Raw genomic sequence first — 124082 nt, forward strand, 5'->3', positions numbered from 1 at the left:
ATTTCAAATTTTTAGTTAGCCCCGGTTAATTAACACCTTAATCCCCTTGTTAATTATTAGGCTAACTATTTTGCTTTGTATTTTCTTGTGTAATGTGTTGTAGATCGAAGAACCGTTCTTGGATGTACGCCACGAAAAGAATCAATGCTCGATGGATAACCGAATGGACGGTCTTTTTTGGAGTCGCGAAAGGTGATATGGAACGAAAAGGACTTGTGTTGATGTGTTGTCCATGTTGCAAATGTGGAAACACATGCATGATAAAGTCTGAAGATGTTCAGATGCACGTGCTGGCATCGGGTTTTGTGGAAGGTTATTCATGCTGGACTTGTCACGGGGAGGATGCGGTTGATGTCGGTAGCGGTAGCGAAGATGATGATGTCCTGCGGTATGATCTGTCGAATGATTCCGAGGAAGAAACAAGGGTCGATGAGGAGGCTAATGTGGAAGGTGAAAGAGCTCCACGTGGCAGGATTGCCGAAATGCTAGATGACCCGTACCTACGAGATGAGCTGGAGGACCCCGAAGATGAGGCAGAGTCTGCTCAGTTAAAAAAATTGTTGGAGGACGCAAACACGCCCTTGTATGATGGAGCTGGCGAAGAAAACAACGTGCTCGAAGTAACGCTCGAACTTTTGAGGCTGAAGGCAGCATCATGCTGGTTAGACAAGGGCTTCACGGACTTGTTGAGTTGCCTTGCTTCGGTTTTTCCGCAGCCAAATAAGTTATGCAAGAGCACATACGAGGCGAAGAAGATTACATGCCCGCTTGGAGCATACGCCCGCTCGCATGGAATACTTGCCACATCATTCCTCCAAAATAATTATTAAATATTAAAAAATAATAATTTTGTGATCGATATCTATTTTAAAATTATATAAAATAAAAATATCTCACAAATTGAAATGCAGCAAAAACACATAAGTTATTTACTCAAACTCAACACTTTTTATATTGCGGATAATGTTAATAGAATACAACTATGTTGCTAAAAATATAATGTCAACCTAATCTACAATATAATGTGTTATTGAATCAATCTAATTATCCAGAATATCCCAACTTATCGTTTCAGAAGATTTGTATTTACGAAAAACAAATAAAAAGCTATATATATTTTGGATAAGTAAAACTATATAGGAAATAAATATTTCATTATACAAGTCTAGCTGCGCAATCTGCGCGGGTCATCCCGCTAGTTAATAAATACTAGTACAGTGCTCGTGCGTTGCCACGTCGTCTTAAACACGTCTTAAACATGTGCACGCAAAAATTCATGTTTATACAAAACATAACAATATAATTGGACATTCAATCAAAATGATTTTGGGGTCGATGCTAGCAGCCGCGGCCACGGACATGGCAGCCAGTCCACGCCGCCCGCTGGCCGTGGCGGGCGTCAGAAGGAGGTCACGGAGCACACGGTGGCGCGGTGCACGAGGAACTACACGGCGGTGGATAGCGTCGGTCAGCCCTGGACCCCTTTGCTCGTCTCTTCCACGGGAATCTAATCCGGCACCGACACGTATCACCGCAGGGAGGTGCTGCGCGGGCAGTTGAGTCGGCGGTGGCGGCCCGAGAAGGCAGCGCTGTGGGAATAGGAAAAGAAAGGTTCGATGGAGTGTAAGGAGACACAAAAAATCAAGACAAGCACGGAAATTGATGCACGGCGGACGACAACGAAGGAAACCTTCCTGCTTTTCTATACCAATATATTAAATTGGAGTTGGTGGTGATGGTACGGTCGTGGTACGTCACTTCATCGAAATTACGAATCTGCCACCGATGTCCCCACATGTCTTTTAATCTCGGCTCCTACAGTCCTCAAGCGCAGAAAAAAACACATACCGTTAAAAAAAACCAACCGAGCCCTCCTCGCTCCTCCTCCTCTCCTACGAATCTCACCCCCACCCCCTGCCCAATCCGGATCTCGCCCACGCCCGCCGCCGCTCTTGTCGCCTCCACCAGCTCGTGCGCGTCAGCGGCGTTCGTGTGCGGAAAGCGGCTGTGGACCCGCGGCTCCGTCACGCGCTCCGACTGCCGCCTCCACCGGCTCGTGCGCGCCGGTGGCTCCCCGCGGGACTTGGACGGCGATGGGATGAGCCTGAGGCCGGGATGGCGGTGCCTCGCGCAAGGCAGCAGGGACCGCGTCGGCGCGAGCCATCGGTGGCCCTCCGGACGGGCAGTGGCGCACGACGATCAGTGGCCGGACGTGATGAGTGGGCGGCGCACAGGCGTACCTGGCGGCAAGTGGGAGCAGACGGCGCGCGGGAGTGGACGGGTGGCGGGAATCTACGGGCGGAGGCGGTGCGCACAAGCGGGCAGCCGAGCATGGCGGCGTGATGTTCGGTGGCGGGATGAATCGGGACGGGGAGAGGAGGAGTTTGCACTCAGGGTGGATGGAGAGAATAGTCAGAGGGAGAGCGAGAAATTGGGAGAAGAGATTTAAGAAATAAAGTACGGAGTAGGAGTAATAGGAGAACATGGCAAGGAGAAATATAGAAATAAGACATCTGAAAAAGAGAAAGAGACCAGAGTATAGCACACGAAAATAAACATATCATGATCGCTATATACATATGTGCTCATGAAACACATCAACATTTAATTTGACGTTTTGATACAATTTTCCGTTGTTCCGTAGCAATGCACGAGTTCTTTTACTAGTATTATTAGGGATGGAGTATAAGTCTCACTTGTTGTCGACATTGGGCTAGGCCCATCAATTATGTTTGTAAAGAGCTGTGCATGAACGGACAACGACTCTGAATTAAGAGATAGTAAAGATTGGCCCATTAAAGTGTAGTCCGTGAGGAAAAATTCAAAGATGCATCTAGAAATACATACTCGTAAGTAAAAAAAACTTAATTATCTCCATGCCAAAAAAAAAAATGTAAACATCAGTTGTCAAGTTTTCCGGGTGAATGTAAAATTGGCATCAAAAAAGATAATGTTCATTCCATCCGAAAAGCTTGCCATTTAGATTATTAAAATTTGGTTTCTAGGATGCAAAAATGCATCTCTAGCATGAAAATTGCACGGATGTTAAAGAACTCAAACTAATGCATCCGTAAAAAATTCAGATTTTACCGTTCATCCCGGTCTCCCGGAGCCAAAATGCTCCCCCAATCTTTACGCAGAAAAGATCGACGATGCTTCTTTTTTTGGGGGGTAAAAAGATCGATGATGCTGCCGTAGCGTGGTGGAAGGCAGCGGCAGCCGCCCAATCCACGCTAACGTGCCGCTCTCCTAGCTCGACCACTCCGCATCGCCTCAGATATTCACATTGTCAGATCCGAAGCTGGCCTACTCGGTGCCAGCGGCCCATCACCAACCCCTCTCCCCAATATCCATTGCCATCCAGAAGACCAGAGAACCGTGGCTGTCACCGGCCGTGTCACGCACGCAGCGATTCCCTTTTCCTTCCGCCGAGCGAGACATCCCTTTCCTTTTCGCAGGGACTTAGCTTTCCTTGCTCTGTCTGGCCTGGCCGGTCGCCACCTTTGAACATGGCCAGCGGCTAAAACTGGACTTGTCCTTATCCTGTTTCTCTAGCAGTACTAACTACTGTACTCCTAAGATGCAGAACATTTGCCGTAATGTCGTTAAACATGGCTGCTTGATTCTTTTTTTGAGTAATGGGTCTGATGTTGTTGATTAACGGAACGAATTACACCTTGGTGCTTTATTCTTTTTTGTGGGAACAAGGTGGCTTTCGCCCTTCTCTGTACGCCTTACGTTCTGTTGATCGTTCGTCAATTTAGTAATGTTCGCTGCCGTTTGAGGGAAACAAATGTAACCGAAGCTTTCCCCGTTTAATAGATCGAAAAACGGAGCAGATCAAAAAACCCTGACGCCCCAGTTCAAGCTACTCTGAAGATCCTATACTTAACCCTGGCTTCAGAATTTCACAACGGAAGAGACTGAAAGAGACCGGCTTCGCCACACATGCAGCACTCACAACTACCCCATGCACCCCACGCACACACCGCGTACCTACCCGGCTACCCGCAGCGCTCGCAAGTCCGTCCGGACGGGGTGGTCGGTTAAGCCGGATGACGCCATGACGGGCAATATGACCCCATCGTGATTAAATTTTCCAAGCAAACATTACGTGCCTGGCTGCAGAAGATCAACGCCACCATGGGCGGCGGTCTATAGAGTATTCATTTCAATTCTTGTAAAAACATCTAGGACCTTTTCTTTTCACAATTCAAGGTATATACTACCGGTGCGCCACCGTGTGTCTAGATCGCCATACTATTCCTGATCGCGTCAGTGCTAGAGTCAGCACCTTTATTCTTCCCTGAAAGGAAGACAGACAGCACCAAACCCCTGCATGCTGCAGACAGTAATTAATATTTTTTTTTGAAAGTGGGTTGTGTATTAGTCAGAGCTTGAAAGTTGATTACAATTGTGCATGATCTGACTCATCACGCAGGAAAGCGCAGACTAAACACAACACACTACGGCCCCACATAGCTAAACCAGCACAGTAATTAATTCTGCTTGTCCTAACCTGTCCTGTACGACGAGAAACTCTACTTTCGCGGCCTATAAATAGGAGCCGCGCAACGGGTAGGCCATGGGGGAAGACAGGCAGAAAGCAAGCAAGCGCCTTGAAAATGGGGGCTTCGGCGAGAATGGCCATCTTTCTTCCTTTGCTCCTCGTCTTCTCCGGCTCGTTCCCACTGCCTGCTCGATCCTTGCCGCTCTGCACGGATATGAGTGAGCCTCTCCGTCTCTTGAATCCTTTGCTGCTCATTCGCTTCTAAGGTTTTCTATTCAATTCCGTCTGTTTTATCGTGTGCGAATAACTCGCGCACGTCCGTAGTTGCTTGTTGGTTCTCTGCTTATTTACGTTGTTCATTACATTAATTAACTACTAGGTGCGCCCGCGATGATGTCCAGTGTCACGCTCAAGTTCTGCGGAAATGACACCACCGGCGGGGGCAGCAGCAGCTGCTGCGACGCCGCTGCCGACGCGGCGCTCCAGGCGCAGTTCGACGCCATGGACGTGAAGCCGGCCGACGGCGAGTGCGCCCGTCTCGTCAAGTCCATGCTCTGCTCGGTGAGTATGATACCGATCGAATCGACCGTTTTATCCGCTATATTCTCCGTCAGTCCAGTCGAGCACAGGGGCCAGGGGGGACCTTTGACGCGAGCGGCGGTCTTGATTGTTGAAGGCCACTTGGCAGACGCCACTTGTCGCCAGTTCCCCGCTTCGGTTCTGCCCTGCCTTCCTTCAATCCTTCCCCCTCCGGCCTTCCGATTCGTCTCCTCCCCGGCCACCTTGCTGCCCCAGCCCAGATGCCGCCGCTCCGCTACCGCTCGTGTCTCGTGCGGCGTTGCCTGTGTTCCAATCGCGTTCGACGACCTACTATACGCAGAGAGGAGCGGCGCGGGGCTGGATCTCGCTTCTGCGGCCGTCGTCGGCGCCAACTGGGTTGACGTCCTCGGCAGGCAGGAGCTCGTTGGTGCCCAGCATGGACAGGCGCCCTTCAGGGGGCTCCTCTCCTCCCAAGAGCGCTGTCGAAACCACCATCAGAACCAACCCACCGACCTAGGGTTCAATAAGGGAACTAGTCTCCCTTGACAACAAATCGATGGAGGTGGCGGCGGTGTCCGAGATGCGGCTGCGTGGTCGAGGGCGAGGTAGAATCTTTCCTTCTCCCGTTACCTGACTGGATTTCACCGAACAGGTTGTCCTAGTATAGGTGGCCGATGCCATCTAATCTCTACAAGTTTGCAGGTCTGCGCTCTCTCTGTTTCCTCTATCAAATATTGGTCCAAGAGTTGCTGAAATTCAATTTCATACCAAAATTTGCCCCTGCTATTCAGTATAATTTTTTTTTACCCTGTAATTTTGTGCTACTATTTTTTCCCCTGTTATTCAGTATTATTTTTTTACCCTGTAATTATGTGCTACTATTTTTGCCCCTGTTATTGAGTTCTAATTTTTTTTCCTGTTATTGAGTACTACTATTTTTTTGCACCTATTATTCATTAATAAATTTATTTCTCCTGTTATTGAGTACTAGAACATGTCAACTAGTCAGTCATGAACATGACTTTTTGCAAAGAAATAAAATAAAAATCAAAGACCAACTCATGCTTGGATCTTTTTTTTTAATGTTTACAATTTGAGAGACCCCAAAATTGACACAGGCTATAGGTCTAAACTTCTGTAAACTGGATGGCTGGAACCACATCTCAAAATTTTCAGATTGAAGTATTCTAGTGAACTTTAGTGTGAAGAGGATGTCAGATCCCAAACTAGGAAGCAACTTCCTAACGTGAAGAACCTACATAACTATTGTTTATTATGATGATATGAATACTTTCAAGAATGAGAATTATGGATATATATTAAATATCATTGCACGCTTACACAGCTTCTTCTCCATAATTTCAGAAGTGCAATCTCTTCTCGGCTGATCTGTTTGACATAGGATCTATGCCACGTACAGTTCCGCTCCTCTGCAGTTCTTTATCAGCACGAAATTCCTCTCAACCTGAGCACCCCATCTACAATTATGAGGATTATTGTGGGAAAGTTTGGAAACATTGCAAAAACACAGCAATGTCTAACTCTCCTTTCCAGTCTTTCGCACCAACAAAGGTTGGGCTTACTGGTTCGTCTTCCATGCTTACTGATTTTTGGCAATCAGAAAAAGACTTCTGTGTGTCTCTTTCTGGCACACCAAACAATCAGTTTGTATGCTTCAACGGCCATGGGGTCTCATTTAACACTAGGAGGAACAATTCACCAGCTCCTAATGCGATCTGCCTTGAGAAGATCGGTAATGGAACCTATCTTAACATGGTTGCTCACCCTGATGGGTCTAGCAAAGCCTTCTTCTCCAGACAAGATGGGAAGATATGGTTGGCCACAGTTCCTGAACAAGGAATGGGAGATGGCCTACAACTTGATGAGACGATCCCATTTCTTGATCTCTCAACTGAAGGTCACCTCAGTTCGGACCTTGGACTCGTGGGTGTGGCATTTCATCCCGATTTTGTAAACAATGGACGCTTCTTTGTTTCATATATTTGTGATGGAACTCAGTCATCCAACTGTGCTGGTAGATGTTCATGTGATTGTGAAGTGGGGTGCGACCCTTCAAAGCTCGGCTCTGATAATGGTGTTGACCCTTGCCGGTACAACCTACTTATCTCAGAGTATTTGGCAAAAGGGTCATCATCAACCTTTTCCGAGGTATATATAAATGTGTGTATGATCTTCTTTGCAGTCCTTTTTTTCCTGATTCATGGCTGACCATTATATTCTCATCCTTCATTGCAGGCAACATATGCCGATCCATCTGAAGTTAGAAGGGTCTTTTCAATGGGGTTGCCATATGTTTCTAACCATGCGGGTCAGCTTCTTTTTGGACCTACTGATGGATACCTGTACTTCTTCACCGGAAATGGTGGAATTAGGGGTGACCCCTTCAACTTCTCCCTGAATGAAAAATCGCTTTTGGGAAAAATCTTGAGGATTGACATTGATGAGATTCCAGGTACAGATGGTCATTTTGTCACCTGTTTTGGTATACTTTTGTGTTTACATGTCCACAATTATTCTTCTGTTGTTCAGTTAATGATTTTAATGTAAAAACTAAGTAGGAATACTGCATATTTTCCCGAGCTAGCAAAATGGCTAGATGTTCCCAACTAATAATGGTGTAGTTCTCCTCCATGGAACTATTTGCAGTGGCATCATCGAACAATTCCCTAGTGCTATTATAAGTTAAATATTGTGTACTATAGATCAAAATTGTTAGTAGTCGAATAGCTCTTGGTTGCAAATCTGGTCATTGTACTTTAGAATTTGTGCTTTTTACTTTCCGGAGCATCGAAGTACTGTATAAAAATGTAGTTATCTTTGATGAATATATTAGTTGTATCATACAGAAATGCCGCTAGTAGTTTAGCAGTGTGTCCCTGCGAATCAGGCCCATGTGCTTAAGTATTTGTGCTTTTGAATCATAGAAACACAAGGAGAATAATCTCGTGGTGTATTGCTTAAGGCCATATTGTTACTTGAAGAGTACCACTAACTGTTGGCAAATTTTTGTAACACCAAAGTAATATATATCCATTTTAAATAGCAAAATTTAATTCGTGAAAAAAATTCAAACTTGATAGATTTGCATGACAATAGTGGTCTGCCGGGAATGGCCACATTGATTTGGAAATTTAGGCTTACATTCTCTTCATCAGTAGTGTGGCAGTGATCGCATGAAAAATTAATTGTTCGCATAGCTCATGACTAGTCGATGATAAATTTTAGTGTATGGGAAGACAGATTCCACCTGGCTGTACAATCACTTCTTGTTAGAGAAATTATATTACACCGATGATCGAACAATTAGACTCGTATAGATATCCTTGTTGCAACACATGTATTTTCTGGGGAAGATCTGAAAAAACTGGTATTTATTTTACAGCAACGTAATAATGGTTAAACGTTTTCGTACTTTCTACGAAATAACTGATCCTGAACTATTTTTCTTTTTCTTTGAGCTTGTTGCAGAGATGGATGAAGTTGCTAACAAAAGCTTATGGGGTAATTATACCATTCCAAAGGACAATCCCAATTCTGATGATAGTAACTTAAGGCCAGAGATTTGGGCCATCGGTCTTGAAAACCCATGGCGCTGCAGCTTTGACTCCTCAAGGCCTTTCCACTTGTACTGTGCAGACGATGGCCAGGTACCATTTTCAATGCTATAAGCATCTTAGAAATGAAGTCAATTTCCAAGATTGAGTGTTTACTGTATTCATAAGTGTTTGACCTTGCATACATAGGAACAATACAAAGTGGTAGATTTGATATCCAAGGGCGGAAACTATGGGTGGAGTGGTGCGTATGATGGCCAGCATGTTCAGTACCCACCGTGGGCAACTCAAGGAACCAAACTAACAAATGGCACCACCTTCCCAATAATGGGCTATAAGGTTCCTTCTACCGCCGAATCAGCATCGATAGTTGGTGGGTATGTGTACCGTGGGTCTGCCGACCCTTGCTTGTATGGAAGGTACTGTTGACATTGCACTTTCTTGCATGATTGCAATCTTTGGTCTTCTTGAAGGTGCTACTTTTTTATATCTTAAATGTGGATTAATGGGTAATCTGATATACCAGGTACCTATTTGCTGATATGTACTCATCTGCCATGTGGACTGGCACGGTTAACACCGATGGCAGTGGTAAATATACCTCTGCTTCCATCCCGTTGAGCTGTTCTGAGAAGACACCATTTCCTTGCGATGGGTCAACCAACAGCCTTCTCGGCCGAATACTCTCGTTTGGTGAGGATAACAAGCAAGATGGCTTCTTCTTGGCAAGCCAGGGTGTCTACCGGATTGTCCAGCCTAGCCTTTGCGGCTATGCTTGTCTGACTGATGCAACCTCGAAACAAGCGACAGCTTCTGTTTCCGGTGGTAGTCATGGATTGGCAACAATTCTAAAAGTGCTGATTGCTGTGGCGTCACTTTTCGGCGGAGGAGCTAGTATTTATTTTGTTTGGAAATGTTTCTGCAATAATTCAGCCATATGCTGCAATGACATAGAGACTATGCAGGTAACCAATAACACCACCACGCGCGGAGATAGACCTTTGGCGACTGCAACCAAACCTGGTGCTGTTGAATTGGCTGTTACTAGGCCTTCAGAGCATCGTGGTCGCTAGTTGCTTTGTCTTCACATCGTGTGCTAGCTGTTGTGTTCATTAATGGAACCACACGTTGTATATATTCCACTGGCCAGTTTTCTTTGAGTTCTTTCTACACTGTTTGCAAGAAACATCTGAAGAGTTATGTAACTATATATGGAAGTTGAAATATGAACATCATACTTCAGTATTTTAACGTCTTAAGACTTTCTGCCGTGGGTAAAACACGGTTCAAGTACAGTGCGAGAGTGCACCTGGGTGGTGATTGGAATTTTACATGCATTGTGCTTTAGTATTTATGTAAATGCACCACTGTGACAGGTAAAGCGACCCTTCCCACTGGACCATCTATTTTGCTGAACATGGTCAGCTAGCGGATCTACAACTAGGCTTGAAATTATCCCATTTCTTGTACTTCTTGCCTAGTGAGTATATGTGCTCTGCAAATAAAATGCACGCTATTTACCGTACTGCTGTTAGCACATGACTGGCTTAATTTGACAGGCTGCGACCCTGTCCTTACGGTTTCCGAAATAAATTCCTTACTAGGTTGCTTTCGATCTCAACTCCATGGGTTGTCGCATCGGTCCATCATTTGGTGGCCAAGGAAATCAGTAAGAACTTGGTTGTCTAGCGGCCAAGAACTTCAAACGTACTAGTATTTGGCTAGTCTGATTGACAAAAAATGGCTGTTCATGTTTTGGCAGGAACCAAATACACTTTCTTATCTCCGCCCAGGAACCAAACCTTTTCCTTTCGCGTCTTGCCATTTTGGCGTGGATTTCCTTCTCCTTGCTCTGAAACTCGACCATCCTTTTGCTCAAACATGGCCACAGCGGCTAAAACTAGAATCCTCGTTGCCTTTTTTCTACTAGTGCTTCCAGAAACAAGCAGGATATTACCATATTGTTGTTAGACATGCCTGCTTAATTCGAGCCTGTACTTACAGCTTCGACAAGAGGAAATTCCTAATTAGGTTGCCTTTTTTAATGCTAGCAATCAGGCTGCTTTTGATCTCCACTCCATGGTTCGTCGTCGCATAACACTGATCAGGGGTACAAATTTGGTTGTGTCGTTGGTTTTATCGGGATTCATAAAGCATAACACTTTTTTCTAGAATACAAAAAAAAACGATTGGTCGTGGCAGATTTAGTACAGTACAGATAGTACTAATTAGATTCCATCCATCCGACATACGTCTCATTTGATTAACCGAATAACGGCACCACCATTGACCAATTCCAACTGTCTAGAAAGTTGTTGCCTCTTTTTTCATCCAAGTGGTGGCCTATACGTCGCTATCTCATCATATCTGCACCGTGTGCAGATAAAGATCCGTGCATGCTACGTATAAATGTTAGCGTCAGCTTTCCACGTGCGGCCGTGCCAATGCTACCGTCAGCTTAACTGGCTCCTGTAGGAATCGATCTCGGCCTGGCTGGCTTCTTTAAGTAGGTGTTTTTTATGCAAACATATTAGATACATTTATATTTGGATAAATTTAAGTCATTTAATGTGAGGGATGGAGTAGAAGTATAGTTTGCTCCGACGTGCACAAGCACGACGAACCTACGAAAGCAAAGCGGCTTGAGAGAATGAGGTTGTAGTTCCTTCTCAGTCGCTTCCTCACCCTGAAGGCATGAAGCCTTTTTCTTTACGCGAAAAGAAATGAGGGAAGCGGCGATTACGGAGGCGACTTCGGAGGCGATTGGGGGTGTGAGAGAAGGGGTGCCGGCGGCATGCTGGGCCGGTGATACCGGGCGGGATCTGAGAGGGGTCCTCCCCTCCCAGCTGGCCCCGGGGCTGGGGAGTCTGGCTGGCGCGGACGGGACCCAAGTGACGAGGTCGCGGGATGTTGGGGATCGGGATCCGGCGAGCTGGATTCTGGATCGGGATCTGTTCAAGGCGAAGATCCGTGAGGCCATCCGACGAGGAGCTGTCCCAGATCTCCGCTCCAGAGATGCCGGAGAGTCGGATCTCCTGCCGGAGGTGCGGGATCTCTAGGTTCGTCTTCGAGCACTGATTGTGGCCGGCATCGCATCCAGGCCGAAGGCTGTTAAGGTAACCACGCTTGCTCCCGTTGACTGGTCCCCTGTTTCCAGTCCGGTGTACAATGTGATTGATTCGGCCGATTCTGAGCATGGGGATGTCGCCTGTGATGAAATTCGGGGAAACTCCCACCTGCCTGTTGGGGGGATCTTCCTAGCCAGGGTCCGGCGACCTGGCCGGCACCGGTAGTTAGGCCGGAGAGGTTGGGTTCAGTTAGGTTGATTCAATGTGAGTCGTTGGGGAGAATTTTGCCACATACAGAGTTTGGTTCAGTCCAAGTGTCAGAACACCTGCTGGGACAGATTTCTGGGTTTTCTTCAGATCGTTTCCTTGCTAGTCCTGGGTTGCATGAGCATCAATAGTTTCTCTGGTCAGCTGAGGGCCTGAGTACTCTAGTGGGACAGTCGTTTCAGGTGGATCGTGGAATAAGGTTTTCAATAAGAGGATGGAAGGTGCGAATGTTCAGATTTGGGGAAAAACGGAAAGGTGTTTGTGGGATTGATTTAGTACCACCCTGGCCGGAGGGATTCCTTTCCTTGCTTGGTAGGAATAGGATTATGGAAGGAGCGGGTGGACGAAAACAGGAAGTGTATTTGGGCTGTTTTGGGAGTCCGCAGGAAGTTAGGGGATCTCACCTCCCTGATTGATTCGGGGCGCAGAGTGGTTTTAGAATTGGTAAATCAAAGGATTTTTAGCAAATTGGATTGTGGGTTGTGTGGTGCTGGTAATGATATATTTCAACAGACAGACGGTCTCCATTCCCCCATTGCTCCCATTACAACCAATTCGTTCTACAAAACACCTCGATGGCTGAGAGCCAGGGCAGTGTTGCTGGTGGCAAGGGAGGCAGGCAGGCGAAGGTGCCTGGAAAGGCACCCATGCAACAAGACAGGATGAAGAAGGTGAAGCAGCTGGCTGGAGGGCGGCCTAGCACCTCCGCTGCACCACCTCCCCTCGGCTTTGAGCTCCCTGGGGAAGAGAAGGAGATTTTTGTGGTGAACATGGAAGAGCTGCAGGAGGAACTGAAGAGCAAATGGCTGGTGATTGGGAAGTACTACACGACCCATACATTCAGCTCTTCCAAGCTGTTTGAGAAGATGAGGGAGAAGTGGCAGCTGCGTGGAAGGATGGAGTACAAGGAGCTTGCGGGGGGGGGGGGGGGGTTTCTTCATCGAGCTGGAGATGGAGGGGGACTATCACCATATCCTTGGTGGTGGTCTGTGGTGCGACCTGGGCGATGCCCTGGTTGTGGCACCGTACGATGGAGTCTCTGCGGTGGGGGATATGTCTCTGAACATTCTCCCCATTTGGATCAGAATCTTCGGTGTCCCTGTGCCTATGATGAATGAGAAGACCGCTAGAGAACTAGGAGAAATGGTGGGCAAGGTTAGAGCGGTGCATGTTGATAATCGTGGGAAAATTGTGGATGACTTCATCAGAGTTAGGGCGGAACTATCATGTCTAAACCTCTGAAGAGGGAAATCAAGATCCAGGAGTTGGGGAAGAAGGCGCTCAGAAGATGCCAGGTTAAGTACGAGAGGGTTCCTCGTTTCTGCTTTTACTGTGGCCTCATTGGCCATGGTGAAAGGTCGTGTCTGATGGCGGAAGAGGACAAGATGGTTCATTTCTGCACGGAGCAGAGGGCGTCACCGTATCGGATCTTTGAACATAGAAGCTTTTACATGCCCAAAGCACCTGTGCCAGCAAAGAAGTACCTCCGTTTCGACCCACCATCACCGGGGAAATGGAGGGTTAGCGGTCCTCGTATCCAAGGCAATGGTGCACAAGGGCAGAATATCACCCCCGAATCAGATGACCGTACGGTCACTGACCCACTGGTTGATGCAGCGGTGAAGGTGGTGGCGGAGGGGGTGAACAACCTCAGGGTGGACGATGGGCAGAAGACTGTTCCGGAGGAACCAACACATGAGGCGCCAAGGGTGGACCAAGGGGAACCGACACTTAACGGGCGGGCGCCTGTGCCGGCCCAAGAGGTGAACCTAGGTGTTGTGCGTGGAGTGGAAAATGGGAATGGGCCCAAGGGGGTCTCCGGGCGTCGCCTAGCCCGCCAGACGGCAGGTTCCTTCCTGATGGCGAAGGCCTAGGTGCTGGGCAAGAGAGCTGGCAAGAGGCGGCAGGACGAGCAAGTTGAGAATCCTGAAGATGAAAATAAAGCAAAGAAGACTAGAGGGACCGAGGAAGGAGGAGACAATACTGGGCAGGACGGGCTGGAAGGGACGAGCATGGAGGCAGCCAGCCACGGGGCCGCTGGCGAACTGATGGGTATGGTCGATCCCGCCCGTCAGGAGCCATGACGATTTTATGCTGGAATTGCCGAGGGATTGGCCAACCTCGGACAGTTCAGGAATTGGTTCGGCTCGTGCATGCTCAGAAACCGAAGATTGTTTCCTTAGTGAGACCAGGCAGCGAAAAGAGATTGTAGAAAATCTTAGATGGAGGCTGGGCCTTAAAAATGTGATCACCTTTTCCAGGGAGGGGAAAGGGGGTGGGCTAGCTCTATTTTGGGATGAGGGGATTGAGGTTGAGTTACTTAAGATGGGTAATCGTTTTATTGACACTTATGTACGAAATAAGCCTGATGAAATAAAGTGGAGGTGCACGTTTGTTTATGGGGAACCTTGTAGACACCTTAGGCATCACATGTGGGATTTGCTGCGGCGAATTAAGCCAATGGCCCATGGGCCCTGGCTAATGGCCGGAGATTTTAACGAGGTCATGTGGCAGTCCGAGCACTGGTCCAAAAACAGAAGAGATGCGAGACAAATGGCAGAGTTCATAGATGTTTTGTCTTTCTGCGAGTTGTATGATCTGGGGTATGTAGGGATCCCGTGGACTTTTAATAATAAGCAATTGGGGAACGGGAATGTGAGAATTAGATTGGATCGTGCTGTCGGCTCGCACAGTTGGTCGCAGGCCTTCCCTGGGGCCTGGGTCTCCCATTTGTGTTCCTCTAGATCGGATCATTGTCCCATTCTTATTTCCCTGGATGCCCTGAACCAACCTGCCCGGAGAAATAAATGCTTGAGGTATGAAGAATTCTGGGAAAGGGATAAGGAGCTTCCGGAGCGGGTTGCAGAACTCTGGAAGGCCTCTCCCCGGGTGGACGACATGGGTCAGGTGGCTGAGAGCCTTGGTGAAATGATGAAGTCCTTACATGTCTGGGGCGAGGAGAAATTTGGTCATATTAGCAAGCGTATTGAGAAGCTGAGAAAGAAATTGCATAGCATCAGTGGCCTCACTGACAGGCACCATCAACTTATGCAGAGAACACTGTCGAAAGAGATTGATGACCTACTAGACCTGGAGGAGACCATGTGGAGACATCGATCGTGGGTTGATTGGGTCAAGGCTGGGGATAGGAATACAAGCTTCTTCCATCGGAAGGCTTCGTGGCGTGCAAAGAAAAACAAAATCAGTGTGCTGTCAAGAGAGAATGGGACGGATACTTCTGACGTGGAGGAAATGGAGAATATGGCCACTGATTACTTTTGTAAGCTGTTCACGACGGATGCGGCTGTGAGGCCGGAACTAATTATAAACAAATTGGAACCAAAGGTGGATGTGCATACTAATGAGGTGCTGTGTGCTGAGTTCACGGATGAGGAAATTGGAGATGCTTTGCTCCAAATTGGGCCGAGTAAAGCACCTGGCCCAGATGGCTCCCCGGCCCGTTTCTTTCAGCGGAACTAGGCTCACGTGAAAGTGATATCATTTGAGCCGTTAAGAACTTCTTTGTTCACGGGAGCATGCCGCCAGATGTGAATGACACCGCCATTGTCTTAATCCCAAAGATTAAGAACCCTCGAAGTCTGAAGGATTTCAGGCCGATTAGCCTGTGTAATGTGGTCTATAAGATCATTGCAAAATGTCTTGTGAACAGGCTGAGACCGCTGCTGAATGACATCATCTCGCCCACCCAGAGTGCTTTTGTGCCTGGCAGGATGATTACGGACAACGCCATCATTGCTTTCGAATGCATATTTGCCCTACAGAAGAACAAGAGTGATAAAGGGAAGTACTGTGCTTATAAGTTTGACCTGGCAAAAGCTTACGATAGAGTCGATTGGGAGTACCTTCGTGGAGCCCTAGTGAAGCTGGGTTTTCATAGTAGATGGGTGAACTGGATTATGGAATGTGTCTGTTCGGTTTCTTACTCGGTCCGCTTCAATGGGAATTTGCTTGAAAAATTCAATCCTTCTAGGGGACTGCGGCAAGGGGACCCACTGTCCCCCTACCTTTTCCTCCTGGTAGCCGAAGGCCTCTCTGCGTCGATCCAGAGCAAAACAGCGTCGGGGATGCTGGAGGATCTGAAGATTTGCAAAAATAGCCCGGGTATCTCGCATTTGTTGTTTGCAGATGACAGTTTACTCTTTTTCAAAGCAAATATGAACCAAGCTGTGGTGATCAAGGAGATCTTATCAAACTTTGAAGCGGGTACGGGCCAACTGTTGAGCCCCCAGAAATGTTCCATCCTCCTGGGAAACATGGTTGACACACAGGACGGGGCTAAGGTCGTGACACTCTTGGGAATCCAGAATGTTGGTTTTGAGGAAAAGTACCTAGGTCTCCCTGTCCCGGAGGGGCGATTAAAGAATGGGAAATTTCAGTCGTTGAAGGAAAGGATAAATAAGAAGCTCAATGACTGGACGGAAAAATACCTATCTGCGGCGGGAAAGGAAGTAATGATCAAGTCTGTGATCCAAGCAATCCCAGCTTATAGTATGAGTGTATTCAAGCTGCCCGCAAACCTTTGTGAGGACTTAGAGCAGCTGACTAGGAACTTCTGGTGGGGCGATGAGGAAAATAAGAAAAAGGTCCATTGGCTTGCCTGGGATAAACTGCTGAAACCGAAGAATCGTGGTGGGGTGGGTTTCCGCGACCTCCGCGTGTTTAATCAGGCAATGCTCGCAAGGCAGGCTTGGAGACTTATTGAGCGGCCTGATAGCCTTTGCGTGCGTGTTCTAAGGTCTAAGTACTACCCTAATGGCCATCTCCTCGATACCGCTTTTATACAACAATCTTCCCCAAGCTGGCAGGGCATCGTTCACGGCCTGGAATTGCTGAAGAAAGGGGCTATTTGGAGAATTGGTGATGGATCTAAGGTCCGCCTCTGGTGGGACAATTGGATTCCAAGGGGGAATCTAAAGGCCACTGGTCGTACTGGACGAAATAGATTCAGATGGGTGTCTGATCTGATAAATCCTTTGACGAAGACGTGGGATGAGAACAAAATTCGTGACACTGTTCTCCCCCACGATGGAGAGGAGATCCTAAAAATTCCTCTCACTACTAGAGTCGAAGAGGACTTTGTGGCCTGGCATTTTGAGTAGTCGGGCCAGTTTTCGGTTAGGAGTGCCTACCGTCTGGGGATCGAGGCAAAGCTCCCCCTGAAGGGTAGTGGTCAGAGCAGCTCTAGACCGGGTGGTGATCGTGCGCTGTGGGAGCAGCTGTGGAAGATTAATGTTCCCCCCAAGGTGCGTGTGTTTGGGTGGAAACTGGCCACTGAATCGCTTGATGTCCAGGTCAACAGAAACCGCCGAGATGCGCGGATTCTCCCGATGTGCAGCATCTGCGGAAGGGAGGAAGAATCTGGATATCATGCCGTGATGAACTGTACTAAGGCCCGTGCTTTGCGGCTTGAAATGAGATCTCACTGGCAGTTACCTAGGGAGGATGAACTAGAGAACATCGGACTGGACTGGGCCATGGTTCAGCTTGGACACATGTTTGCTGCGCAGAGGGAAGCCAAGTTACTCATCTGGTGGAGGGCCTGGCACCTCCGGAATGATCAAGTGTTTAAGAAGGGTGATGCCACAATTAAGGACTCTGTCCTGTTTCTGCTGGGATTCAGGGAATCTCATGACCAACTGGCTGCGGGCACGCCTTGCTTAAGCGCGAAAGGGAAGAAAGCTTTGCTGACGGCGCCAGTCGCCGTTGCCCCAGCAGTGGTGAAGCCGACGGTGAGCTGGACTCCCCCCCCCCCCACCACCACCACGATAGGATGGCTTAAACTGAATGTCGATGCGGCCTACTCGAATGATGTTGGTACTGCTTTCTAGGGTGGTGTTCTCTGCGACCATGCTGGTAAGGTCGCTGCTTGGGCGAACGGCCCCCTACCTCCGTGTGGGGATGCTCTGATGGCCGAGGCCAGGGCTTGTCTTACAGGACTTTGGTCTTTCATCCACCTCCAGAAGAGCTCCAGTGCACGCCACTCTGCTCCGATTCGCTCGCTCCCGTGCGTTTCTGCTCAAATTGAAGGATGGGAATTATTCCCCTTTACCCCACAAGCCGATTCTGCCCTTTAGCTCTCAATTTCATCACCTGAATCTTCCCCAATTTGTAACCAAATTCTTTGAGGAGGAGAGAGGCTGGGGCGACCACAGGCTTCGAGAAGGAGGAGGGAGGCCACGGCGGCTGGGAGAAGGAGGCGGGAGGCTGCGACGACAGCGAAGAGGAGGAGGGCAACAATAGAGATTTCGTAATCCCACTTTGTTCAATCGGAAATCGCCATCAACTCCCTCTATTTCGGTGGAGATTTCGCTCGAAATTACCCAAGGGGAACGGCACGAGAAGAGGATGGGAGGGAAGAGAAGGAGCGGGAGCAGGTGGGAGGAAGGAGAAGGAGGTCACGGCGTGGACGGGAGGAGCCAGCGAGGAGGAGCTGCGACAGGGAAGCGGCAAGGAGAGAAGCGCGAAGGGGATAACAAAAAAGAAAGAAAGGAAAAACGCGATGGCAAACCACCTGGTCGAGACGCACTTGGACGGTTCGATGCATCAAGCTACATCGCACGACGCAGCGCTGCGTGCGCTCGCTCGACAGAAAAAGTGCAGTTGCACGTTCTAGCGATCGGGTTTTTTTTTAGCGAGCATTGAAATGGTACCTGGCCATCGTCTGCACAGTACAAGTGGAAAGGCCTTAAGGAGTCAGAGGTGCACCTCCATGGGTTTTCAAGACCCAGGGCCCAAATCTCTGGCCGTGAGTTACTATCATCAATATTGGGATTGTCCTTTGGAATGGTATCATAAGCTTTTGTTAGCTACTTCATTCATCTCTGCAAAGCTCCAAGAACGAACCGGTTATTTCGTAGAAGTAAGAAAATGTCCCACCATTATTACGTTTCTGTAAAAGAAATACCAGTTTTTTCCAGTTCTTCCCTAGAAATAATGATATCTAATACGATTCTAATTGTTGCATCATCTAGAGTTTCTCCAACAAGAAGTGGTTGTACAGCCAGGTTAACATTTCTCCCTATAGACTAAAATTTATCACCGAATAGGCTTAACTGTTAATTTTTCATGTGATCATACTGCCACAGTACTGATCGATGAAGAGAATAGAAGCATAATTTTCCAAATCATTGTGGCCATTCCCGGCACATTACTACTGTTGTGGAATTTTATCAAGTTTGAAGTGTTTCATGTAATACATTTCGCTCTTTAAAATCTACTATTACTTCGGTGTAACAAAAAATTGCCAACAGTTAGTGGTACTCTTAAAAAGCACACAATATGGCCTTAAGCAATACTACAACACAATACTGTTTTCCTTGTATTTCTATGCTTCAAAAGCACAAATTCTTAAGTCCATGGGTCTGATTTGCAGCTACACGCTACTACACTACTAGCGACATTGATGTATAATGCAACCACTGTATTGATTGAAAGTGCTATTCCCCACCCGTTTAATTCCCTAAAAACCAATCTCCCAGAAAAGGAAAGATGAAGAAAAAAAGCCCAACTGCAGCACTTTTCCAAAGTACAAAAAAGGCCAAAATGGGAAAACCTAAAACGGGCTTTGTAGACGTTAGCACGAGGCCCAGCGTGCGCACAAAGCTGAGAGAGAGCGTGAGCACGGGAGGAGGCCGAGCATGGGACGGAAACAAAAAGGAAACAGGAAAGGAGGAAGCGAGACAAGCGCGCGAGAACTGCGGCAGCTCGGACGACGGGAGAACCTGGTTGGAATCATCCGCCCAAATGCAACCTGCGGAGCTCCGCCACGAAATACATAATATGTACTTTCCTAGAGACTTGTCGATGTTTTAGTACAAGTTTATACTAAAACAGCGACCAGTATTTAAGAACGGAGGACTACGTGATAATATAGTTGTTCCAGTTATAGTTTTTCAAAATGAAACATGGATGAGTAGAATATGGAAAATGAGATTTAGAGGATTTGCTGTAGTGACCATTGATATTGGGAAAGAAATCTTTTTTGCAGTGTACCTGCAGATTGATATATAGGGTCAAAATGTGGAGAACCATCGGAGTTGTTCTAACAACCTAATTCTCTGGAGTAAAATACATTGTAGGTCATAATTCTTTTGTGAATGTGCCAAGTTAGTCCTAATACTTTCAAAATGCACGTTTGGGTCCTAATAGTGTCGTAATCCCAGATCCTAATGTTGTTTGCGTGCGTCTGATATGTTGACGTGGCTAGCCACATGGACTGGGCCCACCTGTCATATAACCCTTCAATGAGAATTTTTTGAAGAAAATCCTTGACTTCTTCTCTTTTCCTACCGCAGCCCTTCCAGGTGAGAAAGATCCAGTGCACACTATAGTTCAAACATCATGAAAATCATGTTTTGAAGTTTCAATTTTTTTTTGTAGTGTTAGTATAGATGTATACTACATGGCTGCACATCTTCGTGTAAAGATTCATTGATAAAATACACAGAACACAAAACAGTGAATTTTTAACAAGTTGCGCCGGAGCCCCCGTATGGCCTTGGGCACCGTTGCTGAAGTTTTTCAGGTGGTGTCTCGGTGCCCGTTGCCGAAGTTTTTCCTTGGGCACCTTGATCTCCAACGACCCATCGCCGTCAAAGTAGGCCTCCACTCTGGCCCTCGTCCGTGTCCTCCGGCAGCTTGACGTGTCGGACGAACCTGTGCTCCCATCACTTGCCAGCGTGCCGGTGAACCGTCGTCCACACCTGGCAGTCATGGCCGTCGAGCGCCGCTGCCTACCTGAGCCCGCTCACGTCCAGCATCCGGGCATACTCGCTGATCACTACATGTCGAGCTCCCTTCCACCGAACTAGCGTAGTGCTCTCTTTGCAAGTGTTTTGCAAATGTGCTTAGCTTTTCTTGGTTACCGTCAGAACCAAACTAGCTTAGCTTTCTCGATAACAGTCAGAACAAAACTTGCCTATGAAGTTGCAATTGTGTTTTGCTTTTCTTGATTCCTGCCATCGTCTGTACAAACTTTTTTTTCTCTTTTTTTATTTCCCTTTCATTCTTGAATAGGTGTAATTAACTTTTCAGAATGGAATCAAAATCTTAAATGGGATTAAATCTGGTACTCGTACAACTTTCACTAAATGGGAGAATAAACAGGAGAGCTCACCCTTGAGACGTCCTTGCTTCGGCCACGCCATGAGCGCTACTCACATCGTTTAATTACCGTGCAGCTGGGCGGGTTGTGGTCCACATCACAGACCGTCACATGCTCATATCCGAGTTGGAATCACCAACCCTTCAAGTTCAATCTATGGCCGATTCGCCGTCCATAATAACACCGGCCGGCCGTGTCTGTCACTCACTCACGCTCCCCTTTTCCTTTGCCGACTTCCCTTTTCGCGAAGGACATCGTTTTCCTCGCTCTCGAGCCCTCATCAGGTCACCGGCTAAAACTACACTTCTGGTTATCCTGTTTCTAGTACTCCTACTTAACTTATTAATATAAATGCTCTCTCCTAAAATGCAGAATATGTGACATAGTGTTGATAAACATGGCCGCTTAATCAATTGATCCACATTGATCAATGCAGTAAAAAAACTTGGTGCTGCCGCACGCAAAAGTTCTCCAGTCTCCAGAGATTTCCTATTGTGATTTAATTAGATGCCATGCCATCCATCTAATCAACCCCGGCTTTCGCTCTTCTCTCTAGGCGTTCCGTTCTGTTGATCGTTGTGGTAATGTGCGTTGCCATTTACCATTATTGTGTTTACATTAATAGATTCTCCATTCTTTTCTGATGAAGATCCGATACTTAACCCCGGCTCCTTGCCTTGAGAATTTCACAATGAAGAAGAGATGCGCACCGTGTTGTGGACAACGTGACCTTCGCCGCACATGCAGCTAGCGCACACAACGAACTGCCCACGCACGCCTTGCCGTGAAACTCACGCGGCTATGCTCGGCCGGCCGGACCCTAGGGCCTAGGATGGATGAAAGAATGAAAGATGCCATCTTTCGGCCTTCAGCTCGGGTGATCCGGGGTGATCGCTAATTTCTGGTAACTCAACCCTGATGGAAGTGATGAAACGAAGAATCCGATTCCTTGGTCCAGCGGCGGTTGTTGTCTCGAGGATTGCTTCCTGTTAGCGACTGAATTCAGCAAAGTTCTTGTCTTTAACACTGCCCAAGGGGAATATAACGGGGCATCTTCCCGCAAACAGCTTTGCTTTAGCTAGTAAGGCTACACAAGCTCAAAGTGTTTGGGTTGATACTAGCTCCCCCCCAATCTTTTACCTAGCTTGCTCAATGACATAACCATCCTTGCAACTTAATAAAGATTGCTAATACCCCGTCAAAAAAAAATGCCACTGCAAACACGTACTTGGCTGAAGATCAACGCCACGTTGCCCCTTCCAACGGCTTCATCAACCGCGGTCTGGACAACAGTAGATGGAGTAGTCTGATGAGTGACTGTGTCGGTGCACCCGGTGTGTATACCCTTAGTCAAAAAAAGCGAAAGAGACTAGTAATGCAAACTAATTAAACAGAAAATCTTTGTTTCGGCTAGCTAGCTTTGTAATGGAAGATGGGACAATAACACTGTAATATCCCTGCATTCCTATAGACTCTCAGTGCGTGCTGCCTTCCGGGCCCTATAAATATGCCGCCCACGAGGAGGCCATTGCCAAAGACAAGAAGACAAGAACCTTGAGAATGGGGAGTGCCCCGATAATGACAGTCTTTGTTTCTTTGCTCCTCCTCTGCTCGAGCTCGCTTCCACAGCCTGCTCGATCCTTGCCGGTCTGCACGGATATGCGTGAGCCTCTCGATCTCTGAAATCCCTGTTGTTGATGGCATCATTTCGGTTTTTTCTTCGTCGCTCCGTTTATCACGTACTCCCTCCGCGCCAAAACAAGTGACATGCATTTGCATAAACTTTTGGAACGGAGGGATTACAGTAACTGGTCTACTTCTTGAAGAAAAAAAAATCCGTACTTACGTGCTTGTTGAGTCTTCGCTTAGTATTTATGTCGTTGACTAATTATTAACCAGGGGCACCCGTGGTGTTAAATGTGACGCTGAAGTTCTGCCGAGACGATGGCGGGGCCAGCTGCTGCGACGCCGCTGCCGACGCCGCGCTCGAGGCGCAGTTCAAGGCCATAGATGTGAAACCGGCCGACGGCGAGTGCGCCCGTGTCGTCAAGTCCATCCTCTGCTCGGTACGTATCTAGTGCCCGGCCGATGGCGAATTGGCGAGTAGTACAGCTTTTGTTCGATTTTATTTATGGCCCATATTCTGGGCTAGTCGAGTAGAGGCTGTAGAGTGGTGAAGTGAAGTGGTGAACGTAGGTTTTTGTTTTTAAGGCCACTTGTCAGATACTCTCTCGATTCTATAATTCTTGTCTTTGATTTGCTTAAAAAAAATGTATCTATTGCTAAAAAGTGTATAGTTAGTAAAATTATTGAACGGAGGGACAATAATTATATCACGGAAGGGAAGGAGCAGATGACACTTGTGGCTTGTGGGGATATTCCCCCGTTCCTTCCTTCCTTCCTTCCCCTTCACGCCTTCCGATTCATCTCCTCCCACCTTGCCGCCCCAGATGCCGCCGCCACGCCACCACTCTTGTCTATTGCGGCATTGCCCGTGTTCCAATCTCGGCCTCACCGTGCTGCGCTCTTGCGGTGGTCGGCGCTCGGCACCGCAGGAGCTCGTTGAGATGCTCAACATGGACAGGCGCGCGCCTTCTGGGGACTCCTCCCAAGAGCGCTGCGGCTCTGCCCTCTCATCCAGATCTTGCTGGGAGCTGGAGCAAGTGAAACGACAACCTCAATAAGGGAACTAGAAAAGTTCCTCCACAACAAATCGATGTAGGTGGCGGCGGGACGTGCAGGCGTCGGGGATGTGGCTGCGCGGTCCAGGGCGAGGTAGAATCTTTCTTTCCCTTTACAGGACAGGATTGGATTCCAGGGGTACTAGTATCAGTTTAGGTCGTTGATGCCATCCAATCTCTACAATTTGTTAGGTCTACGCTCTCTTTGTTTTCAGTATCAAATATTGGTCCAAAACTTGGTGTAATAAAATTTCAATCCAAAATTTGCCCCTGTTATTGAGTACTCCGTATTATTTTTTCCCATGTTAGTGACTGCTAATTTTTTTTATCTAGACGTTGAGTCATGGGACGGAGGGAGTACTTTTTTTTTTCCGTTACTGAGTATAGTCGTGCTATTTTTTTTACACCTATTATTGAGGGAGTAATTTTTTCCCCTGTTATTCAGTATTGAAAAAATGTCAACCAGTCAGTCATGAACATGAATATTTTCCCTGTTATTAAGTACTAAAAAAGACCAACCATGCTCGAATCGACAATTATTTTTTTATGTTTACAAATTAAGAGACCCCTAAATTGACTCAGCCTATAGGTATGAACCTGTTATTAAGTATGATTTTTTCAAAGAGGATGTCAGATCCCCCAAACTTCCTAATGTGAAGGACCTACATAATTATTGTTTATTGTGATGCTATGAATAGTTTCAAGAATTAGGGATATTAAATATCAGTGCACGCTTACACAGCTTCTTCTCCATAATTTCAGAAGTGCAATCTCTTCTCGGCTGATCTGTTTGACATGGGATCTATGCCACGCACCGTTCCTCTCCTGTGCAGTTCTTTCTCAGCTCGAGATTCCTCTCAACCGGAGCACCAAATCTACAATAATGAGGATTATTGTGGGCAAGTTTGGAAACATTGCAAAAATACCGTGATGTCAAACTCTCCTTTCCAGACTTCCGCACCAAGAAAGGGTGGGCTTAGTGGTTCATCCTCCATGCTTACTGATTTTTGGCAATCAGAAAAAGACTTTTGTGTGTCTCTTTCTGGTATACCAAACAGTCAGTTAGTATGTTTTAACGGCCATGGGGTTTCATTTAACACTAGGAAGAACTCTTCACCAGCTCCTAATGGGATATGCCTTGAGAAGATCGGTAATGGAACCTATCTTAACATGGTTGCTCACCCTGATGGGTCTAGCAAAGCCTTCTTCTCCAGACAAGATGGGAAAATATGGTTGGCCACAGTTCCTGAACAAGGAAGGGGAGATGGCCTACAACTTGACGAGACGATCCCATTTCTTGATCTCTCAACTGAAGGTCACCTCGGTTCAGACCTTGGACTCGAGGCTGTGGCATTTCATCCGGATTTTATAAACAATGGACGCTTCTTTGTTTCATACATTTGTGATGGAACTCAGTCATCCAACTGTGCTGGTAGGTGTTCGTGTGATCGCGAAGTTGGGTGCGACCCTTCAAAGCTCGGCTCTGATAACGATGTTGTCCCTTGCCGGTACCAACTACTTATCTCAGAGTATTCGGCAAAAGGTTCATCATCAAGCTTTTCCGAGGTATATATAAATGTGTGTCTGCTATTCTTTGCAGTCTTTTATATCCGGATTCATAGCTTACCATTGTATTTCCATCCTTAATTTTAGGCAACATATGCCGATCCATCAGAAGTTAGAAGGGTCTTTTCAATGGGGTTGCCATACGTTCCTAACCATGCGGGTCAGATCCTTTTTGGACCTTCTGATGGATACCTGTACATTTTGACAGGAAATGGTGGAATTAGGGGTGACCCCTTCAACTTCTCGCTGAATGAGAAATCTCTTTTGGGAAAAATCTTGAGGATTGACATTGATGAACTTCCAGGTACAGATGGTCATCTTGTCACCTGTTTTTTGGTATATTTTTGTGTTTACATGTCCACAATTATTCTTCTGTTGTTCAGTTAAATGATTATTAGGTAAAAAATAATTAGGAATACTATATATTTTTCCAAGTTGGCAAAACGGCTATGTTCCCAACTAATAATGCTGTTATCCTCCATGGAATTATTTGCAGTGGCATCATCGAACAGTGACCTACTGCTACTGTAAGTTAAATTGTGTGTACTATATATCAAAATTGCTAGTAGTCGAATAGGTCTTGGTTTTAAATCTGGTCACTGTACTTTAGAATTTATGCTTTTCACTTTCCGAAGCATAGAATTACTTTATAAAAAATGTAGTTATCTTTGAAGAATATAGTCGAGTACAGCAACGTAACAATGGTTAAACATTTTCTTACTTTCTACGAAATAACTGATCCTGAACTATTTTTCTTATTCTTTGAGCTTTTTGCAGAGATGAATGAAGTTGGTAACAAAAGCTTATGGGGTAACTATGCCATTCCAAAGGACAATCCCAATACTGATAATAGTAACTTACGGCCAGAGATTTGGGCCTTGGGTCTTGAAAACCCATGGCGGTGCAGCTTTGACTCCTTGAGGCCTTTCCACTTGTACTGTGCAGACGATGGCCAGGTACCATTTTAAGTGCTATAAGTATCTTAGAAATGAAGTCAATTTCCAAGATTGAGCTCCGTTTACTGTATTCATAAGTGTTTGACCTTGTATACATAGGAACAATACAAAGTGGTAGATTTAATATCCAAGGGCGGAAACTATGGGTGGAGTGGTGTGTATGAGGACCAGCATGTTCAGTATCCACCGTGGGCAGTTCAAGGAACCAAACTAACAAATGGCACCATCTTCCCAATAATGGGCTATAAGGTTCCTTCTACCACCAAATCTGCATCGATAGTTGGTGGGTATGTGTACCGTGGGTCTGCCGACCCTTGCTTGTATGGAAGGTACCGTGGACATTGTACTTTCTTGCATGATTACAATCTTTGGTCTTCTTCAAGGTGCTACTTTTTATGTCTTGCATGTGTATTAATGGCTAATCTGATATACCAGGTACCTATTTGCTGATATGTACTCATCGGCCATGTGGACTGGCACGGTTAACACCGATGTCAGTTGTAAATATACCTCTGCTTCCATCCCGTTGAGCTGTTCTGAGAAGACACCGCTTCCTTGCGAAGGATCCACCAACAGCCCTCTCGGCCGAATATTCTCGTTTGGTGAGGATAACAAGCAAGATGGCTTCATCTTGGCGAGCCAAGGTGTCTACCGGATTGTCCAGCCTAGCCTTTGTGGCTATGCTTGTCTGACTGATGCAACCTCGAAACAAGCGGCAACTTCTGTTTCCGGTGGTAATCAAGGATTGACAACAGTTATGAAAGTGCTGATTGCTGTGGCGTCAGTTCTGATCGCAGGAGCTAGTATCTATTTCGCTTGGAGATGTTTCTGCAATAACTCATCCATTTGCTGCAATGACATAGAGACTATTCAGGTAACCAATAACACCACCACTCGCGGAGATGGTCCTTCGGCGACTGCAACCAAACCAGGTGACGTTGAATTGGCTGTGACTACTAGGCCTGCAGAGCATCGTGCTCGCTAGTTACTTATGGTTTTCACATCGTGTGCTAGCTGTTGTGTTGATTAATGGAACCACACGTTGTATATGTTCCACTGGACGGTTTTCTTTGAGTTCTGTCTACACTCTTTGCATGAAACATCTGAAAAGTTATGTAACCACATTTGGAAATTGGAATATGAACAACATACATTAGTATTTTAACGTTTTAAGACTTTCTGCCGTGGGTAAAACACATTTCAAGTGTCTGGCAAGAGTGCAGTACCTGGTTGGTGATTGGATTTTTACATGGATTGTGCTTTACTCCCTCCCTCCCATAAAAATTGGCACGGATAGCAAGGGTATAAATGCACCACTGTGACATGTAAAGCGACCCTTCCCACTGGACCATCTATTTTGCTGAACACGGTCAGCTAGCGGATATACAACTGGACTTGAAATTATCCCATTTCTTGTACTTCTTGCCTAGTGAGTATATGTGCTCTCCAAATAAAATGCACGATATTTACCTATGCTGTTAGCACATGACTGGCTTAATTTGACAGTCTGCGACCCTGTCCTTACTGACCTGCCAAGGAAATCAGTAAGAACTTGGTTGTCTAGCGGCCAAGAACTTCAAACGTACTAGTATTTGGCTAGTCTGATTCTGATTGACAAAAAATGGCCGTTCATGTTTTGGCAGGAACCAAATACACTTTATTTACCGGGTTTCCATGAATGGACACACACATACCAAACCCCTCATTATATCCATCCAGGATCCAGCCGCCCATACACGACGTGGACATGACGCTTTTCCTTCCGCGTCTTGCCCTTCGGGCGTGGATTTCCTTTCTCCTTGCTCTGAAACTCGACCGTCCTTTTTGCTCAACATGGCCACAGCGGCTAAAACTAGAATCCTCGTTGCCTTTTTTCTACTAGTGCTTCCAGAAACAAGCATGATATTACCATATTGTTGTTAGACATGCCTGCTTACTTGGAGCCTGTACTTAGAGCTTCGATAAGAGGAAATTCCTAATTAGGTTGCCTTTTTTAATGCTAGCAATCAGGCTGCTTTTGATCTCCACTCCAATCAGTTGTAAAAACTTGGTTGTCTCGTTTGTTTGATCGGCATTAATAAAGCATAGCACTGATCAATGCGGTAACAACTTTAGACGCAGAAGTCCTCCAAGAACGGTACAGTAGTAGTACTAATTAGATTCCATCCATCCGACATACGTCTCATTTGAATATTTGATTAACCGAATGACGGCAGCACCATTGACCAATTCCAACTGTCTAGAAAGTTGTTGCCTCTTTTTTCATCCAAGTGGCCTATCCGTCGCTATCTGACTATATCTGCACCGTGTCTAGCTAGAGATCCCTGCATGCTACGTATACATGTTACCGTCAGCTTTCCACGTGCAGCCGTGCCAATGCTACCGTCAGCTTTTAACTGGCATCTGTAGGAATCGATCTCGGCCTGGCTGGCTTCTTGACCACATGGAGCGGCTGAAATGACGTTGGTACTGCTTTTTGGGGTGGTGTTCTCCGCGACCATGCCGGTAAGGTCGCTGCTTGGGCGAATGGCCCCCCGCCTCCATGTGGGGATGCTCGGATGGCCGAGGCCAGGGCTTGTCTTACGGAACTTCGGTCTTTCATCCATCTGATCGATAAGCCTGTGGTGCTGGCAAGTGACAGTTCTCAGGTGATTCATGAACTCGTTGGTAAAGGCTTCGATCGCTCGGCGATGTCCCAAATCATCCGTGAGATCCATGATCAAAGAAACTTTCTCCCTGACCTGTCTTTTGTAAAAGAACCCCGTCTGGTGAATGTTGTGGCTCATAGTCTAGCTAGACTTAGTAGAGATGGTATGGATGCTAGATTGTCCTGGGGCCTGTCCCGGAACAAATTCACTATATTCTGGAGCGTGATTCCTCGTTTGTGATCCCTGATTAATGGAATGTGATGCCTTTTTCCTAAAAAAAAATATATATTACCTTTCCTTTTGGAGTGTCTAGGTTCTCCGGATCCACTTTGTGATTGATGTACCATGAAGAACCGTATCAAGAAGTAGTTGGATGCCCAACGTGGAGCCGTGGAGGCTCTCGCAGATCGCCATCCCGTCCCGTAGGTACCTTCTGTCATTTTCTTTTCTTTTCTTTTGGGGATTCCTGTCGTTTTGCGGCTTCTCAGTCAAATCCTAAGCCTGAACAGGTCCCGGTCCATGGCATCCAAGTAGAATTAAGGGTGTGATCGATTGTCATATCCAGCCGCCCATACGGGATACGGCCACACATGCATGTATCGCCTGCAGCAGTGTCACACTTTTCTTTTTTTGCATGCTCCCCTTTACGCCTGCAACTTGACCTTCCCAGCGTTTTGTTGACCACATGGAGCGGCTGAAATCATCCTTCTGGCCGTCAAAAGACGAAAAAGCTTGGCTTCCCTCGGCCATTAATTTTGTTAAATAGATAATGTCAGGATCCTTTGCTTAGCGCTCTTCTCTTCCCACCTCGTCTGTTTCCTTGACCCAATGCCGCAAACAACCTGCTGCCCCGCAAACGTCCTCAAAGACCGGCTGGTCATGCTTGGCCTTCCGATTTTCGCCTTGTATTAGCACTGACGGACGGAGTGTTGCTAATACTAGTTGCCAAGCCCAAATTCTCTTGCTAAGCAAGGCGGCTTTCGCCGTGTTACTGATGACCGACCCCGTTGGGCGTGAAATTCACGCTGGCAATGTGCGCCCCACGATACAAATCCTACGCCAGCAAACGGCAGCCGCCCATCTTTTGTCCTCATTGACTGCCGGCACAATCCTCTTGAATCTCCCTCCGGCGGAATCGGGTCACGGCAACGAATGAGCTCCACTGACGACCTCCTCCTCCACTTGTCGCTACCAACAAAGCACACACGAGGAAGTTGGAACCCCCCCCCCCCCCCCCCCCCCATCCATTCATTTCTGAGAGAAGGCAATAAAAAGGAAAATTTGGTTGTAATTAGAGGGGGAAAAAGGGAACAAGTCGATTAAGCGATCGAGTGTTTCTCTTGTGCTCCCCTGCATCACTCCTGATCAATCCACAGTTTGAACTGGTCCGGCACGACAATCTACCGATCGAGCTTCTATAAAGCTGATTAACCGAATAACCACACCCGATGGACCAATTCCATCTGTGGAGTGGAGAAAGTTGTCGCCTTTTCTTTGACATGAGAAAGTTGTTGCCTTTGTACCTACTGCCTACGCAGAATCTACCACATTTCGCACTCACAGTACACCGCCTACGTATACCCACTGCACGTGCGAGCCATAGATGCTGTCACTGCTAATTACGAGAACTGGAGAAGGCAAGGAGGACGAAGAAGCAAGAAGAAATGGCCAAGTGGAGTCGACCTTAATTTGGGGGCGCGAAGTTCACGCGGCCATGTCTGAATTTTCAACCAGTCAAAAAAGTCTGAAATGACCGCCACTGACAGGCGGTCCCCTCCAAGTGGCCTATGCATCTGCGGCGTGTTGAACCAGAATCTATCCAGAACCCTCTATGCTTTTATTTGCTCAGCACGTACACACGTGCGTCCGCCCAACGTGGAGCAGCGGCGGCTCGGCTCACGTCAATCGCCATCACCTCCCGTCATTTTCGTTGACCGCGTGCACCGGCTGAAACTATCCTTCTGGCCCCCAAAAGATGAAAAATCTAGGCTGTCTCGTTGCTCCCGTCGGCCTCTAATTTGTTTATGTCGGATCCTTTGCTTACTGCTGTTCTTGACCAATGCCGCAACAACTTGCGGCGCGCAAGACCGGCCATGACCTTGTGCTACCGCTCGCCGACCCAGAGCTTGTGCAGCGTGAAATTCACGCCAGCAAAATGCAGCCGCCCATTTCTTGTCGAGCGGATGTGGACTCTCTGACTGCCGCCACGTCTTTTGAATCTCCAGTCGGCGAAATCGGGTCACACGGCGGCTACACATGAAGCTCCACTGACGTGTGGTACCCTCCAGCTTATCACAATCACCAACCTTGATCAAAATATCCTTAATCTGTTTGATCAATGTGATCTCCTCCTCACACTTGTCGAACCTAGGACGTGGCTACCAATGCACACGAGGAAGTGGGAGCCCATCCATTTATCTATGAGATAGTACAGAAGTTTTAAAAGAAAAGTAAAGGAGGAACTCGTCGGCACCACATTCTACCCAGCTTCCATAAATGTTACTACCACCTGAACGCCTGGGGAAAGAAAACAAAAGGGAAGCATGTCCAGCCTTGAGAGAATGACGGTGCTCCAGCTCGTTCCTCCTCTGTTCCTCGTGGTGCTCCTGCTCTGCTGCTCCAGCTCGGTTCCCCTCCACGAAGCATCGCCGCTCTCCACGGACACGAGTGAGCCTCCCAGTATGATCGATCGCATCAAAATCATCTATGTGATCTGCTCCGATTTACCGGGCTGTTTCTGTTTCCGTTAATTAACCAGAGACACCCGTGGCCGTGGAGCTGAACGTGACGCTCAACTTCTGCCGGAGTGACGCCGGCGGCGGCTGCGACGCGGCGGCCGACGCGGCGGTGCGTGCGCGGTTCGACGCCATGGACGTGGAACCGGCGGACGGCGAGTGCGCGCGTCTCGTCAAGTCCATGCTCTGCTCGGTATGTACACGGGTGGTGCCGTGGAGTGCTGTCAGACTGTTCTTCTGCTTGTTTATGCCGTAACATGCCGTAGGTTTACCGTAACTTCCACACGAGCGGCCTTGCTTTTTTCTCCAGTCACGGCCCTTCTTCCCCTTTCCTGCCCGCACCCAACTCCACGTTCCGCGCTGCCCCCTCTCGCTTCCGCCTTGGGCGACCTACGCAGAGAGGGAGGAGCGGCGCGTCGAGGGGCAGCCACGGGCCTGGATCTCGCTTCACGCTGCGTTACTGCCTGTGGTCGGCGGCGTTCACTGGGTTGACGTCCCCGGTGACAGGCGCGCTTTCACGGGTCGAGCGCCGCTGCTCCGCCCTCGCAACCTCGCCCATGGCGTGGTCGCGTGAAACGATCAATAAGCGATCTAGAAAAAGTCTCTCCACACCAAATCGATGGAGGCGGCGGCGGGACGCGCAGACGACGGAGGTGCGGCTGCGCGGTCAAGGGCTAGGTCGAATCTCTCTTTCTCTTTCCCGGAGTGGATTTCGCCGATAGGTGGTACTAGTTCAGGTCTGTGTCTTTTGTTTTCAGTACGAAACTAGTCAGATGGCCCCCTTATTTGCACGGCTAGATTTACTTTGTGATATTTTGAGGTCAACTGTTCTGTTAGCGTAATTATTAAAATGATTTTCTTTAAGGCGAAGCATCATTAAAATGTGAGATATGTTCCGCCCTAGGTGTATTAGGTTGTTTACAGGTCATATTGCAGCTCTATTTCTTCTTGATTAGTGCGATGATGTGTCTAAAGACATGCTAGTCTAACTGCAATTGCCTAGGTCTGTCTCACTTGCTCTGGCTAGTCGCCATTAGCTTATCTTTCTGATCGTGCCCCCATATTGTTTTGTGTGAACTTATAATTTTATCAAATATGAATCAAATTGCTACTTCAGTTTTAAATTATTTCACATTTCATTCTTATGTTGAATTTCAGATGTATAGGCAACTACTAATGTTTTCACATTTAGCTATCTTTGTAAAAGCTCAATCTTATGTTGAATTTCAGCCTTAAGTTCCATTGAAGCCCAAATTGCCCATTTAATTATATTCTTTATTTCAAATTACATTTAGAAAAGTCTTGTGCATTTCTTATCCACCTATTATGATTTGTACTATCTACTGACTGACGTCTGATTTCTAAAATGTTATTTGTACATATATATAGATATAGTTTAATAAAGGAGATGCCATTATTAACAAATGCTTGTAGTCCAGAATGTCCCTAATTAGTGAAGAAATTGTACTGGCAGTCCATCACCTTGGCACGAATGTTCGCTTTAGTCCACTAACTTATAAACCGATTACCGTTAGCCCTAAACTTGGCATTTATGTGCACCGTTAGTCCAAATTAAATGGTCATGTGGCGCATGACGTGGGATGGGAGAGGCGCGGGAGTTTTTTTTTTGCATAAAATCTTTTGTGTTTTGCCCCTGGATATTATTTCAATTCAACCCGCAGTCCACCGTAAATTCTCCAAGCATGAAAGAATAGGAAATTAGATTTCAAAGCTGGTAAAATAATGCAGCAGAAAATTACACTAAGATTTCAAATTACCTATACTTCACACGTGTTGTTTAGCAGTATGTCACACTTCGGAAATACTGAGAAAAAAACCTCCACCCAAGTATTTGGCTTCGGCTGTTGAACTGAAATGATATTTGCGCGGCGAAACGCGAAATATTTTATGCGAAAAACCCCTCCTGCGCCTCTCCCCATGCCACGTCATGTGCCATGTGGCCTTTTAACGACGGATTATGTGATTTGGACTAACGGTGCACAGTAATGCCGAGTTTAAAACTAACGGTGATCAGTTTACAAGTTAGTGGACTAAAGCAAACATACGTGCCAAGTTCATGGACTAGCGGTGCAATTTCCTCTAGTTTATGTTAGTATATTTTTATAACATATTACTTAGACATATTTACACCACATAGTTGAAAAAACTGTATGCAAACTTCAGATCATGTATTTAATTTTCAGTATCCTATGTGTACTCTTCTGGTGCCAATTTCGAAACACAATTTCTCTAGCTTACCTTCTTATTTACCGTATTTCTCTAACGTAGATCTTTTCCAGCTGTTTGACAGCATATAAAACTGTCCATTTTGATAATCTAATTGGAATTCTGGTCGGAATCATTTATCGCTTGCTCTCTTACACGTGATGAAACATGAGATGTGTTGTACGTGTAGGACACGTATACTATTATACTTGTACTTTCCAACTAAAATTGATATATGCCTCTTCACATGTGCGTGTAAGATGTTTGCACATAATACTTGTGTAGAAGATTTTAAATCTCAAACGTTATAATTTTTTTTTGACTTAAACTGTAAGAGCTGCGCGATTGCAGTCCGACAGTATATAGATATATAATTTATACAAAGTGAGACACCAAAGTGCGATCTTCAAGGATCGAACTCTGGTAGGCTGCTAGCACACCTGGCTAGCTGACCACCCAAACGTTATAATTATGGACCACCATATAATCGATGGTGGAGATGACTTAGCCTATGTGGACGATCGTGATGGCTTCTTGTCCTTCTATTTTAATTATATAATAGATATTGGTCCAAGAGTTGCTGAAATCAAATTTCATACCAAAATCGGCCCCTGTCATTGAGTACTAAAAAAGTTCACCAATCAGTCCTGAAACATGACTTTTCCCAAAAATATATTGAAGACCAACTCATGCTTAAATCGAGCATTTTTTTTGTTTTTTATGTTCAAAAAAATAAGAGACCCCATAATTGCCACTTTCTTTGTTGCAATCACTCAGGCTGTCGATCTAAACTTTTGTAAACTGGATGGCAGGAACCACATCTAAAATTTTCCACTCTGAAATATTCTAGTGAAATTTAGTGTGATTTTTTGAAGAGGACATCAGACCCCCTAAACAGGAAACAAATTTTTAATGTGAAGGACCTACAGAACTGTTCTTTATTATGATGTTATGAATAAAGAATAACACTTCATGAATTATTCTGACAATTATGTACATTAAATATGGTTGCACACTTACACAGCTTCTTCTCCATAATTTCAGAAGTGTAATCTGTTCTCGGCTGCTCTGTTTGACACTGGATCTATCACACGTACAGTTCCTCTCCTGTGTAGCTCTTTCTCTGCGCGAGGTTCCTCTCAACCTGAGCACCCCACCCACAATAATGGGGACTATTGTGGGCAAGTTTGGAAACATTGCAAAAGCACAGCAATGTTGAACTCTCCTTTCCAGTCTTTCGCACCCAGAAAGGTTGAACTTACTGGTTCATCTTCCATGCTTACTGACTTTTGGCAATCAGAAAAGGACTTTTGTGTGTCACTTTCCAGCACACCAAACAACTCGTTAGTATGCTTCAATGGGCATGGGGTCTCATTCAACCAAATGAGGAACTCTTCACCATCTCCTAATGGGATGTGCCTTGAGAAGATCGGTAATGGATCCTATCTTAACATGGTTGGTCACCCTGATGGGTCTAGCAAAGCCTTCTTCTCCAGAGAAGATGGCAAGATATGGTTGACCACAGTTCCTCAACAAGGAACGAGAGACAGCCTGCAACTTGATGAGACAATCCCATTTCTTGATCTTGCAACTGAAGGTCACCTCAGTTCGGACCTTGGGTTCGTGGGTTTGGCATTTCATCTGGATTTTGTAAACAACGGACGCTTCTTTGTTTCATACATTTGTGATGGAACTCTGTCATCCAACTGTGCTGGTAGGTGTTCGTGTGATCGTGATGTGGGGTGCGATCCTTCAAAGATCGGCTCTGATAATGGTGTTGACCCTTGCCGGTACCAACTAGTCGTCTCAGAGTATTCAGCAGCAAAAGGTTCATCATCAAGCTTTTCCGAGGTATAGATGTGTGTATGCTCTTCTTGGCGGAACTTTATATTCTGATTCCTGGCTGACCACTGTATTTCCATCATTCTTTGATAGGCAACATACGCAGATCCATCGGAAGCCAGAAGGATCTTTTCAATGGGGTTGCCATATGTTTCTAACCATGCCGGTCAGCTCCTTTTTGGACCTACTGATGGGTACCTGTACTTTTTTACTGGAAATGGCGGAATTAGGGGTGATCCCTTCAACTTCTCGCAGAATGGAAAATCTCTTTTGGGAAAAGTCTTGAGGCTTGACATTGATGAACTTCCAGGTAATTTCAACATGAACTTGTTTATACATTCTATGGATGTTCTTTTTGTCACTTCTTTTGGTATACTTTTGTGTTTACGTTTCCATAATTTTTCTTCTGTTTTCCAGTCAAACGATTATTTGGTTAAAAATAAATAGGAATACTGTAATTATTTTGTTATCTAAACTGGCAAAACAGCTACATATTTCCAACTAATAATTCTGTAATCATCCTCCATGAAAATATTTGCAGTGGTACCATAGAACAGTGACCTAGTGCTCCCATGTATTTTAAATATTCTGCGTGTACTATAGAGCCATATTGTTAGTAGTTGAGGAGCTGGGTGTTACAAATCTGGTCACTGCACTACATAATTTGTGTTTTTCACTTTTTGGAGCATAGAAACACACTATAAATTTTTTTTACTTATCTTCGATTAACATATTAGTCATATTATACTGCAATGTCATCAGTACTTTTTTGTTTTTAGAATACAATGTCATTAGTACTGTAGCAAATCAGGTCCATGCATTTAAGATTTTGTGCTTTTGAAGCATAGATACACGCAGAACTGTATTGTATTGTATTCCATAAGGCCATATTGGATGCTTTTTAGGAGTACCACTTACTGTTGGCAAAACATTTTAACACCAAAGTATATTTTCCTTTTACAGAGCACAATGTAATTCAGGAAATACCTTCAAACTAATTCCACAATAGTATTGTGCCGGGAATGGTGACAATATGTTGGAAAAGTAGGCTTCTATTCTCTTCATCAGTAGTGGGGCAGTAGGATGACAAGAATTTGCAGAAACTAATTGGTTGCAAAGCTAACGACTTCCGGATGCTAAATTTTAGCCAATGCGAAGACAGGTTCCACTTGGCTGTAGAACCAATTCTTTGTTAGGCAAATTATAGTACACTCTAGGTTATATAAAAATTAGAATCATATTAGATATGCTTATTGCAACAACTCATGTATTTTCTGCGGAAGATCTGAAAAAATAGGTCTTGTTTTACAAAAACGTAATAATGGCTAAACATTTCTTACTTTCTAAGAGATAACTAATCCTGAACTTTTATTCTTCTTTTGAGCCTTTGCAGAGATGAATGGGGTTTCTAACCAAAGCTTATGGGGTAATTATACCATTCCAAAAGACAATCCCCATACTGGTGATAGTAACTTACAGCCAGAAATTTGGGCCTGGGGTCTTGAAAACCCATGGAGGTGCAGCTTTGACTCCGTGAGGCCTTTCCACTTGTACTGTGCGGATGATGGCCAGGTACCATTTCATTGCTATAATTATCTTAGAAATGAAGTCAGTTTCCAAGGTTGAGCTCTCTTTACTGTATTCATAAGTATTGGCCTAAGTCTGTGATCTTGTATATATATAGGAACAATACAAAGTGGTAGATTTGATATCCAAGGGTGGAAACTACGGGTGGAGTGCTGCGCATGAGGACCAGGATATTCACTATCCACCTTGGGCTTCTCAAGGAACCAAACCAACAAATGGCATCTTTTTCCCAATAATGGGCTATACGGTTCCTTCTACCACCAAATATGCAGCGATAGTTGGTGGGTATGTGTACCGCGGGTCTGCTGACTCTTGCTTGTATGGAAGGTACTGCTGCCACTGTAGTGTCTTGCATGATTTGAATTACAATCTTCGGTGCTGCTTTTTATATCTTGCATATGTCTGCTACTGGCTAATAATATGATATACCAGGTACCTATTTGCGGATATGTACTCATCTGCCATGTGGACTGGCACGATTAACATTGATGGCAGTGGTAAATATACCTCTGCTTCCATCCCGTTGAGCTGTTCTAAGACACCACTTCCCTGTGATGATTCCACAGACAGCCCTCTTGGCCCAATCTTTTCGTTTGGCGAGGATAACAAGCAAGATGTCTTCATCTTGGCGAACCAAGGTGTGTACCGGATTGTCCAGCCTAGCCTATGCGACTATGTTTGTGTGAGTGATGCAACTACAGAACAAGCGACAGCTTCTGTTTCTGGTGGTAGTCAAGGAATGGCAACAATTCTAAAAGTGCTGATAGGTGTGGCATCAGTTTTGGGCACAGCTGGAGCTATCTATCTTGTTCGTACATGTTTCTGCAACAACTCAGTAATACTGGGCAATCGCATAGGGACTATGCAAGTAATCAATAACACTACCACGCGCGGAGATAATTCTTCCTTGGCGACCACAACCAAAGCAGGTGACATTGAATTGGCTGTAACTAAGCCTGCAGAGTATCATGCTCGCTAGTTGCTTATTATGGTCTTCACATTTGTGTGCCTGCTGTTGTGTTAATTCAGGAACCACACGTTGTATATATATTCCACTGGCCGGTTTTCTTTGAGTTCTTTCTACACTCTTTGCAAGAAACATCTGAAGAGTTCTGTAACTTCATTTTGAAATTGGAATGTGAAGATCATACATTAGTATTTTGACGTCTGAATACTTTCTGCCGTGGGTAAAACACATTTCAAGTATAGGGCGAGAGTGCACCTGAGTGGTGATTTGAATTTTACATGCGGGGGTAAAACAAATTTTTAGTTGGTGCAAATCTGACAAAAAGGTAGCTACGGTGATCCATCAAGTTTCTTTGGGTCATGCAGGCGCCCAAAGACGACAAGTCATCTGAACCAGCAGCAAAAATGCACCGCTGTGACAGGTAAAGCGAGCCACCGATAAAGGCAACCATCGAGTCCTGAACCAGCTCTTTTCGCCTGGGTTTCTTCTTCTCCGTGCTCTGAAATTGGACCATTTGTTTGCTGGACAGGATAAGATAGCGGATACATGTGCTCTCCGAATAAAATGCAGGATATTTAAGTAGTGTTGTTAGACACATGACTGCTTAATTTGAGAGGCTGCGACCCTGTCCTTACAGTTTTCAAAACACGGTAAAATTCCAGTAAAAGGACGCGGATTTTGGAGCATTGGATCTCGAGAACCAAAGTGGATTTCCGGTATAATAAAGAACTTGGTTGTCCACAGGCCAAGAACTTCTAAAAATTTTATTCATGTACCGGATTTCTATGAAAGCGAAGTGAATTAACACTCGCTCCACACCGCAGCGTCACGTATTCGCATGATCACATCCACGTCGGCAGAACTTGGTGCCACCAAACCCCTCATCTATCTCCATCCAGGATATACATGACGTTGACGTCCCCCGAGGCTTTCCTTCCAGGATTCGCATATTCACGCTTTTCCTTTTCCTTTCGCGTCTTCCCCTTTTCGCCTGGATTTTCTTCTCCTTTGCAACTCTGAAACTCGACCATCCGTTTGCTTCTGCAACTCTGAAACGTGGCTAGCGGCTAAAGCCAAAATTCTCAACTTTATTTCTAGTGCGTCCGGAATTAAACAATCAGGATACTATTTTTACTCCATATCGCTGTCAGCCGGACATGCCTGCTTAACTTAGGAGGTTGTGCAATCCTGTACTTGCGGTTTTGATGAGAGGAAATTCCTGGTTAGGTTGCCTTTTTTTTTTTAAGGCATTAGGTATGCTAGTAGCAATTTAGACTCCATGGGACGTCGCATCGATCCATCATGTGGTGGCAACAGCCCACAGCCACAGGCAAATCGGTAAAAGCATTGCTTGTCTCGTTGGTTTTGTTGGGGTAGCACCGTAGCACCGATCAATAGGCTGCTGCTGCGCGGAAAAGTCCTCCAAGACCGGTCATGGCAGATTTAGTGCAGATTTAGTTCAGTGCTAAATTAGATTCCGTCCATCCGACATATACGTCTCATTTCATTTCATCATTTGATTAACCGAATAACGACACCCCCATGACCAATTCCAACCGTGGAGAAAGTTGTTGCCTTCGTTTTTGACACGAGAAAGTTGATGCCTTCTCATTTGACCGGCACTGCTCACATTTTCGTTGAATTTCCAACCAGTTTTATTAACATGTCTGAAATGGCACCACTGACAAGGTTGTCCCTCTCAAGTGGCATATATCTGCTCCGCGTCGAACCGGAGTCCCAAGTCCCTCCCTCCCTGTATACGTATATAGAGTACGTACATGCTACCGTCAGCATCTAACTTGTACCTGTAAGACTCGATATCGGCCGAGCTGGATTCTATAGAGGCATCTCTTCGACAGATTGCTCCGACGTGCGGGACGAAACTAGGAAAGTAAATCGGCTTCAGAGAACGAGGATTTAACTTGAATGAGGATGATGTTCCACTTGCAGCTTGCTCCTATGCACCTTTGCACTCTGCACGAACATGAGCGAGTCTCTCTGTCTCGAAACACCCGTGCGATGGCATCATTTCTTTATGACATAGTATGAGCCAGAATACCAAGCCAAATATTTCTTGCCAGTCTAGTCTATTTCTCCTGATCCACCTCTGATTGATGTTCCATAGTATCAAGCACCGAAGTAGTAGTTGGATTCCCGACATGTGTGTCCGCCCGACGTGGAGCAACGGAGGGCTCCCACGTCAATCTTCCTTGTTGTGGTGGAGCAATGGAGGGCTCCCCGTCAATCTTCCTTGTTGTGGTGACGGACGCCTTCAACAGCCTTTTCCTTGCGGGTTCGTGCGAGCGGCTTCTTTCTCAATTTCGGGGGTCTCCCGGGCTGTCAGGCTTCTTTCTACGCCGATGACGTGATCATATTCATCAAGCCCAAGGTTGAGGACTGCACCATCTTGTTGGACCTCCTTGAGCTCTTTGGAAAAGCTTCGGGACTCCGTACGAACATCCTAAAAACAGCGGCCACCCTGATTTGCTGCTCCCCCGAGGAGATTCAGCTCGTTCTTCATTATCTTGCTTGCCCTGTGCAGGAGTTCCCCATCCTCTATTTGGGAGCTCCTCTCTCCATCTCCAAGCTTCGTCGCCAAGACTTTCAGCACATCTTGGACAAGATTGACCATAAGTTGCGGGCTGGTGTGCTGGGATGCTGTCGAGAGGGGGTCGGCTTGTCCTTGTCAAGTCAGTCCTTTCGGCTATTCCGGTGCACACTCTCTTGGCCATTGATACGCCCAGGTGGTTTGGCGATGTCATTAATAAGAAGCAACGGAGTTTTTTCTGGAAAGGTCGGACGGACGCCCAGCAGGGTCACTGTGTTGTGGCCTGGGCCAAGGTTTGCCTCCTGATCCGTTTGGGGGGTCTGGGGGTGAGGGACGCCAATCTGGTGAGTACCGCCCTTCAGCTTCGTTGGCCTTGGTTACAGCGCTCTGAGGTCGAGAAACCTTGGGCCTCCTTCCGCATCCGTTTCAGTTCGCGAATTCTTGCTCTCTTTCGTGAGGCTTGCTATTCGGTTGTCGGAAATGGTCGCTTCACACTGTTCTGGTCGGATAACTGGATTGATGGGAAATCAGTTGAGTCTCTCGCTCCGGTTGTCTTCGCGGCCGTTGGCCGGAGGATAACCCGTACTTGTTCTGTTGCGGATGCTCTTGCTAGGAGTGCTTGGATTAGGGACATCTCGGGTCCCCTGAATGCCCAAGGCATGGTCGAATTTCTTCAGCTCGTGGGCACCTTGGAGGCCGTAGTTCTTATTCCGGGCCAGGAGGATGTGCTCCGCTGGAGGTGATCATCCTGTGGTGTCTACTCCGCCAAATCGGCGTACCTTCATTTCTTTGAGGAACGCCTGACTTTCCCACCTTGATCGCACATTTGGCGTTGTTGGACACCGTTGAAATGCCGGATTTGGCTTTGGCTTGCCTGTGCCAACCGCTGTTGGACGGCGGACCGGCTGGAACGCCGACATCTCCCCTTCAACGCGCGCTGCCCGTTGTGTGATCAGGCGCCAGAAACCATGACTCATCTTCTCATGGACTGTGCCTTCACGAAGTCGGTTCTTCACGAGGTGCTGTCCAGGGCTGGGGCTCTTTGTTGTCTCCCTCTCCCCTCGGAGGACCTTGTTGAGTGGCTCTCGGCCGGGGCTGGACGGCTCCAAGGCAAGGTGAAGGCTCTTCGGTCGCTCATCAATCTCTCCCTCTGGCGGATTTGGAAACTTCGGAATGCTTGCATCTTTAAGGGGACGAACCCGGCGGTTGCTTGGCTTGTCAAAGACATCCTAGTGGAGGAGGACTTGTGGCGTGCCGCTGGTGCGCGTGGCCTTAGCCAGCTTGGCTGTCTCCCTCTTCATGCCCGTCTCCCGGATGTTGGGGCTCTCCCTCTCCTTGTATAGTTGCCTAAGGCGTTTTTCTTCTTCTTCTCTGTTTCTTCTTTTTCTGTTTCTTTGTTTTCCTGTTGACCCCTCTTGGGGTTTTTTTTGTTGCCTGTAGAGCGGCGTGTTCGAGAAAAAAATAATATCCAGCACGTGTAACGCTACTAGTGACGCCTAAATCAGCGTGAGAATGCAGATCAAGACGATCGCCATATCCAGCCACGCCATCGCCCCCCACGTTTTTGTTGACCGTGCCCACCAGCTGAAACTATCCTTCTGTCCCCAAAAGATGAAAAATATTCATATTGGCTACCTAAATGCAAACGAGGAAGTCGGAGCTCATCCACTTGCCTCTGAGATACAAGTTGAAAAAGAAAAGAAAAGGAGGAGGAAAAGTCGTCCGGCACGACATGCTACTACCGAGCTTCCATAAATGTTACCACCTGAACGCCTCGGGAAAGACAAGAAAGGAAGCATGTCCGGCCTTGAGAGAATGGCGGCGCTCCAGCTCGCTCCTCTGCTCGTCTTGCTCCTGCTCTGTTCCAGCTCGGTTCCTCTCCACGAAGCATCGCCGCTCTGCACGGACATGAGTGAGTCCCCTGTCTCCGGATCCCCGTTTCATCGCAACAATCATATAGTACGTGCTCTCTCTAAATCACCAACACGCTTTCCCTCTGATTTATCGGGCTGTTTATGTAACCAGGGGAACCCGTGGTGCTGAACGTGACGCTCAAGTTCTGCGGAAATGACGCCGGCCGCGGCTGCTGCGACGCCGCGGCCGACGACGCGCTCCAGGCGCAGTTCGAGGCCATGGACGTGGAACCGGCGGATGGCCAGTGCGCCCGTCTCGTCAAGTCCATGCTCTGCTCGGTACGTACGAGTGGAGGGCTCCTCGTGCGACTGTTCTGCTTGTTTTTACTATGCCATGTTCCTTGGAAGGAAGCCGATCAGGCCGTACGTCTCGGAATCAGAAGCCCAAGCAAACGTAGCCTAATACCTATGTCCAGTCCCACCTGGAGCACGTTGTGCTTCCCGTTTCCAATCCCCTTGCTGGTCCCCAATAGCGGCCGTCTTCACTTTCCTGCCCCCGCGCTCTCCCTACCTCGTTCGGACGACCTATGCCTATGCAGTGCAGAGAGGAGCGGCGCGTCGAGGGAGCAGCCACGGAGCTGGATCTGGCTTCGCGCCGCGCTCCCGCGGTCGGCCCTTGGCCGGCAGGAGCTCGTTGGCGTCCGGCAGCGAGAGGCGCGCTTCCACGAGGCTCCTCCCACCCGTCCAGCACCAAGAGCTCCTCAGGGCGGCCCCGGCTCTGCTCTCGCATCGAGATCTTGCTGGGAGCTGGACCTCTTCCTCGCGACCTCGCCTAATAGGGGAACTAGAAGAGTCCCTCGACAACAAATCGATGGAGGTGGCGGCGGGTCGGTGATGCGGCTGTGCGGTCGAGGGTGAGGTTCCCTTTCCCGGACTAGATCTCACCAAATATAGTTGCTAGATTAGTAGTATCTCAGTTTAGATGGTATAAAATACTTTTCCAAAATGATTTCATGCCGAAATTTATCTTTCTTAGAGTATCTCTAGCAGCTTTGTATATTTATTTATTTATTATCTACGGGTACTATATATACGAGTACTATATTTATTTATTATCTACGAGTACTATCTCTAGCAGGGGCTTGTGCTGAAAGCGACAGCTCAAAGAGGCTGAAAGCAGCCAGGGGCCAAGCCAGGATTCGGATTAGAGGGGGGCGAAAAAAACATGAATCATGAAAGAGATAAAATATCCTAACATATAAAGCCCCAATGTAAAACATAGTAACAAATGTCTGCGACCACGAAAGAAACTAAATTTCTATGCGTTTAAATTTAACTCTACCACTATACCATGCTCATCGAACAAGTCAACAATCTCATCAGAGGTGACTTTTGCAGTTACTCCGTATCTTCTTTCCGATATAGACGATCATATAGTGCTGAAGAAAGTGTCGAGTGGTTGGAAAATGTGACGATGAATTGATCGAACTAATCTTCTAAAGAATTAAAGAAACATACGGGGATGTGGCAGGATTTCGCCGTACAGCAGCTTGACGAGACAACGATCAAGATTCAAGAACACGAGCCGTCAAAGGAGCTGCAGCTTTGCATATGGTTAAAGGAAGAGGAGGCGACGAAATCCTCCTCCTCTGAAGCTGCCGAGCAGCTGAGACATTGAGGGCAGGCGCACACAGTCAGGCTTTTTCTCTTTCTTGGGCCATTTTACCGGTACTACTCATTAGGCCAGGTAATTAATTAACTCTGGCAATTAGCACCAAACCTATACTCTGCAGCATTAGCACTATTATATGCACTGGAGATCCATGGGGTGGGGGGGGGGGGGGTCAGACCCCTGCTCGCCCCCCCCTGGCTCCACCCCTGAAAGCAGCGACCTATTTCGCGATGAATACCAACCGCATGAGATGCTGTCCGCGCTCTCCAACCTTATTATGTCCAGATTTTTTTCTCTGAAAGTTAAAAGTTATTGAATGTTTGCTCTTCAAATTTTGGAAGCTTGTTCAAATAAAATTAAAAGTTTATTCAAAACTTTGTTCTGAAAAATAAAAGTTCGTCCCAAAAATTTGGAAAGTTAGTTTCGGAAAATGCATTATCCTTCTTGGATAAATGTGTTATTCTTCTTGCGAAGAGATCATCTTTTTTTTCACTTCTCACTCTTCGACACTGGCAAATCATCCTACGTGGCACTGTTATGAGAAGGCTGACATGTACACGCCCTTAGTAGCTCAGTTTGGTGTTAGTTGCCGGCTTAGCCTACTATATATACATGTATGCGTCGTTTGTTAGACCAGGCAATAGAAGGAGAGAAAAGGTTGTCGCTGTGTGATGCGTCCACATGCGGTCGTCGTTGGAAGGTCCAAATGTGGACGTCGTCCCACCGAAGCTGGACGATGTCTAATTTTAGAGACAACATGTAGACAAGCTGCTGGAAACCTATTTTGCTCTTTTCTTGTCCAAAACATGTGTAGCCAACCATATGCTCTTTTCTAAGAGATGTTCTTATTAATACTATTCCCTCCGATGTGTAGACAACTTTTTGCATATTTTATGTTAAGAAATGAGAGACCCCCAAAATTTCCACTCTTTGTTGCAGCCACTCAGGCTGTAGGTCTAAACTTCTGAAAACTGGATGGCAGGAACCATATCTAAAAGAATTCAGACTGAAATATTCTCGTGAACTTTGGTGTGATTTTTTGAAGAGGATGTCAGGCACCCTAAACAGGAAGCAATTTGTTAATGTAAAAGACCTGCAGAACTATTATTTATTATAATTTCATGAGTACAGAATAACATTTCATGAATTATTCTGACAGTTATGTATGTTGAATATCGTTGAACACTTACACTGTTTCTATTCCATAATTTCAGAAGTGCAATCTGTTCTCGGCCGATCTGTTTGACATTGGATATATCAATCGTACAGTTCCTCTCCTCTGCAGTTCTTTCTCTGCACGAGGTTCCTCTCAAACTGAGCACCCCACCCACAATAATATGGACTATTGTGGGCAAGTTTGGAAACATTGCAAAAGCACAGCGATGTTGAACTCTCCTTTCCAGTCTTTCGCACCCAGAAAGGTTGGACTTACTGGTTCATCTTCCATGCTTACTGATTTTTGGCAATCAGAAGAAGACTTTTGTGTGTCACTTTCCGGCACACCAAACAACCGATTAGTATGCTTTAATGGGCATGGGGTCTCATTTAACAATAGGAGAAACGCTTCACCATCTCCTACTGGGATGTGCCTTGAGAAGATCGGTAATGGATCCTATCTTAACATGGTTGGTCACCCTGATGGGTCTAGCAAAGCCTTCTTCTCCAGACAAGATGGGAAGATATGGTTGGCCACAGTTCCTGAACAAGGAACGACAGACAGCCTACAACTTGATGAGACAATCCCATTTCTTGATCTTGCAACTAAAGGTCACCTCAGTTCGGACCTTGGACTCGTGGCTGTGGCATTTCATCCGGAATTTGTAATCAATGGACGCTTTTTTGTTTCGTACATTTGTGATGGAACTCTATCATCCAACTGTTCTGGTAGGTGTTCCTGTGATCTTGAAGTGGGGTGCGATCCTTCAAAGATCGGCTCTGATAATGGTGTTGAACCTTGCCGGTACCAACTAGTTATCTCAGAATATTCAGCAAAAGGTTCATCATCAAGCTTTTCCGAGGTATAGTCGTATAGATGTGTGTATGCTCTTCTCTGTGTGGTCCTTTATATTCCTGGCTGACCATTGTATTTCCATCATTCTTTGGTAGGCAACATTTGCCGATCCATCGGAGGTCAGAAGGGTCTTTTCAATGGGGTTGCCATACGTTTCTAACCATGCGGGTCAGCTCCTTTTTGGACCTAATGATGGATGCCTGTACTTCTTTACTGGAAATGGCGGGATCAGGGGCGACCCCTTCAACTTCTCCCAGAATGGAAAATCTCTTTTAGGAAAAGTCTTGCGACTTGACGTTGATGAACTTCCAGGTATTTTCAGCATGAACTTGTTTATGAATTTTACAGATGTTCATTTGTTACTCCCTTTGATCCATAATAAGTGTCTCATATTTTGTACTAACTTAGTACAAAGTTTTACTAAATCTGAGACACTTATTATGGATCGGAGGGAGTACTTTTTTTCGTATACTATTGTGTTTACATGTCCATAGTTTTTCTTCTGATCTCTAGTTAAATGATTATTCAGTTAAACTAAATAGGAAAGTTATATCTTTTCCAAGCTGGCAAAACATCTAGATGTTTCCAACTGGTAATTCTCTAATTATCCTTCATGAAAATATTTACAGTGGTACCATAGAACAGTGGCCTAGTGCTCGTATGCATTTAAAAAAAAGTCTGAGCAATATTGGTAGTTGAGTGGCTGGTTGTTGCAAATCGGGTCACTGTGCTACAGAATTTGTGCTTTTCACTTCTCGGATATAGAAGAACTCTTTGAAAAACTGTAATTATGTTCAATTGATATATTAGTTGTATTATACAGCATTTTCATCAGTATTTTCTTAGAATACAAGTCATTAGTACTGAGCAGTGCGTTCCTGTAAATCAGGCCCATGAACTTAAGAATTTGTGCTTTTGAAGCATAAGAATACATGCAGAACAGTATTTTGTTGTATTGCGTAAGGCCATATTGCGTTGTTCTTAAGAGTATCACTAACTGTTGGCAAAACATTTTCACACCAAAGTATATTTTCTTTTTATAGAATAAAATGTAATTCATGAAATACCTTCAAACTTGATAGGATTCCACAATAGTACTGGTGCCCAGGAATGGCGACAATGAGTCGGAAAATTAGGCTTCTATTCTCTTCATCAGTAGTGAGGCAGTATGATCACAGGAATTTGCAGAAACTAATTGTTTGCAAAGCTAACTACTACCACATGCTAAATTTTAGTCTACGGGAAGACAGGTTCCGGCTGTATAACCACTTCTTGTTAGAGAAATTATATTACACTGTAGATTATAGAACAATTAGAATCATTTTAGATATGCTTATTGCAACACTCATTTATTTTCAGGGGAAGATCTGAAAAAAAAACAGGTGTACTCCCCCCCCACACACACACGCTCACACACACCGATTTTTATAGTAAAGAATCTGCCAACATAGTAAAGAAAACGTAATAATGGTTAAACATTTTCATACTTTCTAAGAGATAACTAATCCTGAACTTTTTTTCTTCTTTTGAACTTTGCAGAGATGAATGAGGTTGCTAACCAAAGCTTATGGGGTAACTATACCATTCCAAAAGACAATCCCCATACTGGTGATAGTAACTTACAGCCAGAAATTTGGGCCTGGGGTCTTGAAAACCCATGGAGGTGCAGCTTTGACTCCGTGAGGCCTTTCCACTTGTACTGTGCGGATGATGGCCAGGTACCATTTCATTGCTATAATTATCTTAGAAATGAAGTCAGTTTCCAAGGTTGAGCTCTGTTTACTGTATTCATAAGTATTTGCCTAAGTCTGTGATCTTGTATATATATAGGAACAATACAAAGTGGTAGATTTGATATCCAAGGGTGGAAACTACGGGTGGAGTGCTGCGCATGAGGACCAGGATATTCACTATCCACCTTGGGCTTCTCAAGGAACCAAACCAACAAATGGCATCTTTTTCCCAATAATGGGCTATACGGTTCCTTCTACCACCAAATATGCAGCGATAGTTGGTGGGTATGTGTACCGCGGGTCTGCTGACTCTTGCTTGTATGGAAGGTACTGCTGCCACTGTAGTGTCTTGCATGATTTGAATTACAATCTTCGGTGCTGCTTTTTAGGTCTTGCATATATCTGCTAATGGTTAAGTATGATATTCTAGGTACCTATTTTCTGATATGTACTCTTGTGCCATGTGGACTGGCACGGTTAACACCGATGGCAGTGGTAAATATATCTCTGATTCCATCCAGTTGAGCTGTTCTGAGAAGACACCACTTCCTTGTGATTGGTCCACCAACAGCCCTCTCGACCGAATATTCTCGTTTGGTGAGGATAACAAGCAAGATGGCTTCATCTTGGCAAGCCAAGGTGTCTACCGGATTGTCCAGGCTAGCCTTTGTGACTATGTTTGTGTTAATGATGCAACCGCAAAACAAGTGACAGCTTCTATTTCTGGTGGTAGGCAAGGAATGCCAACATTTCTAAAAGTGCTAATAGCTGTGCTGTCAGTTTTGGGCGCATCTGGAGCTATCTATTTCGTTCGGAAATGTTTTTGCAATAACTCAGCCATATGCTGCAACGACATAGAGACTATGCTGGTGGTGCAGAGATAGTCCTTCCTTGCCGACCGCAACCAAAGCGGTCGCTAGTTACTTTTTTATATATTTTCTAAAAAAAAGATGTTGTGTTTATTCAGTGAACCTCATGTTTGTATAGTATATCGTTGGTCGGTTTCTTTCTACATTCTTTGTTACAAGCATCTGAAGATTTCTGTAACTACATTTTGAAATTGGAATATGAAGACCATACGTTAGTTTTTTTTTGGGGGGGTCCATACATTAGTATTTTGAGATCAAGTCTTTCAGCTGTGGGTAAAACACATTTTTCAAGTATAGGGCGAGAGCGCACCTGGGTGGTGATATGAATTTTACATGCTCTGAAGCTTGTTTTGCTCATTCGCTGGGTGTTGTTCTAGCATCTGCCTTTGTGCCCACAATTGATGTGCTTATCTGTCAGTATTCAGTGCTGAACTCATGGAAGCGGATGCTAAAACAAAGTTTTACCTGGACGAAAAATTGAGGCGAAGTTGTTTCTTTTTAACATAAAAGGTTGCCTTGCCAGATTGTTGCATTGCTGATCTTGCCGGTCTCTACACCCAATTTACCACATCCAGATTGCCGGCGAGGGCCTCCACATATGCTGATTATGTTATGATATTCATTAAGCCTGACGCCGCGGAAGCGCAGGCCACAGGCCACTGCTTCCATCCTCCCGCTCTTTGGAAATGCCTCGAACCTCTATGTCAATATGATCAAGAGCAGCATGACGCCCATCTAATGCAAGAGGATTGATCTCCAGCCGGTCCTGCAATTCTTGCCTTGTAGTATCGTCGCCTTTCCTTTCACCTAGCTTTGTATGCCGCTGTCCACCGGTCGTCTTAAGAGAGGTGACTTTCAAGTTTCAACCGCTGCTGGACAAGTTTGCTAAGATATTGGCCGGCTGGCAAGCACAATTCACTTCCAAAGCTGGTCGCCTGATTCTTGTTAACTCGGTCTTATGTCCATCTGGCGAAGAATCAGGCAATCCTTGGTGCTCCAAAGTTGCCCCCAAGGTTCAATGCTCTGCTTGGCTAGCCTGTCTTGGGAAATGTCTGATGGCCCATCGCCTTGCCCTGCGCAAACCGCCCACAATCCCATTTGCCAGTTATGCTACAGTGCGCCTGAATCTGCCGTCCACCTCTTTGTGACTTGCTCCTTTGCCCGGCATGTCGGCTCATGGTCCTCTGTCACTGCACTTCAATCTGCTGCCTACGATCGCCCCCATCCGCAATGCCTGCTCGCTCACTCAATGGTGGACTGAACTCACTGAAGCCGCCCTAGCCCTCCCAACTGGCTCCAGCCGGCAGAATTTCAATGCTCTTGTCATGTCGGTGTGGTGGTGTTTATGGCTTGAGTGCAACCAGCGCGTCTTCAGATCCGTGGCTAAGCCCCTCCTCCCCAGGTCTTCAACACCATCGCTGATGAGATTAATCTTTGGAAGGTCTCTGGAATTAAAGTTGTGATCGGTTAACATGATTTCTGATCTTTGCTTTCACCTTGCAAGATCTCCTGATTGCCCTTGGCTTTGCTGTAGCTTTCGCTTGTAGTTTCAGTTTCATCGGGTCTCGTTTCTTCCGTGTAACCCCTTGTAGATTCCAATTCTTATTACAGTTCGTTTCGCACACAACATTTGGTCATAGAATTTTGGAACTCATTTTGAATTTCGGAAACCAACTTGTTTGGGTGGCATGGAATTGGCCATAGAAATTCAATTTCAAATTACATGTAATCACACTATAAATAACCACAATTCCTCTCCTCACTCTACAATCCATGTGATAGACAAACATGATTTTTGAACCCGAAATTCAAGTTCAACCAAATGAAATTCTATCTTCATTTCAATTCTACTAAATGATATGAATTTTTGGTTGCCAAATGGGCTTAACGAAATCGGCTCTGCCGTTTCGTAAAAAAAAAACAGAGAATATACTTGGTAGTTAGAAGAGCAGAGCGCAAGAAACTCAACGGCGAGAACATATATTTTTAAGTTTTATGAAACGAAATTGTATGCTTGATAGCCATCTGTACCGGTGAGTCTGAAGTTTTTTCAAAAAATTATGAAACGAAAGTGCATGCTTGATAACCATGAAAAAACGGCGGATCGCTTGATTGCTCGAGCGTGCATATAGGTGGCCAACGGGCCAGGCTTCTTTGCGAAGCCCGAAAGCCCAACGGGCCTGCTCCTGGGCCTTAAGGTGGCCGTTTGGGGCCGGCCCGGCCCGGCCCTCTGTTGCCATGCCCGTTGGCCACCTATAGGCGTGCATCGTGAGAGAAAAAAAATGTACTCCCGTTTCAACGGCAGTCGTGGTCAGCTGCCTCAAACCAAAAAGACAAATCACCACTTGTCTCAATTCATGAACTTTTGTTTGCTTTTCCCACCGGCCGTCGCCGCTGCCGGGAACAACAAGATGTCTTCACAGCCCGGGCAAGAAGCCCCACCCTCCGCGGCGGACTTCTCCGCCGCCACCATTAGTAAGAAGGCACTAAAGAAGGATGCCAGAAACGCCGAGAAGGCGGCGAAGAACGAGGAGCAGGCGCTCCAGCCCGCCGCCGCCGCCGAAGACCCCTTCGCGGAGAACTATGGCGACGTCCTCCCCGGAGAGATCCTGCCCAAGGCGATCTCCGGCGAACCGTGGACCAAGGTTGGCCATCTCGATGAGGCCGCCGTCGGACGCTCCGTGCTGATCCGCGCGCGGGCGCATACGATCCGGCCGGTCGGCAGGAAGATGGCCTTCGTGGTGCTGCGGCAGGGCATGAGCACCGTGCAGTGCGTGCTCGTCGTCAGCGCCGACGCCGGCATCAGCGCGCAGATGGTGCGTTTCGCCGCTTCTCTCCCCAAGGAATCGGTCGTCGCCGTGGAGGGCGTCGTCTCCCTCCCCAAGGAGGACCTCAAGTCCGCCACACAAGAGGTTGTTTCATTGATTGGGACTTTTTTTTGTTTGATTTTCCATATCTGGTTGCAGGCTAATGAGGTATTCGTGTTCAATTTGTTTACTGGCAGGTGGAGATTCAAGTGAGGAAGCTCTATTGCATTGATAGAGCCGATCCAAACCTTCCAATAACCGTCGAGGATGCGGCAAGGAGTGAGTCGGAATTTGTAAGAGCTGAGCAAGTATGTCATAATCACAATCTTTCCGTTTGCTTGTGTCCTCTTTCGCACGAAGCACATAATTTTCACTCTTATTTGGGTGAAAGGGATTGACTTTCTACATTTGCAGACTGGAGAGAAGCTTGTCCGCGTTGGACAAGACACACGCTTGAACCATCGAGTTATTGATCTGCGAACACCTGCAAATCAAGCCATTTTCCGCGTGCAGTATGAACTTGAAAACGTCGGTATTTGACCTTATTTTAACAGACTGTTATCCCTGATGATGGGGTTATGCCAATTGCCGAACTACTCACATGTCATGTTATCTAATCTGTAGTTTAGCACTTTAGCTAGGATCATGTACTTTTTGTCCATGAACTAAAGCATATCTGTTGAACCCAGTTGCAGTCTCAGAGTTTAACAATTATGTCACAGCAAAAGGCATGTCTTGAGCACCGAGCTGCGTTTATCATAAGCTGTTAAAGTAGTTTCAAGATAATGATCCAGTGATCCTAATGTATTACTCCATGCCATACAATTCTGTCTAACTACGCTAATGCACAGATTGAGTTTTAACTTTAACACCTCTGCGTCAAATATTGTTTCATCAGCCCATGCAAATGTTTTTTACTTCATATTATATAAGCTGTTTTGTGAAGGCTCCAGAGATTGACATACATTTCTGCAGCATGCAGTGTTTTAAAGGCTGGCTAGTAAATATTTACCATTATTGGATATTACACAGAAATTCAGGGAATATCTGTCTTCAAATGATTTTATTGGCATCCACACTCCAAAGCTGATTTCGGGATCAAGTGAAGGCGGAGCAGCAGTATTCAAGCTTGAATATAATGGTCAGCCTGCTTGTTTAGCACAATCCCCTCAGCTGCACAAGCAGTTGGCTATCTGCGGTGGGTTTAGAGGTGTATTTGAGGTTGGACCTGTGTTTAGAGCCGAAAATTCCAACACACATAGGCATCTGTGCGAGTTTGTTGGTTTGGATGCTGAAATGGAGATTATGGAGAACTATTTTGAGGTGACAAAGCTTCGTAGTGTATACTTCATTTACAAACATGATCGTGACTATGAGCTGCTTTCTTTATACAGGTTTGCGATATTGTTGATGGCTTATTTGTTGAACTATTTAAACACTTGAATGACAAATGCAAGAAGGAGCTTCAGACAATTAATAGGCAGTTTCCATTTGAACCTCTAAAGGTACAATATTACTTGATTGTTGCTGGTTCCAAGGTTACTATCTGGGTTTTGTAGCTCAAATTATCGACTCACATTGTGTTAACTCATGCAGTACCTAGATAAAACCTTGAGGCTGAGTTACGAGGAAGGAATAACAATGTTAAAGGTACAAACTTGTAGCTATTTAATCAACATCTTGTTGTTTCGGTCTTGTCCTGTATGCTTTTTTGAATTGCTATCACTAGAATAAATTTGTGAAGTTCATTGTAATTTGCGATTACTCATGTTAATTGTTAAGTGAGCCATTTTAGCTGAGAAGCATGGCCAAGTAACCATTTTATATTGAATGAGAAATATATTGTTTTTGGCACCCTTGTTCAGTAGGGGTTTTACTGTTTACTAGTTAGTTAGAACACTAAACACGATATTTACCATTGATTTTTGTGATTAGGCATGTTCCTCAACCAATTTAGGGCTTGATCTTTAATTTTCTCTTTTGTAAAAGCAGCCCCTTCACTGACATGGTCAAAATATCACTTTGGTGGTTAATTGGTTGAGAAAAAAGAACCTGAGATATTAACATTTTTAAACAATGTTATGTTTTCTTGAGGAACCAGGCCAAGTGAAAAGTTCATAAGGTTTACAGAGAATCTATTTATAGTTCAAAAACTGTATTAATTGTTGAAGCCTCAAATTTTGTTCGTATCGTAAATTTTTTTCTTAATACAGAGTTGTAATGAATGAACCAGATGCTATCATGTCTGTTAGTTAGGAACAATTTTCAGGCAAGATTATCTGAACAAGCATGAAGCATGTTAGCAAAAGCTATTTTTTGGAATTTTGCGTGCTACTGGAAAATAGAAACTACTTTTCTTAAGTTTTGTTCAGGTTCTTGTGTGAACCTAGAAGAAAATTTGAAATAAATATTTTTTCTCCATAGAATTTTGTTGCTACTTTCGTGCAGTATATAAGAGATCTCTAGGAGAGATATTCAGTTGCTAATTACTAGTTTGACATTCAGAGTACAGAGCATTGAGTATGGCATCGTAAGGAAAAGAAAGTCAAAACATTGGTGATTTATTTGATTGGCAGGAAGCTGGAACAGAAATTGAACATATGGGTGACCTCAATACTGAAGCTGAGAAGAAACTAGGCCGGCTTGTCAGAGAGAAGTATGTAGTATTTTACACATCTCTACGCTAATAATCATTTTATATTTTGTATTAAGTTAACTCACTCTCGCTGTACTGTTCATAGGTATGATACTGATTTTTTCATTCTCTATCAATATCCTTTGGCTGTACGCCCCTTCTACACCATGCCTTGTTATGAAAACCCGCTTTACAGCAACTCTTTTGATGTCTTCCTTCGAGGTAAGCATTTTCTCAAGTCTAACTGACACTGCATGCTACTCCCTCCATCCGGTATTAAGTGTCGCAACTTTTTCTAAGCACGCATGTGCCTAGACACGTTTTAGTGTGTAGAACCGTAGATACATTCATATCTAATTTTTTTTGCGACACTTAGTACCGGACGGAGGGAGTACTATGGAAGTATATTACTCCCTCTGTTACTTATTTCTATACATTTGGGGTTGATGAACACAGCCATTTGTACATTGATATGGTCTTCAAGACTCAGGACATAACAATATATCACAGGAACACAGCCATAAATTTATACTATCCTAATAAAATTATTATGCTATGCAAGTATAAGTAAACTATACATATAAGCTTCACACATCTAATCAAAATATTTCTAAAATTATTGGTGCTCAAAGTTTAACAGTTTTACCAAAGCTATGTCCAGAAACGTCATCGTTGTAGAGGCTGGAGGGAGTATTCCTTAAAGTCATTTTAGATCTAAGGATATATTAGCTTTCAGCCATTTATATATCTGGATATGATTCAGTTGGTGATGATCATAAGTAGAAAGTTTATATTCTTTAGTCATGATTGAACAGCTTGTCAGATAGTGCTAGTAGCATATACATCCAAAGTATCCAAGTATATTCAGGTGTCCAGTATATTCACTCATTGCAGCAGATGTGCTTGATTGTTCTGAGTTGTTAGCATGCACAGAATTTATTGGATAAACTTTGCATTTTCTGCTGATTCGATAGGCGAGGAAATCATTTCCGGAGCACAAAGAATACATGATCCCGAGCTGTTGGCCAAACGTGCGGTTGAGTGCGGAATCGAGAAGAGTTCTATTGAGTCATACGTCAGATCATTCAGGCATGTTATCATATCGATCGCATAGTTCTATTCCCACTATTTGTCAGTTTCCACTTCTTGATGTGATACTCATCAATCATCATTTGATAAAATGCTGAAATGTTGCAGTTATGGTACACCTCCTCATGGCGGGTTTGGGGTCGGCCTGGAGAGAGTGGTGATGCTGTTTTGCGCCCTAAACAACATCCGGAAGACATCGCTTTTCCCTCGTGACCCGCAGAGGCTGGTACCATAATCTTCTTTCCCGCAAGAGCGTTTGCTGGCTGATCCATCATCCTTATTCTAGCCATATTGCCTTGCCTACTACGGCCTCCACACAAGAGCAATGAAGGCCACGCTCTGTCAGTTATGTTTAACTACTCAAGGCCTGTCCGTGTATATATCATTGGAGCCTAATCAGACCGCTAGCTAATCAGACCATTAGTACTGTACAGGGGCTTAAAGCAAATATATTTTGTTGAAATGGAGTCTAGAGATACACGTGGCTCCCTGGTTTGCAGCATCTGTTGGACTAACCATGTATATCAACTTAAAAGTGACATGAATTAGGAGAGTATCAAACTTGTTTCTAAAAGGTTTTTGGTTGCATCGAATAAATCAACAGATCTTCCTTTGACTTGACCGGCTAATAGATTTGGGTTCAATTGATATGGATTGCAACTTCACAATAAACACAGGAAGGCAGAGACGAATGGGGAGGATGAATTTTAGGATGTTTGCAAACACAAAGAGTTTTGGAAACAAGCATACAAGCATATAACTGATTACCGTTCCTCACACAATATCATATCCACCGGGATATTGGAAACTAGTTCCAGCCATTTCTATCCATTATGAACCAAGATTCGCCACAGGAACCAATGATCTAGACAAACCACGGCTATATCCCGGGTATACTCAATACTTGGTAACCAATGCCACAGGAACCAAGCTTCTCTTCGGTGCTTTTGTTTTGTTTTTGTTTTTTGACGAAACAACCATCAGCGGGTTATTTATTGCCAAAAAACGGTCGAACAGAATTTGAGAAAAAACACAAAAAGAACACTAGAACAGAATTTGTTTTGTTTTTCAAAAGGAGTATACCCGGACAACTATGCACAAAAGACAAAACCATTAAATTACCAAGCATTGAGTTAACTCAAAGGAATACAGTGTTCACATGTGGCACAAGATTGCAGCGAAAGTTAACCAGCGAATATAAAAGGCAAAACACGACTATGCATTGTCTATTCTATTATTAATGCACCGCCTTATTCTTGGTTAAACACGGCACCCAATATTCCTCCTTCCTACCATGATTACAGCCCCAACTATAAGCTCGAGTTTACCACTTAGTAAAATTATCAATAATGGTAGGGGATTATCAATGTCGCACTGAAGATGATGAACTATGCCAGTAAAATTGCCCCGATGCCTTCTATTCATATCACAATAAGACACACGCAAGAAGAAATACCATTATGTTATCCTACCTTCTATTCTTTTATTTTTGCTATTTTCCATAGCTGTTGACTATTACATGTGGTGCGATGGATGATGCGGTCATATAAAAGGAATGCGAGTGCACTGCTGAGGTTACTACTCGCTGGCATGAATGCATGGTCGTTGGTGGCTTTATTTCTCTTTGTCAATTTCACGAGATCTATTTGTTTAAGTATACATTTTTTTAACGGTTTGAATTTTTGGTGAACTGGTTAGGTGCATCCAATTCAAGAATATTTGGTTATCTTCATTTAGTGAATTTTTACATTTTGAGAATGCTTATTGCTCCGTTATTTTTGAATCAGCAGTGATAGCCGTCTGATCAAGATTTCTGCATCTGTTTTGTAGTTACGTAAATCTTATGTTTGTATCAGATGGCTCTTAGCGGTGATTTTAAAAATATTTGTTTCTCATCTGACCGAGAAATAGTAATACCTTTACACTTATGTTTTTGTTTGTCGTTCCGGCTCCTAAAAATGCATCGAGCACCTAGATATGTTTGGCATGTCATAACAACACCTGCCACCGTTTTCTATAGTATTAGAAAGATACTGTAACTCACAATGCATATACAACCCGCTTAGGGGCTTCAATTTTCCTTTAGAAAAAATATAGGAGCTCTCTAAGGGCGTTGAGAAGCAAAACTAGATAGAATGACAAAATCACAGACTTGTAGCACCATTAGTTTTATTCAATCCGGGGACTGGCGCTTGCATTGCTATTTAATTTTCTCGGTGTGAAATTTGTGGTCTTTCAGAAATTTGCTCCCATTCTGTTTGTAAGTTCCGGATATCGAAGATGCTGCATGTTTACATCCTTTGGTGACAAGCCGGCCGTCAGAGGGACGAGCAAGAGAAAAGAGTACCGGTCGATGTATTTTCCCGAGGCCTCCTGCTCGTATCTCAGTTCCATCTCCTTCCCATTTTTTGCTACTAGTCGCTTCCTACTCTCCGGCCTAGCTGCTGCCACTGCCCTCTACTTCATCCTTCGTCCGTTTTTAAATTCTTGTCGTTGTTTTAGTACAAATCTAAACTAAAACAATGACAAAAATTTACAAATCTAAACTAAAACAATGACAAAAATTTAGGAACAGATGCATGGAGTATTTTTTTCGTCCTACGACTCCTACCAATTAACGGTAGATGTGGTGGAATGGAAAACAGTAATGAACACTCAAGAGATGTGGCTTTATAAAAAGACTGCGAGGCATTACCCAGGTTAGTACCTGCTGATATATACATGTACTATGAGATGGCCGGGAGGTTGGTGGATTCATTTATTTTTATCAATTCCTGCGTGAAGGTTTGCATTTCCCAGCGAAAGCATGCTTCACCAATGGCTGAGCCACCAGAGCACATCTTATTTTATTTCTCCGTTTTTTTCTTCGAAACTCATTATTGTGCATTCTAAATTTACATATGAATTCCCAAAAAACAATTTACATATAAACCGGGGCAGACCCAGGATATTAATTTGAGAGCAGGTAAATATTTTAAGAATTTGAAAATATGCACCAAAATTAGAGGAATGTGGACAAATGATTCGGCCCAAGTGCCCGTCGCTGCTTGCGGCGTTTTTGGAAGTGCACATATATAAGGTCCGGCCACTGGGCAGCCACCTGGTCAATGCCAAATCAATCAATTATATGCCCGACGTTCCTTTTTGAAATGGATGGTTTCCCTTTCAACATGACAGTCGGATTGGAACGCAGTATACATGAGAGAAGAAACAGGAAAGATGAATCGGCAAAGAAAAAGAATATATATATATATAGCACATAAAATGCTCATAGTTTTGTAGAGTAGATGGATACAATGTGCAAATATGTGTACACAAATTGTATTCATCGTATGAAGTACTTTGTTGCATTCCTAAATATCAACCGGAAATACACCCTCTTTGAGTTCTCTCAAATCTGGATGGATAATATGTTGGTGCCACCGGTGGGCTATACCACCCCTGCATCCACCGTCCGTCAGTGCTACCAATTAAGGAATACAACCATAAATATGCTCATGTCTAATCTCAAATAGCCACACGATTAGGAGGGATTTTGCAATGATGGGGTCAAGACTTCTGAGCCTTCTACGCTTTTGCATCTGGCTACCTCAAACTACATGAAGCTTGGGGTAGCTCTATTTCAGATCAGTTTTCGCCCGATGTCTCTCCTATTCATATCCATAGTGTGAGTTACACGGAAAAATTGTCCATGTGCACCCTACATCACCTTGTTTCTCTATTTGTGCTGTTACTGATAGCTCTATAGTTGCTACCATGCTATATAGTGAAGAGTACCACCGAACAACATGGGGTGATATAAGGTCTGGAGCTGAAGACGGAGAGCGGAGCGGGCAACTACGGTTGGTGTGGGTGCATTTCTCTTTGTCGGTTAAGACAAGGCATGAAAACTGAATTTACCAGTGTCCACTCTTTATGACAAGGAACTACTGCATGCTATTTGAGTTTACATGTTAAGAAGCAATTAATAAAGGAAGCACAAGAACAAAGGAACTCACTGGTGCTCTATGAGATTAATGTTGAAATTAACGTAACGATGTCCTACCTACCGTGATTGCTCGTGCCTACCAGTGCTCTATGAGACGAGATTAATGTTGAAATTACACAAGTTCAGATTATAATTTTTATCAATGAGGGGAATTCTCTCCAATTTCATTAACGAAACCACAAACTACATAAGTCACCTTACAACACAAGAGAGTAGACAAGGCAAAAACAAACGGCCACCCAGCAAGCTGGTGTAGTTCCCGATTCCCTCTCGCCACACCTAAACCACACTAGTAGGGAAAATCAAAGCCTTCCATTCGACGGTAAACAAACGGAAAGCACCCAGCTACAATTCGAAGCTTTGCCACGTGAAGAAAGATGCCATGCTTGGCCCGAAGTTGCTCCCACTTTACTATCTCATTTAGTCAACCGTCGGGTAACAGGTGCCTATCCACACCATCGGTTGTAGACCTCAGCCGTTACTTGCCACAGCCAGCCCAAGCATCTTAGCAGGAATTCCCGCCTGGTGTCGTTCTGTAAACCAACCAGTTAGAATACTATGTTCTACCGGACAAAGAAAGATCTTAACCTTTAGATGGATTTTCACCTTCAACGGGAACTTGTGAGGATATGGAATCTGGTTGATTTTCATAGCCCTATACGTTGAGCCCACTAAAAACCTTCGTTTTGACTCCAGTTTCTAGTTTAATTTGTTTCCTGTTTGTGAGAGAAAAACCTCTACACATTTGCTTCAGCTGATTCCAGTGTAAACCTGATCACACCCCACCCACAGTAAAAGTTCTGTATACCGAGATGTCTAGACTGAATGTGAGATTAAACAGCCTTGGGAAGTGATTAGCATTACCTACAATTCGCCTACAAACTGCATAATCCCAGAACAAATGTGTGAATCTCCAGCCCTAAAGGAAATCTGTTCAATAGTTTTACCTTTGAAGTATTTCCTTTTTATCACTTCTGCACACTCCCTGTCCATTCTCTAGCTTCCAAATCCACTAACCCAAAAGACAAATGTTCATGATACTGAGATCAGAAACACTCAGATCCCCTTGATGTTTTGGCTCACAGATTTTGGGCCAATTGACCAAGTGGTAGTTCTTTGACCCTCCCCTTCCAGCCATAGAAATCTACATCTAACAATGTCCAGTTTTTCTTTTTCACACCTCTAGATCTAGGGATCTCAAAAGAAGACATCATATAGTTGGGTATTGAACTTAAACAAAAATTAGCCTGCCACCTCTGGAAAGCATTTTACCTTGCCAGTAGGTCAACCTCCCTTCAACTCACCTGCAAACACACACACACACACACACACACACACACACACACAAAAAAAAAACTCCCTTCAACTCTATCTTCTATAGTTTTCCAATCTTTAATTAAGCATCTCTTATAGTGCAAAGGTATGCCAAGATATCTATTCCCCTGCTTGCAGGTGGAAATGTTCTCTAGTATCTTAACATTTCCCAAAGCACTGCCTAGACAATGCAGAAATTTTTTATGAAAATTAATCTTTAAACCTGACATTTGTTCAAACATACAAAGAATAGATTAGAAGATAGTATCATCTGCCCATATTGCAATATGGCATAACCTCCCTCAACTAGATGAGAAACCAAACCTTTAATCAAACCTGACTGCTGGGCTCTAGGTTTAGCAAAAGATGTTACAACTATACAACTGTCAAAAAAGACTACGGAGTTATAATAAAATGAAACACTAAATGATAAGAACTTAATCTAAAGATTCTGTTGTTAAACCAAGCTCCTATTGATTCATTAGAATGCACATTTTCTTTCCCTTTACAATCACAACACATATGCACATCACATTTCACATTAGTAAGGAGAGTCCCAAGGGGGGGGGGGGGGGTATACATACAAAATATACAGTAGAACACACTTCTACAACATTGTCAGCTATTCGCCTTTGTGTTCAAGGCATCCCTAAGACCGAAGCTAAGGTTGTACTGATGGCCTTTTCTTCCCAAACCCTGCGGTTGATTTCTGCATCATGGCCACGAACTCATTGTAATCTATGCGCCCATCCTGCACAAACATTTCCGCAAAAAGAAAAAAAGAAATCTTCAGTTTTAACATGGTGAATAATATTTCAGTTGCTATAGGTACCATCATGGTTAATATAACTGCCATAGTGTAGGACTGGTCGTTTGGATTTGATGATCTTACATTGTCCTGATCTACTTCGCCTATCATGTCCTCCAGTCGAACGTCCTCGATCCCAAACTCATCGCAGGCCTGCTGGAGCTCGTCAGCCGTGATGTATCCGCTGCCATCCTTGTCGAAGTACTGGAAGGCAGCATACAGATGGTCCTCCCTCTCAACTTTGTTGAGGTGTAGAGTGGCAGCTATGAACTCTCCATAATCAATGGTGCCACTATTGTCAATATCAGCCTGAAGAATGAAGTCAGCCAAAAATGTTTGGTCACACACATGGCGAAAGCGTTCACCAAGACAATTACTATTTCAACAATTAAATCTCCTTTCCCCTTACTGCAAAATTCAACAATTCGATTGATGAATACCTCCTACCACAATGCAAAATTGGATGGATAATTAATGCATCTGATTCTGAGCTGAAATGCTTTTATCATTATAAAAGTGTATTGAGTGTTGAGCTAGTCCATTTCACCACTGATCATCCAAAAGGGAATGACTTAATCGACTGTACTTCAATACATCAACATCTGAAGAAATGTGAGTTCGAAATGGTTATGAAGTTTCTATTCTGTATAAAATTCCAATTTGATGTATAACAAGGTAACTCCATTTTAGTAATTCTGAATTTAAACTAATCTACTATAATATGCCATAGTAAATTATATATTTATTTTGCAGGGTTTTGTCCTCTTAGATTAATTGATTTTAGACTGACATTTGTTTTTCTAGTTCTGGACACCCTAGGGTGAAATAAAAATAGTAAGTAAATTTCCATGTAGTAGTACATCAAAGACCATTTGAACTGGCAAAATGTGGGGGTTGGAAAAGAAGCTTACAGCCTGCATGAGTTGAGATATCTCAGACTCCTTCATGTTGGCGCCCACCCTCTCCAGCCCAGCCTTGAGCTCCTCGTAATTGATCTGCCCGCTGTTGTCGGTGTCCATCATCTTGAACATCTCCTTCAGCCCCGCGATCTCCTCCTCCGACAAGTTCTCCGCGATCACCTGCGCGGTCAGTCAATCATACAACGTCAACATCTCCTCAAATGTCAGATTAGTCACAACGAAACAGGTGAGGTTAATAAGCATAGAAGACTTGAGGCCAGTGAAACCGGTGCTCACTCTTAATGCCATCTTCTTGAGCTTGTTCATCGCCGAGAACTGCTTCAGCCGCGACAGGACCGCCGAGTCGAGCGGCTTGTCAGGTGCCTCGCCAGTCATCTGCAGCCACGGGTGGCCTGCCGGGAAGAAAATTTTCACACGTGGAAAAAGCCATTAGGCCCATTGCACATTTGCAAGATGTAATAAAGAGCACTACACAAAGGACTACAGGAGGGTGCAGGCAAACTGACATAGGACTTGGTGCGCTGTGAGCCGCTTCTTGGGGTCCCTGACGAGCACCTTCCTGAGCAGGTCCTTTGCGCCCTCCGACACGCTCGGCCATGGGTCCGAGTCGAAGTCCAGAGTGCCGTGCAGCACCTGCTCGAATATCCCCTGCTCCGTCTCTGCAATTTTATGTTGCAATTTCAGAAATGCAGATGTTGAATATCGATCCTGAAGAAGCAAAGCATGCAAAGTATGTAAGTACCTGCCCAGAAGGGAGGCACGCCGCAGAGCAGGATGTAGACGATGACACCGGCGCTCCACACATCAGCTTCCTGGCCATAGTTCTTCTTGAGCACCTCGGGCGCGACGTAATACGGGCTCCCCACGACGTCGGTAAACATCTCCCCGGGCCGGAAGAACATGGATAACCCAAAGTCAATGGTCTTGAGCGCGGCGTCCTCCTCATTACCCACAAAGAGGAAGTTCTCAGGCTTGAGGTCCCGGTGCATGACCCCGAGCGAGTGGCACGACTCGACGACGGCGACGATGACGCGCGCGAGCTCGGCGGCCTGCCTCTCCGTGTAATGCCCCCGGCGCACGATCCGGTCGAAGAGCTCCCCGCCGGCGCAGAGCTCCATGACGACGTGCACGGCGACGGCGTCCTCGTATGCGCCCCGGATGGAGATGATGCTGGGGTGTCCCGCCAGGTGGTGCATGATCTGGATCTCCCGCCGCACGTCCTCCACGTCCTCGTCCGTGATGAGCTTCCGCTTGGCGATGGACTTGCAGGCCAGCTCCTGCCCGGACGCCTTGTCCACGCACAGGTACGTCGTGCCGAACTGGCCCTGGCCCAGCTTCCGGCCCAGGCTGTACTTGTCCTTGAGGTTCTCCGTCTTCCGCCGCAGCACGGACGCCACCTGCAGCCCCGCGCTGGACACCCGCTTGATGTGCGTTGGCTTCTTCGGCCGCGACTGGGCTTGTTGTTGTTGCTGCTGCTCTTCTTGTTGTTGGTGGTGGTGGTGGTGAGGGGGATCATTTTGGACGACGGGCTGTGGTTCTGGAGGTTGGGGTCTGGAGGGCTCGGAGATGACGATGGGGGCAGGAGGGGCCGTGTGGGTGGGCTCGGGCGGGGGCTTGATGACGGCGGAAGCGCGTGGGGGAGGAGTTGGGGTGGAGGCGGTGGGCTGGACGACGGGGACGGAGCGGGTGGTGACGGTGGGGCGGGAAGGGGAGGAGGAGCCGGCGGGGGCGCCGGAGCGGCGCCAGATGGGGCTGGAGAGGGCGCTGAAGAAGCGGGTCTTGGCGAAGCTGCGGCGCGGACCGACGCAGCAGACGTTGCCCATCGGGCGCGCGTGCTGCGGCGGCAGCGGGACGTCCACAACGTGCGTGCGCCGGCGGTCACGACCGGAGCCTCCTTGGTCGTGTCCTGCACCGTTTAATCCGTCCTCTGCTTCCGGGGCATGGCGGAACGGACGCCGAGCGGGGCGCGTTCCGCCGGGAGGAAGCGGACGATCGACGTTCGAGGGGAATTTTTGGCGGTGTTGGTTCGTCGGAGGAGATGACTGGATCGACTGGCGGGGGGAGGGAAAAGAAAGGAGCTAAAAATGGGGAACCGGCAAAGGAGAAAGAAACAGAGTGGCAGCACCGAAACGGGCCTCTAATTTTGGGGAGAAACAGAACAGGGGAGGATGCGGTTAGGAAACTCAAACTGGGATCACGCGCGGGAAATTTGGTTCCCGCGGCCTGCCTCGTCACGTTTTTGTTTCCTCACAATTTCTTTTTCCCTCAGTGATTACAGCTCAAAATATGGCAATCTACAAAACAAATATCATACTCTTTCTATCCCATTGTTCTCGTGTCACCTTAGAACTCGTCGAAAAGACACTTCGAAGCAGCTTCGACGGAGCTACAAGTTCAAGATCATCAGACTTTGTGCTCCCTCCGTTCCACTTTTCTTGACGTTTTAGTTTTTTCTCAGGTGCCAAGGCACTCCTCAGCGATAAGTTGTGAACGAAACTACCCCCACATGTGTCTTGTATGCCGTCTATTGGTGGTTGTTTTTCTTTTCTCGTTGCCCCGTCGGGTGAGCCGCATACCCAGCTGCTGCATGTGTGGCCCAAGCCCTGATTTGACAGCACGGGAGAGCAACAGAACGTCTCGGGAAGGAAAATTAGATTAACTGTGGACCGAAACATAAGGGTATTCCGGTCACCAATGGACTCGAAGAAGGAGTATGCCTGCAAAATCTGATTCGGTGGTTTGAATGGTACGCCTGGAAAAGTAGGACGGAGGGAGTATATCGCTTGCCCGACCTGCCATGATCGTCATTCTTCGCAATATTGGCATTCGAAACAGAAATAGATGGCGTCACCACATCGGTCGCCGCTTCATTGCCAATAGTGCCTCAACATCCATGATTGAGGATCTTAATTTGCATGGCCTTCAATTTGCAGCCGGACATTGGCGAGTGCTGATCACCTTTGCTATTTCACGATCTAATTTTCGAAGAATCGACCGCATGGTCCTCTCTTGAACTAAGAGGGGGGTTTCTCGGGTTCGGGATGGAGAAAAATGAGGCGAAAGAGTAACCTTTTGATAGGAGAATTGAAGATAATTAATTAGGGAGATGATCTCTCTGAGACAAGTACAAGTCCAAACAAAGACAAGAGACCAAATATCAGTTCGATACTCTGATTCTTTTGGCCTTGTTGCCGAGTACACCCCATGAAGAAAAAGAAAAGCAGACCAGTAAAGGAGAAAATGTGAAGCTAATGGGCTGCATCTTCCCTCATGCAACCTGTAATTGCAACGCTTAATCACTAATTTTTTTTACATTGATCCATTTGCACGGTACAGCAGGGAGAGCCCAAATAGCCTCATGCCGAGGACTCACTCACCTAATGGCGGCAAGGGGCGGGCCTATGCCGCATACTAGGAGGGGAGAGGTCAAGAGGAGGGATTAAACCTTGGTCAGCCCCTTAGGTTTTGCAAAGGGACAACCAAATAACAAAGCGATCTCTCGGTCCGGACAACAATCTTCCAAGTCCAATGAAGAAAATCCCCGTCGATCTTGAGCAAAAGGACCGTCCATTCCAGAACAGATGCCATTTCACACCAGCTGCTTCTGCTCTGACACTCGCATAGTATCTCCTTCCGACGCAAGGCACGGACACAATCGTCGTACCAGCAAAGTTGACCGCCAGACGCAAAACTCTGCTCCTCTCTCTTCTCCACGGCTCCACCAACGTCTGAACAGTCGAATAATTCCGGACTATACAGGCATCCGCACACGCCATCCACAGTGCAGCCGTACCCCAAAGCTCATCGTTCGATCGGCCAATTTTTTCTCCTTCCCCCCACGCCATTGCACTGCAGCAAAGTTGATTCATTTCATTTTCACTCTCTGCGCGCGCTTCCTTCAATGCACCCGGGCTCCCTCTCGTGCTCTGCTCCCCGACACGAAAAGGACGGGGCCTTCTCTCCGACACACGCCCCCCCTCCCTGTCTGTCCCCCACTCCGGCCTCCACCACCTTTTCTACCCTCAAGCTCAGCTCACTCCACTCCCCACAACACAACGCAACGCAACGCAACGCGCTCCGAGAACTCACTCCAGACCCAAGTCCAAGGGCGGCAATGGCGGCGGCGGAGGGGGCGGGGGAGCCGGAGCTGGTGTCGATCCCGGCGACGCCGCGGGGGCTGTCGACGCCGGAGGGGCAGAGCACGCCGCCGGTCCGGAGGGGGGCGGCGGCGGCTCTGGCGAGCGGGGCCGGGACGCCGGTGCGGAGGGTGGTGGAAGGGCTGCGCGGGTACCTGGAGGAGGTGGGGCACCTGACGCGGCTGAACCCGCAGGACGCCTGGCTGCCCATCACCGAGAGCCGCAGCGGCAACGCCCGCTACGCCGCCTTCCACTCCCTCAACGCCGGGCTCGGCTTCCAGGCGCTCCTCCTCCCGCTCGCTTTCCCCTGCCTCGGATGGTCAGTACTAACTTCACCGCATTCTCCCTCCAAACCCCCCTTTCCCAAGAACAGATCATACTGTTAGCTAGCTACTGCCGCGCGCCGAGCTACATTTGCTCGTTCATTCCCCTTTGTCAACTTTTGTTGTCTTGGATTTTTTATTTTTTTTGAAGAAACGTCCTGGTCTTTGCTGATGTAGCACATGTTTGGTTCTAACTTCTATTTGAACGCGCTTTAGAGTTTAGACTGAAGCTCTTTTCCAGAATATTTGAAGGGGATGGAAAGCTCTCTTTCTTTTAGTTTAGATATTTGTTTTTCAGGTTGGAGCAGCTTATACGACTTCTCTATTGTTCGTAAATAACTTGTTTTTTGACAAGTTACTGGTAGAATCTTAGTTACTTTGCAAACTTAAAACACCAAAGAGAATGTTCAGCACTTCAGCACAGAAACTCTGAGAGTTGCAAATATTTCACAAACCTACAATTGGGAAATTTGATTTTCATGGGTGGATTTTTCACTTCAATTTATAGGTCAAGTGTTGTAAAAATATACAACTGCCTCTAAAAAAGACATGTACTATTCTGGGAAGGAAAAAATATAAATTACTATATGTTATATTCATACAGTGAACATACAAGTGTGAAATGTCATTCCTCTGTAACATAATTTCATATATTTTCCTTGGAGTAATAGTTACTGGCAAATATGTTCTGAAAAAAATTACTAGCATGAGACTAGATCTAGGTTGGTTTCAGAAGGGTACAACCATTTCCATTCTAAACAGATGGTTCTCTTATACTGTAGGAGCTGGGGAATAATATCATTGACTGTTGCTTATTTCTGGCAACTATACACACTCTGGATTCTAGTCAAGCTTCATGAAGCTGTTCCAGGCAGGAGGTACAACAGATATGTGGAGCTTGCACAGGCTGCATTTGGTGAGACAACATGTCCTTACCTATTTTGCCAGTTCATGGGGATTAACTTTTTATTGCAAGTATGATATCTCTGACATTCCTGCTGTCAACAGGCGTGTGCAATGTATATCATCATTGTCCTAAGACGATCTGTGTCATGTAGCTAAAGATAGAATCTTTTAACATTATCCTGTACTGTTCTAACAGGAGGTGAAGTGTTCAGTGATGGGGTAGGTTAATGAACCATCACACTCATGATTTGATCACATCTGGATCAGTAGAAATGCTTCCTTGATGGTTAGCATGTCAGTCTCATGTTACAGTGGCCTAAAATGTGGAACTTTCTGATACCACAATTACTCTATGATCCTTCTAATCAAACTATTGCATCTCACAGTTGTAGTAATCATTGCATCCTGTTATACCAAACTGAGTACATGCAATGTGGCTAGATTGTCTGCTGATTGGCTACATCGATTGCAAGGAAATTATTTTGCAGGACAGAAAAATTAGCTGGATTTACTGATTTCTACTTGTTTATTCACACAGGAGAAAAACTGGGAGTGTGGCTAGCTCTTTTCCCAACTATTTATCTTTCGGCAGGCACTGCAACTGCATTGATCCTTGTTGGAGGAGAGACTATGAAGCTCTTTTACCAAATAGTGTGTGGCCCCCTCTGTTCACCGAGTCCTATTTCGACGGTCGAGTGGTACTTGGTGTTCACATCCTTATCAATCATTCTTTCCCAGCTACCAAATCTCAACTCGATCGCTGGGATTTCACTTATTGGTGGTGCCACCGCGATAATGTACTGTACCATGTCCTGGGTTCTCTCTGTCAGCCAACAACGTCCACCAGCAATCTCTTACGAGCCAGTGAAATACACTTCATTTGGTTCATCCTTATTCGCCACCTTGAATGCTCTTGGGATAATAGCCTTTGCATTCAGGGGGCACAATCTTGCATTAGAAATTCAGGTTAGTACTAAGCAACCAGTCCTTTCAGACTTTCAGTGCTATGTACTACATGTATTTTCGTCAGGTTGCTTCATTGGTTTGAATTAATTTAACATTTAACATCCAGGCGACAATGCCGTCGACTTTCAAACATCCTGCACATGTGTCTATGTGGCGTGGGGCCAAAGTCGCATATCTTCTGATTGCAATGTGCATCTTCCCTGTCGCCATTGGAGGCTACTGGGCCTACGGAAACATGGCAAGTACTTCAATCAATTTCTCCTCATTCATCATCCCATTATGCTGTACCTAACGATCCTTGGACTTCTGGTTGTTCTTTCTCATCAGGTGCCACCAGGAGGGATGCTGACGGCCATCTACGTCTTCCACAGCCATGACATCCCGCGTGCCCTCCTCGCGGCGACGTTCCTCCTCGTCGTGTTCAACTGTCTGAGTAGCTTCCAGATATACTCCATGCCTGTGTTCGACAGCTTCGAGGCCTTCTACACAGGTCGCACCAACCGGCCATGCTCAGTCTGGGTCCGGTCAGGGTTCAGGGTCTTCTACGGGTTCATCTCGCTGTTCATCGGTGTCGCGCTGCCGTTCCTCTCCAGCCTCGCTGGCCTGCTGGGCGGCCTGACGCTGCCAGTGACCTTTGCCTACCCGTGCTTCATGTGGATCTGCATCAAGAAGCCTGAGAGGTTCAGCTTCAGCTGGTACCTGAACTGGGGCCTTGCGCTGCTCGGCACCGCCTTCAGCGTGGCCTCCTCTGTGGGTGGTGTCTGGAGCATCATTAACACTGGGATGAAGCTCAAGTTCTTCAAGCCCAACTAGACGAGCTACTACTTTCCAATTGCTAATTAATCCTATTCGGGTGTGTTTATGGACTTCATGATACATAGATGTGCTTCTCAATTATGTTGCATGCCTTGGCAACAAAAATGGCATTAAGGGGTGTTGATCTTATGTCAGTAAAGTGTGTCCTTGTAAAATGTAAGTATCCACTGTTGGATAAGAAAAAGATTAGCCGAGAAAAGTTCAATGTAATGGGAACAATGTATGTCATTACTGTGTTTATGTCTACCCAATGCCTATGGTAATTGTGAGTGCCTACAGAAAGGGACGGAAATAATTAATATGCTGCCATACAGCAGGAAAAAAATTATCACCTAGATTTGAGCAAAATCCACCCCAATTCAAGTACCGCTGATTTATTTTTTCTTGAGGGAAAGTGAATTTTCTCGGGGGAGCGCAAAATTTAATGAATATATATGTAATGAAAATTCTCGCTCTGATCAAAAACGCACGGCTCGGATAAAGTTGGAAATCTCACCAATCGCTTAAACAAACTTAAACTCAAATGGAATTGCCACCTTTTATACGAACCATGTGTTTTTGATACAAGGTCTGTGAGAATAATTTGCAAATCTATGGAAGATAAGTTTTCACCGGACACATCGAGCTCGAAGAATACCAGGAATATATTTTTCAAGAAAAAGGAATACCAGGAATATGAAATTCTGTGGGGGTGCGCTGTCGAATATCTGGATCGAACGGCTGCCGTTGCTTGTCGCGACCAGTTCGCCGTTCCGTCCATCCACGGACCACGGAAGCACGGACCACCACCACCATAGCCCCTCCCCGAAGGCGATCCTCTGCCCCCCTCTTCTTCCAGCCAGCCTGCCGTCTCGAGATCCTGCGAGGCTGCGACGCGGTGTGGCGGCGGCCGGCATCGCGTCCTAGTGGGTGGGAGAGGTGCGTTCTTGGTAAAAACTCGGCATCCTTGGCTGCCCTTGGGGCAACGAGGCTTGTGCTGGATTCTGACCTCGAGGTAGGTACGTCATATGTGCCCCGTATCGATGCGTGTCTCCCCCCTTGTTCGGCAAGTTAGGCCATCCGCGTGGGGTCTTGCGGCTCCGTAGAATCGGCACTTGATCTAGACAACCCAATTTGATGTCTGATGTGTCTCTTGTCTGCGCAAATTTAGGCGTTTCTTGATTGCAAAGAACCTTCCTGGTTTTGCTTAGCTTAATCGGTTATCAAGATTGCATATTTGCATAGTTGCTGGTTACTTGCAGCCATCAATTGTATTGCTAATGCATGGGCACGCTATGAAGATTGGCATAGATGGCAAAGGGTTCAGCTTTTCTGAAATGCCACAAATCTTGCTGTTCATTGTAATCTTGTTACCATTGTCATTGCCCCTCATACCAAGTTCTCCTGTATTTTACCATCGGCCAGCCAGGAGTTGTCTGGGTTTAGATCTGTATAAGGAGGGATGGCTTCTTCTGTATTCAAGGCGATGGCTGAGAAGGCAGGACCCGCCGCTCGTAAACAGGCCTTAACGTTGACTGATGCGGCAGCATCTAAAGTACACCACCTGCTTGATCTCCGACAACGTTCTTATCTCCGCCTTGGTGTGAAGGCGCGCGGTTGCAATGGGTTGTCCTACACATTGAATTATGCTGGTATGCTGATGTCCTCTGTAAGATCTTGATGTGGAAAATGATTCTTGTTTTCTTGGTTTAGTATCCATGTTGAGGCATATGTAAACTATACGGTTACTCTTTGGTGAACACAGTTCCGCTTGCATGCTTCCTAAAAAATTAGTTTGATGCACGATTCTCACAGTTGATCATAGAAGTATCAGCTGGAGGGCATAAAATCAATCTTGATGCACTTCTTGTCATGGTTTTATTTCGACAAGAATTTAGGATCAGAGGGAGTAATTTGCATGCTGAGGTTCACATATTCTTTCTAGTTATGGCTGATACAATTCGATAGGACTTCCCCATCTGAACATATTGTTTCTACTTATTGGCTTTATCTTTCTTACAGTTAAGATTTGGCTTTCCAGCGTTTAAGTGAACTTTCCAGGAATGTAATATTTTATGGTTCTTTTGGTAGAAATTTGTGACATGTGCAATTAAGTATTTAAAATGTTTCCATTGTATCTATTAGTCGATAAGTGAAGGATGAATTGCTTGAGCCTGTAACAGTCTCTGTATCCGTGTTTGTTTAGAATTCTACCTCTGTATTGACCATATGAGTGACATGTTGCTAGCTATAATTCAGATATTCAAACATTGACCCTCATTGTAGTTACCGTCTTACCGAGGTGGTGTTTCATTATGTTAATAGAAATATTTGTTTGGCAGCAACACATAGTCTGTAGTGCCTATCATGGCAATCAAAACATGGACCTAAAAGGGCTTGTGTGCTATTAACTTGGAACCTACTTGTCCAATCAGTTTGCACGTGCACGTCCTACTGTGTTAAGTGTAAACAGCTAAGTGATGATTTTTCAGATGAGAAGGGGAAGTTTGATGAGCTTGTGGAAGATAAAGGAGTTAAGATACTAATCGAGCCTAAAGCTCTTATGCATGTCATTGGAACCAAAATGGATTTTATTGATGATCCTCTTAGGTATGCTTCTTTTTTACACATTTGTCACTTGTGTGGACATATTGAACTGTGACACATTGTCTCGCAGATCCGAGTTTGTGTTCATGAATCCTAACTCCAAGGGAGAATGCGGTTGTGGTGAATCCTTCATGACAGCAACCAACAAAAGCTTGGCATAATCCAGCAAATTGCTATGGTAATTTGTAGATTTAAGCCTCAATGATAGAGGTACAAATTACATTTCAGCTTCATAGAGCTGACAGTTGTTTATTACATAGTTTGGTTTTCTTTGTTACCTTTGATCTTACCTCTGGATCTTCTGCAGCAAGGGATATCCGCACTTCTCTCTTCTGTTGCACCATCTTATTGTGCTCTTGACAACAGCACATGAGATCGGCATTCTAGATCAGGGGCAATGTTTTCGGTTTGATACCCACAAGTAGTTAAAAATGGGCATTTTCTCTGCAAAGGGTGTGGACACAGCGGTCTGTTATGTCTTGCAACATTTGTCCATTGCACCTTGCTGCCTTTGTAACCACAAAAAGGGCTGTCCATCTGCCTTCTGTTATATACGAAGTTCAATCTTACCTTCATGGTGACAACCTGTTCTCGTTCAGTGGGTTGGAGAAAATTGGGATCGAGAAGCAAAAAGGTAAATCTATCAGAACCGTTGCTGTGACTTAGTTTGTTGTCATTGGCTAGTCTCTGACACGAAAATAACTGAGCTTTTGGTGCATATTTTTTAGGAACTAAAAGAGAATTTCAAGCTTTACCAAGTAAGACTCGTAAAGGAAACCTACCATTGTCCTGCAAAAATAGACATAACAGAAGAGCCTTGTGCAAAAACGTTAGAAATATTTCAGAATTTCTCAGGACTTCTTGAACTTTCATCGCCAGCCTTAATTGCATGAATCGCACCTAGAACCTTATGACAGATATTACACAAGTTGTTCCCTCCCTCTGCAGCACTCGAAATTCAATGCTGGGATATTAGGGCTGCCAGAAATGCTGTTTTTTTTTTGCTCCCAAAAAAAGGGAAGAAATGTTGCTTTTTGAAATTATGGGGCAGTGTTTAACTTTGGATGGTATATTAACTGCAAAACAATCCCAAAACATGTTCTGAGGCTTTATCAAATCGAAACTGAAATTCTGAAACATCGCAATGTAAAGAATTTGACACACTGGGGCCATCAGTGCCATTGAGAATGCCATCTCTGGTCTACCATGAGTTGGAAGTGGTTTATGTTCTTCAGTTGGAAGATCAGAGTTGTAGCTCGAGCTGGTACATACAGGCAAAGACTTTCTGACATGATGCAAACCATCCTTTTGTGCCAGTATCAACTCTACCACCACCCTGACCTCTTGTTTTGTCGCTGCCATAGACACCATATTGCTTATCTGGGTTTGAGTACCCCAGCACCATTGTGAATTGGAACACCTGTTGGCTGTTGAGGTAGAATTATTGGGATCTGCTTGTTTGGATGCTTACTCAGAGTTGCCTTGAGATTTTCCTTGCTTAGGCACACTGACAGGGCCTCCTTCGGTCTCATTTTCCATGTGGCTTTTGTGATTGTACTTCACTTTTTTCGCTTGTACAACTTTAACATTTGATTGGTAACCTCTGCAATCAAGTGAAGAGAAATGCAGTGGTGTATCATAAGTAAATGGAGCAAAACCAAAAGGAGAAATATGGCCACTCTATGTTACCAAAGGTGAAGAAAAATTAACTGCGAAGAGAATAACCAAAGGCTTGAATGAACAGGGACTACCTTGCAGCACCACGAGAGCGCAGAACTGAACTGCTTGCACCACCAACTCCTTAGCTCCTTAGTCGTCAAAAGGTTTCAGAAATTCAACATTTCGTTTGGGTGCGGCACAGAGCAGGTTCTGTAAAGACTACAGGCTTTCCTGGGCACATAGAATTTCAAGCAACGGATTGGAAGTACTATGCATTTTTACCGTTTTCTGTTTGTTAACAGTGAGGTGCTCTTTTGGTGTCGATTCTAATCGACAACAGCCATACGGACAGAGACTCGATCATTTCCTCTTTTGCCGTGTTTGCGAGAGAGGCCGACCGGGAGAGATAGAAGCAGAGACACCGAGTTATACATCATGCGCTCATGGCAGGCAGCGCGCGGCCCATGCAAAATACTCTCTCCGTTCCATAATTTTTATCAAAATATTATATGTATTTAGACGTTTTTTAAAATAGATACATACTTCCTCCGTCCAACAAATGATGTCTCAGGTTTGACCAAATTTAATTGCATCTATACACTAGTTTGACCAAAGTTGAATGCATTTATACACTTAAGTGTATAGACTTGAGACATTTGGTCAAACTTGAGATATCTTTTGTTGAATGGAGAGAGTACATTTTTTTTAGCAAATTGAGACAAGAATTATGAAACGGAGGAGTATTATTGATCCATCCACGGGTATACTGCTGCCAGCCAACCAGCCAGCAGATAGGGCGTGGACAGCAAATTACAAGAGGAAACAAACACAATTATACAAATCCGGAGTTGCAACAGCAGATACCGGTCGAGCTCTGCGTACGTACCTCCGTCTCAGATTACGAGTTACGACAACTCAAGGCTAGGGCCGCTGAAACCGCAGAGGTTAATTCTATCCGATGGGTGTTGCTCACATGCAGATGCAGGCAACAGTCCAAAATGGCAAAAATGCCAGTACCACCAGTACTGGTACATACTCCTACTGCTGTCTAGCTTGGAGGGTTTACGAGCACGGGTTGTCGCCCGGCCAGTCTGTGGTTGGATTCAGGTAAGAAATAAGTAGTCCGGTTATCTGGAGACCAATCTCAGAATGTCCGCCTAGGTTTCAGCCGAAGTCCGGGAAAACCACATGGAGTACTCCGTATATTTCTTGGCTACTTGTAGTATTAACGTCCAGTCTTTCTATTTGGAGGGCGTTTGGATCACAGGCCCGGCATGAGATTGTACGATGTACTTAGTAAGAAGAGTACTCCCTCCGTTTCATAATTCTTATCGAAATACATGTATTTAGACGTTTTTTAAAATAGATACATTTATTTTTGGATAAATTTGAAATAAGAATCACGTAACAGCAGGTACTTACGTGCCGGGGTGAATGGACCCGTCCATTCACATTCCGCTTTGGCGTTTTTCACCTGGCGATTTGACGCAACACGATGGCATGCCTGCGCTGTTCCATCTTCCGTGGCACGTCCAGGACACGAGAGGACGCGAGCCCATGCGTACACACAAACGAGCCGGGAAATGCGCTATAGGGAAACTCAGCAAGCCATCCATGAAGATCCATCCACGCCCAAAAAGGGCCGGGACAAGTATATCGCGTCCCGTCGGCCGGGGCCCCGACCTTGCAGCTCTTTTGATCTTTTTGCCCCGGGCTCTGGTCTTCATTTTCTTTTTATGCTCGACGAAACTTGCATACAGCTTGCTCACTCCGTTCCATCATAATTCTTGTCAAAATATTACATGTATTTAGACGTTTTTAAGAATAGATATCTTCATTTTTTGACAAATTTGAAACAACAATTATGAAACGGAGGTACTAATTAGTTGCGGAAGTGAATGTATAGTTTTTTAAAAAAAAACTAAAAGAACTCAATTCTTGAAAAAACAATTTTACTAAGAACTCAAGGAGTTTAGTTGAATGCTAATCTAGATTAGCCGTCTAATTGTCACATTCAAGTGTCTCTTAATGAGCTAAAGACTAGAGTCCTTCCGTTCTCTGATCTGTACAAGATAACCATATACAAGTCATCCCCTTTTCGAAAAGAACCATATACATGCAAGTCATGACATAGGTGGAGCAGGTGGCCAGGAAGTGTTAACTGAACATGTCTGAAGACTTAATCTCATGATCAACGCTCCACCATCTTGAAGTTTTTCGTCTTGTTATAAGTATCTTGTAATTAAGTAAGGTGGGGTTGTGCGCATCTTTCTGCATAGACTGGGTGATTGAACTCTTGTATGGTTGTATCAGCTTGATATGAGAACAAAAATTCATAATCTGTTTTAAAAAAACTATTCCTTCCGATTCATAATAAGTGTCTAAAATTTTATACTAACATAGTACAAAGTTGTACTATATTTGATACACTTATTATGGATCGGATGGACTAGCATGTTGTGTGTGCTATGTAAGCACATAACTAGTAGTCGAGTCACAATGGATGAAATGTTTGGCGGCAAAAACCATTTCTCTGCTTTACTAATTACTATATTGTATTGTCATCTTCTTTATTTCTACTCCGACTTTAATCTAACAAAAGCCCACCTTTGCGTTACTAGAATATTCACACACAAGCACACGAAAAGGAGACACTATGTTTGTTCGTACATCCTCGATGCTCTGATTATGGCCACTCCTCTCAAATATTAAGAATGCTTGAGCAGTGGTGTCCGGTGTCCTTTCCTATATAAAAAAGGTTCGTGTTACAAATGCTCAACTGAAAACTCGTTAACCTTAATGTTGATCAGAAATAGCCACATCAATCGTGTTGATATTTCTCAGTCTCCTGATTATCTTAAATTTCAGTCAACGTATCAGAGTCATTAGATTAAGGTCTGATGCTCATATTCACTTGCTCATCTTCCGTGTGCTATCGTTGGATTAAAATTCGACGGACAAACACGTCGATTGATTTCTAGAAAACGGCGAAATTACCGATGCCAGTATATACCGGCGCGGTTTCATCTGCTGGATCATCGCCGATGTGCGCTCGGGCGGTCGACTTCTAGTTAAAAATAGACGATATCTCAAGGGCAAGACCCAAACAAAATAAGGCGCTTCTCTCTTGCTCTCCGGCCGGAACCACACCTCCACCCAAAATTGTCTTCCCTCCCGTCTCTTTTATAAGGTTCCCACACTCTCTCCTAAACGCCTCTGCCATCCGTCGCTGCCCACCAAACTCCTCGGAGAGTGAGAGCCCATGGCCCGCCTCTCACCGTCGCCTTCCGGCTCCAGCCGCCGTCTGTCGGAGCTCCTGGAGGAGCAGCAGGAGCCATTCTTCCTCGACCTCTACCTCCTCGCCAAGGGCTGCTCCCCCACGCTCCTGGACTCCTCCGCCGGCGCTTCCTCCTCAACTTGCTGGCCCAGGAGCAGCCGCACCTCGCAGGCCCTGAAGAATTCCAAGAAGACGCCTGCCAGCGGCGTCCTCAGGCTCCTCATCTCCAAGATCCTAATTCTCCGCGGCACGACGGCGGCGGCGGCTCCAAGAAAGAAGAAGCTGCAATTCGACGGCGGCAAGACGCCGAGTAAATTAAAGCAAGCCGTCGAAGTAAACATGGATGAAGCAGAGGAGGAAGAAGACGACGACGACGACTCGTCGAAGCAGCTCAGCCCGGTCTCTGTCTTGGAGCCGAGGACTTTCGAGTTCGAGCAGCAGGCGCCGCCGGCGTACGCAAAGAGTAAGCAATTAACACAAACACGCAGCCTTCCATCTCTTAATTTCCTCTGTGCCATTTATCGGAGGAGCTCACACAGGATTACTCTCAACCATTGCAGAAGCCATCGTTATCTTCAGGGAGCTCCTGGAACATGCGGCGGCAAACAAGCAGCCTGCACGCCAGCCACCCAAATCCAAAAATGGCCTCATGGACACAAAAACAGCGGCAGCCCCGGCGCCGGCGCCGACGAGGACGACTGGCCGTGCAGCCAGCGCTGTACAATTGGAGGAGATGTTTGAGGCAGAGCTTGCCAAGGCGCACGAGTTCATAGCGGCGGACATGGCCGGGGCGATGGCAAGGCTGCGGGACGACGTGCGGTCGGAGCGACGGGAAGTCGCCGCCGAGCTTGCGGCCGCCGTGCTCGAGGCGATGACGGAGGAGATAGCGGCAGAGATATTGGGGATGGACCATGAATCCGATGATGGTGCCGTTGAAGATCGAAAGCGGTGTTTGGTGATGAAATGCTGATGGACTGGTGCTTCTTGACGATACTGATATACTTTTGGTTGTTTCTTGGGTGATGGATGTAACTGATGTGTATTACTATATGGTTGATCGATGCTGGTCTTAAGGTTATCATGTTTAAGATCAGTTGCTAAAATTAATGTAAATAAGGATTAGTTGCTAGCAGGCCCTTGTTTTGATGATCTCAAGTCAAGACTAAAAAGAGTTCTTCGCACAAATGCCACCACAAATCCGGAATATGTCACCGCGCTGACATTTTTTAACAGATGAGAATTGCAGTTATATTTTTCAAATTTGTAAAAATTGCAGTGGCATATATCAAATTAATCCTAAAAAAAGTCAGCCTCAAAACTAATGAGTAACAAAAATAATAATAATATGTACATAAGTTTGTTTGTTTAATGTTGCCGGTCCAATTCAACCCATCATACATAATTTTGACTTTCAAAATTGATGGTACACCATAATGTGCTAGTCTTGTGTACAACAGGCGGACCAACAAAATGAAGGCTCAGTTTGGAGTTACTGAATTGTGATATGTGATGAATTTATTTTATAAGCCACTGTGAAAATTACACGTGGAAGAAAAAAAAATTGGTTAGTCAAACTAAAAAATAGCCAAAAGTTGGTTGAAAAATCTGGATTATCATCGTTCAGTTCAGTGACAAACCTCAGCCTAGATGGTAAACTTATGTACGTTATGGTAGTTTTGATTGATTACAACTCGTTTGGTTCACATGTTTTTTTTCTCGAACCAGTTTGAACTCAATCCATTAATAAAAAAGAAAATTGCCTAGTTAACTAAACAGAAAGCCGGACGAAAACCATAACAAACGTTCATGGCACAATTAAGAAACCTCACACACAAGACACGGCCGACCTAATTACCCATACCCACTCCATGCATGTTGATGAAAGAAAGCTGTCGATCATCGAGGTTGTACAAAGAAGACGTCGTCATTACACAAACGCTTCTGCAGAGCTAGCGATTCCGACTTCCGCCACCAACGCCCAAAACAAAGCAGGATGAAAAACACAGGATTAGAATGTCATGCCACGACTGAAGCTGAACTTTTGTCTCGGTTAATTTCGTTAATGAATCGCTGTCAAAGAAAAGAAAAACTCATGAAGGAAATGTCCAGCAATCATGTTAGTTATATAGATCTCCAACACGGAACAGGAGTTTGTGCAGTGAAGTTTTTTGGCTCAAGGTTTAGCTTAACGAATTAAATACGACCCGCATTATGTCCCCGGATCTTGTTAATTTTCTCCTGTTAAGTCAGCATTATCCTACGTGTACCAACGCATGAGAGCAGCAGGATATAAGAGAGGGACTCCAGTTTGGTGAGTAGTTTTGATTGTTTCCAACAGCTTAGCTTCAAATCAATCATGGTGCACGGACAGTACATGTTCTAACAGGCGGTGTGGTGAACCATTTGCCTTTCAGAGTCGGCAGCTTTAGCACACGTAGTACGTCCCAAAGCAGCACTGCTCATCAATTATCAGCCGGCGATTGATCAACCACAAGGAAGGGAAAAAACCCTTTTGTCCCGACTCCGTCCCATCCCGTTCCGTTCCGGCGTACGACGACGTTTCAGCAATCAGGCCCGGAGAGAGTGACGGCGGAGCTACTAATCGGTAGCTAGTGTATCTTTTTCTTCCTTCCTTTCTTTTTTTTTTCGTTGTGTGCAATGCGTTGTGTACACGTAGACGGTTCAGATGTTTTTATTGGCGAGCATTCAGTCAGTCAGAGGAGTATTTCGAATTTTGTCCAATCCCCTGCCCTGCGGTTGGTAGATCACAGAGCTAGGCTCGTTGCCCATCCCTTCTTAGCTCTCTCCTCTCTCGAGTCAGCGATACAATATATCTTGTATGAATATCGGAAAGATCACCCAATATTCTAACACGATGTGCCATTTGCAGATATCGTATATATTCCCATCTCCTCCTTGTCATTATCATATTCTTGCACACGAGTTAGCTAGCACCACACGATGCCAATCAGATAATATATGCCTAACTAGACGACAGAAAATGGGGAGAAAATAATTAATTAATACCCGCACGCACTGATGGTTTTGTTTGAGGACGCGCGTACGATCATCACATGATTAAAGCACGGGTGGAAGTGTTTCCCAGCTGGAAAGGAAGAAAGGATTTGCTATTTCTAATGTAGGAATCTGTTGCGACAAAGTCAGGGCCGGCCGGTCTGGGCTTGTACTTAACACGCATGGTAGTACGTAGTACGTGTGTGACAGGAAATGGATTTGATATCTTTTTCCGATAACTGAGAATGGATTTGATATGGTTATTGGTTACTCAAATCATTTCGATTCGCCCGTTCTTTTCTCTGGCCTGTTTCCCTAGGCATGGCGCGCGAAACCATTTCGGATAGAAAAAACAGAACAAAGCTCTAGCTAGGCGCAAGCGTAACCCCCCATTTCAGCATGGCTTCAAGATCTGGGAGTTCAGACAGAAAATGACAGAGTTCAGGCAGAAAACATATGCTCCTTCGGTCGTCCCATATTATTAAGTGTTTTTTTATTACATGTACTAAAGTACATAAATACATTCATATCTAGAAAAATTTAAATCATTTATATTAATAAATATGGAACATAAGGAGCATATGTATGTGCCGCGTCCGGCCACTAGACTTGAGGTAGCACCAACCATCTCTGTACTAGCTAGCTAGCTAATTTGATGGCCTACCGGCTACGTCGTACGTACGGGCGCCGTATTCACTCTCTGTCAATAATCAGTCCTGAGGAGTGAAAATTGCAATTAACTTCTGTAGGCTAAAGCTATAGCATGCAGTACAATGATAGGAGTATGGTGTTTTTTGGCAGGCACGTCTTAGATACTCCATGTGTTGTGCCTTTTGTTTTGGTTATTCCAATTTAACCCTACTCATGTTCAGCTCAAGCACAACAATGCTGCACCAACGAAGAGCTTCACAACGTAAGACGAAGCCATAAGAACAGTTGTAGGAAGATAACAGTTCAGACATTTGTCCTCGAAAAAAAAAACAGTTCAGACATTGCATGCACGGTGCCTGTTTGATCCTGGCAGCTGAGCGTCAAAACGGACCGTGCCAACAGACAAACCGCCGCCGCACGCACGCTAGCTCTTCTTGGTCTTATTAGAGCATGTACAATGCAAGATGCTTAGGTGGGTGGTTAGAAAAATTAACCGGTTTTTGTTAAGCACTGATGCTTATTTAAACTAAGCGGATGCCTAACTTGGCACCTCCTCTATACAAATAAGCACTGGTGCTTAAAAAAGTGATTGGTTTATTTTCGTAAGCACCTGTCGTAGCACCTTGCATTGTACATGCTCTTAGGCGCCAGCCAAACCTCCCGGTGCTTCTTTTTCTTAATCTCTGGACGATGTGATTAGCAGTGGCTCATCTCTCCTCTCTCTCAACCTTTATCTCCGGCGCGTGTTCCAGATCCCACCTCTCTCCTTCCTTTTCTTTCTCTCTCTCATCCTTTCCTCTCCCACCCCTCTCCTCCTCCCTCACATGGCTCCAGATGCCAAGGTTGCTCTCCCTGGCGGCGGACTCCGATGAGGAGAAGGCGGAGAAGGAAACGGCCGAGGCAGCCCGTGGCTTCGCCCCACCGGCCCTGCGCCATGAGGTCCCGCAAGATCCAGCCAAGGCGCCAGGCCTCCGCCGCCGACCAGGGCCGCCCCGTGCGCCACCGTCTCGGCCTCCGCCGCCCCCCCCCCCCCCTCCGCGGTCTCGGCGTCCGCCTCCGCCCCCGTGCGACCCGGCCTCCGCCGCCGCCACCGCTTCGGGCCGCCGTCTCGGCCTCTGCCTCCACCCCCGTAGCTGCACCGTCTCGTCCTCCGCCACCGCAGCCGGCCGTGGACTGGGCCACCATTTGTCATCTAACCTAATGTACTTCACATGTATCCAGATTTGTGTGTGATGTACTAAGATGTACTACCGGATGAGACACTTACTATTGAGATGATGGCATGATTTACTTACTTTCGTTGTGGATGAGATATTAGGTTTTGTCTACATTTTAGATAGACTAGCAGGTGTGCCCGCGCGTTGCTACGGGTCAATAAAATCATGACGCTGTCGAGGTCGGCATGTGGGTGTGGTGGCGTCGGTTGTAAGATGAAGTAGGAAAAATCGTGAAAAAAATTGGAGGAAAAAAAAATAACGGGCAGTGGCATATTGGTTGTAATTTTAACTGGAAGAAAAAAAAATAACGAACAGTGGCATATTGGTTGTAATTTTAACGAAGTTAACCTACGACCACGACCGTACCATCACCACCAACTCCAATTTAATAGATAGTAATAGATAATGACTGGTTTTATGTAAATTAAACGATGAGGTACAAGATACTAACATGATGTACTAATTTCGTTGCGGATGAGATACTAGGTAATGTCTGCATTTTAGATAGACAATGGCTGATTTATGTGAATTAAACAACGACGTACAAGGTACTAACGTGAGGAGGTACTAGGTACTGTCTACATTTTAGATATACAATGGTTGTTTTATGTAAATTAAACGACGAGGTACAAGGTACTAACATGATGTACTAACTTTCGTTGCGGATGAGGTACTAGGTAACGTCTGCATTTTAGATAGACAATGGCTGATTTATGTAAATTAAACGACGAGGTACAAGGTACTAACGTGATGTACTAACTTTCGTTGCGGATGAGGTACTAGGTACTGACTACATTTTAGGTATACAATGGTTGATTTATGTTGTAGTAAAATAAAATCCTTAAATGGGCCGGGCCGTAAATCCTACGTGGCGACGACCAAGTCAACATTTCACAAGCACAAGTCAAAGACGCCTACGTGGCGCGGTCAATCCTACGTGGCAAAGGAAGACGACTCAACGAGTCAAGCCTCTCATGCCATGGTCAAAAGGTTAAATGAGCTAGAGTGGGACAAGAAAGGTGAGAGGAGGGGGCCCTTAGTCTATGGTGGACCATGGACCAAGCCCTACTTTTCTCACATGGTGCACACAAAAGCTACGGAACCAAAGGAGCTACGGTTACCATTTTGCCCCCACTTTCCTCTCTCCCTGAAGGGTAGCCATGGTCATTTGTCATGGACCCCTAGGCTATAAATACCCCCCATGGGGGCATGTATCATTCACTCTCACTTGAATAAACTCAAGGGGAGAGGGCTAGAGTGCTCCCTCTAAGGTTTGCTCTCGCGCGCCGCTCTCGACTCGAAGTCGATCGGCCTCGAGGAAGCCTTCTAGGGGACTCTAGTTTCGAGTCTTCGAGCTACCCTTGGTTGGCTCGGGCTCGGAGGAGAAGGGGTTGGGTTAGAGTTCCGAGAGTAGCCTAGCCTCGATACTTGGAAAGACGCGTTCGGTCCAAGTACGAGGCGACCTCGACGAACCTCTCGCCGAAAGGTGTCTTGGGAAGATCCGCTCGGCCCAAGCCCTAGGCTAACAACCCCCTCGAAGCTTTTCCTAACATAGGATTAAGTCGCATCCGCAGGGTCGACTGAACCTATTCAAAAAATATCGACGTGTCAATTTGTCCAAGTGTACGGCGACCTTCGCTATAAGGCCGGCGTACACGCCCTACCTTTATTCCCGTGCTTGTGCCATCAAGCATTGGCACCCCTTATTCTAATTGTTGTCAAGAACAACAACAATGTAAATTAAACGGCGAGGTACAAGGTACTAACCTGATGTACTAACTTTCGTTGCGGATGAGGTACTAGGTACAGTCTACAATGACTGATTTATGTAAATGTAGACTGATTTATGTAAATTAAATGACGAGGTATAAGGTACTAACATGTACTAACTTTCGTTGCGGACGAGGTACGATGTACACTTCAGATTGACAATGGCGGATTTATGTAATTAAAATGATGAGGTACAAGGTACTAACATGATGTACTAATTTTAATTACCATGATAGTGATGTACTTATTTTGATGTGTCTTTGTGTACATTTAACATGTACCGTAGTTTTGAATTAAACAATGGCTGATTTTTATTATCATACACGACAATACATTTCGTAGAATTTGTACTAAAAATTGTTTATGTACCATTGTGTAGTGTACTTATACCTGTCGTACTGTGATACGTACCAACTAATCAAATTAATACAAAAGATATAAGTGGCCCTCTAAAATTATTGTACAAAAGAAACATATATATTAGAGAAAAAAAGGCTTGATCTTTATGTGAGACCGTGAGTGACTGACACAAAAGAGAGAGAAGAAAGATAAAAAATTGACTAACACGGAAAAGGTAACATGCAAAAAGGTGACCTGACACAAGCAGTGCATTTTCTGTTAATTAACTCTCTCAAATATAACACAAAGTAAATTAATTTGATGGCCCCACGTAAACGAGTGGCTACGAAGACAGGGGTAGATCGTGTTAGCTTATAAAGGCGCCACGCTTCGCGCTTGTCTGATTATTCAGTATCACGTTCTCTTTTCTTGTCTGCCTTAATTAGTTTGGCGTTATCCTATTCACCATGAACAGATGCCGGGTCGATCATCATGAAGTGAATTAATGGAGATTGTTAATTGCACGCATGTACTCTGCTGCCTGTGGTTAATTATGCACACGGGCGTCGTATTCTCGCACGCCATTCCTGCGGCCCAACTTGGAAAGATGCCACCTACCAAATACGGCGGAGTAATAATGGCGAACCAAATACACAATACTGTATGCGCGCACGTACGGCTATGATTCGATTGTACTCCGAACTACTAATTTGTAAGTGCTGCTGTTCATGCACGTGTACAGGCATGTGCAGGTTGCAACGAGGTCAACCAGAGGAGTTGTTGCAGCGTCACTATTTTGTCTCACCAGTACGTGTGAGCGAGTGAATCCTAGACAGCATATCACTCTGTATTCGAGAACCTGTATTCCAATTTCCAAGATTGTATTATTGTATCTATCATTCGGATAAGATTTTGGAGAAATGAGTGCATGGGGGTAGCCTGCAAAGATGTATGAGTAGCGTATTGCAAAATATCTCCTCAAAAAAAAAAAACTATCAACCACAGCCGTGATTTATTATCCTTTTTTTTTTTCGGGGATCCCGTGATTTCTTATCGAATGGCAGAAGACGAAAATTTGAATACGATTTGAATAACCCATTGGTAGTATTGTAATTTTATTTTGAAAAGAAAAGAATTGCTCCAGCCAATAAATTTTGAAGGCTTGAAGCCTAGGCAAGCACCAAGCAGCTAGCCTGATCTTCGCAAGCCGTCGTTTACGGATAGTGAGATCTATCGAAACCTAGCCCGCGACCACGGTTGAAGCAAGTGAGAGGCATTCCTTACCAATGGTTTCCCTCAATTTCGACGGTTGTTCCATATTCTCGTGAAGAAAAACACGCATCTATTTATTCTCACTTGGGCTGTAGTCGGGCTAGCTGATTTGCTTTTTCCGTCTGTTGTTTTGTTGGGCCAGAGTGATGTATCCAGACTTTTTTTGTTTGTTTACATGGGCCTCTCGCTGATGTCATAACCGCTCAAAAAAAGAAGAAGGTTTTTTTTACAGCAAAAAAAGAAAAAAAAGAAGAAGAAGAAGGGTTGTTTCCACGGGGTTGTTCTAGTCTGCAAAATCCTTCTATCTCCTGGTCTGCCTGCTCTCCGGTATTCCGTTCTCCGCGCTTCTCCCCCTTCCGCTCCGATCGGTCAGTATTTGGATTCCATCGCCGCTGTGTGTAATCACCAGCCTCTGAATCTTTCTTCCTTCCCCTTGTCCCGATTCGGGAGCCAAGGGTTGTTGGACGACCCCTCCCCTCCCCCTCTTTCTTGAATTCTTGAAGCAATCCTAATTCCCCAATCTTAGTAGATTGCTGCCTCTGAACGATGCGTGATTGAGCTGAACTGATGCCGATGTTTCTTGATGTGGATCTTGATGGTGTGCTACTGTCTGCAGGGTTGGTCGGGCGAGCTGCTAAAGGGTTTGCGCTGAAGGTTTTCGTGGGAGTTGTCCGTCCATGGCGGCTGAGCTGGTGGGGCCGCGGGTGTACAGCTGCTGCAACTGCCGGAACCACGTCTGCCTTCACGACGACGTCGTCTCCAAGGCCTTTCAGGTCGACAGCCCAGCAGCCTTGTCTTCTCCTTGAGTCTTTTGTTCTGCTGTAGGAGCTGTGGCTAGCTTAGGAACTTTTGCTTGTGCTAAGAATCAACCATTTTTTTTTATTGTACAAACTTCTTGTTGGATCTCTGTGCTAGCCAACTTCTGACTGTTGGTACAGTTGGAGGAAGAAAATTTAGAAGCTGGCAAGGTTTGTAGTCAATTATTCATTCATATAATTTTGTGGGTACAAGTTATAACTTGAAAATAATACCACTTCCATTAAGCAAAGATGAATTTTTTAGGAGATGTATGTACAATACTTACCACAAGTACTTCTCATTTAACATCTCATTTCCCCCCTTTTCGAAAAAAACTTTTCATTTAACTTCACAGTGATACCCAAACTTAACAGACGAGATTGCATTATGAACAAACCATCTTTAGTGAAATTTACAATGCTAAAATGTGGTCTAACTGAAAATGCAATCATAACTGATGATCCAAAGTACAGTAACTGAAATTTATTATGGTGATGTGTGATTTGCGCCTTCTGCTAGTGCTTGGAGGATGATGCCTTCTCTGGTTTGTCGTTTTGGTCATTTTAGGGGAGGAATGGCCGTGCCTTTCTGTTCTCTCATGCCATGAATGTAGTTGTGGGGGCGAAAGAGGATAGGCAGCTTATGACGGGGCTACACACGGTGGCTGATATCTACTGTAGTGAGTGCCGTGAGGTGCTGGGCTGGAAATATGAGAGAGCATACGAGGAGACACAGAAGTACAAGGAAGGGAAGTTCATATTCGAGAAGTCAAAGATTGTCAAAGAGAACTGGTAGTATTGAAGATTAGACATGTCAATCTTTCTGCTGAAGATTACACATTCATTGTTACATGGTCACAAGTTTGTTTTGGTTCGTTACGTCTTTGTAAATATAGTCATCCAAGGGTTCCAAATCCAATCTCAAGGCTTCAAGTTCTTGTCAGTGTCATCTGTAAGTGCACGCCTGTCCGTTTCAGTGAATAACATACGCCTTGTGGTTATCTGTTCTGAAACCATGATATCCAATATGCATAATTTGATGGGTCTTGACAGATTGTTTATAATCTTTTCCTGCATGAGAATTTTCTCCAAGGATTTTGGCTGGAAATAAACAGCAGCTATGAATATTGTTAGTCTTGTTGAGACACACTGAAAATATGAAATAGCTATGGTTCCTGGAAACTAAGATGGCTGGGATCGAGGTTGAACTAAATATATGAATTGTATGTGAGCACAGAACATGTGTATAAGAAAGACATATTGTTATCTGTTCCTTGTTGTATAATTTTTCATAGTTAGTGATTAAAGGCAACAAATTGGGTCTGCATATGATATACGAGTATTTTTCTTCATAAAAGTAGAATAATTAGCAGACACACTGGTATTTTTTTTTCTTCTGTTCCCTGTTTCTTCCAGTGCTATATTTGTTTCTGTAGTTGATGGTCACATTAGGGTACAAACTGGTTCTACATACGTTATAATCTTGTCTAAAAGTTGACCAGTTAGCGAAGCAACTTATTTGTGTCATTTTTCATTTTATTTTTTTGCTGGATTTAGGATTTGTCCTGCACGCACAGTTTGGGATGACATGTGGTGAGGCATTGCAGAAGGGCCCAGTTTTATTTGTTTGGCTTAAAACCATTTTGATCAGGTTTCATTGAGATTTAGCTTCGAAAATTCTTAGTTTGGGTGATTCTCTGTTTTCTGAAGTTAAAGTTTGCATCTTAATCTATGACTCTGTGGTTGTCTCTTCGGCTTGTCTATTTTTCAGGCCTCCAGTCTGTCGAGGTTACCGATAAATGTACCAAATTCATCTGGAGTCATTTTGGTTGTGATCGAATGTGCTTGCTGACCAGAAGCTGGTTATTTAGATGATGCTCCGCGGTCGCTCGCTATCTGCTGTCTCACATCAGAAAGTAACACCTGAATGGAAGATGGAATTCACTCTTCCAGATTCCAGATAACAAGATTCTGAGATCGAAGAAGAATGCAGGTTTGTTGGGATGCCCAACATTTCTGCAGTTTTCTTAATAAAGAGAGGTCAAGGTGACCATCAGGCCCAGACCTTTTTGAGCACAACAGACACCGAGACAACTGTTGCTGCAATTTTTGGTCACATGCCTGATCATACATACCAATTTAGACATACAATCAGCAGGGAATGAGTATAACATTAGAAAATTAACATCAGAAACGACCACAAGCAGTGAAGGTTCACGCAGAGAGCAGAAATTCATCCACTCTCCATCTTCTCTAAACATTTGAAAACTAGTAGTATGAGTTAGACATCATCACTTGAGCTCCTCTTCATGAACCTCCTCCTCTTTCTTCTTCTTGCCCTGGCTCACCTCCTCCCCTGTACCCTCCACCATCTCGTTGTCGCTCGCGTCGACCACCGTGGCCGGCGCGACCTTGAACTTGGCATAGATGTCTCCCTTGTAGAAGCTCCTCGTCCTCCAGACCAAGATCAGCGACACGAGAGCGCCGGCAAGCGTGACGCCGGTGATGATGAGGAAAGCGTGCTTGAAGCAATTCACCCCCTTGCAGACCTTGTCCCCGACGGCGGCATGGCCGCCGTGCTGCCTTGCCGCCTCGGCGTCGTACATGCGGCCCGCGATGAGAACGTTGAGCACGTAGGCGCCGATGGGGCTGGCGGCGGAGCCGAAGTTGAAGAGCGTGGAGTAGTACTTGAGGCCAAACACCTCGGAGATGATGGAGAAGAGCAGCGGCCACTGCGCGCCAAAGCAGAACCCGATGATGACCGACGCGGCGTAGAGCGACTGCGGCACGCCGAAGGCGATGAGGAGGTGGCCGACGCAGGAGACGAGGAGCACGGCGGTGAGCGCCAGCGGGCGCGGGAACCTGTACCGTGCCAGGAAGAACTCCGACATGTAACCGGCGCCGACGCGTCCCGCGTAGTTCCAGATGCTGATGAGGGAGACGAAGGTGTTGATGCTCTTGGCCGGGTAGCCCAGCGACTGCCCGATCTGGGCCATGTTGTCGATCGCCGTCAGCGTGCCGCCGATGCCGAACACCGACACCACGAACAGCACCAGCATCTCCACGCTCACCAGCGCCTGCATGATGGAGTAGTCCTCCCCCAGCGCCGGCGGCTTGAACATGTTGGTGAGGCATCCTCCCATGCCACACGCCGGCTCATCGTCTTCTTTAGAAGGTTCTTGGACGGCGATGGTGGGAGGATGCTGGAGGGCCTCCTCGAGCTGGGACACGGCCTTGTACTCCTCCTTGATGACGACCCCGAGGGGCAAGAAGAGGATGAGGAGCAGCACGGCGGCGCCGATGCCGTAAGCGGCATGGGAGAACTTTGGCACCTGCTTCTGCACGACGATCATGACCAGGAGATACGTGGCGAGCGCGATGGAGATGTAGAGGAAGCAGAAGAAGGGCTTGCTGTTGGGCTCCTCCCCATCGGCACGCCTCCGGTACGGCAAGACCCTGATGGTGTGCACGAAGAAGATGTACACGGCGGCCGGGAGCCATGCGATGAGGAGCACGAGCGACTTGGCGTCATCGCCGTAGATGGCGAGGTAGAGCTGCGTGTAGATGGCGCCGCTGAGCCCGACAAAGCCCTTGAGGAGGCCGATGACGATGCCGCGGCTCTCGGGGAAGTTCTTGACGCAGGCGACGAGCGCGCCGGTGTTGGAGAAGGTGAGCGCGTTGGCGCCCACGCACATGTAGATGCACATGAGCCACACGGGCGGCGCCGCCGTGCGCTCCGTCAGGGCCAGGTACACCATCAGGTAGCCGCCCAGGTTCATGGCGGCACCGATGAGGAGAACGGCCCACGTGGGGGCGACCTGCTGGACGAGGCCGGAGACGATGCCCACGTTGGTGCCCAGGTCCTTGAAGAAGCCCAGCGTGTTGAGCGTCTGCTGGTTGTAGCCCAGCACGGAGCGGAGCTCCTTGGAGTAGAGCGCGAAGATGTAGGTGGAGCCCGATGCAGCCATCACCACCATGGACGCGAACACCACGTACCACCGGCTCCGCATCACCCGCAACGCGAACGCCGGCGTGCACATCGCCGACGCCGCCCCCTTCTTCTCGCCGCCGCTGCCGGCCATTTCGTCTTCGGTCTCCCCTCCCTCGATCACTTTGTGTAGGGATATAGTGGAGAACTGGAGATGGATACAGTCAGCACCAGAGCTTTGCTACTTATAGAGAAGTGACGGCGTGTGTGGACTAGTAAGTGTTTCTGCAACGCAATGCGTGGACTTGGACAGACAGCTGTGACAGATCGGGCGGCTAAAAGATTGAATTTTCTTTCTGTGGAGATCGCAGATGACGATGTTTAGCTGGAAGTGGACTTTTTTGTCACGTTGGGGAGATTTGATTGGATGCTAGTGCAATTTTAGACCTTCTGTACATGTTGATTAATCGCCGGAGATATGATGGCAGATATTCTAAGACGGAGAGAGGTGCGTGCTTGGGATTGTTTAGGGGATCAGTGGCAGCTAAGGAGTATGTACTAATCTATCTCCCTTCCTGACCAGCTCAAAACTTCGTTTTGACTATTTGTACAATCTCACATGCATCTTCTAAGGTGCCGAATGACTTTAATTTGAAGATCCAATATATATACTATACCAAATGACACCACATGCATTCCCGTCGCATCAATCACTCTTGCCCTCGACCAATCCCTCAAGTCCAAAGCCTGCAGGCATTTTATTTCATTTGATGCAGAATCATCACTTTTGAATCTCGGAGGACAGAGAGCCATGGGAATGAACGTACAGTTGCCACAAAGGAGTAATTAACAAGGCGTGTCATCTTGCTGTCACAAAAAAAAAAGGCGTGTCATCACTGTTTTCCCACTCCATCCAGATGGCGTTATGGCGACGAACAAAACACAGAACTATATTGTCTCGAATTAAGAGCAATGCAATTTTCTCGGAAATATATAAAACACATGCAAGCTTAGATTTCTTGGTGTTGTACGTAAACATATATAAACAACGCATCATGCTTTGTGCAAGATTCCCGCGTTCCTAAAATTACTGTAACATGCAGTTAAAATATCTCAGTGCAAGATACACATGCGACGAAAAACTATCTAGCCATCAACCAATGCGTGGCACAGCTAATAATTAAGCCAAAGAAGTACAGTAACTTGTAATGTAAGCACGGATCGATACGATTAGTTTAAGCCATGAAAGCAGCACGCTCCAACGAATTTGGGGAATAGACTAGTGAGGGAGATCGAGAATGAAATTCGAGATACGATTAGGGTTTCCCTATCCTAGTTTATGCTCCGTGTGCCTCGCATGATGGAGTGATTCGATATATTCCAACTGGGGTTTCTGTCTGGACAACTTGATCCCCGCTGACTTGGGAGTTTGAAAGGGTGCATATGCGTGCCGGTTCTTGATTGCTGTCATGGGTGGGATAGAGACAGCTGCTAGCGCAAGCCATGGTCTAGGTAATACCGAGCATGCATATATGAGCTGCTATGTGATTTGTGTGTGTCCGATGAACAACCGACGGATGGATGGAGATCATGATATTAGCTGTAGACGAGTATTTATGTCGTGAGCATTATTATAACGAAACATGTTCGGTTGTTCTGAGATCTGATCGATCGGCTTAATTATGCGATCTCGTGTGAATTATATTATAATGGCGGCTAAGGAACGTTTTTTTTTTTGACGGGCTGCCAAGGAACGATATTCAGCTGAGAGGTGAGATGCATGTAGTATGATCTCTGATGCCATACATTGATCAGGTCTGGACGGTATATTTTGGCAAACAGCTGTAGCATCTAATTTGCCAAAGAAGGGTTTAGAAAACCGACCAAACAGCCCCTCAAAAAAAAAAAGAATCAACCAAAGAGTACAGAGCAAAACTAATACTGTAGAGAAGAACAGAGTACATGTAGGTATGGGATGAGATCTATGGTACTTGATCCGAATTAACCCGAGACCAGAGCAATTAGATTGCTCTAGCTGCATTTTAATTAAGCTGTTCATTTTCGAAAGGAGGAAGCACCATGCATGGCCTCTGCATTTCAAGTTGTAGCTTCTCCTTTGATGATCGACATCACACCGCCTGGCCAAATCAATTTATTCTGAAAAAAAAACCGTTTGCTTGCGTTATTTCCAAGTTTTAGAGGACGAGGATGCATGGTTACAGAAGATGCCACTTTGGCTGCCGATTTTCTGGCACAGTGGCGAGCATTCTTTTCCAAGGTTTTTCCCTACGCTCTGGTCAATAGTGCCAAATGTCAAGACCCATGAGCAAACACCGATTGATCTAGCTAGTTGCAACGAGGGGTCTAGATTTTTCGCACAATTAAACTGGCAATCGATGAGCAAATAAAACATCGTTTCCTCGATGTTGTGGCGAGGGGGCCAATTTGCCATTCTAAATCCCTTTTTCTAAAGAAGGAAAGCCGTCAATAAGGTCTAATTTTGAAGCTTTGGTCACGAGAAAGTCAAAGGTAAAAGTGGAGAGTGATTTGGATGATCGATTCAAACGATGTTGCATTTTAAACTTTGATCTAGCAAAAAAAGTCACAACCCACCTTCCAAGAGACCTTCTTGCATTCTTTCCAAAACATAAGACTTGTCGTTCGCTCACGTCGCCCGGAGGGTGCCCCCGGTCAGGTTGGGAGAAACCCCCTTTCTCCAAAACCAGCTAAAGAAACTAATACGAGACGAAGCGACAAGGGGTGATTTATTTACGAGATGTTACTCCTCGTCGGAATATTTCCGACAAGCTTATTGAGTCACTAGGGTTTATATCTCTGAAGCATCATAAAAATCATAGTCTGTGCGTATTCACCAAGTTGTTCTTTGAGACCAATCTCTTTGCGGCAGTTACAGGATAGTATATTTTTTACTGTTACTAGTTCCCGGTAACACAGCATTTACTCCTACTCCTACTGCTTTTCTGCACGCTTCAGCCTTCAGTCTTCGTTGACGCAAGGGGGATGGGTGAAGAAGCATGAGGATAAGACAGGAAACAGCGTGTACACGAGCTCCATGCTTTGGGGGGGTGTGAACCGCGAAGTGGGCGAGAACCGAATTCAAGTCCACGATTTTGTTTCTCGGCTGTTGCTATCTCTCTCCACGTCCTTTTTTCTCCGGCCAATATGGACATGCCGACTTATAGTTTGAGCCGTTCCCGGAGCCGCGGAGTTGCTCTGTACCCCGTGTCTCCACCGGCACTTGGCCCATGCGCGCGTCCGTTCAAGGCCAACGAGCTCAGATCTGACTTGCTCCTTGGAGCCGGTGCCGCTTGGTCAGAGCGCGTCAATGTCCATACGCAACTCTCTCGCTCGGCATCGATCCAAAACCTCGTGGGCCTTGCATTTTTTTTTTTAAGGAAGCGTGTTCTCGTGTTCGATCTGGACGGGTTTTCCTGTCTCGGCATTGTTTCGAATATATGGTTTTTACCTAATGGCTAGACGGTGCATCTGCACTTTTTCCTCTTCCTGGTGCAAGCACGCGAGACCGCTCGTCCCGGCTGATGCGGTTCAAACAGGCATAGCGGTGGGACCAAGCCAAAAATTACCCCTCTGCCTCCTCCTGCCCACTGATCGGCAGCTTATTTGAAGTGTTTTTTCATGCTCATTTGCATTGTTTGATATTGAATTCATCCAATTTGGTGCACATTTGCATTGATTAAAAATACTAAACCGGCAAAAGAAGTACTTTACAACAGATGCTATCTTTTTGCATTTCAGTGCGACAAGGCACTTATTCTTCAATTCCTGGGATTTGTGTGAGGAATCAAACAAGTACATTAGCTTTGCAAGGACCTTGTTGGCATCGACTTTGCACCAAAAGTACTCAGATTGAAGAAAGAAGAAGAAAAGAGAGAATAAGAGAAGGACCGAACAGTAAAAAAGACAGTCACGTGGCCACTGACTCCTCTCCATCGTCCCACAAAAAGCAACACCTCTCCATTAGATGCTTCGTTTTGGCTTTGGATCCAAGAAAAGGGGAGAGAAAGGGGAAAGCAAGGTCGAGGGCGTTCCTGGGGGCACATCTGGATCGACTAGGAAGAAGAGAAGAACTCCAACACATCGCCATCGTCAAGCTACCGAAGAAATTGCAGCTCTAGTCTGCCCCGGTCTCCTCCCTCTGCTTTCTCCTGCTTCCACTACATTGAGCAACGCCTGCAGCAACACCTCTTCGACGAAATCTTGGTGAAAAGTCCAGAACACACTTCCAATCTTTAGTTGTTTTGCTGATCTCGTTGTGCCTGTAATCAAGAATACCTCTGTTAGTAGCATCTTAGAATTTCCTGGTGCTTGTGGTTGTGAAGTTTTTAAGTTCAGAACTTTGTTTTTTGCACCTTCATCTTATCACTTCAGATCAGATATGATTGTGTTAATTTCAGTGTGCTCCAGTAGTGTGTGTTTCAGTGTATAAATTCCCTACGAAAATAACAAAAACATAGCACAGCTTTTATTTCTTGATTTATTTTCCATATTTGTCCTGCTCTTGTTCTTATTTCCCCTGCTTGATTATTGTTGGAACTGAGTAAATTTAGTAGTTAGCGTGTTCCTGTGTGTGTGGTTGCTTAATTCATAGTGTTTGAATCATTTAAGATTTCCTTGTCAAAATCTTGTTCATTTCAGTTTTCCTTTCATTTCAGTTACTGTTCACGTCATTGAGAATTCACAAACCAAATTTTGATTTGGCTGACCTGTTCGAAACTAAACTCTGCTGGTAGTTTGGTCCCTGAGAATGAACATGACAACTCTATATTATAACCACATCACCCACCATCGTCCCCCATCCCGAGCTCACCAAATCCGCCTCGAAATCAGCCGCTGCAGCGAATGGATCCGGCGCGCAGGCCCTCGTCCTCCGCTGCCTCCCCCGCCATGGCGATGGCGCGGAGCTGCTTGTGATGGTGCGGCGCGCCATGGTGGAAGACGGGCGCGCTGCCGATTGCAAGGTGGGCGCCCCTCCCTCCCTCTCTCGGCCTCCCCACCTGTGCAGAGCGCCCCCGGCTCCTACCCCACTTGCGTAGCGCGCCCACGCACGGCCGCATCGTCGCCCGCCGCTGGACGTCGTCTCGTGGACATCCGAAATTGCGCACCCGACGCGGGAGGGCGACCTGCAGTTGGCGGCCGCGACACTCTCCTCCCCGCCGCGTCGCCCCCAACGACGTCGCCCTCCTCGCCGTCGTCACTTCCTGTATGCGCCTGCCTCGCGATCTCGCTCCAGGCGCTCGCCTCGCGCTTTCCCCCCAGCGACCTCCTCGTATGCGCCTGCCTTGCGCGGTTCTACCTCGCGTCCCGCCTTCCCCATGGAGCCCTCCAGCTGTTTGAGTCCATGCCCGACAGGTCTGCCGTCACCAACAACACGATGCTCAACGGCCTCTTGCTCAACGGCCTCGTCGCTGCCGCGTGCGACGTGTTTGATGAAATGCCAAACCCACCATACTAGCCGCCGACGCGCCACGTCCATATCTGCTCAGCGGCGCCACCCTCTCCATCCCCCTTTCTCTACGTGAATAGGTTTCAATTGTTTGTCCTCGCGCTGTTTTGGAGAATGCTCTATGGATGGTCTGGGGTGGACAGGAGGCTGGTTGTTGGTCCCTTGTTGATTCGGTTTTTCATCCAGCAGCGGATTTTCGACCATCTACCTTCATGCTACGTGGCTGCACATGTCCCATGATGTAGCTATTCGTTTGGGGTGAATAGTTGCTAAATCACATTACGAAGTTGCTTAGGTTTTGTCAAAAGTCGCTCACCATCACACAAAGTTTTTTTAGTTACTTTCCTAATTCCTATAGGTAGTTTGTGCATTCAATAACAAGAGTTGGTTAAGTTAATCATAAACAATTGTTGGGGTTGATTTGCTGGGGATAGTTAACCGCGGGACGACCCGTCCTCCATCTGCTCTTGAGAACTGAGTGAGCGGTGTACGGTGGTGGTGGTTTTCATCGGCGGCAGGTTTCCAACAGAAGGCTTGGCTCCAGCTCCTCTTTTCGATTCAAAGGTTGCTGGTGTGGAGGGTGGTAGATTGCTTGGTTGATGTGTGCTGAGTGTCATTTGGAGATACCTTGATCTGCAGTTTGTAAGTTGTGGCCATGAGTAGATTTTACATTGTGCCATGCAACTACTGTAACTGAGTTTGCGACTTTTACATGGTGGCATGCAACTATTGTTACTCAATTTGAAACTTTTTCACAAGGTAGGAAGAATTGGTAAGTGTATATTGAAGCAAAAGATCCAACAAATGAACACCCAGATAACAACTGGATCAGAGAATATAATGGGATTTTTAGTAATTTTGCATAATTTTGTAGGTCTTGCAACTTTTCTATTTCAGTCGGCAACTTTTGTACACGATTGGGCAACTGTTTTGGCGGGTGTCAACAGCCAGTTGTTTAGCAAGCAATTTTTTGATCCAAATTTGTTCCCTACAAGTGAAGAGGGAACATGTACCTTTGAATCCATAGTTGCTTCTTACCCGCATCATAGTTAGAATATTTTTTAATTAAAAATTGCTTATATTTGTAGATAGTTGTCAAAAATAACCCAAATGATTGCTTACTATTGATCTAAAGTTGCTACATCTTGCACATCGTTAGACCTTACTAAACATCGTTACTACAACTAAGTTACAGGAATATATGAAAAACTTGCATTGTTTGTCACAAAAGTTGTTTTCCTAAGGTTTCCAATATGGGAGCTAAAGTTATTAGTATGAGATACAAAGTTGATTGTAGAGAAGAGTCAAAGTTGACATACACTAGCGAAAATTGCCACCCTGAACACTGAAGTTATTCGCGATGAAGTGAAAGTTGCTAGAGGGAAGGAAAATCTTTTGCTAGTATGAGAGCCAAAGTAGCTAATATGTGAGTCAAAGTTGCTAAGAGTCGTAATTGCTACTATAGTAGCCAAAGTTGCTACTATGGTAGTCAAATATTCTAGTATAAGAGCCAAAGTTGCTAATATGGAGTTAAAATTACCGTTATGAGAGTCAAAGCTGACGATATGGGTGTCCAAAGTTGTTGTTATGAGACTCCAAAGTTGACAGTCTAGAAGTCTAAAGTTGCTAGTATGAGAGCCAACATTTGTTAGTATGTGAGTTAAATGTTGCCAGTATAGAAGCCTAAGTTGATAGTATGGGAGTCAAATGCTCCGTATAGAAGCCAAAAGTTGATAGTATGACAACGAAAGTTATCGATATGTGAGACAAACTTGCTACTATGAGAGTCCAAAGTTGTCAGCTCAAAAGACAAAGTTGCCATCCGAAACAACATTTGTCTGCCATGGAGTAATAGTTGCTGGAGTGGAGAAAAAAATTACCACCGGTATGTGAGAGCTAAGGTTGCATGTCACGGGACACTTTAAAGTTGTTTTTCATAGAGTGAAATTTGCTACTATGTGAGTAAAATGGGGGGTCAAATTTGCTATCACAAAATACAAATTTTCTAACACATTAGCAAAAGTTGTCACCCGAAACACTAAAGTTGTCTGCGATGGAGTAAAAGTTGTTAGAGGGAAGCAAAAGATTGCATGACATGAGAGCGGATCGAAGTTGTCATATGTGAGCCGAAGTTGCTAGTGTAGAAGTCAAAGTTGTTAGTATGAGCCAAAATTATCATCACATGAGCCAAGTTGCTAATATAAAAGTCAAAGTTGGCAGGACATAAGACAAAGTTGCTACCGGGCTTCTTTGGTAATTTTTGCTTCCTTTGAGGTGATTTTGGTTCCACCACAACAACTTTGCATCCTCTACATATAACCTCGATTGCTTCGAAAATTTTGAGTGAATTACAAGCAATGTTGACTCTTTTGTTTGCAACATTGTATTTTCTGTAGCAACTTTCGTTTAATTTTAGCACTACCGGGAAAGTTGCAAACAGTACGAGAAAATTGCATTGTTTAACAGCAAAGTTGCTTTTCAAAAAATATTGGTCAAAATATAAATTGGGATCTAGTTTTGAAGATCTTGTCGCGATAGAACCGACGGTGAAAACGGATTGTAATTCCGACGCTCGGTTTTAAAGCCAGCAAGCTTGAGGCGGACACAGCACGCGCTTACTTTTTCGGGCGATGACGCGCTTTCCTTTTTTGGGTGTTGGCTAGATCAGGTTTGCGAGCCAACGGCCGCCGACTAGTCTCGTCCTTTTTTTTTGCTGAGTTCTATTTGGAATCGTGTACTCCGTATTGTTTAGGCTGAAATTTCTGAAAACTTGCTTACTCCCTCTGGCCCAATCCGACAGCCCCCTATCGTTTCTCTCTTTCTCCTTATCTTCAGCCGAGCCCAGCTTACGTATACCAAGCCCAATAGCCGTATGGACGGCAAGCCCATGCGAGTCTAGTGGTCTTCCTCGATCACCAGCACAGACAAAATTTGGCTCAAAAAAACCCAGCACAGACAAAGGCACTGGACAGTAGATTAGGGATGGCGATGGCGAAAATTTCTTTTAGATCCGGGGTCCAGGAATTTCTGAATCTGGACCATTAAATTCTCCATCCTATAGTCATCGTCGGTCTGCTCTTAGTATACTGATCCCTTCTTTCCCGTATCTGCCGGTATACTAAGATCCCTTCTTTCCCGTATCTGCCGGTATTTTCGTCGTTTGCCCTTAGTATACCGATCCGTTCTTTCCCGTATCCGCGACTGGGCCTGACAACCATTTGGCCCAAGTCCGCTTCCTTCCTCGATGGGCTAGCACAAGTTCCAGTCACTTTGGTACAAGCAGCACGGGAGTATAAAAAAATACTACATAATGCTTAACTTTTGTCTTAAAATTGTCTCAAATATTTATTCCTAAATAACGTCTATCTCTAAATAACATCTAGATATAGATACTAATTCTATTTGCTGGGCCAATAAATTGCTGGCTCACTGTATGGCCAATAAAGTCTAAAGATACGGTCTAATTTTCACAGTATTTACCGACACACTTAGACATGCGGTGAACATGTCTAAGTGTACATGTGGTGAACAATTTGAAAAGAATTAATTCACACTTACAACCTTCGAAAAGTATTAAGTCCGAAAATGTACATTTTCAAAGTTTAGGAATTGGCACCTTTTAAAAAAATAATTAAGTCCTCAAGCGTGTTTTCTTACTTAAAAAGAAGCACAACCAAACTAGATTAAGTGCACGGTAGCATACTCTGCATGAAGAATGTGCACACACGACCATGTCAACAGAACCAGCAGGAATGCACACCCTTTATTTGCTTATCTTACACAGAGCCCATTAAAGTTGCATAAACTTTGATACACACGGCTAAAGTTGCACAGGCTTTTTGTCTCGCCTGCCACGATGCTCCTACGAGACTACAGGAACAAAGTCTGCACAACATTTCGCCCTCGTTGGTTCATCCATGCCCGCTGGGATTTTACTGACGACTGAGGTGTGATGCGAACAACTCAAGCGGCGTGATCGTCCTCTTGGTTCAGCCTCGCCGCCGTGGCGACCGCGGCGCCCACCCCGCTGGCTTTCGTTCGCGCTCCGGCATCGGCGAACGTCTCCGCCTCCACCACCCTCGCCGCGTCCTCCCTCCCCGCCGCCCTGTCGCCCGCCAGCTTCGTCGTCGCGTCCTGCACAAACACACACACGGGGATTAGCCGGTGGTTCAATTAATCTCCGTAGCTAATAAATTAAACAGGGCACGCGCGGGGGTGTTTATTACCGAGAGCACGTCGCCGACCATGATCTTGTCTCGGTCGCTCTGGGCCCGCAGGTTGGCGCGCGCAGCGGCCTGGGCCTGGTCCGCGAGGCCGCCGGGCATGGTCTTGCCCGCTCCCTGGGCCTGGGCCTCCGCGGCCCGGATGGCCTGCGCGTCGGCCTCGTCGACGGGCCGGTCGCCCGCGGACAGCGCCGCCGCCTCCATCGCCTCGCCGATGGTCACCTTGCTGCTGGCGTCCTCCTCTTCCATGACCATGGGCTGGTCCGCCACGGAGTACTGGCCGACGACCTGGCCGGCGACGAACTCGGTGACGACGCAGCCGCCGGGGACGGGGGTCTGGGTGACGGCGATGCCCTGGCCGTACGCGGCGTGGCTGGCCTGGCCGGGCCGGACGGCGCCCACGGCCTGGTTGTACGCCGCCGCCGTCTCCATGGCCGTCGCCGCGCGGAACCCGCCGCCGCCGGCATGCGCGCCTCCCTGCACGCTCTCCTCCGCGGACCGCATCGCCGCGGCGTCGCGTGGCGCGATGGGCTGCACGGCCAGGTCGCCCGTCACGGCGAAGACATGCCCGTACTGGATGGGCTCCGGCCCCGGCTGCTGCTCCTCCTGGGCGGCGCCCTTGTTCATCTCGTGCTCGTGGTCGCCTCTCGTCGGCTGTGCTTGAGCCATGCTAGATTGACGAGTCTCTTCGCTCGATATCTATGATGAATCGGCTGTGTTCTGGGCTTAGTACAAGGCATAACCGATGTATAAGTACGTTCAACGAGGTGATGCGGTGGCCGGCAGGGTGGCCCGGGTGTATGGGCCAGTGGACACGTGTGGTCCTCAGTGGGTGCAAACGTGGAGGGGATGCGTTCCGGCTGTGGATCTTTCGAGTAGGTGTCTTCGTGCCGGTGCACCGTCATCGAGATCGGGTACTAGTATATGGATATGGCCTGTACCCAAAGCTTCATCCCTAGGCAGGATCAGGATGAGGTGTGTACTGCCGCTGGCTGGGTTACGCTCGCTGGTGCCTTCTTATTCGTCGCCGACGACCATGACTACGCCGCATGCACCACACGTGACATGATTCTCGTGAGAAGATTTCCCTTATTACAACTTTTGTAAGGTTTCTTTCTCGAGGACCGCACATCTCAAAACAAATTGTCTTTTTGTCGTGCACAAAGTAGCTTCCTGCATTTGTCCTGCAACCCGGAAGGCGTTGTGACTAAGAGGTTCCTTTCTTCGTTTCTAAATTTTTGTCGTGCTTAAAATCACAAACTGGTTTGGATGCCGACATGTGACTCATTGTCAGTTTTTTTTATTATTGAGGGGCCTAGTAGGTTTGCAGCACAGAGTTTAGGACCCATTACTCTACCACACGGCTCATGACGGCTTACCGCGGTATGTAATTTGACGAGTACCTACCAAGCGGTGCCCTACTCCTTGGCGATGTCATGGGACTCGGGTAGGTCCACACCGACCTAACTCGGCACAACAAACACGAGATGGTTCATGATATCGACAAGGGGGGCCGTATCAAGATGGAGTAGAAACCAAAGCAACGCAAGCAGGGGGCGGAGGCAGGAAAATAATATAAAGAGGGCAAAAATAGAAGGATGATTTATTAGGAAGTGGCAAAACATAAGAATATGAAACTGATACGATGAAATTGCAAAATTTATACAAGAACTTAAGTAGAAATTCGAAATCAGGGAGTGGGGGGCCAGGGCCAGGGCGGCCTGGTCCCTGCCTCCGCCCCTGAACGCAAGTCATGTAAAATAAAAAAAAACAACCCGCAAGATATCATAGGGACAGGATAGTGACTCAGGGAATTTTCGCTTGTAATCGCCTGAACATCCGTAATCTTCACCCAAACCGGAATATGTAAGCCGGCTGAGGGAATAACTTGAGACAAAGAGGTTCGTTTTAGGTCATCCTCGTATCATCCTTTTAGGTTAGAATAACTATAGAGAAGAAACACGTCTCAAAAATCCACCTCTGTTCTCACAGATCTCAAAACCTTGGGGATCGTTTTCTCGAGTTGCTTGAACACCTCAAGGCACGATCAAACAAAAAGCCAAAAACAGGAGCATGGTGTTACCTCGATCTAAGGACTCAAGCATGTGTATATCAGGTGTTACTATCGGTGATATTTGGGTATGTGCTACCCCGAACGAAATATTCCCGGTACAAAATACCAACAGTTGGCAGGTAGTGAGCAGCTCGAAAATCCTGAGATCAGGTCCCGTCGGCCCTTGCCATGATCAACTCTATCGTCGGTGTGGTCGTTCGCATCCGCACCGGAGGTCGATCGGTATATGCCGCACGTCCTTTCTGCTTTCCGTACCGTGCTTTCTGCCTCCGTGGAAATTTGGAAATCCTACAATTCCTTGCAATTTTCCTACAAACTAGGACACATCTTTTTCTTGAGATAATTAGAACACTTCTTTATAAGGAAAGGAACAGATATGGAAATTAGAAAAGAAGATAAGAGTAAAAGAGGGCCTTAGAACATGAACAATATATAGCAGTGTCAGTATAGACTCTGCATGTCATATAGATCGACGGTAAAATGACTCATGCAATGGAAAACACATATGTTACGTAAGCTCAACACTTTTGTATTGGAGCTTATGTTAATAAAATATAACTCTCTTAGTAAAACATGTAGTCCGTCTTTTTTAATATAAAGCGAAAATTAATGCAGCTAACGATTAGTTAGACATCGACTGGATATTATCCACTAGTGAGCAACGCTCTTCCTTCGTGTCAAAAAAGAAAAAGAAAAAGAAAAAGAAAAGGATAGCAACTGCGGCTCCGTGCGTGCATGCATATGCATACATGCAAAAGGAAACTGTCTTGTTTTTTCTCCACCCTGCAACGGCTTGGTTGCTGATTTGCTTGGGTTGTTGAAGAATTGGTGCGCCTTGCATTTTGCAAAAACGAAGAAAATTTTATACGCTCTACAACATAATTTGTTATGATTTAAACCAATCTAATCATTTCGAACATTTTGAATATTTATATTACTATAAACAAGTAAAAACAATATATTTTAGCAAGCGAAAAGGATATAACAAATGAAATAATTAAAAAAACATTCAACAACTCTAAATTGTGTACAAATAGGACACATGTAAACTGCACGCAAAATGAATTTAATAGAAAAAACAAAAATATAAATGTAAATACATAAAAAAAATCATTTTATTATACAAATCTATTACCTCACAATCTGTTCAAGCCACCCCGCTAGTTTCTACTCCCTCCGTTCCATATTTTTGTCTCAAATTTGTCCAAAAATGGATGTATATATTTATAAAAAGCGTCTATATACATGTAATATTTCGACAAGAATTATGAAACGGAGGGAGTATTACTCTATGCTCGCCAGGTGGTTCATCGAGACCCACGCCCTGGCCAGACGTGGCGGCTCACGGAGCGCGCCAGGTGATTCAAGAGATCGGCACTGCTCCGGCAACTCTTGCAGCGAGAAGGGAGTGTGGTCTCCTTTCCTCTCCTTCTCCGATTCCTTTCTCCTACTCCCTCCGTTACGGTTAAAAGAACCCACGCACATGCCTACATCGTTCTCCGATTCCTTTCTCCTACTCCCTCCGTTACGGTTAAAAGAACCCACGCACATGCCTACATCGTTCTCCGATTCCTTTCTCCTACTCCCTCCGTTACAGTTAAAAGAACCCACGCACATGCCTACATCGACGATTCAAGTAATGTAACATGGGCTTTATTTCACAATTTTTTTTAACGGAGTACATCATTAAAAATTGAACATTTGAAGTTTCTAATACTATAAATTTTTTTAAGACAAAACTCATTTACATTAGTTCAATCGTCGCCTTATAGATGCGCGTTCGCCTTTTAGCTGGAAAGATGCGCGTAGTCCTTTCAAACCGGAACGGAGTAGTACGTGTAGGGCTGGACATAAAGTTCGAAACTCGACAAGCCTAACGAACACTCGTTAGCTCGGCTCATTTAAGCTCGTGCTCGTTTGCAAACGAACCGAGCTGAGTTTTGTCTTCAACTCGATAGCACTAACGAGCCTAACGAACCGAGTACCGAGTTTCACGAGCTACTCGATAAGCTCGATAACAGAGTAGGCCGTCCAACGTCCAAGTCCAGCCCATCTAATCTCTTGGGCAGAAACGGGCAACCTCCTCAATTCCTCCCTTCGTCCTCTCCTATTCCAAATATATTGTTAATTTCCTAATTCAATATAGTTTGGCTGCTCCTGTACTTTTAATGATGATGTTTTATATTGTTTATTAAGTACTCAAGTTGTCTTAATTAAGTGCCAGACTGTTTGTGCGTCAGTGTGTGCCTAGCTGGCTTGCTATTTTGCTAAACAGTGTTGTGTTTATGCATTTGTGCAATTCTGCTAAAGGCTGATCTGATACTATCCTATTATGCTTTGCTGCTGCATACTTGTATAAATTATGAAAATGTGATTCATTACTGCTAACATGTTGTCATCTAACGAGGTTTAACGAGCGCTCGCGAACTTTTAACGAACCGAGTCGAACTTGATTTTAAACTCGTTAAGCATAGCGAGTTTAACGAGTCGAGACTTAACGATCACGAGTCTCAGCGAGTCGACGAGTCTTAGCGAGTCGAGCCTTGACGAGCCGAGCTGCTCGATAGTCCACCCCTGAGTACGTGGCAGGTGGACTCGACGGGGAGAAAAATGAGGAACATCTGAGTTACTGCAGCTGGAGGCCTGGAATTTGGATGGAGTTGTTTTGGACTGTTGGGGGTGGGATTGCCCCTTCGACTTGCCACTTTGCTGTTTCACAGCATGGCCCCGATGATCCCTAAAAAAAAACGGCCCAGGAAAAAAAGATGCTCATGAATCTTGAATCTCGAGTGGACGGTGTGATAGCCAAAACGAAAAAAACAAGTACAAAATCCGTACTCAACAGTAAAATACTGTAGCAAGTTGTATTTCGAGATCTGTTCAATACACGGTGCGCGGCAGTGGTAGTTGCTTCAGATTTGTTGGCACCAACCACTCCCCTCGTCCACTCGTAGCAGCAGCAAGCGAAGCAATGGAGCTCCGCGAGCTCGGCAGCACGGGTCTGCGCGTCAGCCCCGTCGGCTTCGGCGCCTCCCCGCTCGGCAACGTCTTCGGCGACGTTCCCCGCGACGTCGCCCGCGCCACCGTCCGCCGCGCCCTCGACCTCGGCATCAACTTCTTCGACACATCCCCGTAAAACTCCACATCTCTCTCTCTTTCTTTGCCCCTCACCTTCCCTGGAGAGACGAGGCCTGAGAAGCCGGCGCGCGCGCTCGCTCGCCGCTGCTATTGGTCCTCTCGTAGGTACTACGGCGGCACGGTGTCGGAGTCTGTGCTCGGGGATTGCCTCCGCTTCTCGGGCGCCCCGCGGGACAGCTTCGTGGTCGCCACCAAGTGCGGCCGCTACAAGGAGGGCTTCGACTTCAGCGCCGCCCGCGTCACGCGCAGCATCGACGAGAGCCTCGCGCGCCTCGGCCTCGATCACGTCGACATCCTCCACTGCCACGACATCGAGTTCACCAACCTAGATCAGGTCGGTCTCGCCGCTCACCACCTGTTCGACCAATGTCCCCTTTGTAACCTTTAACCCAATATTCCGTAATTCTGCATTGTTTGACTGCGTGTAGATTGTGAACGAGACGATTCCGGCGCTCCAGAAGATCAAGGAGAGTGGGAAGGCGCGGTTCATTGGAATCACTGGGTTGCCGTTGAGCATCTTCACTTACGTGCTCGACCGTGTACCGCCTGGCTCTGTAGATCTGATTCTGTCCTACTGCCATTACGGGATGAATGATACTGCCTTGGTGGATTTGCTCCCGTACTTAAAGAGCAAAGGTGTTGGGGTCATCAGTGCTTCACCCCTTGCAATGGGGCTTCTCACGGACAATGGGCCGCCCGAGTGGCACCCTGCACCAGAAGAACTCAAGGTATGCTGTAATACGATTTGTAGTTTTTCATCTGACTATCCTAGGACAAGCAGTTTCTTTTAGGACAGATTAAGTATTGTTGGAGGAATAACCAGATATAAGATACTGGTAAAAAATATTTTATTTTATCTCCTAAAAGGTTGCAAAGAGAAGCACGTGTTGCCACATAAGCAGTTCTACACAGAGTAGGTGATGCCAGTGGCTAGCTACTGCTAAGAAGGAAAATGAGGGATAGTTAAGAATAGTACATTTAGTATGAAATAGGGCTAAAACATCCTGGACTCCACTCTCAGTTATCAGAATTTGGTAGCTGATTTCTGTCGGTCAGTTGCAAGTTATCAATTCTAATAGTTTGTTTTTCGACAGTTTTCCATGAGCAGTGGAATGAGAATCAGAAAGTAGGAAGTTTAAAATCCGGTATCTGGTGATGGTATGTGAATACTGAATACCACCTTAAATCCTTAAACAAACAAATAATTTTTATTTGATTTGCGCAAATCTTAATGCTAGTTAAATAGCAACTAGCAAACAAATTTATTATTTTTCAGTATGGCCTCAGCAGTCAGCTCCCTTTATGTTTTCCCCCTTCTACTTTTCTAAGCCAAATAGCTGATCCTGAGGTGATGTCCATGGAGTAAAGCACACAGGTCGCATAGGTGAACTGATAAGTTGGTTGACTTGATTCCTGCTGCGACTGATAAAAATAAATTGATTCCGTGTGCTTCAAGAATGGACTCATATGTCTGACATGCCTGAAGACGAGTTCATGAGACTCGCATATGTAATCACTGCTTTTCTCCAAAGGTCACTCACTCCTTAATCTATCACCAATGTCGTTTAATGGTCCTGGTTCACCCGAGTTGAGGCAATGAGAGGAATGGTGGAGACATTAATCATCTCTTTTCAAAAGGTTTTATGTTTGTAGTGGAAATTATGTCAAGAGTGCAACTGTAATGTAGCACAGTAGCAGACTAGCAGGTATCTTCCACTGATTCAAAGCTGAGTATGTTGGTATAGTTTATTATTCACTTAAACTTCCTAGACCAAACTATCGTACCTTTAATCACTTATTTTATGTTCATACTAATTTTTTCGAGAACCTTGAAAGGATAGGCCGTTCCTGCATTTCAGAAACAAGAATAGAATGGCCCCATTTATAAGCAAAACCTGGCCAAAAACCATAGAACGCCCGTGAGAGCCCAGTCCCCCACACGACACTAGACCCACAACGCACTACAAACACACCCAGGGCTGGGGTCACCGCCCCGACAACAACCACTCGCAAACCACGGCGCCACATGACCCGGACACCTCCCAGCCCTAGCCGCACAGGATGACTGCTCACAGTCTATGGCCGCCACTCCAAAATCCGGGGCCACTGCCCCTGCATACCAGCCAAACCGAACCCACTGAATCACATCAGCCAGACTGACCAACCTCGCCACCCCTGCCATGCCGAGCTATGACCCATTCCCCTGGAGCTGTTGTTGCATCGCTTTCCTTGGCCACTGCCCTGGCGAACATTTACCATCCAGAGCCACTGCCCTGGCTTCCGTTGCCCCGCTGACAAGGAAATCTCACACAACAGTCACAAGCCCCCCATGAGCTGACAAAGGAATGGTTCTCAAAGGCAGCCCCTCCAAGTAGGTCGTGGTGTAGCTGCCCCAGTCATCTGTTCCAATGGAGCTTGGGTTTTCAATCAGAGAGCCCCAAAGCCTCATGCTGGGATGGGGGGGGGGGGGGGGGGCTCTGTAGCTCCACGAAAATGCCTCCAGTCTGTCCTGACCAAAGTCAGAGAAAGCGTTCTCCCCCACCGAAACAAAGCCCAGACCACAGGAACTCTGGATGCTGTGTGGCGTGCCATCGCCTGCCCAGGGGGCAACAAACAAGAACTAAACAATTCACAACACATTTTTCAATTCAAAGCTTTTGTAGATATGTATTACTCCTATTGCACTCTCATGGATAAACTGCTATTGCAAATTGAGAAATCTGTTTGGTAAACATATCATATTAGCTTGTAGAAGTATCACTTATATGTGAAATGTCTCAAATCAATCCACCAATTGACACAGCCTGTTACCAGTTGGCATGCAGGGTAGCAGCAGATCACTGTAGAAAGAATGGAAAAAGTATTACAAAGCTAGCTTTGAAATACAGTTTGATGAATAATGAGATTTCCACAGTTCTTGTTGGGATGATCTCTCCAGAACAGGTATACATTTTCCCATTCTTTATTGTATCTTTGGCTTGTATGTAGCATATTATTTAAGCAATCACATGCATTGATTTTCATCAAGCCTCTGAACCACCTGTTCTTATCAGTTATCACTATCGTTTGTCAGAAATGAGCAATTCATGCGTATCTAAGTATGCATATGTTGATTATCCTATTTCCATGTCTGCACTTGCCTAAACCTGATGAACAACCTGTTGAGTCCCTGTGGAAAGCATATTTAGCTAGATCTAATCACAAGTGGAATTGGATGCACAAGGAAAGAAACCTAATGCTATTTTTAACTTTATCGGAGAAAATGATAATTGTTCTCATATGATAATCACAGCAGTAATATATATGTGGAACATGACAGATTAGTTGTTCTGAGTAGCTGGATTCTATTTGGAGGGTCAGTCTGTTTTCCTATGTTATTTAGAACTTTAAAAGTTTGAATACACACCAGAGCCAGTATTTTGCCAGTAATCGATGCCTACTTTTTTGATTTACTTACTGTTTTATTAACGAGTAATGAATTTGCTGTATTCTGAAATGCCAAGCCTATCAGAGAAGTACTAAATTGAATAAAACTGTGTGCTTATTTTATTACGAGAAAAAAAAATACTAAAATGATGTGTGTAGTTCCGAAAAATAATACAAATCTAGTGTGACCATCACTACAGGATAAGAATACAAACCTAATGTGTAAGTTGAAAAAAATCAGCATCTGTACCTTTGGTAGATTCATCATTAGAAACAGTTTTTTTTTTTTTTTGCGGGGAATCATTAGAAACATGTTAGGTTAAAGGTATAGACTTTGAAGTGATTGTTCACATAGTGTCTTATGCTTCCCTGATTCCAGGTGGAGGAGAATGTAGCTGCTGCAACAGAGTTGTCAACTTCAGGCATAGATGAGGAACTTTTGCATGAAGTTGAAGCAATTTTAAAGCCTGTAAAGAACTTGACCTGGCCCAGCGGTATTCAGCAAGCCTAGTGTCCAGAGTCACACATTAGCTTGGCCAGACGAAATGCATCGAGACTAATGTATTTGCTATTAGTTGATTTACTCGAGCAGTCGACTCTATTCATCTGCAGCCTTTGTTGGTATCCAATGCAACCAACAGAAGGCCAGTGCTTTGAGTTTATTCCTCAGAGCCAAACATTAACAATAAAAGGCCAATTTGGATCATTGAGTAAATTGCCCAAACATGCCTTGGTATGCTGATGAAATTGTTTTTGAACAATTGCCAGCTAAAGTAAAGCAAAAGGCACAGCAACCATCTGTGGATCTTAAACATTTCCAAATTCTGTATCATGGATGATCCTCATTTCATTCGGTTTCCCTCTGCAAGATTTATGCTGTTCGACTGTTGATATAGAAGCTCGTACTGAAAGATTTTTACACAGCAAAGGCTTGCCAACTTGAATACTCGGTGCATCTTATCAAACTGGAAATCCTTTCCTGTCTATTCCTATGACCTAAACATATCAATCTGAAAAGAGAATAGCTAAGCACTGAATGCAAGAACAACCGACAGGTCCAACTCAGAGCTGCTTTTCAGCTCTACTGTCAAAGGTTTCCTAAGGAGCCTTCACTGCTCGAACATGGTCTCCACCAACGGCAGTCCCTTCCACACCTGATATAATCTGCGGCACTGACATGCCTCCGGAGAGAACAATCTCTGCAGGTAATTTCCCCAATCAAATCAGACATTCCTATGGTGATTAACATCATATTCTATTTGCTAAAATGACAAGGCTAGTTAAGAGGTCAGTTCGTGCACCAATGGCCTCCCGGACGGACAGGTCCGGTATGATCACGTCGGCGCGGCTCATGAGGAAGATGTCGCCGAGGTAGAGGTGGTTCGTCGGCACATAGACGCAGGCGAGCTCCTGGTCGCCGCTCCCGCCACGCAGGGTCACCGTCGACGTGATGAACCCCAGCGCATACTCGCCTATCCTTGGGTGTCGTATGATCACCACCTCCTTGAAGGCTCGGGAGCTCTGGTCTGAAAGATAAACCATTTTCGTAAGTTTCTGTGCATAGCCATGCCATGCTCACTAGAAATTAATTTATGACAACTATACTTCCAGTCAGTTACATCTGCCAGCAGTGTCAATTTGTAAAGATCGGAGAACACATTTCTTCATAACCTGGCGATATGGCGGCGCTTATCTGCTTGGAAGCAGAGTAAATATGGCGGACCAGCGGCATCTTCTTGATGAAGAATTCGCCGAGGCCAAGGAGTGAGGCGCCCAGCCACGACGACATGAACACGCCGACGAGGAAGATGAAAGTGATAGAAGTGGCAAAACCCAGACCTGCTTGAGATGACAAATGATCAATGTACTGCAAAAGAAGGACCTGAAAATTTCACCGAAAGAGTTGGTAAATTACGGGTGTCGACAAATTAACTTACCGAAGACATTTATGCCGAGATGGATGTAGATCGGCGAGAAGAATCCGTCGACGAAGCGGATGAACCACCAGGTCGTGTAGAATGTGATAGCTATCGGGAGCAGGATGACACTGCAGATATAATTTCACAACATGGAGAAATTAAGTTCAGTTTGCATCGCAAGCAGTCTCTGCATGCATGTGCTGCATATATAATAGCTGTGCCTGTGGCTGAGGCCAATACCATCCGCTCATAAACTTCTTCCACGTCCAGCTGCGTATCAATCTCGAGAAGGCCTGCGTATCAAGACTGAAAATAAAATCATCTATTGATAAAACAACTTATCCGAAATGAGCAAAAATAAAATCCTAGATTCAGAATTGCATGCATGTTGCAATCACATCTCAAGCCTAATCTGCATTCTGTTACGGGTACAAATGCACGATCTTATAAAGGGTACTCCCTCCGGTCCATTCTGTTACGGGTACGATCACTTTGCGATAACTTCGTACAAAATCTGAAACACTTATTATGCACGGAGAGAGTATTATTAATTAGAGTTCGTTCATTGAATGAGTGCTCACCTCGATGCCGGTGGGGTGGTGGAGGTGGTGGGAGCGAGCCGGCGGAGGGGCGATCATGACCGGCGTGGTGGGCTCGGAGTCGTCGCCGGCGCCGGCGGACATCATGCCACCGACGGCGGGCTCGCTGGAGACCGGGAGGATGAGCAGCTCCCGGTCCCTGCTGTCCCTCTCGCGCGCGGCCATGGCGGCGATCTCTGCTGATCTCATGCGCCTTGTCGCCTGCCCCTGCCCGTGTGCGACCGCCCGTGGCCTCAGGAACTGCAATACCTGGGCGGGCATGCAGTGCGCGTAGCGCCCAAACGGAGCGGAAACGCCGGATCAGCCTTTTGCTGTCTGTGGTGCTAGCTGCTGCTGGCGAGGCTGCATCAAGAGTTCAAGACAAGCCATGGCAGTGGATGTTGGCCTAATGAGGCCGCCTCTGGCTGACTACATGGGCCCACTTATGCACAATATCTATCTTCACAGAACTTTTCTTTTTATTCGGGCAACCGTTGAGGGACAGGACAAATTGCCATCACACACATGTTACTTCTTGTTGTGCAGAAATTCATTTTTACTATGAATCTTTACACAGAACACAAATGATCAATTTTCTTTTTAACAAAAATACGATGACATGTTTTTTTCGGGGTTTTGTAGAAGTTGAATTATGTTTTGTGCTAAGATATGAAAAATGAGTTTATATGTAACTGGATTCTAAAAATCTGGACTAGGCACCGAACTAATCCAGATTGAGGACTCATTTTGTGTGACATAAATTTGATGTCGTCACATTCGTATTCGAGAAACACTTACTAATGATTATGATTATGGGTCTCATAAAGTATATTTTCTAGAGTAAGTTACATCTTACAAAAAAGAAAGAGGGAGTAGATACCTTTTTCGAAAAGGAGGACACCCCGGGCTCTGCATCAAGATGCCCGCAACCATAATATTATTAAAATTGTCCAAGAGTGTTCATCCATTTAGGATTACAAGCCATTAGTGGCCAACATATCAATGATATCATGCACCACAAAGCCTATTACTAGTACACCACCTAAACTGGTTGAACAAGTCCACACGATCATCTCGAAACGGTTCACCCATAGCGCAGCTCCACACTTTGTATACAGATCCGGTGAGTTGCTAGATGGATAACCTGCAAAAAATGTGAAACTTTCTTTAAAAAGCAAGATCATTTCAGAAATCCCAAATAAACGATTTGATTGGTGTACTTAATCCTGTAAGCCCATCCCAACACGCCAGAAATACTATGGGGAGGGGAAAAGTTGAAACCCACATGTTGATCCACCTTACCAAGCGAGCCATGGGGCAAGAGAAGAAACAAATGTTGAATTGCTACATACTCATGGTAGAAGCAAACATTTTTGTTAGTGGTTCAGAGTAACCAAAAGTTGGTCGTCTGATCATTCCAAACTACCAATTTTGCACCGGTTGGAGCCCTATGAAGAGCTATACTCCGCGAGCGGGTGCGGTGATTGTGACCATGGCGGCATGCCATTTTTGGGTAACGTTGTATCGGTTCGGTTTTTATCATATAAAGAGAAATTATCTAACCATGTATCCTGTCAAAATCTAATCCATACATCATTGTTTGGGGTAAGAGCCCTATATAGCTGGATGGTTCTCTTGACTTTCATTAACCCCTTCCCGAAAGACGAGTCATGACATTTGACTTGAAGGAGAGTTTTAGAGTTGAGATATTTGTTTCACAGAAATTCATGCCAAGATCCGCTGTCCCAAGACCCCTTTCCAAGGACGGCAGAAGATTGCGCACTTAGTAAACATGTTCTATTTATAATCATTGCTCTATCAAAACAAACAAGATCCAAAAACCCAATTGCATACTCGTTTGATCACCTCAGATAAAGAAACACATGAACATTGTAGGACCGGCAAGAATCACATTTACCATAACAAGACGTACAATCATCACAGAATAAATGATTACCCTTCCAACACTTTAGTATTTTTTCCTCAGAGCTATCCACAGCCCCATTCCACTCCTTATTACGCAGGTCATGCAAGTACATGAGCCACTCTCTCTCATCAAGATCCAAAAGCTTCAAATTCCTAGATCTCCCTCCATAGAGTTTTCCTCTTGTTTATTCTTTGAGGATTGGAGGAGAAAAGCTAATCATATGGTTTCACCTAAGCAAAAGTTGATTCTCCTCGTTTTCCTTTGTGGATTTTGTTATTCTTGCGTGATTGGGCACCCTAGACGGAAGAGGTCATCTTGGAGCTTATTCTTTGTGGTGTTGAGCTTCGCGATTGAGTAGGAAGCCTCCAATTAAGTTGTGGGGTAGTGCCCCTACCAAGTTTGTAAAGGCACGGTTGCCGCCTTCAAAGGGACTTGAGGAGATAAAGGGTGAGCCTTTGTGGCGTCGGTGGACTATGTGTTGCTGCAGCTCTCCAAACAGAGATGTACAATTCTCCCAAAGGGAGGAACTCCAAGATAAATCTTCGTCTCCACCGTGTGATATGTTTAACCCCTATATTTACTTGTTCCAAATTGCTACATCTTGTATGCTCGTGTGTGCTTCTGACATTGTATCATGGTATGATTGTTCACCTAGCTGCATATCTACCGAACCTACTTTGATTGTATCTCGTAAATTGAAAAAGGCATACAAATTCTTAGTTGCATATTCACAAACCTCCCCACTTGGTCTTCTTCTAGTGCTACGTTGATTTTGTGGGAGGCGATATGCTACTGTGTCTGCTATAAAATATGCTGCGATAGTGTGCCTATATATTGTGGCTGTTACAGTGTGTCTATCTGTATCTGCAATGCTATTGTACATATTCCCAACACGATTCAATACAACCATCCTCCCCCTCTCTCTCTAGATCTCCCTCTCTCTCTCTCACCCACACACCCACACACACATACACACACACCCCGCGCGCGCACACACACATATATGTATTTCCTAAACACAAGAGTTCTATGACATACTCCCTCCGTTCTGAACGAGAGCTTGCGATTGTTGATTCGCTTCATTTCCATTCAAGAGCTGGTTGCCCCCGTCCGCTGTGGCGACTTCGTCCTCACTTCCATTCAAGAGAGCCCCGACGTATCCCCTTCCTGGACCATCATCGATTCCCGCCATGGCTACGTTCTCCTCATGAATCATGATGGTGGCTCACTCACCGTGTTCAACCCCCTGCTGTGGTGGAGCAAAACTTTTGGTCTATGTAAGGAGGAAAACATCCACCATGTCAAGCATACCCGCGCTCAATGTATCTACTCCGATGAGGAACCCATGTCGTTCCGTGTGGTTCTTCTTTGTCATGACAGCACAAGGGTGCGAGCTACAGTGTTCTCCTCCAAGACCATGGAGTGGTCCATTCTTCCATGGATGGAGGTCCCGGAGAGGCGTGCCAATGGACCTAAGTGGTTGGTTTTAATTTCTGGAAGCATGCAAGCGAATAGATTCATGTATTGGGTTTGCACAAATAATGGAATTCCCGTCCAAGACCCACCGTTTATGATTGCTGTAGACAAGACAACAATGGAGATCTCTTTTGCCGAGGTCCCTCTGTGTCTCGACGATGAGCATTGCAGCTTTCATATAGGTGAAATGAAGGATACCTCGCCTTGTATTGTTTATGCCAGTGATGACTTGAATATTGGTGTCTTGCTGCGCGCAACAGAAGGTGGTTGTGCTCAGAGTTGGTATCTGCAAAAGGTATCTAATATGTACACACATCTTACAAAGCTCCTTGGTGATAACCCACTAATCGAGGTGGATGTTGCGGCGGTCATGGATGGCTTTGCTTACTTGGCCGTAGATATGGGTAATGGAACTCCGAATTCTCGTTTGATCCTCTCCCTTTGCTTAGAAACAATGGAGCTGGATAAGCTATGTCAGGTGGCGTTTCACGGTGGTGTTTACCCCTACATCATGGCATGGCCTCCTGTTTTAGTAGGTAACTATGGAGCGTTTGAGCTGGGCGATGCTCAGTGAATATGCATTGCCAGACATTGGAGATTAATGTCTTTTGAAGCGGCATCGATCACTACTGAAGAATCCAATCGAGCTCGACAATACTTAAGATTCAAAGACATGCATCAATTCGGTGCTTTATCATTTTCACTATTTACCTTCCGTTGGCACTCAACATTTCTTAGTGCTAAAGTTAGAATTTTGAACCTGGCTTGTTTCCTATGATGTCTATGTTTTTGTGTTTAGTTGTTGGGAAGTTAGGATGTGCTATTTTAAAACTGTCATTTTGGTCATGATTGTTACTGCACTTGCTTTCTTATTATTGAATTTGTGCAGCGTTTTACCAGAAACCATGGTTTAAAATATAGAAAATCTAAGTAGGTTACGTTCCAACCCACAGTCTTCCGGTGAAGTGGGAAGCAGCATGCTACTTGTCTGTTATAATATCTGCCGCTACAGTGTGCCTTATGTTGCGTCTACAGTGTGTCCATCTTCTGCTACAATCCTTGCGACCAAATATGCCCTGCTGCTGCTACAGTGCTATTGTACAAACTTCCAGCATGATTTGGTACAATGGTACAACCACCTCTCTGTCTCTCTCTCTCTCTCAGCCATATGTATTTTCTCAACACAAGATTTTTCATTATATACTCCCTGTGCCTAAAAAACAAGGTAATATTCGACCAAATTAGGAAAACAAGACGCGGCCTTCTTTGCTCACCTACCTTGCCCAAACCTCCCCTCCTTTGCAGTACCCGTGTGTCCAATCCAACTACTTATCTTGGATGCAGATTCCATCTCCTTAAAATATGCCTCGATTATCTCTCATTCCCATCGACAGCTCCCCGACGTTCTCTACTTTTGCATGGAACTTAAGTCTCATGTCTACTACACCGCGTCCGTGACCGGCGAGTCCAAGTGGAGTGCGTCCCCACCCCTGAAAGCGGGCACAAAGTTGTCGGGGCCAGCGACACTAACCATTCCCTTCCCGCAGCTAGCATGCTTCGCATTCCTGATCTTGAGCTAGCCATCACGTTTCCTCGGCTAGCAATCGAGTCTGAATCGTGGGTTGCCATGGTTGACAACGAGAACTCCATTGCCATGGCTTGGTTGCTCCGGAAAGACCGAGCTCAATCCGGTCGTGAAGGTGCCGCGTCCGGCGAGCGCGACCGTGGAGATGCCGTTGCCGATGATGCCACCAACACCATTCCCGTGGTTGGCGTGTTCTCGTGGGCATAAGCTTGAGCCGGACCTGGCTTTGGGATGGGATGCATCATGCATGCAATGATGCAAAGGTGGATCGCTGCGGATGCTTCAGAGTGCAGAGAACAAGGATCTCATGTGGTGGGTGCCCCAGGCCCAGCTCCACACACTCGTGTCGTGTTCATACGTTCGTAGCCCCCTTCCACTAGCGAGGTGGGACTAAAGTCACCGGCAACGCCTAGTACCTTAACATATCTTCCTCCTAGGAATCCCCAGGCAGGCATGGCACTGCTTGCTTTGATACCAAATGTTGGAGCTGGCTCTCACAACTCACACAAGAACAAGAAAGACACAAGTATTTTTGGGCCAACTGCGTGGCGTTTTCTTCCTTCTCTATCCTTCTCTATCTTTAACCAAACAAATGGTATCAGAGCCTTGTGGTTGATCTCCTAGTAACGGGAGATCATGGCCCATGGTTAGAAAAAACCTAACATCTGCAGATGACAGGGGAGCTCGTTCTGTCCGATGTGTGACTGGGAAGAATGTTTGGTTTAGTTCCACATCAAAAATTGACTGAGGGTGAGCACAACATATAATAAGGTGGAGCAAAACTTCACCTATCAGATCGGTCTTTTGTGTTGAGTTAGTCTTGAGGCCTTAGTTTGTTATGCGCTCCCGTGGACCTGGACCAGTAAGGCACTAGCTCATATATGAGTAGCCGGGCCGAGCCGCTGTGCGCTCTAACAGTGGGAACAGATTGCTCTAGCCATTCCATGTGGGTCGAGGGAGATTGCGTGAGTGCGAATGGGGAGGGAGTTCGCGTGTAGCATCTCTCTACCTCGGTTTGGGCATTAGAAAGAAAAACTCGACTACTATTATTAGTTGACTCTCATTTGGAAAGTTCTGATGCAGGGGAAAGAAATAGAAGAAAAAATATGACGAACTCTTCACAAAGACTTAGACTATCAAGTTAACATTTTTATCATTGTATACCATCACATTTAATGCTAACAAATCATTTAGAGTCAGCTTAAAGACACAACCCGTTGCATGTGTTTATTTTACCATGGACTACAGTCGACTCGAAATGACATGGAGACTCAATACGGACTAGTATTGTGGATGCTTTTAGCAAACAAAAATATGCTAGAATGTATGTGCGCGTTGTTGAGCCATCGAGTGAATGATTATTTCAGATGCACGTTCGGTTATTAGCATATGTCATTGTGCTTGTTTCTTTGCAGTTATTTCTATTGTTTTGCCTATCATCTAGAGTCTTCTTACTTGGTTCTCTTGGTTTGTATTATTTTTGTTGTTTTTCCTAGCATTCAGAGCCTTCTTCTTGGGTTGGTACATATTTCGATTGTGCGAAGAGCTAGCGGACTGTTTGGTAGTCACTCTATTTCACAAAACAACTCATGGGTAGGTGTAGTGGAATGTGAGGTGAAAAATACCTGATAGATTTCTCCATTTTTTACCAGGTCCATTTCTTTATGAGGTGTTTTCGTTCGGGGTAGGTGTGGCGAAACTTTTCGTGTTTTAGGATTTATATTTGGGGGTTCTTTTAGGCGAATTAGTAACAATGGTTGTGCTTTTTGCTGCGGAAGTTTTCTTTCTTTGGTTATTGTTAGTTTGGCACAATTAGTTTCATGATTTCATTTTTTATTTCTCATTAACGTTGAGTTGTTCTATCTACTAGTGTGCGTTCAATGATAAATATATGCTAGTCGGAACTTAATAGGGCAGTGGAGAGATCATGGCAACTCAACAAGGATTCACAATCATGCATACAAAATCCTCGGAGGTGGTACAAAAATGCCTCCATTGGGAGTCAAATAAAGAAGATGACCATTTTTACCTCTAAGGTCAGAATCTGGCACCATAACATAGTGTTTTTCTCAAAGGTGAAGACGTTGGAATGTACACAAGATCAAAGGGAAGGCTTGTAAAAGCATTTTCTGATATTAAAGTACATGATACTGATAGAAGTGGCACAATGCCGTCATCAGTATGCAAAATATGGCTTCAAAATTAGAAAACAAAACAGATGGTGTTGACAAGTTGTGCAACTCATAACATGGGAGCTAAACATTTGGATATCCTGATATTAGATTGATATGTGAGTGCCATATCATTGTTCATATTAACTATGTTTCGGAATCATAACTGTAGATACAAGTATTTTCACATGGCCAAGTGACAGCCTCATGCTATTTTTCAAACAGAAGTCATCAACGGTAGTTTGATCGTGAATTGTGGAACTGCTATAGGTTGAAATGGATTGGAAATGCTATAGGTTCGAATGGAATGGAACTGCTATAGCTTATACTTATTTGCAAATAAGTAAATAAAATGGAACTGCCGCAAGTGTCCTAAATCTAACTGTTAATAAACATCTATCAAAGCAGCACAAGAACAAATACTTAAATCCCTTTGTTTATCAAATCATCATTTGGTTGAGTTTCTGCATTACCACCACAGAGCTGGGACGGGAAGCCAAACCAAACAGACCCTAAAGCTAGCGTGAGTAGAGAAAGCCGTAAACAAATATATTGAAGGCAATCGTATGACCAAAAAGAAGCAGCGGGGTGAGAGCATTTGACAAATCAATTTTTCATTGAAGGTAACATACAAGCATTTCACAGTGCCAACTCAAATTAGTAATGACTTCAAATTGGCAAATTATTAACAGTTAAGAGGTTGGAGTCAAACTCATCCTAGATTCCAAACAAATTATCATTTAACCTAATAATATATTAATGCCTACATCAAACAAGCAGCGTTTCAACCAAATAATTGTATTGTAACATAAAAGAACATTAAGAGGGGAGGGGAAGAAGCATGATATAAGAACCACCTCTTGGTGTGGTGGTGGAGTTGTGGGGTCACGACTTCACCCACCATAGTTCAAATGAGAGGCCAGTTAACATATAAATATCCAAGTCCTCGCATACTTCATGCCGATCAAACAACCCATAGTGGCATGCTAATTGTTCAATCTAAGAGAGGCATGCACATCACATAATGAGTATAAGGGAATGTAATAACCATGAAATAGAAGAATGAAAACATAAAAAATGCAACCGTTTATATGTGTGGCTAAAAGTAAGTTAAAGATCATTGCAATTCATCAATATAGGACTTATTCCACTTGATACCCTTGCCTTTTCAGTCACCTGAGATGATTACACCAATTTTGTCTACACCATCAAAACTTGATCCACCACTTGATATTTTGTTTCTCATTATCCTGTTATGTGTGCGTCTCTTTTACTTTTTTTAGGGAAAGCTTTAGGTCATAAACATATATCAAATTATATTAAAAGATAACGAAAAGTTATGTACAAATATGATAACAATGGCTTATCAAGATATTATCTAAATCTACCAACCCAGCTCTGGAATTGGGAGTATCTCTTTCTTTTGGCTCTGTGAAAAACCAAGTTGAGTTCATCTTTAAATATCTTCCTGAAGCCGTAGAACGAGGGTCTGATATTGCTGAAAACACAGTCATTACGGGTTCTCCAGATGCTCCAACAGACAAGTGTCCATATGGAAAGGAACTCTGAGCTGATCCTTCAAGTTCTTTACGTTAGTATGAACGTTGCTGGCACCTCTATTGTTTGTCCTGGTGTCAGATCTGTTCCGGACTATTTTGAATTTTGCCATGCACCATGGCCAAATTCATAGGCCTATACATACTTCTGCCTACCCTAATTTTCTCATTATCCAATATGCTGACAACACTCTCATCATCATGCAAGCAGACCCGTCTCAACTATTGCTACAACAAGATATTCTACAGCAATTCTACACATCCACATCCCTTTGAGTCAATTTTCAGAAATCTAGCCTCATTCTTGTTAATGTTCTGCCTGATAGGGCACAAGAGCTGTCTGAAGCGATCCCCCTTCACCAAGGGTTCGACCTCTGTGCTTACTTGTGCTAGTTCCTGGATCGACTCACTAGCACACACAGTTCAAGATGTAATACCAAGATACAAAGGTCAAAAGTACTTTATTACATCGTATCATCCAGAACTTAAATTGTACTTACAAACTTGCATGACCTCTTAGGCCAGCATAAACAAATAATGTTCAAAACCATGACAACAATGTATCATGAAGCTGCAGCGGAACGGTAGAGTAAAAGGGGCCTCATCTACTCCCAGAGGAGAGAGCATGTTGGAATGTAACCACATGACCCATGACAAAACGACGAACCTCACTCATCGTCGGATCCACCTGCATTGTTAATTGCAGCCACTACGTGGTCAATACATTTGAATGTATTGGCAAGCTCACTAGAGTTATAAAGGACCTACCCAGTACATGCATAGTTTGGCTAAGTGGGGTTTGGCTATTTTGCATAAAAGCATCATTATTCAAATCCTATCATTTTTAGACAAATAATTTTGAATTCTATTGAACACGGGGTAGAAACACCCATGCTCCTATTAACCTAGGCACATTGAGTAGAAACATCAATACTCCTACCCAGTTCAAACCATTCATTTTATTAGGAAATTGGAATGAGTGAGACCTTCCTTACAGCTCCAATATCTAGTTGCTCATAATTGTCCGTAACCGGGGACACGGCTAAGTACTTAGTTTGACACTCTCGAGAGGTGGTACACTTTACCCACAAGAAATCGACGTGTTAATCCCTTGCTGTCCTCAGGGTAGAGTAGCAACGGCATCGATTACAGGAATTTTCAGAACATATTCCCCTAAACCACCTGAGGGACGCGTTCCAACCTACACTGCTACATACCGATGTCACCTCGGATCCAGGTTCATATTTCTTACATCCATCCTGGCAGAGCCCATAATACCATGTGGTTGTACTGGAAGCTACTAAACAGGAAACTAGTCCAGTCTCTGGTTACCCCGGGTGGCATCCCACATTGTGACGTAGGCGCTCCCCGAATCGCACGGGGAGGCGACCATGGACGCTCTCGAATCACACGGAGAGACGACTCAGCGAGCCCCATAGAAATGGACCTAGCGTCACGACATCCGAAAACTCAAAGCAGCCCACCCAGGACGGTTCATTGAATTACTTGTTTTGCCATACACTAGGAAAACTATATTTGTAATTCAATAGTATCACATTGTAATAATACCACCCTCGTATATCATCGTAGCATAGCATTTTACTACTACGATGACAATTGGTGGTGAAGTCATGGCAAAGGTATCATATACTACTAGGATAGATCATAGCTAGCATAGATACAATAATAATCCTGACAATGCAACTAATAAAATCTAGTGCATAATAAGATAATAGGGTAGATGATCAAAGTGAACTTGCCTTGATAGTAGTTGGAGTTCAAACACTCGTCACAATCGCAAGGTTCGCTCTCCGAGAATACTATACAATCAACAAACATATACACACACATAAACACACAATACAAACATGACAAAAGAATATGTATGCCATGAGGTGATGCAAAACATGTGACATGAGTGGGTTGGTTTTATTTGGGTGTTCTACTGGTCCAAGGCGTTGATAATTAAGCACATGCAATTAGGGTTTTTAAATAAATTGCAATGGCTAGGGTTTAAACTCTAAAATGAGGTTTTATTAGCATCAGCCAGATAGATTAGTTCAAAATATTTGTTTCTCTGTCCCATTGGATAGTGGACAATAAAACAAAATTTTGGGCACTTGTTTCATTCAAAAAGGACTTCTAGATAATTAGTTATGATTTAAGAGGCATAAAACCCTAATCTGTAATTTGAATGTGATTCAATTATTCAAATTTGAAATTGGACAGTGCAAAAAGATTCTAAATTTCCTAAGGATTCCAAAAAGGTGTGGATCACTAAATTTGGCCAAACAGATTTAAAGTTATGATCATTTGAAGTTACAGGGGCCTATCTGCAAAAGTGCCTTTTATTAATTCCGGGGGATTAAAATTACATTTTTATTTTATAAAAACCGGGTGCCACGTGGCGCATTATTACTGGACGGTACCGGTTCGGTTTATAAATGATCTAATCCTAGCCATCGATCTAGATCGGACGGACGAGGGGAGTTCTAGGGTTTACCGGGCGGCGCGGGCTGCCGGAGTCGGAGGAGACGGCGGCGCGGGCACGGGCGCGGCGGCGCGGGGGCGCTCCGGCGACGTGGGCGCGACGGGGAAGACACGGGGAGGCGCGGCGCGGCACGGCGGAGACGGGGATGCGGTCGGCGGCGCTCGGGGACGGCGCGGTCTCGCCTAGGACGAAGACGGGCGGCGGCGCGGGCACGGCTCCGGCGAAGGATTCCGGCGGCCTGGCGGCATGCGAGCGAGGGAAAACCGGGGGGAAAAGAAGAGGGGGTCGCGGGGATTATATAGACGAGCTCGGGCGTGAAAAAGGAAGGCCGGAGGAGCGGATTGCGGCGGCGGGCGCGCGGGGACGGCGGCCGGAAATCGCGCGCGTGACCGGCGGCGCTTTCCTTCGGGGAAGACGCAGCTGACAGGTGGACCCCACCTGTCAGCGACTGCGGGCGCGCGCGCGCGGACCGGGCGTTCTGGGCCGGTCGGGCGCGGTTGGACTGGGCCGGTTCGGTCCATTTTGGCCGGGCCGGTTCGGTTTACCCTTTTTTTTTCTTTTAGGCCTTTTCTTTTTTCTGTTTTTCCCATTTATTTGATATCTTTTGTGTTTGAACTCCAAATTGGTCCAAACAAATTCCAGAAAATTTGTAAAATCATGTTCTACCAAGATACAACTTTTAGAAGTAGTTTCTCTTCAAAATAAAATATGTAAAAATACATTTGCCCTATAAATGCCTTTAGGGCCATATATATGTTTAAATAAAATACTTTTTCAACTCCAAACAATTATCCAAAAATTATGGGATAGCTCATATGTGCACTAAACCCCTTTTATATATAAACTTTAATGGTTTGAAGATCCAAAGCTCAAATGGGTGTAAACCCTAGGGTTTAAAATAAAATAAAGAATCTTTCCAAAGCCTTTTGAGATTCAAAATTTGAATTTAAATATGCAATTGTGGCATGATGTTTATGAATGCAATGCTCATGTAAAGGTTCGAAATTTTGGGATGTTACACTGGCAGATGTTCTTGGCTGTCAACTTGGCACCCTGCCATTTACTTACCTGGGAGTACCCATGGGGAGCACCAAGCCTAGGATTGAGGATTTCCTCCCGATGATCAAGAGGGTTGAGAAGAGGTTGACATGTTTCTCCAGTATGCTCTCATATGAAGGTAGACTTCAACTTGTTAAGTCGGTCCTTTCCTCACTTCCAACATACTGCATGAGTACTTTCATCTTACCTGTGGGAGTCACCACTCAAATTGATAAACATAGAAGGCATTGTTATGCAGAGGACAGGATATCACAAAGAAAAAAAACCACTTGCTGCATGGGAAATGGTCTGTAGACCAAAAAAGGAAGGCGGCCTTGGGGTTAAGTCTGTTCATTTAGAACAAATCTCTCATTATGAATGTGCATAAGTTTCTCAACTATGAGAACTTACCTTGGGTTAAACTCATCTGGGAAATGCACTACTCTCATGGTTATATCACTAGGCATCCTCCCAATGCATTACGATATAATAATCCAATTGCAGCTAAAATAAATCAAATCAGACAACCTATTTTTCAATAATCAATCTCATATTTCTGATTTCTTTCAATATGTTCAAAGATACCAACAAATGGTAAGGGACATTTCCACAAAAGAATGAAAAGAGAAGCAAAAGAATCATATGCTTGCCTACTTTCCCCTTAATTCAACATATTTCAATTTAGAAATTATTCTTGAAATATATTTTTACAGCACAAGCATATTTACCATCATTTCGATTTTCCAAGTTATGACGGCCAACCCTCTTGCCCACCGTGAGAATCAAGTATACAATAAT

The 124082-nt window shown here is 45.4% G+C and overlaps 15 protein-coding genes across 26 annotated transcripts; 11 read left to right on the plus strand and 4 right to left on the minus strand.

Annotated features, from left to right (window-relative positions):
• Window positions 1-4598: 4598 nt before the first annotated feature.
• Window positions 4599-9918, plus strand: LOC100830964 (HIPL1 protein). 3 transcript variants are annotated; one of them, XM_010240639.3, is made up of 7 exons: window positions 4599-4728; window positions 4890-5071; window positions 6416-7219; window positions 7307-7523; window positions 8540-8718; window positions 8815-9044; window positions 9152-9918. In XM_010240639.3, the coding sequence occupies exons 1-7, from the start codon at window positions 4626-4628 to the stop codon at window positions 9696-9698; spliced, it is 2262 nt and encodes a 753-aa protein (XP_010238941.2). In that variant the 5' UTR covers window positions 4599-4625; the 3' UTR covers window positions 9699-9918. The 3 variants fall into 3 exon arrangements, with proteins under 3 accessions (XP_010238941.2, XP_014757332.1, XP_014757333.1); XM_014901846.2 differs by lacking the exons at window positions 4599-4728; window positions 4890-5071 and adding an exon at window positions 5136-5752; XM_014901847.2 differs by lacking the exons at window positions 4599-4728; window positions 4890-5071 and adding an exon at window positions 5136-5655.
• A 13742-nt stretch (window positions 9919-23660) lies between these two features.
• On the plus strand, window positions 23661-27481 carry LOC100831270 (HIPL1 protein). Its single transcript, XM_024454502.1, has 6 exons — window positions 23661-23747; window positions 24528-25331; window positions 25419-25635; window positions 26109-26287; window positions 26387-26616; window positions 26723-27481. The coding sequence occupies exons 1-6, from the start codon at window positions 23661-23663 to the stop codon at window positions 27270-27272; spliced, it is 2067 nt and encodes a 688-aa protein (XP_024310270.1). The 3' UTR covers window positions 27273-27481.
• A 3796-nt stretch (window positions 27482-31277) lies between these two features.
• Window positions 31278-38493, plus strand: LOC100831574 (HIPL1 protein). Of its 2 annotated transcripts, XM_010240641.2 has the most exons (7): window positions 31278-31602; window positions 31694-31863; window positions 34941-35747; window positions 35832-36048; window positions 37132-37310; window positions 37423-37652; window positions 37758-38493. In XM_010240641.2, exons 1-7 carry the CDS (start codon window positions 31479-31481, stop codon window positions 38302-38304), a joined length of 2274 nt encoding a protein of 757 aa, XP_010238943.1. In that variant the 5' UTR covers window positions 31278-31478; the 3' UTR covers window positions 38305-38493. The 2 variants fall into 2 exon arrangements, with proteins under 2 accessions (XP_010238943.1, XP_014758483.1); XM_014902997.2 differs by lacking the exons at window positions 31278-31602; window positions 31694-31863 and adding an exon at window positions 31960-32323.
• A 4122-nt stretch (window positions 38494-42615) lies between these two features.
• LOC100831874 (HIPL1 protein) lies at window positions 42616-49203 on the plus strand. Of its 4 annotated transcripts, none has more exons than XM_014901862.2 (7): window positions 42616-42752; window positions 42866-43032; window positions 45580-46383; window positions 46472-46688; window positions 47916-48094; window positions 48207-48436; window positions 48540-49203. In XM_014901862.2, exons 1-7 carry the CDS (start codon window positions 42638-42640, stop codon window positions 48991-48993), a joined length of 2166 nt encoding a protein of 721 aa, XP_014757348.1. In that variant the 5' UTR covers window positions 42616-42637; the 3' UTR covers window positions 48994-49203. The 4 variants fall into 4 exon arrangements, with proteins under 4 accessions (XP_014757348.1, XP_014757351.1, XP_014757350.1 ...); XM_014901865.2 differs by lacking the exons at window positions 42616-42752; window positions 42866-43032 and adding exons at window positions 43205-43607; window positions 44225-44440; XM_014901864.2 differs by lacking the exons at window positions 42616-42752; window positions 42866-43032 and adding an exon at window positions 43205-43607.
• Window positions 49204-51300: 2097 nt separating this feature from the next.
• LOC100832171 (aspartate--tRNA ligase 2, cytoplasmic) lies at window positions 51301-56083 on the plus strand. Its single transcript, XM_003575465.4, has 10 exons — window positions 51301-51890; window positions 51983-52093; window positions 52200-52313; window positions 52818-53108; window positions 53180-53290; window positions 53382-53435; window positions 54362-54441; window positions 54527-54642; window positions 55395-55509; window positions 55618-56083. Exons 1-10 carry the CDS (start codon window positions 51336-51338, stop codon window positions 55742-55744), a joined length of 1674 nt encoding a protein of 557 aa, XP_003575513.2. The 5' UTR covers window positions 51301-51335; the 3' UTR covers window positions 55745-56083.
• A 5269-nt stretch (window positions 56084-61352) lies between these two features.
• Window positions 61353-64728, minus strand: LOC100832481 (calcium-dependent protein kinase 27-like). Its single transcript, XM_010240643.3, has 6 exons — window positions 63282-64728; window positions 63046-63198; window positions 62816-62931; window positions 62531-62698; window positions 61704-61928; window positions 61353-61562 (listed from the first exon to the last, which is right to left on the minus strand). The coding sequence occupies exons 1-6, from the start codon at window positions 64360-64362 to the stop codon at window positions 61473-61475; spliced, it is 1833 nt and encodes a 610-aa protein (XP_010238945.3). The 5' UTR covers window positions 64363-64728; the 3' UTR covers window positions 61353-61472.
• A 1764-nt stretch (window positions 64729-66492) lies between these two features.
• LOC100826791 (lysine histidine transporter-like 8) lies at window positions 66493-69949 on the plus strand. Its single transcript, XM_003576166.4, has 5 exons — window positions 66493-66994; window positions 67781-67914; window positions 68443-68870; window positions 68977-69108; window positions 69198-69949. Exons 1-5 carry the CDS (start codon window positions 66654-66656, stop codon window positions 69681-69683), a joined length of 1521 nt encoding a protein of 506 aa, XP_003576214.1. The 5' UTR covers window positions 66493-66653; the 3' UTR covers window positions 69684-69949.
• A 457-nt stretch (window positions 69950-70406) lies between these two features.
• On the plus strand, window positions 70407-72858 carry LOC100828527 (iron-sulfur assembly protein IscA-like 1, mitochondrial). 6 transcript variants are annotated; one of them, XM_003576292.4, is made up of 5 exons: window positions 70407-70684; window positions 71091-71317; window positions 72158-72275; window positions 72343-72450; window positions 72580-72858. In XM_003576292.4, the coding sequence occupies exons 2-4, from the start codon at window positions 71128-71130 to the stop codon at window positions 72431-72433; spliced, it is 399 nt and encodes a 132-aa protein (XP_003576340.1). In that variant the 5' UTR covers window positions 70407-70684; window positions 71091-71127; the 3' UTR covers window positions 72434-72450; window positions 72580-72858. The 6 variants fall into 6 exon arrangements, with proteins under 6 accessions (XP_003576340.1, XP_024310472.1, XP_010237256.1 ...); XM_024454704.1 differs by having other exon boundaries at window positions 70407-70680; XM_010238954.3 differs by having other exon boundaries at window positions 70408-70684; window positions 72343-72482.
• A 4199-nt stretch (window positions 72859-77057) lies between these two features.
• On the plus strand, window positions 77058-78393 carry LOC104584398. The gene is made up of 2 exons (XM_010238957.3): window positions 77058-77671; window positions 77769-78393. Exons 1-2 carry the CDS (start codon window positions 77194-77196, stop codon window positions 78176-78178), a joined length of 888 nt encoding a protein of 295 aa, XP_010237259.1. The 5' UTR covers window positions 77058-77193; the 3' UTR covers window positions 78179-78393.
• A 7293-nt stretch (window positions 78394-85686) lies between these two features.
• LOC100842583 (protein yippee-like At4g27745) lies at window positions 85687-87333 on the plus strand. The gene is made up of 3 exons (XM_003576328.4): window positions 85687-85840; window positions 86089-86245; window positions 86838-87333. Exons 2-3 carry the CDS (start codon window positions 86150-86152, stop codon window positions 87063-87065), a joined length of 324 nt encoding a protein of 107 aa, XP_003576376.1. The 5' UTR covers window positions 85687-85840; window positions 86089-86149; the 3' UTR covers window positions 87066-87333.
• A 1017-nt stretch (window positions 87334-88350) lies between these two features.
• Window positions 88351-90426, minus strand: LOC100839547. The gene has a single exon (XM_003576143.4). The coding sequence runs from the start codon at window positions 90349-90351 to the stop codon at window positions 88561-88563; it is 1791 nt and encodes a 596-aa protein (XP_003576191.1). The 5' UTR covers window positions 90352-90426; the 3' UTR covers window positions 88351-88560.
• An 8897-nt stretch (window positions 90427-99323) lies between these two features.
• On the minus strand, window positions 99324-100809 carry LOC100832793 (late embryogenesis abundant protein 31). The gene is made up of 2 exons (XM_003575466.4): window positions 99909-100809; window positions 99324-99816 (listed from the first exon to the last, which is right to left on the minus strand). Exons 1-2 carry the CDS (start codon window positions 100572-100574, stop codon window positions 99646-99648), a joined length of 837 nt encoding a protein of 278 aa, XP_003575514.1. The 5' UTR covers window positions 100575-100809; the 3' UTR covers window positions 99324-99645.
• Window positions 100810-104886: 4077 nt separating this feature from the next.
• LOC100840848 (L-galactose dehydrogenase) lies at window positions 104887-109337 on the plus strand. The gene is made up of 5 exons (XM_003576196.4): window positions 104887-105111; window positions 105223-105451; window positions 105546-105845; window positions 107932-108060; window positions 108923-109337. Exons 1-5 carry the CDS (start codon window positions 104951-104953, stop codon window positions 109052-109054), a joined length of 951 nt encoding a protein of 316 aa, XP_003576244.1. The 5' UTR covers window positions 104887-104950; the 3' UTR covers window positions 109055-109337.
• Window positions 109338-109398: 61 nt separating this feature from the next.
• Window positions 109399-111380, minus strand: LOC100833104 (protein LIKE COV 1). The gene is made up of 6 exons (XM_003575467.4): window positions 111044-111380; window positions 110703-110755; window positions 110481-110590; window positions 110215-110382; window positions 109845-110069; window positions 109399-109742 (listed from the first exon to the last, which is right to left on the minus strand). Exons 1-6 carry the CDS (start codon window positions 111320-111322, stop codon window positions 109642-109644), a joined length of 936 nt encoding a protein of 311 aa, XP_003575515.2. The 5' UTR covers window positions 111323-111380; the 3' UTR covers window positions 109399-109641.
• Window positions 111381-112352: 972 nt separating this feature from the next.
• LOC112268622 lies at window positions 112353-115017 on the plus strand. The gene is made up of 3 exons (XM_024454503.1): window positions 112353-112429; window positions 113326-113414; window positions 114062-115017. The coding sequence occupies exons 1-3, from the start codon at window positions 112353-112355 to the stop codon at window positions 115015-115017; spliced, it is 1122 nt and encodes a 373-aa protein (XP_024310271.1).
• The last annotated feature ends 9065 nt before the right edge of the window (window positions 115018-124082 follow it).

This window comes from Brachypodium distachyon, chromosome 4 (genome assembly GCF_000005505.3).
Source record: "Brachypodium distachyon strain Bd21 chromosome 4, Brachypodium_distachyon_v3.0, whole genome shotgun sequence".
Lineage (NCBI taxonomy): Eukaryota > Viridiplantae > Streptophyta > Magnoliopsida > Poales > Poaceae > Brachypodium > Brachypodium distachyon.

Bases quoted from the DNA above. Each gene is read 5' to 3' on its own strand.
- LOC100832171 (XM_003575465.4), top strand. From the start codon at position 51,336: ATGAACTTTTGTTTGCTTTTCCCACCGGCCGTCGCCGCTGCCGGGAAC. The intron at 53,436-54,361 runs GTACAAACTTGT...TTTGATTGGCAG, and splicing joins AAGGAATAACAATGTTAAAG to GAAGCTGGAACAGAAATTGA. The intron at 55,510-55,617 runs GCATGTTATCAT...GAAATGTTGCAG, and splicing joins TCATACGTCAGATCATTCAG to TTATGGTACACCTCCTCATG.
- LOC100831574 (XM_010240641.2), top strand. From the start codon at position 31,479: ATGTCCAGCCTTGAGAGAATGACGGTGCTCCAGCTCGTTCCTCCTCTG. The intron at 36,049-37,131 runs GTAATTTCAACA...GAGCCTTTGCAG, and splicing joins TGACATTGATGAACTTCCAG to AGATGAATGGGGTTTCTAAC. The intron at 37,653-37,757 runs GTACTGCTGCCA...ATGATATACCAG, and splicing joins GACTCTTGCTTGTATGGAAG to GTACCTATTTGCGGATATGT.
- LOC100833104 (XM_003575467.4), bottom strand. From the start codon at position 111,322: ATGCCCGCCCAGGTATTGCAGTTCCTGAGGCCACGGGCGGTCGCACAC. The intron at 110,756-111,043 runs GTGAGCACTCAT...CTTGATACGCAG, and splicing joins ACCACCCCACCGGCATCGAG to GCCTTCTCGAGATTGATACG. The intron at 110,070-110,214 runs GTTATGAAGAAA...TTTATCTTTCAG, and splicing joins AAGCGCCGCCATATCGCCAG to ACCAGAGCTCCCGAGCCTTC.
- LOC100842583 (XM_003576328.4), top strand. From the start codon at position 86,150: ATGGCGGCTGAGCTGGTGGGGCCGCGGGTGTACAGCTGCTGCAACTGC. The intron at 86,246-86,837 runs GTCGACAGCCCA...TGGTCATTTTAG, and splicing joins TCGTCTCCAAGGCCTTTCAG to GGGAGGAATGGCCGTGCCTT.
- LOC100832793 (XM_003575466.4), bottom strand. From the start codon at position 100,574: ATGGCTCAAGCACAGCCGACGAGAGGCGACCACGAGCACGAGATGAAC. The intron at 99,817-99,908 runs GTAATAAACACC...GTGTTTGTGCAG, and splicing joins TGGTCGGCGACGTGCTCTCG to GACGCGACGACGAAGCTGGC.
- LOC100840848 (XM_003576196.4), top strand. From the start codon at position 104,951: ATGGAGCTCCGCGAGCTCGGCAGCACGGGTCTGCGCGTCAGCCCCGTC. The intron at 105,112-105,222 runs GTAAAACTCCAC...GTCCTCTCGTAG, and splicing joins AACTTCTTCGACACATCCCC to GTACTACGGCGGCACGGTGT. The intron at 105,846-107,931 runs GTATGCTGTAAT...GCCTGTTACCAG, and splicing joins CTGCACCAGAAGAACTCAAG to TTGGCATGCAGGGTAGCAGC.
- LOC100839547 (XM_003576143.4), bottom strand. From the start codon at position 90,351: ATGGCCGGCAGCGGCGGCGAGAAGAAGGGGGCGGCGTCGGCGATGTGC.
- LOC100828527 (XM_003576292.4), top strand. From the start codon at position 71,128: ATGGCTTCTTCTGTATTCAAGGCGATGGCTGAGAAGGCAGGACCCGCC. The intron at 71,318-72,157 runs GTATGCTGATGT...ATGATTTTTCAG, and splicing joins CTACACATTGAATTATGCTG to ATGAGAAGGGGAAGTTTGAT. The intron at 72,276-72,342 runs GTATGCTTCTTT...ATTGTCTCGCAG, and splicing joins TTTATTGATGATCCTCTTAG to ATCCGAGTTTGTGTTCATGA.
- LOC100831270 (XM_024454502.1), top strand. From the start codon at position 23,661: ATGGACAGGCGCGCGCCTTCTGGGGACTCCTCCCAAGAGCGCTGCGGC. The intron at 23,748-24,527 runs GTGAAACGACAA...CCATAATTTCAG, and splicing joins CTTGCTGGGAGCTGGAGCAA to AAGTGCAATCTCTTCTCGGC. The intron at 25,332-25,418 runs GTATATATAAAT...CCTTAATTTTAG, and splicing joins CATCATCAAGCTTTTCCGAG to GCAACATATGCCGATCCATC.
- LOC112268622 (XM_024454503.1), top strand. From the start codon at position 112,353: ATGGGGCAAGAGAAGAAACAAATGTTGAATTGCTACATACTCATGGTA. The intron at 112,430-113,325 runs GTAACCAAAAGT...GCGATTGAGTAG, and splicing joins ATTTTTGTTAGTGGTTCAGA to GAAGCCTCCAATTAAGTTGT. The intron at 113,415-114,061 runs GTGAGCCTTTGT...TTTCCATTCAAG, and splicing joins GGGACTTGAGGAGATAAAGG to AGCTGGTTGCCCCCGTCCGC.
- LOC100830964 (XM_010240639.3), top strand. From the start codon at position 4,626: ATGGGGGCTTCGGCGAGAATGGCCATCTTTCTTCCTTTGCTCCTCGTC. The intron at 4,729-4,889 runs GTGAGCCTCTCC...ATTAACTACTAG, and splicing joins GCCGCTCTGCACGGATATGA to GTGCGCCCGCGATGATGTCC. The intron at 9,045-9,151 runs GTACTGTTGACA...CTGATATACCAG, and splicing joins GACCCTTGCTTGTATGGAAG to GTACCTATTTGCTGATATGT.
- LOC104584398 (XM_010238957.3), top strand. From the start codon at position 77,194: ATGGCCCGCCTCTCACCGTCGCCTTCCGGCTCCAGCCGCCGTCTGTCG. The intron at 77,672-77,768 runs GTAAGCAATTAA...CAACCATTGCAG, and splicing joins GCCGCCGGCGTACGCAAAGA to AAGCCATCGTTATCTTCAGG.
- LOC100826791 (XM_003576166.4), top strand. From the start codon at position 66,654: ATGGCGGCGGCGGAGGGGGCGGGGGAGCCGGAGCTGGTGTCGATCCCG. The intron at 66,995-67,780 runs GTCAGTACTAAC...CTTATACTGTAG, and splicing joins GCTTTCCCCTGCCTCGGATG to GAGCTGGGGAATAATATCAT. The intron at 67,915-68,442 runs GTGAGACAACAT...TTATTCACACAG, and splicing joins GCTTGCACAGGCTGCATTTG to GAGAAAAACTGGGAGTGTGG.
- LOC100831874 (XM_014901862.2), top strand. From the start codon at position 42,638: ATGTCCGGCCTTGAGAGAATGGCGGCGCTCCAGCTCGCTCCTCTGCTC. The intron at 43,033-45,579 runs GTACGTACGAGT...CCATAATTTCAG, and splicing joins TCAAGTCCATGCTCTGCTCG to AAGTGCAATCTGTTCTCGGC. The intron at 46,384-46,471 runs GTATAGTCGTAT...ATTCTTTGGTAG, and splicing joins CATCATCAAGCTTTTCCGAG to GCAACATTTGCCGATCCATC.
- LOC100832481 (XM_010240643.3), bottom strand. From the start codon at position 64,362: ATGGGCAACGTCTGCTGCGTCGGTCCGCGCCGCAGCTTCGCCAAGACC. The intron at 63,199-63,281 runs GTACTTACATAC...ATAAAATTGCAG, and splicing joins CGTGCCTCCCTTCTGGGCAG to AGACGGAGCAGGGGATATTC. The intron at 61,929-62,530 runs GTAAGCTTCTTT...TTCATTCTTCAG, and splicing joins TATCTCAACTCATGCAGGCT to GCTGATATTGACAATAGTGG.